Source organism: Giraffa tippelskirchi, chromosome 10, assembly GCF_054371585.1.
Source record: "Giraffa tippelskirchi isolate mGirTip1 chromosome 10, T2T-mGirTip1v1.2.pri, whole genome shotgun sequence".
In the NCBI taxonomy this organism is placed as follows: domain Eukaryota; kingdom Metazoa; phylum Chordata; class Mammalia; order Artiodactyla; family Giraffidae; genus Giraffa; species Giraffa tippelskirchi.
In genome coordinates this window covers 20,698,562-20,838,617 of record NC_137284.1, presented here as the reverse complement: position 1 = coordinate 20,838,617, position 140,056 = coordinate 20,698,562, and the positions used below count along the sequence as shown (strand labels likewise).

Here is a 140,056-nt window from a genome sequence, read left to right as displayed (position 1 = left end):
TTGGACGTAGGGTATCTCCTCACAGTCAATATGGATCAACCATATGTAAACATGTTTCATATACATTTTACCAAAAAAATTTATGAATTCTTGCAATTCATTAAGAAGAAAAAACTAGACAATTGGGCAAAATATATGAGCAGAAACCTGAGTCCAAAAAGCAAACAGCAAAAACATGTTCAGCCTCCCCATTAAGGAAAATGTAAATTAAACAATAATGGGATACAATTTCTCATTCACAAATTGGCAAAATTTAAGTCTGACAGTAATGAGTGGATGGTGTGGAACAGTTGAAACTCACTTACATTGTTCTTGGGAATGAATGTAAACTGGCACAGAAGCTGGTAAATGTGTCCACAGTAAGCACACCTGTTAGTGTGGAAGAAGGTCAGTATATACTACGCCTCTCTTCCCACTCCAAATTCTGAACCAACAGAGAAAAAGGAGGAACACTGGGATCAAAAGGTATTGTTTAGAAACAGAATATTTGGGTGGGACTGTGACTGAATTTGATCAGCAATTAATATAGCTCAGAATAGATAGTGAAACTATTTCCCACGTTTCAATACAACTGCTGTTTGGACTTGGCGTCTTCTCATTTGGGGAGAGAGTGAGGATGGTTTTGTGAGAAGATGGAGACACAGTGTGGATTTTGTTGTTGTAATGAAAGCTCACTATAGGCTCAGCAGGATACATAGGCATTCAAGTACCTGAAAGAATAGACTATACTAGTTACTAAGAGACTGTCCCTCAGCTTCAAGCCCGCCTTCCAGTTGGCTCTGTGATGCTGGGACTGGGCGCCTCACGCCACACCTCACACCTGTCCTTTGCAAGCTGGACTCTTTTCTTGTTGTTTAGTTGCTAAGTTGTGTCTGACTCTTTTGCGACCCCGTGGACTGTAGCCCACTAGGCTCCTCTCCATGGGATTTTCAAGGCAAGAATTCTGGAGTGGGTTGCTATGCCCTCCTCCAGGGGATCTTCCCAACCCAGGGATAAAACCCATGTCTCCTTCATTGGCAGGGGGATTCTATAACTACTGAGCCACCAGGGAAGCCCTGGACCTCTTTTAGGCTCCTACAGTAAGGCCATGAGGGAGACTGCAAGGCTGAAGGAGAAGGTGACACTTGCTCATTTCTGTCCACTTCCTGTTGCCTTCCTCTGCCCGTCGGTTTCACTGTGCTCCTTCTCGCCCCAGGGCAGCGACCAGTCCTGAAGCAGCTGACCCCAGCTTTCCAACAGTCACAGCCGGCCTCTGCGTGCCCCCTCGGAGGCGCCAGCCCCAGCCGAGGTGTGTTCCTCCTCAGAGGTCTGACTTTCAGCTCCGTGAGGCCCTTTCACTGTGTTTCTAAGTTTGGTTGTTTGTTTTTAACTTTTATATTGTAGTACAGCCGATGAACAATGTTGTGGTAGTTTCAGGTCCACAGTGAAGGGACTCAGCCATACATAAACGTGTATCCACTCTCCCCCAAACTCCCTTCCCATCCCGACTGCCACGGAACATTGAGCAGAGTTCCCTGTGCTCTACAGTAGATCCTGGTTGGTTATCCCTTTTAAATATAGCAGTGTGTACATGTCCATCCCAAACTCCCTAACTTTCCCTTCCCCTTCTCCTTCCTCCTGGCCACCGTAAGTTTTTTTCTTCAAGTCTGTGAGTCTCTTCTATGTTTTAAAAACTCCAGCTTCTTCTCTTTGTTCCTCCAGTTAGTAGCTGCTTCCTGCAATTTCTATCTCCTTAATAGCTGAGGTTCCTCTATTAACTTTTTCAGTCACCGTGTTAACAATTCTTTACACCTGATTAACAATTCTTTATGTTACATTCTATCTATTAAGATAACTATAGCAGGTTTTGTTCCATGATTACATGGTGTCTAATTCAGATGGGAATCAAAATATCAGTTTTGTTTTGTTTTGTTTTTCATTAAGAAGAGTGGGACGCAGACTTCTGGATGAAGTTGGAAGACTGAACACATGCATCTAATTCTGTATCCTCCAGTAACCCCACAAAAACAACAGCAAATGGATTCTTTTTTTTTTTTTTACATTCAAGCACGGTTAGTGCAATAGGAAATGAGGCAAAAATCAACAAATTTTAGAAGCTGGAAACTAGATTCAGCTGAACTAAGAGCTCCAAATCCCAAGCCTAATGCGAGGAAGGCTGAGCATCAACACAGTTCACACCACCGCATTGGCAGGAATATGCGGGACTCATTAGTTAAAGGGGGGAGGTGGAAGGCGAAAATGGCTTAAAAGCTGCTTGAGCAGCAGTCAGATCCTTAGATTCCTTTCTCCATTTCATGCCACTGGGAACCTGCCCCAACACACTAGCAGAAATCTGGAGGTTTGCAATCCAGAGAAAATAGAATAGTCCCCAGACTGGGAGATACAGGCTCCCTTGAGGGCAGAACCACCTCGTCCAAAGAAGAGCGTGGCGTGACCACGAGCACACTGATTCGTGAGTCCAGAGACATCCAAGCCTCTTTCCTATTCCTCCCCCACAGCACATGGAGAAGAATCCTAACCCAGATGAGAGACTGGAAGGTCCTTCTCTGAAGAATTTCATGGAAATAACTGACATTAGGGGTTCTCCACAAACAGCCCATCAAATCACTTTGAAACTCAAAGTCAACAAGATGACCCATGTGATAGCAAATGTGATCCGGTCAGTTTTCTGGTTCTTTGTTCTTGAATAAAATCGTTCTTGATCAGCCAAGGATTATGAGATATATAGACAGTTGGTCAGAGCTACTAACACAGAAAACAGAGTTTTTTTGTGTGTGTTTTTTTTAGTTTTATTTCTTTTTGGCTGTGCTGGGTCTTCCTTGCTGCACATGGGCTTTCTCTAGTTGTGCTGAGCAGGTGTGAGGCTTGTCACTGCAGTGGCCTCCCTTGTTGCAGAGCATAGGCTCTAGGGCACTCGGGCTCAGGAGTTGTGGCTCGTGGACTCAGTGGTTGCAGCACACAGGTTTAGTTGCCTCGCAGCACGTGGGATCTTCTCGGACCAAGAATGGAACCCGTGTCCCCTGCATTGGCAGGCAGATTCTTAACCACTGGACCACCAGGGAAGCCCTAGAAAGCAGAGATTTTTAAAAATTAAATTAGCTTTACAAGACAGGCTATTCAGGGAGAAGTCTTTTTTTTTTTTAATTCCATTGATATCCTCAGAGAGGAGAGACATTACAATCAATTTTTTTCAAAGGATAAACACTCAGGAAATGAAAAGAAAAGCTCTCAGAGATGTCAAACTTGGTAACAGAATTTAAAAACTCAATGAAGTTGGCTGTTCCTCAAAAAGTTAAACATAGAATTGCCATATGACCCAGCAATTCCGCTTCTAGGTGTATACCCAAGAGAACTGAAAATATGTTTATACAAAATTTGTACATGAATGTTCACAGCAGCATTATTCATAATAACCAAAAAGTGGAAATAAATCAAATGTTCATCAACTGATGACTGAGTAAATGAGATGTGGTATATCTATACATTTGACCTTTGAAAAACAGAGGTTTGAATTTCAGGGGTCCACTTAGACCTGGATTTTTTTTAATAAATGCAGTCAACCCTTTCTATTTGTGGATTTCACATCCTCAGATATGGAAGGTTGACTGTATTCTATGCCATTTTATATAAAGGACTTGAGCAGCCATGGATTTGGGTATACATGGGGATTTCCAGAACCAATCCCCACGGATAGTGAGGGACCACTGTACAAAGGAATATTATTCTGCCCTAAAAAGGAATGAAATATTGTCAAATGCTAGAACATGGGTAAACCAGGTGAAAGAAGCCAGACACAGAAGTCCACATATTGTATGATTCCATTGATATGAAATGTCCAGGATAGAAGAATCCATAAGAGACAGAAAATAGTTCAGTGTTTTCCAGGGGATGGAAGTAGGAGGCAATCAGGATTAACTGCTAATAGGCACAGAGTTTCTTTCAGGGATGGTGGGGATGTTCTGGAATTTAATAGCAGTGATGGTTGAACAAAATAGTGAGTAGACTCAAAACCACTGAAGTGTACACTTTAAAGTGGTAAATATGCTATATGAGACATATTTCAATTTTAAAATGCTATTAAAATAAAATCAATAGAATTGAAGGGAAAAGTTGAGGAAAGCTCCCAGAAAGGAGAGTCAAAGGAAAAAGATGGAAAATAGGAGAAAGAAAATTAGAAATTTAGAGAGAGCAGGAAAACAGAATAGGAGAAATTATCCATGAAATAATTCTAGAAACAACAAAAGGACATACGTTTCCAGATTGAGGACCCTACGGGTGTCTAGAAAAATAAATGAAAGTAAATCCACTGCAAGGCACATGGAGAAAATGTGTGACTATTGGGGACAAGAAGAAGATTCTACTTATTTCAAGACACATATAGTTCCCACATACAGGGTAAGAGATCAGAAGAATTTCAAGCTTCTCAATAGCTACACTGTATTGGAAATTTCTTCAAACTTCTAAAGGAAATCATTTCAAGCCCAGAATTCTATACTCCACCAAGCTTTCAAGCAAGTATGAGGGTAAACAAAGATGTTCTCAGACATGCAAAGTGTGTTAGATATTTTCCATTGTCCCTTCCAGACCTCCATCCTGCTCTGTGCGCTCAGAGAATTTTTTCATGACCTGCACCAGTGGGCTCCCTTGCCTTCTAGTTTTGATAATAAAAGACCCCAGTAGGAGGTCAGAGGATGCAGCAAGAGCAAAGGGATGAAATTTGTTCCCCCGACTTGGCTTCTATGGATTGTCTACATCCCTCTATCAAAGGCCACAGCTCTCATCAAACACCTTCTCCTACAATTACTGTCCAAGTTCTAGTAACTTCTCCCTCCCCTTGATCCTTTAAGCCTTCCATCAGCATCTCTGAGGCTCTGCCCCATCTCTTACTGTTTTTTACTTATTCTTGTGTATCTGCTGCATATACCAGTGCTGCATTTCCACCACTCTGGAGCCCATGTCTTAAAGCAGCCATTTGTTCTGACAGATCTCCAGGTCAGCTAAAACTGGGGTGACTTAGGATGGGCTCAGCTGGACTTCTTTACTTCATGCTTTGGTAGCTGGGGCAGCTACTTTTCTCACTGGAGGTCTATGAGATGGAAGCAGCTCTGCACCACAGGCCTCTCACCCTCCTTGGATCAGTAGGTCTGTTTCTCTCATGACAGTGGCAGAGCCTCAAAAGAGCAAACAAAACATAGGATTCCTCTTAAGGCCTAAGCTTGGGACTGGTGTGGTCTCACTTTCACTCACATGCTATTGGCCAAAAAGGCCTCTAAGCCCAAAGAAGTGAGACAAGGAATTACACTCTACAAATAACAATACCATGTAAGGATATGGATAAAAATAAGGATGAAGAATTGAAGTCAGTTATTCAATCTGCTGGTCCCATCTTCGTCATTATAAACAGCCCCTTTTATTAAATCCACCTCAATTACATTATTTGAGTGTGCCATATGTTGCCTTCCAGGCTCTAGACAAAGGTAAGAATAGATATCAAAAAAGGACCCAAGAAAACTGTCCCTAAAAATGGGATTCTAATATTCTATAGCTCTCATTTTAAAAAAATATGTATTTCTTTGACTGCACTGGGTCTCAGTTGAGGCAGGCAGGATCTTTGATCTTCACTGGGGCATGAGGGATTTTTTTTTTTTTTAAGTTGCGGCATGTGAGATCTAGCTCTCTGGCCAGGGATCAAACCTGGGCCCCCAGAATGGGAGTGCAGAGTCTTAGTCACTCACTGGACCACCAGAGAAGTCTCTATTACTCTCATATTTAAGAAGCACACAACTAACTTCTTTACCAGGAGAAAATGGGATATTGGTAATCCATGGCATTCAGTGACATCACAGTGACTCAATTTATCATTGGTGTTGCAAGGGATGAAGTTCAGGTGGTGGGCAATAGAAGTAAAGTGACTGTGGTACTTAGTCACCATGGTGAGAATAGTTATCATAAAGATTGTAGAGTCACTGGCTGCTTCTGATGGCTCCAAAGAGATTAAGAAGGGAAAAGGACTTGTTGAAAACTTTTAATACCCAACTCAGAATCAGGTGGAAAATCAGGAAGTCTCGGTGTTTGCCCTAAAGAAAGTCTTCTCCTCCTGTAGCCTCTGGATTGATGTAGATGAGGATCAAATCTAAAAAATGATTTTAATGTGGCAGAGTTTCAAACCCAATTAAATACTCAAACCCTTTGGTTTAAGTCCCTTACAATGAGCTGAGGGTATTGATGCGAAAGGCCTCCCTGGTGGCTCAGTGGGTAAAGAATCTGCCTGCAACACAGGAGACCCAGGTTCGCTCTCCAAGTCAGAAAGATCCCCTGGAGGAGGAAATGGCAACCCACTCCAGTGTTCTTGCCTAGAGAATCCCATGCACAGAGGAGCCTCGAGGGCGACAATCCATGGGGTCGCAAAAGAGCTAGACATGACTGAAGTGACTGAGCATGCACACATCAATGGGAAAGAAAAAAGACCCCAAGGTATGGAATGGAGACATTTGTGCAGATGAAACTGAGACCTTGAATACTCAAATCCTCCTAAACCTTCCCAAATGAAAACCTTTCAATGACCACACCAAGAAAATGTGATTTTCTTCAGAATGCACCTCCACTATGCTCAAGGAGGGTTAAATGGCAGCATAGTTCAGATCGTAAAGTACAAGATATGTGCCTAGAAGAGACAGACTGTTTGCCAAAAGAAGTACAGGATTCTGTTAACTTACATCAACTCCTGTAAGGAATTCTGGGGAACATGCATTTAACTAGATTCTAAGGTTGCTAGACAAACAAAAACGTAATCTAAGGCCTGATTACCTAAAATCTTTCGGAATGGGTGCTCAGCTGGAAAATAGGATATAATGTCATGGTTTGAGCACTTGGAAAGAGGTATTAATATTCAATTAGGTTGGCCAATCTTGACAGTAAGCTATAGTCAGTAAGACTGAAATATCAGACATTCTATAGATAGAGGTCTAAATGCTAAAGAACGTAAGAATGCTAAAAATGATCTATTATATGCAACCTATTCAACCACCCGGCAGCGGTATTTCCTCAGGAGTTCCTGGAAGGTATTCCATTCTTCAAGGAATTAAGAAATAAATTCAGTTCAGTTCAGTTCAGTCACTCAGTCATGTCCGACTCTTTGCGACCCCATGAATTGCAGCATGCCAGGCCTCTCTGTCCATCACCAACTCCTGGAGTCTACTCAAACCCATGTCTATCGAGTCGGTGATGCCATCCAACCATCTCATCCTCTGTCGTCCCCTTCTCCTCCTGCCCCCAATCCTACCCAGCATTAGGGTCTTTTCCAATGAGTCAACTCTTCGCATGAGGTGGCCAAAGTATTGGAGTTTCAGCTTCAACATCAGTCCTTCCAATGAACACCCAGGATTGATCTCTTTTAGGATGGATTGATTGGATCTCCTTGCAGTCCAAGGGACCCTCAAGAGTCTTCTCCAACACCACAGTTCAAAAGCATCAATTCTGCGGCACTCAGCTTTCTTCACCGTCCAACTCTCACATCCATACATGACCACTGGAAAAACCATAGCCTTGACTAGACGGACTTCTGTTGGCAAAGTAATGTCTCTGTTTTTAAATATGCTATCTACGTTGGCCATAACCTTCCTTCCAAGGAATAAGCGTCTTTTAATTTCATGGCTGCAATCGCCATCTGCAGTGATTTTGGAGCCCAAAAAAATAAAGTCTGACGCTGTTTCCACTGTTTCCCCATCTATTTCCCATGAAATGATGGGACCAGATGCCATGATCTTAGTTTTCTGAACGTTGAGCTTTAAGCCAACTTTTTCACTCTCCTCTTTCACTTTCATCAAGAGGCTCTTTAGTTCTTCTTCAATTTCTGCCATAAGGGTGGTATCATCCGCATATCTGAGGTTATTGATATTTCACTCAGCAATCTTGATTCCAGCTTGTGTTTCTTCCAGTCTAGCGTTTCTCATGATGTACTCTGCATATAAGTTAAATAAGCAGAGTGACAATATACAGCCTTGACGGACTCCTTTTCCTATTTGGAACCAGTCTGTTGTTCCATGTCCAGTTCTATCTGTTGCTTCCTGACCTGCATACAGGTTTCTCAAGAGACATGTCAGATGGTCTGGTATTCCCATCTCTTTCAGAATTTTCCACAGTTTATTGTGATCCACACAGTCAAAGGCTTTGGCATAGTCAATAAAGCAGAAATAGATGTTTTTCTGGAACTCTCTTGCTTTTTCGATGATCCAGCGGATATTGGCAATTTGATCTCTGGTTCTTCTGTCTCTTCTAAAACCAGCTTGAACATCTGGAAGTTCAAATTCAGAAATAAATTAAACTGGCCCTAATACAGGTGGCTCAGTGGTAAAAGAATCTGCCTGGCCAATGCAGGCCCAATGCTTGGCAGGACTGTTTGGAGACACAGAAGCCACGGGTTTGATCCCTGAGTTGGGAAGATCCCCTGGAGTAGGAAATGGCAACCCACTCCACGTCACCTTGGTGTCATGATAGAAAGCTCAAGGACTTGCCACATCAGCAACATTCCTAAGGATCTAGAGGTCTAGATCATGTCAGGATATACTCTGACAGGCACAATACTTGCCTCTTTGAATTTTAGAGGCAACATATACCACATATGATCATGTTTCTCCTACCCACATATCAGGAAACTCATCATAAGGCTGTCAGATCAATGGTGAGTGAGACAGGTAGTGCCTTCTCCATGAGGATGACTTCACACAGGAAAAGAACAGGTCAAGGAAAGTTTCTTGGGGGAAGAAGAGGTATGGGATCATATGTTGGAAAGGAAAGATGAGTCCATCCAAGTCAAAGGAAACTGCTAAAATACTCATTTTAAAATACTGTATTTTCATTCAGTTTTGTTTCAAAAACCTCAAAACAAATATTGTACATTAACGATATATGTGGAATCTAGAAAAAGGTACAGATGAACCTATTTGCAAAGCAGAAATAGAGACATGGACGTAGAGAACAAACGTCTGGACACCAAGAAGGGAAAGGGGTGGGATGAATTGGGAGATTGGGATTGACATATACACACTATTGATTGTTGTTGTCGTTAAGTCGTGTCCAACTCTTTTCGACCCCGTGGACTGCAGCACGCCAGGCTCCTCTGTCCTCCACTGTCTCCCAGAGTTTGCTCAATTGCATGTCCATTGAGTCAGTGATGCTTCTCCACAACAAGGCTATGCTCCATGAAGGAGACACACTATTGATACTATATATGAAATGGATAACTGATGAGAACCTGTACAACACAGGGAACTCTGGTGACCTAAATGGGAAGGAAATCCCAAAAAAGAGGAGATATATGTATACGTATGGCTGATTCACTTTGCTAAACAGCAGAAAATAACATGTTATAAAGCAACTATTTATTCCAATAAAAATTTTATTCTACTTATTTCCAATAAAAAAATTTTTTTAAACCCTCAGGCTCAGGAAGAAGTATCAGTCTTAAATTAGAGAGGTCACACAAAGCTCAGAGCTTCAGGCCCTATGGTGACATTAACAAGATTAGGGACCATAGCCTTGCTTCTACCCAAGTTCTTCAAGTCCAAACCCCACTGTAACAGTCTTTGCCACCAATGCCATATCTGGCTCAAATGATATTGGGAGGTGACCCAAAATGGGGGAAAAGAAAATGATGCCCCCAGGCAAACCTGGATGGAGCAGCATTATGGCCACTCTTAGCTGCTATACCCAAGGATGATTTTTAAAAATTGTTTTCATTCTATAACAACCTAGGTCTCCTGAAGGACAGACTCCTTCTTAGGAGTAGACTGGCTGGCCTCAAGGTGGTTTCTCTCTGGGACTCTTTCCTCAAAGTCCCCAAATCCACACTCAGATGCCAGAGAAAGGATACCCTGCCTAGTTTTGCCTTCCCTCTGGAGTAGGCGAGGTTGGAGATAAGGGGTAACCCTCACCCATCTCCCCAACAACTGGAAAAAAGCAGGAGCCAGGGGACTCCAGCCAGTGTGTCATGGGTCTCATTTGTGACACCCCGCAGAAAGGAACCCTGAGATGCGGACTGGACTACATCCCCCACTGGCATCTGCCCTTGTCCCCATCCCTCCAGGAGAGAAACTGTATCAGGCCAGCGTCTGCTAGTCAGGGGCCAGCTGGGACTGAGGAGGAGGGGCCAGGAATGTCCTGAGGATTTGGCCAGGTTAGCAGCCTTCTGATGGGGGGATGGAGAGAGAGACTTGGAGGCCCAGGCAACCAGAGCGAGATCCTTGCTCCTCCTCCTCCCAGGGAAGAGGAACAGGCTTTTAGATACCAGCCTGGTGAGAGTCAGCACTCCCCCTTCCCCGACGGGGCTCCCAGCATCTCCCGGCAGGGATGAGCGAAGTGCTGGGCGCGGGGACAGCCGGGGGCGCGAGTGGCTGCACCGTTTCAGCAATCTGGCTGCGGGGGTGGCGCTGGGGGTTGAGGGGGCGGCCGTCGGCAACCTGGGTCGGGGGAGCTGTTCTGGGGTTGAGATGCTACAGAGGGAGTTTTAGGCAGCATCGTGATGTTTCTCCTCCATCACCCTGTTGTTAGCGGCGGTGTTTTTATTATGGTTTAGCACTCGGCAGTGCCTCGCCTCTCTCAGGGTTCTCCCGCCAGCCCCTCCCACAGCCTTCCCCACCCCCGCAGGCCTCCTGCTCGGTCTCCCCTCCCCACCCGGAGTCGGGAGAGCGTGCGGCTAGGGAGAGGACAAGGGGGATGCTAAGGTACTAACTGTATTGATGAGAATGGCAAACACATATCCTCTCCATCTGGCGGCACAAAAAGAGAGGCTGTTGGGGATGCAATTACCCACTACAGGAGAGAGTAAAATATTTGTCAGGTTTTGCAGTGAAATTATTAGTAATAGCCCCAGTTACCAAAACCCTACTAATGAGATGAATACAAATCGCCTTTTCTGCTTGCAAGAGGAAAAACAGGTTGAAGAGAATCCAAAAGACCATTTGATGGCAGGACTCTCTGCCACTCAGAAAGGCGTTTTCTTTGTTTTGGGATTCTGGGTAGCAGAGCTGGAGAGGACCTTCCGATTGTTGGTGACGCATGCTCCAACATTACAAGCTGAGGTTGTCTGTCGGACTGTCCATCTTGAGCTGGGCTTCCTGGACTCCAGAGGGCTCTGGACAATCCCCAACCCACACGACAAGATGGCCAAGAACCCCTGACCCCCCAGTTACTGTTCCCAGGTCGTCTGTGCAGCCTTCCAGGTCTCCTGCAGTAAGTGGTTGTAGCCCACTTCAGGCCAGATATTTCTGCAATTTCCGACATTTTTTTTTCCTTCATGAAATTTGTATATAGCAGAAGCTGGGTTTGCTTTCGGCAGAGCATATGCTTCATATTTATTGGAATAAGTTTTCTAGTTCCTTAGCATTCTGTTCACTGATATTCCGTATGTTAAAAATATCTCTGCTTTTCCCCCTGATACTCTAGTAGGCAGCCACAGTTTTCCTCTCTAGCTTTTCTGGGTAGAAACCAGAACCTGCTCTCCACAGCCTGGGGGAGTATTCTATACCTTTGGAGAGGATGACCTGATTTCCTACCCGTGAAGACAAAGACAGTTCTTATTCTCCACCTGTTTCATGGGTAATGATATCAGGCAGCCGGATTCTAGGGAGCTAACTAAGACCCTTATAAAGAAAAAAACTAAGGCCAAAGACTTTGTGTCTTCCTTAGGTACTCTGTCCTCTTGTAGGTCTTTAATGTGTTCAGTGGAGGAAGCAAAAAGAAGAGACTCTAAACACTCCTGTAAGTCTGGGATTCAAGGAGATTGCAAATCAGCTTAGCAGGTCCACAATTCCCAGGCGGAGTGGGCCATAGTTCCCTGGGGACCTCACATGCTGAGCCCACACGCCAACAGCCTCTGTGATTTACCAGGGGTCCAATGGGAAGGTCTTTGCCTTTGCTGATCTCCCTGAGACACACAGGGGGCTACTATCTCAGCAATGGGAAACTCAGTTTATGACAGCCCCAGCAACAAGGGAATAATGAATAAGCTGGAACTATCCACATTTGAAAAATAGAACCTGGAGTTAAAATAGTAAAAATCAATATCCAAATTCATATGTGCATGTCTGTATGTGTGTGCTTGTGTGGGAGAGAGAGAGAGGAAGAGAAGGGTGTGACAAAGAGAAATGAAAGTGAAAAGGGGGATGTGCCTGCTGGTCCAGTGGCTAAGACTCCTGCTCCCAATGCAAGAGGCCTGGGTTTGATCCCTGGTCAGAGAACTAAGATCCCACAGGCAGCAACTGAAGATTTCACATGCCACAAGCAGGATCAAAGTTCTGGCCTGCCGTAACTAAGACTCGGCGCAACCAAACAAACCAATTAATATAAAAAAAAAACCACAGAGAGGGACTGAGACAGTGGTGTAGGGTCAGGGAGATGTTTACAAATAAGACGGAAGAGCAAACCCCTCCTTGGAGGAGACCTCAGCCTCATATGCCCCTCATCTGCTAGAAGAGTGGGGTGGAGGATGGAGTTGCCAAGGCCAAGGGTGATGACCCACTTTTCTGACCCCAACAACCCATCAGAGATCTCCTAAAAAGACCCGCCCCCTCATCAGCCATTTATATGAACCAGTACAGCTTGTTGTCTTGTCTGAGCCAGGAAACGGCACAGAGCGGGGTTGCAGGTCATGGCTTGGTAAACCCACTAGCAGGTCAGGTCCCTACCCTGGACCATGACCTGTCTTCTCTGGACCTGGCCTCAAAGAGATTCCTTAAGCAAATCAAACTCAGGAAGTCTGTATGCTTCAATATTCTTTTGTAAGCTGGCTATCTCATATTTAACATGCCTTTCCTCACGGAAACAACACGTTGGTTCATTCACTCAACAATTGTTGATTGAGTACCAGGTGCTGAGGACACAATGACAAAAAACAGAAACAGGCATTATGGTCTCAGATCTATCTATTAAAAAGCCATTTAATCAATAATAAAGGCAAGCTCATTTGTGTGTGTGTGGGAGAATTCCATTTTGAGCTCCATCTCGGGCTACCTGGAAAATAGCATTCCCTGCCTTGGCAATAGCAGTCAAAACTCCCACCTGGTCCCTTGAGCAACCGCAACCACAAGTAAGAGGTGCAAAAACCAGTATCTGTTGAGGGCCTACTGTATGCCTGGCTGTGCTAGCACTTCACATACCTATGTGAGATGTGACTCTGTGAAACAGACACAATTGCTCTTGCTTTACAGATAAAGAATCCGATTCTCAGAACCTAAGTAAGTTGCCTAAGCCGGTTGCGGAGCGTGGGCTCTAGAGGGCTGGCTCAGTAACTGGGGCTCTCCGGCTTAGTTGCTCCACCATACATGGGATCATCCTGGAGCAGGGATCAAACACATGTCTGCTGCGTTGCAGGCTGACTCTTAACCACTGGACCACCAAGTAAGTCCCTAAACCAGGTGTCTCTAAGAGTCTTTGCAGTCTCCTTGTTTTGGTCCCCTTACCTAAGCATCTGAGCAATTTTCTCCTTCCTCTTATTTCATAACCGTAGGAACAGCAAGGCTCCGAGGGTTGACTCAAACGGACATATAGGAACATGTTCATAAATCAAGACCCTTCCCAATCACACTCCTAGTTAGACCCCCTCTGTCAGGTTCTAAGAGGCCACTCCAGCCACTGCCATCAAGAGATGTCGTTTTTTTGTTTTGTTTTGTTTTTTAATCAGAGGAAAATGGCTTTACATTTTGTGTTGTGTTGGTTAGGAGATGTCTTAAATAAACCAAGGCTGCTGCTATCTCCCTACCCTCACACCATCTCCCCAGCACGTGATCCTTTGCCCCAGTCCAGTTCATAGAGGGCTTCTTTGCACAACAGGTGGCTGCCCACCAGACAGCCCCTGTCCGCAGTGAGAGGGGTGAGACTGTCAGAGGAGACTTGTTCCTCAGCCCAGCCACCCACATCTCAGCCTCAGGACAGTTTTCTCTGCTCCACACGCCCTGTGTGGGTTGGCTCCTGTTGCTAGGAGAACCTGACCATTTGCATTTCCTGCTGTTTTTATTTTAGATTAGCAGCCGCACTGCTGCAGAAACACAGGATATTTTAAGAAAGACAGAAAAAGGAAGGGCGAGGGAAGGACCTAGCATGGGATCTCCTTCCCAAAGGCCTGCAAAACACTTGGACCAAGGTGGCCCCCAGCCCTCTCGCCTCCTCTCCCTGAACACCTCCATCTCGCTGTCCTGACACCTTGACCAGCACTTTCAAGCTATACAAGGACAAGAGGGACTTCCCTCATGGTCCAGTGGTTAAGACTCTGCCTTGCAATGCAGGGGCTGCAGGTTCGATCCCTGGTTGGGGAACTAAGATGCCACATGCCGAAACTAAGACCAGAGGCAGCCAAATAAGCAAACGCAAAAAATATTTTTAAAAAATAAAAAAGAACAACATAGTCTCCTTCCAGAAAAAAAAGTCAGGCCTTGTACTCAACCCAACACAGAGAGCATAGTTTCCCTGTGTTAAAACAAATAGAAACACTGCTAAATTCCCAGAGGAATTCTCCAGCCCTGCCAAAACACCTGATCTCCAAAGATTATGTTTTCTCTTCCTCCTGCCCCTTCCCTCCCAGGTGCTGCCCTAAAAATGGGGGCTTGATTTTGCCTTAAGGCCTCACACAATCCCTCTCTTCTACTACATCCCTAGTAGAAGATCTACTAGATCCCTAGATCCCTCTCTCTTCTACCAACCTCTCCCGGTGCTCCCATGCTGTTGCTTCAGTCTGTCCAACTCTTTGCAACTCTATGGACTGTATCCCGCCAGGCTCCTCTGTCCATGGGATTCTCCAGGCAAGAAGGCTAGAGTAGGTAACCATTTCCTTCTCCAGCAGATCTTCCCGACCCAGGGATCGAACCTAGGTCTCCTGCATTGCAGGTCAATTCTTTACTGTCTGAGCCACCAGAAATTTCTGAGACAGTTCATTAACAGGGAGACAGAAAACTGGAGCGGAACTTTTTTGCCCTCCCCTCTTCATCCCACCTTTTTCCTTCTTCCTGCCTAGAAGACAGATGTTTGGCTAAGGTTCTAGCAGCCATCTTGAGCCATGAGATGGGTACCACACACTGGGGCTGACCCTGTGGAACATAATACCAGCTGTGATGGGAATTCAGAAATCTCAAAAAGCTGCTTATGTGCACACACACAATTTTGCAAACAACTTCCAGTTTCACGAGCCCTGAAACCAACGCATGGACCCAGGTCAAGAACCCTGCCTTATAGATGTAGGGACACCCAGCTCTATCCCAGCTTCTTAGATCATCAGGTTAAAGTGATCATACTGAGTGAAGTAAATCAGACAGGAAAGGAGAAATATCGTATCACATCCCTTATGTGCAGGATCTAAAAAGAAATGATACCAATGAACTTATTTAGAAAACAGAAAGAAACTCACAAACTTAAGAGAATGAACTTATGATTGCCAGTGGGGAATGATGGGGGAAGGGATAGTTAGGGAGTTTGGCATGGACAAGCACAACTTCTATATTTAAAATGGATAACCATCAAGGGCCTTCTGTAGAGCACAGGGGACTCTGCTCAATGTCATGTGGCAGCCTGGATAGGAGGGGAGTTTGGGGGAGAATGGATACATGGATATGTATGGCTGAGTCCCTTCGCTGTCCACCTGAAGCTATCACAACATTGTTCATCGGCTATACTCCAATAAAAAATTCAAAGTTTTTTAAAAAAACAAAGTGGAGAAAGTCTAGGATTGTATTGTGACTGTTGCCAAAATCTTGGTTCTCTGTGCACCAATGCCAGACAGAAATACGGAGACAGAGTTATGGAGGAGAAAGAAAGGTGGCTTTATTACTTTGCCAGGCAAAGGGGGGACACAGTAAGTAGGCTAGCGCCTCAAGTACTGTACTCCCTTCCCTGGTGAGTAGGGAAAGGTTATATACTCAGGCAGGAGGATGGGATAAGGATCAAGGCAGTAACAATCTTGCATTCTTCTTTCTTCTGCAGTTTCAACAGGGCGGGGTTGCTGACAGATTAGGGTGTGTGCAGGGTCCTAGGTTGTCTATCTCCTACTCTGGATGAGCCTCTGCCTCAGGTGGTTTCATTGCTGCTTCTCCTTTGATCAGCAACTGTTCTCCCTTCTGGAACTCAGAGAAGGTCGTGGAGGCTAGGATCTTGCCTACAAGGGATGGGGGACCAAAGGCATCCGTGCCCAGGAGTCCCACAGGGCCCTGCTGGCATCATGACCACATTTTGTTACCTGGCAGCCCTCTTCTTCCCCCCCCCTCGCATCATTCCTCTTAGTTCTCTAAAGCCGGGCTACCTATCTCTTCTCCCCACTCCTCCTTCCCCCCCCACCAGCTTTTCTCCTTGCACTGCAATCCCACTCCAAAGTCACTTCATACTGGGAAGGAAATTAGCATTTGTGTTGGGACAGAAAGTGACACTGCTCAGCGCTCACTGTCATTCTGCTCTTAATTAATATTTAACCTCAGAGAGATTGTGCAGCAGACGGAAGTGGCTGATGGGAGAACAAAGCCGGAGCTGGCTCTCCTTCTCAACACTGCCTCCCCCACTTCCAGCTTCTCTCCCGGTACCTTCGGGCCCTGAAGGACCCAGAAGGCTCACCGGGAAGTGAGGACAGGTGGCCCCTGAGGATCCCCGGTTGTACTTTGTGGATTTGCTCCCTGAAATCTCTTGCCAAGAGAATCCTTCTGCAACAAAATGAGAACAGCTGGAGCTCAAAACCTGATTCCCAGGGCCCCGGAGCTGGACCCGGGCCTGGCCTGCCCAGCAGGATAAAAAGACCAGAGGCGGAAAGAAAAGCAATGCAAACGTGCCCCTCAACAGATTATATTTAATGCACTATTTTTAGTTGCCTTCAATCCCTTGGGGCTGTCAGGGCGGTTGCAGCCCCACTCCCCCGGGAGAGGAAATGACAGGCATTATTACCCAGCCCAGAACACTGGCGCAGTGCGTGGTGGGTGGGGGAGGTGCTGCCTTGCCAGCTCCAAAACTGGGGAATTTAATTTTCCAACGGGAAATTGAGGACACCGAGGAAGATCAGGCCACGGACGGAGGGCCCCCAGGATCCCTTCCTCCTCCGTTCCCCGCCAGCCTGCCAGACCATCCCCGCATCCAGTCCACTGGGCCGGGACCAGGAATGTGGGAGTCTCCTCAGTCCCCAAGTGTCTGTAAAGTAGGTTATACAACATCCCTCACTGCCAAGTTCTTCCTTGTCTCTAATCTTAGCCCTGCCTTCGGTCTAAGCCCGTCTCCCCTTGCTCCACATGCAGAGGCAACGGAGGACAGCTGGTCACCAGCCCCCAGCAAGAGATCCCTTCTTTGTCTTGAAGAAAATGACTCAGTTTCCTCTTGGCCTTCTTCTCTCCAACCTGAGTCATCCCAGTTCCTTTTAACCTTTCCACACATGTCATGTTTTTTAGCTCATCTTCTTGACACTCTTCTAACTCTGCTCTGAATAGATCCCGAAGTTCCTCTTTGGAACCTGAGCTGACGCTGGGCCTTCGCCTGGGAGCACCTGAGCATCCATTTGAATAAAGGAATTAGTCCCCCACTGTCTGGGAGTGATTTTCTCATTGCCTTAGTTGTCCTCAGGACCATAGTCTCCTTACAGATCACATCTTCCGCCTCTACCACCTCCCTCACCCTCCTCTACACCCACTAAGTGCAAGGCTTCTAAGTACTGGTAGATGCATTCTCATTGTGTTCTGGTTTAAATGAGATGCATATATAAAAGTTTTCAGGAAAGTAGCTATCATTTACTTTGTAAATTATACAGAGGCCTCCAAGGAGTGGCTTTTATTTTTGTGGTGCCTGCCAGACCTCTGGAGAATGTTTTCTTAACGACAGCATTGCAAACAACAGCATTATTCTGTGTTATATTCATTCGTTTGGAAAATATGTCTTGAGTTCCTCTATCTCGGGCAATATGGTAGATCCTGAGATGTCAAAAGGAAAGATGGAATCCTGGTTCAACAGGTATTCAGCGCCTAGTGAGGAAGGTAAGATGTAAACAATTACTAGGCAGGGTTGTGCTCAGTGCTGTGCTCAGCCGTGTCCAACTCTGTGACCCCATGGACTGTAGCCCGCCAGGCTCCTCTGTCCATGGGATTCTCCAGGCAAGAATACTGGAGTGGGTTGCCATTCCCTCCCCCAGGGGATCTTCCCAACCCAGGGATGGAATACAAGTCTCTTGAGTCTCCTTCATTGGTAGGCAGATTCTTTACCACTGCACCACCTGGGATCCCCTGAGACTTCTAGGTAGGGTGGTAACTGCTAATGAAGTGCTGGTGTAATATTGAGAAGAAGGAAACAGACCACAGCTCTCCACTCTGTGATTCCACCTTGCTAAGCATTGATGTGGATGTGTTTATGGCTGCCAGCATACCGTCCTAGGCTTGGTCTAGTCTGCTTTTTCCTAGAGTGCTTGTCATTAATGTGGAGAAAAGCCCAAGAAGGACTGCACAGCACCCTTTCAAAATTTGGTATATGGATTCATACAGAGAATGGTCTTTCTCTCTCTCTTTTTTTTTTTCTTTAATTTTGCAGTTTGGGGCCCGTCTGCAGCCTCTTCACCAATGTGATGGTCAATCTAACACAGAGAGACTCTGAGAGAAGCAGAGCAGAAAGATGGCAAAGGAAACAGAGACTTGACAGCACCATTCTAAACCCTCGGGTCCACCCATGCCAACCCAGTTAAGTGGTCCAATAAACTTCTTGATTTTGTTTAAATTAGTAACTCTAGAAGGAAACAGAAGACTGACGAGAGCCCTCAGAACCAACAGCCGTTCCTAGAGGGGAGCAGAAGGTGGTTGCCTAACGTGCGAACTGAGAGAAATTGGGCCACATGGCTCCATGACTCAAAGATGCACGGGTAGGGGAGAAATTCACCTAGACAAGAGAGTGAATGAAAGTCGTTCAGTTGTGTCCAACTCTTTGAGACCCCATGGACTATATAGTCCACAGAATTCTCCAGGCCAGGATACTGGAGTGGGTAGCCGTTCCCTCCTCCAGGGGATCTTCCCAACCCAGGGATTGAACCCAGGTCTCCTGCATTGCAGGCAGATTCTTTACCAGCTGAGCTCCCAGGGAAGCCCTGAAGACAGCAGAGGTGGCACCATAATGGAAGAGCTTTGCAGTGAGACAGATTTGAGTGGAATCCCAGTTCTGCTGCCTGCAGCTTGTGTGATTTATTCAAGTTACCTAACCTCTCTTTTTCCCCCCAAGTTCCTTGCTGGTAAAACATGGATAACAGTATTTGCTTAATTGCACTATAGTCATGTACAGATGTGAGAGCTAGGCCATAAAGAAGGGTGAGCACTGAAGAATTGATGCTTTCAAATTGTGGCACTAGAGAAGACTCCTGAGAGTCCCTTGGACAGAGAGGAGATCAAACCAGTCCATCCTAAAGGAAATCAACACTGAATATTCATTGAAAGGACAGAAGCTGAAGCTCAAGCTCCAATACTTTGCCTACCTGATGTGAAGAGCCAACTCACTGGCAAAGACCCTGATCCTGGGAAAGATTGAGGGCAGGAGGAGAAGGGGGTGACAGAGGATGAGATGGTTGGATGGCATCATCAACTCAGTGGACACAAATCTGAGCAAACTCTGGAAGACAGTGAAGGACAGGGAAGCCTAGCGTGCTGCAGGTCATGGGGTCGCAAAGAATCAGATGTGACTGAGCACACATACGCACGCAAAGGGTCTCCGACTTGTCCATTTTTAAAAACCAATAAAGATCAGCCATCTGACTAGAGAAAAAAATGCCTGAACCCATCCAGTCCTCATCTATCACTGGGTTGTTGTCTCTGTCTTAAAGGAATTTTCCTGACTCTCCAGTAAGTCTAAGTATAGCAAGCCCCACACACCAGACTTGGGACAAGGGAGAGAGGTGCTGAGACAGACCAGGGGACAAAGGCTTTGAGCGTGACTAGAGGAACTATAAATGGTCACTCAGAATCCTACAATGGTTCCTCAACCAAGCAGAGCCAATCTAGGACAACACATGAGAAAGCCCAGCTGCACAAGATCGAATAAACTCATGTCTGAAATGTTAGCTGTTCTGACTTAGAATCTTCAGGGTCTGTCATCAAAGAATCCCTGGAAATAATTCGCACTTGCTGCCCCCGTCCTGTCAGAATGCTGGGTACGTTAATGTGAGGCACTCAAACATCTCTTGTATTATTACAGCGTATTAGAGATTCATTCGTGTATATCTTATAGAAAGCCTGAATTGATAGTGGCTTAAATATATAAGAGGTTGTTTCCTCATGATTTTAGCATGTTGCTTTATGGTCAAAAGACAGCTGACGCAGCTCTGAACTTCAGGTCTGTATTCAAGGCAGGAAGAAGAGGAGCTGGTGATGCCAGCTGCCTCTGCCTCCTCCTATCTGGAGAGCAAGAGCTTTCCCAGAAGATTTCTCAGCAGAAATCTGCTCATATCTCATTGGCCATATCTGGGCTGTGTGATCAGACTTAGCTGTCATAAAAGCTGTGAAAGTGGAAATAGGCTTAGACTGATTATGACGCATTGTCAGGTCCGGACCCATGACAGGCTCCAACAAAACTGCCGCTCTGTTAGGAAGCAAGTAGGGGGAAACACATGGTTGTTGGCTAGGTAACCAATAGCTTCTGCTATGATGATTTGATTAAGATCTACACATCCTCACATAATATCCCAAATGTGGAACTTTCCTGTTGTTATTTTTTTCTTAAGACATTTTTGATGTGAACCATTTTTAAAGTCTCTATTGAATGTGTTACAACATTGCTTCTGTTTTATGTTTCAGTTTTTGGGCCACGAGGTATGTGGGATACTAGCTCCCCAACCAGGATTCAAACCTGCACCCTCTGCATTGGAAGGTGAAGTCCCAGCCACTGGGCCACCGGGTGGGGTGGGGGTCCCTTTCCTGTTGTGATGATCTGACACATGTTTAGCAAATCATAACATAGCTCAATTCTGCCGTTCTGTTCCCAGTAGGACAGACGGTGCTCTCTTTTCTCTAAGAACCAGGCTTTAAAGTACTGGGCTTTCCTGGTGGCTCTGCTGGTAAAGAATCTGCTTGCAATACAGGAGACCCACTTTCAACCCCTGGATCAGGAAGGTCCCCTGGAGAAGGGCATGGCAACCCACTCCAGTATTCTTGCCTGGAGAATTCCACAGACAGAGGAGCCTGGCGTGTTACAGTCCGTGGGGTTGCAAAGAGTTGGACGTGACTGAATGACTAAGCACATTAAATTATTAGAGAAATGCAATCAAAACCACCATAGGTATCTCCTCACACCAGTCAGAATGCCCATCATTAAAAAGCCCACAAACAATAAATGCTGGAGAAGGTGTGGAGAAAAGGAAATCTTTGTATACTGTTGGGAGGAAGGTAAATTGGTGCAGCCACTATGGATAACAGTATGGAATTTCCTCAAAAAACTAAAAATAGGGAACTTCCCTGGTGGTCCAATGGTTAAGCTTCATCTCCAGTGCAGAGGGTGCCTGTTCAATCTCTGGTCAGAGTCTAAGATACCACTTGCCTCAGGACCAAACAAACAAACAAACAAACAACATGTAAAGCAGAAATGATATTGTAACAAATTCAATAAAGACTTTTTAAAAAATTGTTTTAAAAAAAACTAAAAATAGAGTTACCATTATGATCCAGCAATCCCACTCCTAAGACTATATCTGGACAAAACTATAATTCAAAAAAATACATGCACCTCTATGTTCACAGCAACACGATTCAGAATAGTCAAGATAAGTAAGCAATCTAAATGTCCATCAACAAATGAATGAATAAAGAAGATGTGATATAAATATATACACATGTATATGCCATGGAATACTACCCAGCTATAAAAATGAATGAAATAATGCCATTTGCAGCAACATGAATGGACCTAGAGATTATCATACTAAGTGAAGTGAGACAGAAAGAGAAAGACAAATATCATATGATATCACATATATGTGGAATTTAAAATGGACACAAATGAACTTATCTACAAAACAGAAGCAGACTCACAGACAGAGAATAGACTTGTGGTTGCCAAGGGAGAGGTTGGCAGGGGAGGGATGGGCTGGGAGTTTGGGATTAACAGGTGCAAAGTAGTATATATAGGTTGGATAAACAACAAGGTCCTACTGTACAGTACAGAGAACTATATTCAATATCCTGTAATAAATTATATTGGAAAAAAGTATGAAAAAGATTGTGTCACACATGACTGAGCAACTAAGCACATACATATATATATATAAAAGAGGTTGTTTATATATACATATATATATGTATTCATATATATATGTATGTGTGTATATATATGTATGTATATATGCATACATATAACTGAATCAGTTTGCTGTACACTGGAAGCTAACGCAAAATTGTAAATCAACTACAATAAAATAATTTTTTTTAAAAAGAACCAAGCTTTATAGTCTCACTTACAAGGAACATCTGTTACAGGATTGTGTCTACTGTACAGATTGTTGACTCGGTCTCCCAGGCGTGTGTGAACACTGAACACCTATGGAAAGGCTATTTAAATACCTTAAGACTTCAGGATCAAAGGGACAGAGTGGTTTTACCTAACATGCCTTCTCCGCTAAGCAGTAGGAACATTTCCACTAAAAACCCAACCCCAAAACAGCTCATGTTCCAGCACTCCCCACCCTCATACCACTCCGACACACAATCCCACAACAGGCAAAGCAAAAATAACAAAAGTATATCAACCCAAATAACGATCAGTTCTTGCCTCATTAGATGCAAACACTCCACCCAAACTCCAGAATAACAAAAGCTTGTAGTTAATAATCCTTTACTTTCCAATGCTTCAGTCTGACCAAAAAGAGGAAAAAAGAAAAAAGTCAAACCAAAAAAACATCATCAAAGTTAGAGTCAGGGTTACTCTGGGTAGAACTTCTGTCATCTTTACATAGGGAAAGGCCTTTGACCAAATGATCAAATTCCTGTGTCATGATCTAATCTGAGGGGTGTGTGACATGCCTTTCATATTGTGTGGTGCACTTGAGGAAGTTTTTTTTTGTTTTAATAATTTTAAAAATATATTTATTTTTGGCTGTGCTGGGTCTTTGTTGCTACACAGGTCTTTTTCTCTAGTTGAGGCGAGCAAGGGCTACTCCCTACTTGTGATGGGCTTCTCATTGAGGTGGCTTCTCTTGTTGCAGAGCACAGCTCTAAGGTGCATGGGCTTCGGTAGTTGCAGCACGTAGGCTCAGTATTTGCAGCTCCACAGCTCTATAGCACAGGCTCAATAGTTGTGGTACATGGGATTAGTTGCTTCACGGCACGTGGGATCTTCTCAGACCAGGGATCGAACCAGTGTCTCCTGCATTGGCAGGCGATCTCTTTACCACTGAGCCATCAGAGAAGCCCTTGAGGAAGCTTTTTCTCATAGAAGGCCTGTCATCTAGACACTACAATGGCTGAATTCTAATATCTGTTCTCCTATGTCTGGGCCATATTGGATGGCAGTTTGTGAGGACAGCTCTGTCCGTGTCCCCTTCCTTGTGAAGTCTAGGTAAGAGACCTTTCCATACCAACACTAACTTTCCTCGCAGAAATCATATGAAAATTCAGTAGATGATTGTTGATAACACCATCTCCAGCCAGATGTCTGATCTGTATTGGTTCAACAAAAGTGACAGTGGGAGGCCCTTAAAAAGTGAAAGTGTTAGTTGCTAAGTTACGTCCCACTCTTTGCAACCCCACGGACTGTAACTCGCCAGGCTCCTCTGTCTGTGGAATTCTCCAGGCAAGAATACTGGAATGGGTTGCCATTTCCTTCTCCAGGGGATCTTCCCAATCCAATGATTGAACCCGTGTCTCCTGTATTACAGGCAGATTCTTTACCCTGTGAGCCATGAGGTAAAGCCACCAGGTAGATTCTTGCTTTCCCATAAATGGCAGTGGCAGGCTGATCTTCATCCACCCAACCAGCCATTGGTTTGGCCTGGTACACAGAAATCATTAACATAGAAAATTATTCAAGGGAATAAGGATCAACTGCATCAGACCACCAGATGAAAGAAACATCCCACTTTTTAAAATGAAAAGAAAATCCTCCAAGCTTATCTCTGGAAAGAAAACCTCCAAATTAAAAAAGGACAGCGGACTTCTTTCATGTTCCTGTGGTTAAAACTTTGCCTTTCAATGCAGACGGTGAGTTTTCAACTCCTGGTCAATGAACAGAGATCCCACAGGTGGAGGGGTGTGGCCAAAAAGTTTTGTTTTTTTTTAATAAAAAAGGACAGCAAGACCACAAAGTCAGGCTCTGATCCCCTGACAGCCAATTTCCTCTGCCTAACGGATGCTGCCACCCAGCTGGCCTTTGGACCTCGAGCCCTGGAGTGTGTCATTCTTCCTTCAGTGTCCTTTTGCATAGCTAGGACAAAGCTGAAATGCTCGACCAAGCTAAAGGAAGGAAACCATAAAACAGCAAGAGAAACATGAAACTAGATAAACTGGCCTTAGGCAAAATTCCTTCTCAGGCTCTCAGGCCCAGTCATGTCCTGTCTCCCCTGCTCCTCCCATGAAGTGGGTGGGGGAGCAGGGGATCTCAGCAAGGATTTCCATGGAACAAACATCCAAAAGTCTCAGCTCCTCAGAATGGAAGCCCTGAGGCTGAATGTCAGAGAGTGGAGGAGTCGCCTCCCTATTTAAGGCTCACCTGCTACATTCTTGCTGAAGACATACCTGGGCCTCCACCAAAATCATATGTGTATGTGTGTGTATGTGTGTGTGTGTGTGTGTGTGTGTGTGTGTGTGTGTGTGTGCTGAGTCTCCCAGTCATGTCCGACTCTTCGCGACTCCATGGACTATAGCCAGGCTCCTCTGTCCATGGGATCTCCCAGGCAAGAATACTAGAGTGGGTTGCCATTTCTTTCTCCAGGGGATCTTCCCGACCCAGGGATGGAACCTGTGTCTCTTGCATTGGCAGGCAGGTTTGTTACCCATGAGCCACCTGGGAAGCTCCCAACAGAATCTAAGCCCACTGCAAATTAGATCCTGTCTGACCACAGAAACATGCACTCTCCTTCACCCCTTACTTCATGTAGATAATATTATTCTTTCACACCTTCTTCAATCACTCAAAAAGAGAATTTATGAAATATCCACTGTGTCCCAGACATCATGATAAGGTTAGAGTGGTTAAAAAAGCTATTTTCTTTCTTTATGGAGCTTCCAGTCTAATGAACATGCTCTTTAAAAATAAGGATTAAAGAGTCCCTATTTTTCAGAGAAACTAAATGCAAAGGAGAAAAGGAAAGATATACCCATTTGAATGCAGAGTTCCAAAGAATAGAAAGGAGAGATGAGAAAGCCTTCCTCAGTGATCAGTGCAAAGAAATAGAGGAAAACAATAGAATGGGAAAGACTAGAGAGCTCTTCAAGAAAATTAGAGACACCAAGGGAACATTTCATGCAAAGATGGGCTTGGTAAAGGACAGAAATGGTATGGACCTAACAGAAGCAGAAGGTATTAAGAGGAGGTGGCAAGAATACACAGAAGAACTATACAAAAAAGATCTTCATGACCCAGATGATCACGATGGTGTGATTATCTCACACTCACACTGAGCCAGACATCCTGGAATGCAAATTCAAGTGGGCCTTAGGAAGCGTTACTATGAACAAAGCTAGTGGAGGTGATGGAATTCCAGTTGAGCTATTGCAAATCCTAGAAGATGATGTTGTGAAAGTGCTGCACTCAATATGCTAGCAAATTTGGAAAACTCGGCAGTGGCCACGAACTGGAAAAGGTCAGTTTTCATTCCAGTCTCAAAGAAAGGCAATGCCAAAGAATGCTCAAACTACTGCACAATTGCACTCATCATCTCACATGCTAGTAAAGTAATTCTCAAAATTCTCCAAGCGAGGCTTCAACAGTACGTGAACTGAGAACTTCCAGATGTTCAAGCTGGATTTAGAAAAGGCAGACGAACCAGAGATCAAATTGCCAACATCTGCTGGATCATCAAAAAAGCAAGAGAGTTCCAGAAAAACATCTGCTTTATTGACTATACCAAAGCCTTTGACTGTGTGGATCACAACAAACTGTAGAAAATTCTTCAAGGGATGGGAATACCAGACTACCTTACCTGTTTCCTGAGAAAGTTGTATGCAGGTCAAGAAGCAATAGTTAGAACTAGACATGGAACAACAGACTGGCTCCAAATCGGCAAAGGAGTAGGTCAAGGCTGTATATTATCACCCTGCTGATTTAACTTATATGCAGAGTCCATCATGCAAAATGCCAGATTGGATGAACCACAAGCTGGAATCAAGATTGCTGGGGAAAATATCTATAACCTCAGATACGCAGATGACACCACCCTTATGGCAGAAAGCAAAGAAGAACTAAAAAGCCTTTTAATGAAAGTGAAAGAGGAGAGTGAAAAAGCTATTTTAAAATTCAACATTCAGAAAACTAAGATCATGGCATCTGGTCCCATCACTTCATGGCAAATAAATGGGGGAACAATGGAAACAGTGACAGACTTTATTGTTTGGGGCTCCAAAATCACTGAAGATGGTGACTGCAGCCATGAAATTAAAAGACGCTTGCTCCTTGGAAGAAAAGCTATGACAGCATATTAAAAAGCAGAGACTTTACTTTACCAACAAATGTCCTTCTAGTCAAAGCTATGGTTTTTCCAGTAGTCATGTATGGATGTGAGAGTTGGACTAAAAAGAAAGCTGAGTGCTGAAGAATTGATGCTTTTGAACTGTGGTGTTGGAGAAGACTCTTGAGAGTCCCTTGGACTGCAAGGAGATCCAACCAGTCTGTCCTAAAGGAGATCAGTCCTGGTGTTCATTGGAAGGACTGATGTTGAAGCTGAAACTCCAATCCTTTGGCCACCTGATGCGAAGAGCTGACTCATTGGAAAAGACCCTGATTCTGGGAAAGACTGAGGGCAGAAGGAGAAGGAGACAACAGAATGAGATGGTTGGATGGCATCACTAACTCGATGGACATGGGTTTGGGTGGACTCCGGGAGTTGGTGATGGACCGGGAGGCCTGTTGTGCTGCAGTCCATGGGGTCACAAAGAGTCAGACTCGACTGAGCGATTAAACTGACTGAACTGATATTTCAGGGACATATGTGCTTAGTCGCTCAGTCGTGTCCAACTCTTTGTGACCCCATGGACCGTAGCCCACCAGGCTTCTCTGTCTATGGAATTCTCCAGGCAAGAATACTGGAGTGGGTTGCCATGCCCTCCTCCAGGGGATCTTTCCAACTCAGGGATGGAACCCAGATATCCCACATTGCAGGAGGATTCTTTACCATCTGAGCCACCAGGGAAGCCCATATACTTGAATATTTATAAATAAAATGATAATGGGGGAGTCATAAGGAAGATTGATAAAGTTGCTGATGAGCTGAGAATTATTGAAAGTGGATGATGGGTACTTGGTGTTCCTTTATATATTACTCTATTTACTTTTGCATGTGTTTTTTTCTAAAGTAAAACAAAAGGTTATTTTTTAAAAAAGTATTAATACAAGGCAGTAGTGGTTAGATGTCAAATGGATGACGTCCATGGCCTCTGGATCCAGATGAAAACCACCACTCCACTCAAGCTCTCAGACTAGAGAGTGTAGCATGGAGCAGCTTAAACGTGGAATGCTGGCTACACACACATTCTAAGTGATGCCCATTCTGGATGACTTCAAGAGTCTCTATCTCCTGGATGTTTCCCCTTCTTCCCTAAGGTAGACAACTGCAGGGAGAATGGCCTGCACCTCACCTGATGCACATTACTGAAAGAACAAGGAATCTCTTTTACTTTAAAAAAAATTTTTTAGAAGTTTTTGGCCATGCCACGAGGCATGCAGGATCTTAGTTCCCTGATCAGGGATCGAACCTACACCCCCTGCCTTGGAAGCTCAGAGTCTTAACCCTGGACCACCAGGGAAGTCCCAGGAATCTCTTTTATCCATTGTCCACCTGAACCACAAAAGGAGAAAGGGTCTTCAAACAGACTGAGGTAAAAACCATACCTCATGTAAGTCTTTTTATAAAAAAAAAACAAACAATTAAAACAGGCATCATCTGGACCAAAATTGAAGTGGTTCTTAGGTTTGTGTGGGGGTTTAAAATATTATCAGAATGGTTATTTGCTTGTTATGAGCGTAATTTTGTTGGTGGTGGGATATGAGGCTCAGCAGGTACACATGTTGCTAGGCCATCACTGGCTTTTATTCATCAGGAAGCGTAGAGAAACAAACTGAGGAAAGAGGAAATGGAGGGCTAGAGAATAAGTAAATGTATGGGGCAATATAGGAGCAAGGAGCAAACTACATCCAGGACTCAGAACTACACTGAGACCGAGAGTAACAGGGCATGGACGGGGAGGAGGCAGGCCCCTGGCACAGGGGCAAGGAGGCAGGTGTGTGTTAGAGCTCTGAGGAGCAGCTGGGCGGCTGACCAGGCATAAGCACACAGCTGACGTCACCTAGAGGTCTGGCAGTGCCCCAGTGTGTCGTCAGGGTACTGATTTAGACATAAACCCTGCGTGAGTGGCAGGAGATGGGATTGCTGTCCTCACAGCCTTTCTAGACGGGGAGACTGCATTAAGCTAACAGTGACACTAAATGCAGTGCATGCCTGAAATGTTCTGCCTACTTCCAGCCCTATTCACTTCTTTTTTGAAAAAATCTTTACTTAATTTTTTATAACATTGTTTCTGGCATGCAGGATCTTAGCTCCCAGACCAGGGATTGAACCCACACCCCCTGCACAGGAAGGTGAAGTCTTAACCACTGGACCACCAGGGAAGTCCTCCCACTTTTATTTCTTTGAGTCCTATTCTTCTTCCTATTCCCTTCCTGCAGGGATCATCCAAATCTTCAATTATTTCTCCCCCATCTCAATTCTCATAACACTTACTGTCCACATCATTCATTTGGCATCTATCATTTATTACTTTAGGAAATATAAATATATCCCATACATGTACATGTAGATACAAATTAATATACATCTATATCTATATATACATAAGCTATATGTGCACATAGATATATATAACACACATACATACGTACTTTTATCTGTAAGACTGTAAGAGCCAAGAGAAGGGAGACAGTTCACGATTTGTTAACCACTGTAACCCATTCTTTCGAGCCCAGTAAGCACTGGGAGTTGTAGAGGTGAACACTCAACAGAATTCAAAGCTATAATAGAATTCCTGCCTTTTAGTCTCAGTTCTGCAGTGCACCAGACTCGTATCAACAAGACATGAGTCCCTGAACCTCTCCAGGCCTCACTTCCTCCTCAAACGGATTAAAAATACTAATACCTCCTCACACAGTTCTCAAAAGCACCAAATTAAATCATGATTGTGGGAACACCTTGTAAATCATTATTCAGATTTAGGATAGTATTATCATTCTCTTCTGGGTTTTAAATCCAGGCTCTTGCATTTCATGACGGTGCAAGCTTAGGTAAATTCTTCAACCCCTGAAAGTCTTTGCATCCTCATCTGTAAAATAGGAGAGATAAGGCCTAACTTGCAGGGTTGTTATCAGAATCAAATGAAATCACATTTACAACGTGGCTAGCACGACACACAGCGTCCAGCACTCACTCGGAAGTCTTGTTCGCTTCCCTGTCTCACCAAGTGTGTCCTGTTAAGCTCTATCCTGTCTGGAGCAGCACCCTACACATGGCAGAAATTGGAGAAATATTTACTCTTGATAGGGGTGCTAATGAGAATGATGTTGATGAAAACAGATAACGACTGCCCGCGAAGGTGACTTCACGGTGGCCTAACATCTAGCAAAACCGACTTTTAGATTTGAATGCCGTGTGCTTTCTCCTCCTTGCCTTTCTGACATGTGGGGGGAGGGTGGGCGGAGACCTCCAGTCTGGTAGAGGCCCCTTTAAAAATGTACCCGGGCTCCTCCTCTGCCAACCAAGTTGCTAAAAATACTACCACAGCAAAAGCTGAAATATTTGCAGAGAAAACTGAATTTCCTGCTACCCTCACCCCTTCCACTCAAAATCCTGACCTAAGAAGCCCCCAGTTCGGCTCCACCAAAGGTGCAGCCTCCCACTTCCCACCCTTGTCTTACCGTGGAGTCCCGCTGTGGGTTAGAGCTAGGATGTTATGTTCAGAAAGTGCCCACTCCAAAGCGGGGAGCCACAAGTCTTGGCAAATAGCTTGCCATGTGCCTTGGCGTTTGTCTCCGCTTACAAGGACCAGCTCTCTCTAAATCCCCCTCCATCTGTCCCAAGAAGGATCTGTACTGGACCCTAGAAGCTTCCCACTAATCCATCTTTTATCCTCTCTTGTGTCGAACCATCTCCTCCTCTGCCAGCTTTGCCTTCTATTCTGTGCCCTCCACCTCCCTACTCCCTGCTGAGTCCAGCCTCCCCTCTGCACCCACGGGCCCCAGCTCACTCTCAAACAAGGCCCTTCCAGAGTTCCTCTCCTGTCTAGGCCTGCAGTCCTCCTTCAATAGCAGTGGGAGTCGGTAAAGACATGGGAGTTTTTGAAATGTGAAGAGTCAAGGACGATAAATGCAGGGCCCAAGCCCAGCGGGTTAACAGGTAACACTCCAAAGGCTGACCTTGGCCCCAGGCCCCAGGCCAGGCAGTTCTCTGTGGGGAGTGGCATCTAGTCTCGCCAGTTCCTCAAAGTCGCTGGACCCCTCAGTCCTCACTGCTCCCATCTCCTTTCCTTCTCATTGATTCGAGAATCACAGATCCACCCAGCCAGACTTGCTGACAACCTGAGTCACCTAGTCCAGAAGAGGAACCCCTCACCAGAGGACGTGCGTGCCCTCCATGCGTGCTGGTGGAGGGGTCCGCTTCTGTGTGTGTCTTTGGATGCGACTGTGTGGTGAGGAGCCCACAGTACATGTCTCTGCAGATGTGTGACCCGTGTGTGTGTGTGTGTGTGTGCATGTAGGTGTCATTACATGGGGACATCCGTGGTGCTGCTCCCCTCTGGATACTTGAGTTTGTGGGTGTCTGCCTTCCTATTCCTGTCTCTGCCTTCCTGTCTGTCTACCTTTTCCTCACCTTGGCGCCTGCCCATCCCCCTGACAAGCGCTGTGGCCAGTTCTGCGTAGGCGCCTCAAGTGGGCTGTTGCTGAAATGGTTGTTTTCCGGGTGGAACCACAGTCGCGTATTCACTGTCCCTTGGGCCTGCAGGTGTTCAGAGACACCCTTACCTCCACACAAAGGTGTTGTTCAGGAGGAGGAAAGGGCTGTGCTGCCTGCGCGGGGGTCTGAAGGGGGGTGCATTAATAAGATACCCCCTCTTCAGCTCTGACCAGCAGGAAGAAGGGCCCAGAGGCAGTGCAGGCTGCAGAGTGATGTTGCCTAGCAACTTGGGAGACTTTACTGCAAACTCACTCAATCCCGAATGCCTCAGCTCTAATTTGGGAAGAGCAAAGCACGGAGTCCAGGCCTGATACCCAGTGTGCCCCCCGGGCCCTCCTTCCCTATTTCCTCTGGAACCCAGAGTTGAAAACTAACCGGAACTGGCGCAAACCGAGGCCCTCATGTAGGCAAGCGCCCGAGTTCCCCGGACTTTCTGCCATTTGGTGGAGGTTGGGGGTGGGGGATGAAGGATGTGCCAGAGACAGACTGGGGAACAGATTTTCAGTTAAAGGGTGGGTGGGTCCCAAACCTGCTGAGAGAGATACCCCTACACCCCAGGGCCTGGAATCCCAGCCAGCATCCAGCTCAGCCTGGGGGGACAAGGTCGCTAACCCTGCCCCCAACCTGAGTGGCCACCAGAATTTCCTTTCCACTCATTTTCCCTTTGGCAAGCAAAGCCCAAATGTTCAGGTAGGAAGGAAGCGTGTGACAGCCGTGCTAGGACTGGCGAGTGGCTGTGGAGTCACATCAGTGCTGTTTCAGCATCCCCTGTCCCAGCCAGAGCCACAGGGCATTTTCCCCCTCCTCCCCTCGGCTCCAGTCCACACACCTGAAGAGCAGGCATCCTTGCTTCCTTCCCTCCTCTGGGACCTCAGCTGAGAAGGGCCTCCCAGTTTTCTCAGAGGTGGCCCAACCTCTTCACTAGCATGCCACACTGTTATCTCTGGTACCCTGACTGGTTGGGGGAGGTTGGCAAGCTGTTCCCCCACCAGGCTGTTCTCCCACAAGGCTCCTCCTCCCATATCTCCCTTCCCAAGCCTCTCACAAACCCCACATCCTTCCTCCACCATGGACCCAAAGAACTGATGACTTCAGATATTTCCCTATACTGGGGTTGAGAGTATTTTCTTCCCCTCCCAGGGGCAAGGGTGAGAGTAGCCAGTATTTGTCTTATTCAGAAGCAATGGAACAAGAGGTTGGGGAGGTGTGGTTTGGGGAGTGAGAAGGAAGGGTGTGTATATCCATATATATATATATATATATATATATATATATATATATATATATACACACACCAAATGGGTGTCGTGTATATATGATTTTGTCTTGTTAGTGCAGAACATATAAATGGATGGATGGATAGATAGATATGTAATGCAGACATTTCCAGTAGGGTGATTGCTGTGTACATGTGTGCTGGTATGTGCACATAACAGAGAGTCTGCGTGTATCTGCACAGTGTGTGTACAAGGTCTGTGTAGTTATTTTTGCAGGCTGTGTCTGCATGTCGAAGTGCACGTTTTAGTGAGCCTGGGGAGTATCATATATTGGCGTGTGAGGCTCTGGTGTGAGCTTTTGTGTTTACGTGTGCCCACCACCAGGTTGTGTACCCACACCTTCCCCATTCCACCGCAGAGTGATGACAATACTTTTAAACCGCACATCCTAGGGGGGCATTTATTTCTTTGAGGCCTGAGGGGGGAGGGAAGGTAGAGGGAACCATATTTGGGACTCTAGCTAGTTTGTGGAAGTGTGGGTGAGGGGTGCATGGTTTTCTCTCTGCGGGTGGGAGGAGTGTTGTGCCCAGATGCGAGTGTTTTTGTGCCCGGGATGTCGGGGTCCTCCTTCTGCGTGCGCCGGCATACATCTGCTTGGCAGTCTGCCGCCTCGGCAGCAAGCTGGGGGTAGGGGGGTGAGTTTGGGAGGATGGGGTGTGTAGGAGGAATGGATGGAAGTGTGTAGGCAGAGGGGTTGGGGCAGGAGGCGGGGCGAGGAGAGGGAGGTGCGAGGGGGCGTGGCCCTGCCTCCAATCCCCCCGCCCACTCTGCCGAGGGCTTCTCCTGATTGGCTTCTCTTCCGCAGGGCTCAAGATACTTTCTCCAGCAGAGCCGAGCGCGGGAGAGAGGACCCGAGAGCTAAACGGCTGGTTCGGCGCGGATCGGCTGCCTCGCCACCGCCCCAGGGTCCCCACCCGTCACCGCTCAGACCCCCTGAGCCAGCCTCCTTCCCAGCCAAGCACCCCCGACATCAAACATGGACTGCTGCACCGTAAGTGAGCGGGCCTGGGGCACGGGCACTCAGCTTGGTCTGGGGAAGGGGCTACCGAGAAGCTCCTGGAGGGGGAGTGGGGAATGAGGGATGGAAGTGGGTGCAGAAGACCTAGGAGCCATAGGGTGCCTGCTGAGATGCGAATGGTGGGTGGTGGAAAGGCGCCCGCCTGACTTGGAAGCCCTAGGAAAAATGCTCCCCAACTCGCGGGGGCGTCTGGGCGCCCATCCGCCAAGCAGTCTAGGTTGGACCCGGAGCTGGGCAAGGCTCTGCAACAGGGAAGCTGCAGGTTAGACGAGAAGAGGAACTTCCCAAGGGAGACGCTGGAAACCGTCGCCTAGCGAAGCAACCGCGACTCCTTTCCCCTGGCTTTCGGCCCCCACCCCAATCCCCATCCCACTACTGCCGCCGTCGGTGGGCGGACAGGATGACCTTGGTGATCCTCGCGTCCTGTGCAGCGCCGGGTGAGATAGTCAATTCATATTGGTTACCTTAGTACTGATGATGGGCAGCGAAGAGCCTAGTCCGTGTGGTCCTGGGGAGGGATTGGCCCGGCCTCCAACGCTTTCTAGCTCTGGAGGGGGCTGGGTGAAGTGACCGCGAGAGAGCCCTGCTGGCGAGGGAAGGAAGTGTCTGCAACTTGTCAGCGCCCACAAGGAGACCTGACGCCAAAGCAGGTTGCTGTTAAGGTGCGGGCGTGAAAGCGCCTCGCACAGGACCAGGCTCCTGGCACATCCGAGGAGTGGTGATCATACGTGTATACGATATGTTTGTATTTGTTTATTTACTTGTTACTTTTATTTATTTATTTTTAGTCCTTACATATGGAGAAAGTCCGACTCCAAAGTCCTTGTAGTCTCAGCCATTTGGTCAACCCAGCTAATGACACAAGAAGTTATGACTTTGCCTGCTCCCCACCCTCCACCATATGGCTTAGAAAAGGGGGAAAATGAGGTTTGGATGGAAGGAATAGCCCAGTTTAGAAGAGGTGAGGTTTCCCTGTGTCTGAGTACCAAGAGGCGGAAAGAATTTAGGGACAAGTGCTTGTGGTGGTTGTTATGATGATTAGCTCTTATTAATACAAATAATTGTTGTCAATTTTTGAATGCTTACCATGTAACTAACACTTTATATTTAACCATCACGACAACCCTGTGGGGTAGATATTCTTCCATTTTACAGATGTGCAAACTGAGGTTTAGAAAGATTAAATGATTTGCCCAAGGAAGCACAGCTTCTAAGTGTGGAGGTGGAACACTAGACTTGTCTGATTCCAACAGCTGTAATTTAACCCCTCCTATAAACATTTCCAATATTTCCTCATTATAAAGGCAATATGCTCATAACAGAAAAAAAAATTTAAACTGAAGAAAAGTATAAAAAAGAAACATGTTAATCATCTACAATCCCACCCCTGGAGAAAGCCCCGATAACATATTTTCTTCCAGCCTTTCCTCTCTGTTGTTCTCCTGGAAGCAGTTTTTGGTTGTGAAAGGAGAACTGGGCTCTTAATGGAGGTTCCTGGGCTCCTCACCCCACAGTGTTGTTTTACAAAACAGAAAATAAATGGATGGTGGGTGCTGGGTATGCCTGTGGGGGAGAGGAAATATTGCCCAGATGGTAAGAATGGTGGGGAAGATAAGTCAGGAATCATGGTAAATGGAAAGAAATGCGGGAGCAAAGACTCCAAAAAGTCAGAGAAGGACAGTAACTTATCCCCACTGGCACCTGCAGGACTAATTAGAGTAGGATGTCAGGCGCCTGCCTGTGGGCCCTGGTCTGCCCTGGACCATGTTCCTGAGTGCCCAGAAAGCCATACTGAGGGGCTGGTGGGCATGGTTGGAATAAGTGTCCCCTAAAAATGAAGAAGCTGCTCGCTCAAATAGTACAGCCGAGGCAAACACACAGTTATCCCAGGGGCCCCGCATTCTGGGTCACCTCCTCCAGTGCATCCTGTACACAGATGTCTTCCCCCTTTCCGGTCCTGTCCTAGGTGGGCAGGGCTAAAGGGCTGAGCAAGAGACAGCACCACTGTCAGGCTGTGCAGGGGGGCCAAGAAGAGGTATCAGGGCTGACGGTTGGGGCAAGGCTGGGCCTGAGCATCTTCCTACCCATCTCCATTCTGTGGAGGGCTGGGCTCTGTGCTGGGAGGAAGCTGGGACATACATAGTGAACAGAGCACATCTGGGAGGCTGGGAACGAGTCCCTCTTCACCTTCCATCCTGGGCTCTCCTTGCTGACTGTCCAACCTGGTGTTTGGGCAGCACCTAGTCCTCCCTTATTCCCTTCTTTCTCCTTGGTAAGGAGGCTCAAACAGAAATGAGAAGAAAACGGTCCTGCTTTTTTTTTTTTAAGAGCAAGAGTTGTTGATTCAGATGTACCAGTTGCCAATTTACATAGTCACAAATATCTGACTTTTCCTGAATCACTTAATATAAAAAGGCAAAGAAACAGTTTTGGACTTTTTTTTTTTCACTTAGTCTAGTTGACTTGATCCCGCTCATAGAAATAATTACCTGCCCTGAGGCAGTGGTTCACCGCACAGGTTTCTGAATCCCATCACTATTTGTGTCTGTGACCTTGGATAATTTGCAAAATGTCTCGGATGTTTCTTGACCTGTAAAATAGAGATTAAATGAGGGCGTCCCTGCTGGCTCAGCAGTAAGGAATCCGCCTGCAATACGGATGACGCGGGTTCAATCCTTGGGTCGGCAAGATCTCCTGGAGCAAGAAACAGCAGCCCACTCCAGTATTCTTGCCTGGGAAATCCCATGGACAGAGGAGCCTGGTGGGCTCCATGGGGTTGCAAGAGTCGGACACGACTGATCAACTAAACCATCACCACCACCAGTGGGTGCAAAGTGCTTAGCACAGGGCCCAGCATATGACAAGCAGTAGGCAGGGATAATTCTTAAAGCCTTTAGGACAGCGGAGCTGAAGGAGACTGCATTAATTGGGGCCAACTTCTAGATGTGGCTGAAGATATTGAGACCCTCAGAGCTGAAGTGATGTTTGGGACCAAGAGCCATGACTCGTGTTTTGCCCACAACTGTCCGCCTCCCCCTCCCAAGAGCCCCCTAGTTCATGCAGAGCTCTCAGGCACACACCATCAGATCTTGGTTTTGGAAGGCACCAACCTAGGCACCCTTCCTGGGTCTTTTTACTGTCCCTCCAGCTCTGCCCTGAGAACTCAGCTGGAGGGAGAGGGAGTGGACTCTGGGGAGGAGCAGTGAGTTGGGGGTGGCTCTGCCTGTTGTTCCCTTCTGGATGCAGCTGGGGTGGGTGGTGACAGCAGGTGGGTCTGAGCATGTCTGGGGGAAGATACCCCTTCCTCCGCTCAACCTCTACAGCTGCTGGCTCAGGGGAGGGCGTTGGGCATGCATTTTTGATCATTGTCCTCTTTGGAGAAGAAACTTTCACCGTTCCCTAAGAATATCCCCAAGAAAGGTTTGAGTTCTGAGAATCGAGGATCCAAAAAAGAGTGGTTTCTGTTTGTAAGTGGGGAATGAGATGTCAGGGAGATCAGTAGGCCCAGGAAAGACAAAAAGAGTGTGTCAGGCCCTCCACAGCCACCCCAGCCCTTGATAACACCATTCACCTGCATTTAACTCAACTGTGGACATCTTGAGCACAAACCAAAGATCTCTGAAGCCCATAAAAGGCAGACAACCTTGGGGACCATGATGAGAGGAAGCCCTTTGTAAACCTAGACTTAGGCATCTAGGATTGAAACCGATGCAGGTCCTGGGGTGGGATCTGGTTGGGGCAGTGGTCACTGAGGTCCCACGCACACTCATCTCAATTCCGTGAACTGGACAGGTGATGGAAGAGAAAAGAATGGAACTGAATTACTCTTAGTAATCTCGTGCCAGAGAAAGAAAAACACAGCAAGTGTAGTGGAAGTCCTCAGGCCAAAAAAAAAGAGAGAAATTCCTAGAAGCTAGAGGGTCAGTTCGAAGGAGAAATGCCCTTTTAACTCCATAGTTAACCTTAAGCTTCCCATCTCACCTCAAAGCTGTTTGGTCGGATCTCCTTATTTTTCAGTTGCTCCCTGTGAAATTGTTTTTACATGACTGCTTCAATCTACAGAAACAACTTTCTATCAAATTACCATTATTTAAAAGAATCATAATAGCTACCATTAATTGAGCGACTAAATTGTGCCAGAAACTTTCTGCATATCACAGTGTTTATTCTTCCCCATGACCCAGAGGAACCTGATTTCAGATGAAGGAATGGAGACAGGAAAAGATTAGAAAACTTGCCCAAGACCACTCAATTAGCAAGTGGTAGAGCATGGTTCATTTTCTTGACTGCCTTTGCTTATCTGCTGAGTAGGGGTTAAAAGGGGCTTCCCAGGTGGCACTAGTGGTAAAGAACCAGGAGACACATGAGACCCAGGTTCGATCCCAGGGTCGGGAAGACCCCCTGGAGGAAGGCAGGGCAATCCACTCCAATATTCTTGCCTGGAGAGTCCCATGGACAGAAGAGCCTGGCGGGCAATGGTCCATTGGGTCACAAATAGTCGGACACAATTGAGGCAACTTAGCATATACACAGGCAGGGGTTAAAAATAGACTCTGGACTCCGACATACAAAGACTTGACTCTTTGGTCCTGATAACTACCTGTACAACCTCAGGTAGGTTTTCAACACTTAACTCAGTTTGATTAGGGGTCAACTGGGATAACAATAAAAGGTACGTCATAGCGTTGTTGCTAGGGCTAAATAAAACAACATCTGTAAAACCTTGTGTTGCCATGCCTGGAACAAGGGCAGTGCTTCAATGGTATTAGGAACTATTGTCATTATTCTTTTCTTTCTCTTGAGCACTTCATGGAAAGGGCTTCTTGCTGCTGCTTATCTTTCCTTTGTCTTTTTTGGAAGTGAAGCCTTTTCTTCGTAGCTTCTTGCAGACCATCCCCTCTCTCTTGTGTTTGGAGCAGTGCAGAATGGAGCGTGAATGGGGAAACAGTCTCTGGCCTCTAGCCCTGGGTGGGGGGAGGCTACCCCACTGCAGGGTAAGCCCCATCTTCACCCTCATCCCAGCTTTGAGCTCTGGGGTGATTTTACTCAGCGAAGAGACAGCCTGCTGATTCTTCTAAACCCTCTCCCAGGGAATCCTGGACTCAGCAGGGACCCTTCTGAGCCAGAGGCACCCTCTGAGGATGGGGAAAGGCAGCCATATCCAGGAGTCCTGCCGTGGTTTACTTTGCTCTTCTCCAGTAATAGCGTGCACCCTCCAGACAGCTAGACGGCTCCCCTCACTGGGCTGCTGGCTGGAGCCTTGGCTCACTCACAGCTACCTGGCTGTCTTGTAGCACATCTACTGTGCGCTTCTTTTTCCCGAGTTGGGAACACAACTGTGTCCACCTGACCCTGAACCTTCCTTTTTCTCTGCCGCTGCCCAAGACACACACGCACACACATTGCGCACACACACTGCACACACACACACCGTCTCCCCCCACCCCGCCCCAGTGCGGGGCCCTGCCTTAGCCCCTCTCTGCGCTTCCCACTCCCGCGTCATCCTGGCCTCAGTCCCTCAAGTCTCTCCTCTTACCCCACCCTCTCGGGGATCTCGGCCGAGTCACCCCACAAGAAACACCCCCCCCGCTTCCCCGCCCCCCCCAGGAGAGCGCCTGCTCCAAGCCGGACGACGACATTCTAGACATCCCTCTGGACGATCCGGGTGCCAACGCGGCCGCTGCCAAAATCCAGGCGAGTTTCCGGGGCCACATGGCGAGAAAGAAGATAAAGAGCGGAGAGCGCGGCCGGAAGGGCCCGGGCCCTGGGGGACCAGGCGGAGCTGGGGGCGCCCGGGGAGGCGCGGGCGGCGGCCCCAGCGGAGACTAGGCCAGGTGAGGCGGGCCGCAGGCTCTCCTTCCCGACACCGGGCCCCTTCCTCCGAAGGTGCAAGGATGACTAAGAGCACTGGGGGATGGAGAGGGGCGTGGAGGGAGCCAAGGAATTTGGCGATGTGGGGTGGGGGCGCGTGGTGGGGAGGAGGCTGCGGGCTCGAGAGCTCACCTGTTTCTATCTCTAACCTCCGTTCTGCCTCGCCCCGGACCGAAGGACTGAGCATTTTCGAAGGTAATGAATGCAACTCCGAAGGAGTGGGTGGGACCCCTGAGTGAAAGTAAAGCCCCAGACCCACCCCTTCCCTCCGACCGCCCCCAACCCCCTCCCAGCCAGGGGAAATGCCCCTGCGCCTGCGGGCTTTCTGACCTTTGGTGACACTTGACGCTGCGACGGGACGCACCTGGACCGACACATCTGTCACCCGCACTGGACTGCACAAGTCGGGCTCGGGGGTCACAAACACCCCGCGGCTCGCACACCTACCGGCCGCTGGCTCATTTTAGCTCAGTGACTCCGGGTGGGCAGTCCCGGGTGATCCGGGCTCCCCGATGCTTCCTGCCCTGGGTGCCCCGGTTCAGGACGGAGGGGAGAGAAGAAAGTACTGGGAGCGGGCAGGTGCTCACCCCTTCTCTCTGCTCAGTTTCCCGAGACAGATGGATGCCGCGTCCCCTTCGCAGTGACGAGACTTCCCTGCCGTGTCTGTGATCCTCTCCTTTCCACCAACCTGCCAGCTTCAGGAGCCCTCTCTGCTTCCCCCAGAGACTGCCTCTCCCAGGAACACTTCGTCCATTAGTCGCTAAGGCCGTGCCCTTTTAGTTAGCTCTCCAGTCTAGTACTGTCCCCGTTTGCCCTTCCTTCCCACCCTGACCCACCCCCCCCATCCGCGCGCCCCTAAATCTTCCTTCTTTAGCTTCTCGCCCACCTCTCCCCGCACCCAGCATGCAGCTCTCTCTCCGCAGCCTCCGCGTGCTTCCCTTCGCGCACTGCGGAGGGCGCCCTAAGCGTGGCTCAAGAACATTCCAAAAAAAAAAGTAATCCTTTAGTTCCGCGCGCAGCTAAAGGGGGCGCCCCTGCGTCTTTGCTGCGCCGCTCACGCCCCAGCCTAGTCCAGAACTTCGGGGCGAGGAGAGAGGGGAGGAGGGTTTTTATGATGTCGGATGCCCCTGGCAGTGATCAGAAGGGAAGTTGCCATGTCACGCCCCAACCCCAAGCCTGCCTGTAATCAGCCTTCCCCTCTCCCCAGCGTACCCCGAGAGCCGCCTCTCCAGCTCTCAGCTTGTTTACGCGAACGCCGAGGGCGGGGGCGGCTCGGTAGGAGGAGTCTTTCGCGGCCCCGCCCCTGCTCCTGCTGGCCCCGCCCCCACGGGCTCCTGGGGCTGTGGCCGGGAGGGTTTTTATCTTCGTGTGTGCATGTGACTGTGCTGGGTTGGAATGTGAACAATAAAGAGGAATGTCCAAGTGTTCAGAGGGTGCCAGAAGGGAGGGAGTTTGGGTGCATGAGGCCACCGCTGGACATCTGAACAAGTTTCCCTTGACCAAACCAAAAAGTGGAGGTGGAACGGTGAAGGGAGGAGGGAAACCAAGCTTAGAAGGTACGTTGGGAACCAAACTTACCGCCTACAGCATCCCTTCTGGGAATACTCTTTGGGCCGCCTAGAGGAATTTGCTAAACTGGCAGGACGAAGAGGGAGACAGTATGGTACCCCAAGACTTTAATTTCTGATATTCCCCCTCAGGGATCAGGAGAGAAATCAGACAACCATAGATAGCTTGGACTTGGTCGTCACCGTACTGGCAGAGGGGGGCCTCTCCAGGAGCCCGTTGCTAGAATCTGCCCTTTCCGAAGGCTGCTCAGAAATCCCAGGTGCCATGGCGTCCTCCCTGATGGGATACAGGCAATTCTTAGTGAAAGCTGGACACATTCCTCAGAGCACACCCATCCTCTAGCCCAGGGACTTCTCATTTTTACTGTGCGTAGGAATCCTCCTGGAATTTTGGTTGAAATGAGGATTCCAGGCCGCATCACTTCCCGCAACACACACACACACACACACACACACACACACACACACAGCGATTCTGCTTCAGGAGGAATAGGAAGTGGTTTGAATCTGAATGTTTCACAAGCTCCTAGTTCAGGTAATCTCAGGACTGGGCTTCCCAGGTGGCGCTAGTGGTAAAAGAATCCACCTGCCAATGCAGGAGACATAAGAGACATAGTTTCCATTCTTGGGTTGGGAAGATCCCCTGGAGGAGGGCATGGCAACCCACTCCAGTATTCTTGCTTGGAGAATCCCATGGACAGAGGAGCCTGGCAGGCTACAGTCCATAGGGTCGCAAAGAGTTGGACAGGACTGAAGCAGCTTAGCACATAGGCACTCTCCCAATGTGAAGACCACACTTGGAGAAATGATGCCCAATTCTGGACCCCACTGCTGACAGCTAAAGTTGATGACAGGCAGCTTTTGCCTCTCCTTTCCTTACTACCTCTCTGTTTCCGACAGAGAAGAACTAGACTCAGCTGAGAGCTCAGGACAAACAACTCCCAGCCTCCACAGCCTGTTGATGTATGTAAAATTTCCTTAAAAGTGAAAAGTAAAACATTCTTCCAAGTGTTAGGAGGGAGAGGGCAGCTCATGAACCAAGCCCTCCACCCTGCACACTTCACTCACATGCTGAAATACACAAGCCGCACTGCACCCACAGCACCACCAAAGCCCAGGGCTGAGCCATGACCCTCACCCTGAAACACCCCTTAAGGTGTCAGAGTTTGAGAGCTGCAGTCACCAACTCTTAACTCAAGCCCTTTCCTCCCACCCTGACCAGCCCTCAGCCCTCCTGCTCACCGTAGGTCATTCCCCCTGTATGTCTCCTTGGGCCTCTTCCTCCTTTCTTTCTGGAACCTTATCAGGCAGAACACAGCCACGGACAGGAACAGCACGCCCAGCAGCACCCCAATGACAGTCCCAGCCACTCGGCCTTTGGAAGGGTCTAAGGAGACACATAAGGAGATAAATGCCTGGTGGCTCAGATGGTAAAGAATCTGCCTGCAGGGCAGGAGACCTGGGTTTGATCCCTGAGTTGGGAAGACCCCCTGGAGGAGAGCATGGCAATCCACTCCAGTATTCTTGCCTGGAGAATCCCATGGACAGAGGAGCCTGGGGGGCTACAGTCCACAGGGTCGCAAAGCATCGGACACAACTGAAGCGACTTAGCACACACACAAGGAGACACATGATCATCAGAGCAGCAGACCTTCCTTGATGCCCTAGATGGCTTCACATTGACCCCCAACCCAGGCAGACCAACCCAGCCTTTGCCCAGCACCCCCTACCAGTCACAGAGAGGGTCAGCTCACAGGACGCACTGCCCATCTGGTTGGTGGCCACACAGCGGTAGGTGCCCGAGGAAGCCATGGAGAGATTGGTGAGAATGAGCTGGCCAGACACCTCATCTGGAGGGTAAAGAAGTGTCCATCACTCATTCAACTCACAGTGAGCTACACTATGACAAAAGCGTATCTCACTTCATCCTTACCACAACCCTATCAGGAAGGAACTAACCTCGTTCTATAAGTGGGCAAACTGGCTCACAGAAGGAAAGTAATTGTCCAAGGTGACCCAGAGAGGAAGTGTCAAAACCACTGCAACTTCTGTACTCTTTCCACCCTACACAGCTGCCTTTTCAGGGAAGGGAAACGGCACACATGAAGAAACTGCAGTGGAATTGGGGTGGGCTGCCTACTGGCTGATGTCAGGTTCTTGGTTGGCGGAAAGGGTTTGATTGCTAGAAATTGCGTCCTCTGGAGTGGCCTCTAAGCTGACCCAAATGCTCTTCTAAGCTGCTTACCCTCCCTTTACAAGGAAGAGTACACATCGGGAGGTGACCTGGGGGCTCTCTGGATTGGTAAAGGGGTTTGCTGGGGTTGGAAGGGGAGCCAGGGCACTGGAGCCAGCATGAGGAGGCTGAAAAGCCAAGGCTCTTAGCCAGCTATGTGATTCCCCTGAAGAAGATTCAAGCCAGTCCTTGCTACTCTGCCTTGGCTTCCTCTCTAGGAAGTTTGGAAATGATTCATGACCATTAAGGTATCTACAAGGAACCCCAAGCCCCGAAATAGACAAGTGGGAGTCACAGAATACCCCCTGCCTTCCACTGTCTTCCAGGATATCAGAAACACATTTAGCTTGAGAAATGCTCCCAGGACCACACAGCCACAGATGGTACAGGAAGACAAGAGGGAGCAGTAAAGGCAGCCAAGGATGAAGTAGGGGAAAGATACAGCCATGTGTCTCACACCTGCAGGCATGGAACTTGTACTGTGGGTGTGTGGAGTTTGGAAGTCAGATTTGCCCAGATTCTGAGTCCCGTCTTCCTTGATGGCCTGGACCCTTACCTTGCACCATGCTGCCAGGAGAAGGTGTAGGAGAAGCTCCAAGGCGAATCCAGTTGTACACTGGCTTGGGAGCTCCCGTGGAAGAGATGCATCTGAGGGCAGCAGAGCCCCCCACAGAGGTCTGACCACTCTGACTGCATGAGGGTCTACTGGGGGGCACTGCAAAAATCACAAGAAGTATCTTAGCGTTCTTCTAGCCCCACCTTCATGAAGGGATAGGTTTCCTGCTTTAATACTCCTACCACATAGCGGTCCACCTCTGTTCACACACCATCTCATCTCCAGGAAGTGATTTCCACTATTGGAAACTCTGATTGTTAGAAAATTCTTCCTCATGTCAAGCCAAATTTGTGTAAATATGATATCCACCCATTGGTCCCAATTCCTGCCCTCTGGGCCCACAAAGAAAAAAGAAAAAAAATCTCTCCTCCGTAAGGCAGCTCTTCAGATATTTGACTGCAGCTGTTACACACCATCACCTAAGTCTTCTCTTCTCCATCTCAACATCCCCAGCCCCTTTAATAGTTTCTTCTGTTTGCTCATCTCCAATCAGGCTCTAGTTTGAGGTGAGATGGATGCTCTGAACAGGAAGTTAGTGCTTAGTGATAGAAGGCCTTCTTCCTTTAATTGGCCATACCTTTTCTCTGCAGCTAACCTAGAGAGGAACAGAATCTAGCTGCAAATGGGAGGTTCCCCTAAAGATGGAGCTGTTGGGGGATGACTCAGATCCCTATCTGTGGGAGAGATTTACTAGGCACTGAGGGAGGAGGCATTCTTTGTGGAGGGTGGAGCAGGGGTAAGATTAGACAACTTTAGGAAGGGGTATTTTCCTTCAAGCTCTCTTGTGCAGTTAGGTGCTTGGGCTAGAAAGCAGGATGGGGGAGATTTAGCAAGGCGAGTGCAATTTTTTAGGTAATGTGGGTGGCTGGTGGGTCCCTAGCCTGCCTTACCCAGCACAGTAAGGTTGATCAGCCCCAATCCATTGGTGTAGAAATCTGGTGGGTTGTTAACATGGCAGAGGTAGGTTCCGGTGTCTGAGGGGCGGACATCGGTCAGTTTCAGGGTGGCCACTCCTCCTGTCGGGGGGTTCTGAAGCAGGCTGGCCCTCTCTGCCTTAGAACCAGTTGGATACAGCTGGCCATTGGTGAAGTACAGGATCTGGGGAGAAGCAGAATGTGCCTTTTGCCACCTGGTGTCAACTCTACAGTCCTTCTTCAAAGCAGGTATAAGAGACCCTCCCTTAAAGCAGCCAGGGAAGCTGATACCCTGTAGCCAGAACTGTGAAGGTCTATCTGTCCCCAAATATCATCCCTTCCCAGGTGCTGAATGAACTAGATTGGTTGCTTTCAGCTACTTAAGCTCTCAATGTAGGGGTGGGGGGGGTGGGGAGGGAGAGCAAATATTCCTGGAAGGGGCAGCATTTTATCCTGCTTTTAATCACAACAGCTTAGCCTCCGTGAGTTTATGAACTGACACTGGAGCTGCACTCACATAGGGAAGTCGCTAAGTCGCTAAGTCCCATCTGACTCTTTGTGACCCCACGAACTGTAGCCCACCAGGCTCCTCTGTCTACGGGATTTCCCAGGCAAGAATACTGGAGTGGGCACCATTTCCTCCTTCAGGGGATCTTCCCAGCCCAGGGATCAAATCCCGATCTCCTGCATTAGCGGGCAGATTCTTTACCACTGAGCCACCAGGGAAGTCCAACTATGGGGTAGGAAGTTACAAACTGCAGGACTGTGTATGTGATTCAGGGTCATGCAGACTGTGTTCCTAAGAAGATCTAGAAAGAGTCCACTGATTTTTTTCATCCAAGTATTTTCATCCCCAAACGCACTCTCTCTGACCCCCTGCGCTCATCCTAGGTGGGTCCCCTGGTCCTGCCTCTCCTTGTCAAGCCCACCAAAGGCAGGAAGGCCCCCCACTCGCTCAGGTGCCCTCAGCTCACCGGTTGGGACGTGGAGACGGGCTTCCCAGGTTGCACAAAGCTCCACTCCAAGGCAAAGTTGTCTCCCACCGAGGTGCTGTAGCTGCAGGTCAGCTCCGCAGTCTTGCCCACCGGTGCGCTTAGGGGCTCGGAGGGCACCTTCACCTCCACGGCCAACCCGGGAACTGGGGGTACCAGAGACCGGCGGGGGAAGGGCTCAGATGACCCGGTCTGGGTGGCCTCCCTCTGCCAGGGCTCAGCTCCCTCCTCTCCATCCCTCCCTTTCCGAAACCTGAGGTTTCCGGGAGGGAGGAGCCCAGGTCCCCGCCAGGTTGGTGGGTGAAAGGACTGAGACTGGGCCAGGTCCCAGGGTGTGTTTGTTGGGGAAAGAAAAACAGAAGTTGGGTGGTGGTTAAACCCTCCCGAGAGAGGCCCAACTCATCTTCCAGCCTCTGTCCTTGACCCTCCCAGCAGCCTTCCACATCCCCTCCCTGTCCGCTTTCACCCCTATCCGCCAGCCCCCTCCTCACCACTCAAGCCGACCCAGCCCAGCAGGAACCTGCAGAGGAAGGACCCCAGGAACCAGGCCATGTCCGGCCAACTCTTGGTCCGTCTGAGTGTCTGGGTCTGGGAGAAGGAAGGGAGTGCCCACCGGGCAGCCTGCTGGTGCTGGGCCGCAGCGAGACTGGCTATCTCAGAGCAAACAAGGGGAGAGGCCGGGCCCTCAGGTAAGGAAGGGCTCCTCCCTCCTCTAGGCCCAATACGGGACTCATTCTCACCCTACCCCCTTCTGTTGTCCCCTTTCCCCCAATTTCTGAAGCTGTCAGGCATGGGGGGTGGGGAAGGCTGGGTTTGGGGTGGGGTGGGCCCTCCAGGGAAGGGGAGGGATCAGAACGGGAGCTCTGCAGGGAAAGAGGGACTCTGGAGGAAAAGAGATGCATCCTGATAACCTGAGATGATGTCACCGCTTTGGGGTCTCACACTGTGAGCCTGAACCCCAGGCTAAGACCCCCACCATCCCCTTCCACTCCCTTCACAGAGTCTTGTTCCTCCTGAGCCCTTCGGGGACCCCTTTCTCCCCTGAGACCCCTTCTTTGGCCCTTTTAGCATCCCTTGTTGAGACAGGAGTCTCCATGGAAACTACAACCCCGCCCCCTTCCCAGAGCCACCCCATTACCTGGGCAGAGAAACTGAGGTCTAGAGAAGCCCCCGCCCTTGGTAGGAAAGGGTGTGGCAGGATTAGTGTGGACACACCAGCCCTACATCCTGTGCCTGGCTCTGCCTCAGTACAGGGGGATCACTGCTGGATGGACAGGAAGGATTCAGTGGTCTGGGAGAAGACAGGAGGGGTCAGGTTCTTCAGGCCCTGCCCTTGAAGAGGAAGCAGAAGATTAACTGCACAGGCACCCAAGCTGTGAGCTCCAGCAGAAAGTCACCGATTTCATCCCCTTGCTGCTCAAAGTGAGTTAGGATCTCCCCGCCCCAGGTTCTCTGTGCCTCTCCACCACCACCTGACAGTACACGACCCTTGTAAAGACTCTAGAAGAGCTATCCTGAGCCAGGAAGCCAAGTTGGAGGCTGTGTGGAGAAGCCCTGCGGGCTCCACAGTCTGGGTACCGTCCTCTCTGCATCATCCCAAGAGTCAGCTTCTCCCTGGGAATTCCAAGTTTGAAAAGACGACTGGACTCTCACATTCCATACAAACACAATATGTCTTTATTGAAGTTGGCGACATAAAAACAAACTCATGCATTTCAAGTTAGTTGAAAAAAATATCTTCCTTATCCCCTGCCCCAACAAAACCCAACCAAGCCAGCAGGGTAGGTTATATTAATGCAAGGAGCTGGAGCGGGGAGTGAAGGATGAGGTTAGGTGGGGTCAGGTGCAGACCAAGGGGACCGGGAGGACTGGTTGACTGGTGGTCCCCGCCAGGCCTGGGGATCAGGGGGAGGCAGTGGTAGCAATTTCAGCAGCATCCCACTGCAGACTTAGAGACAGCCTGGGGTGAGAGTGCTTCCTAATCCCAGGTCCACTTCCTCTTCTCCTGCTTCCTGGAAACTTGGGTTTCAGCTGAGGCTCAGTTTTCCCATAGTAAAGAAAGATGAGGGCAGAGGACCAGAGGTCTGGAAGGCGGCCACCCTCCCAATCTCAGGCCTCTGTGCCAGGGGTGTCTGAACCTTGCAGGAAGGAGAGAAACCAGATGGCTTAGCCGGCAAGTGGCTGGGCCATCACACCAGAGACCCAGCCTGACTCTGGGCAGGAACCATCACGGGGACAGCACCCATGCGGCTCAGAGCAGAGGAAGAGACCCCCCCAGGGCCGGGAGATATTGGCTGAGGGTGGGCCCCATCTGTCCTGGGCAGCCTTGGCGAGGGCAGGACCTGACTGGAGAGGCTGGGTGTGGGGGTCAATGCACCAAGCCTGGAAGGGCCGTGGGTTGGCCGGAGGGCTCGCGCCGAGGTAACAGAGGAAAGGGTCCCATTCTTGGAAATTGTGTCTGAGCCCTTGGGCCAGGGCAGCGTCCGGGGAGCGATGGCGTCCTCCCTAGTCATCAAAGAAGTGATAAGAGGTCAGAAGGTAGAAGGGGGAGGAGGGGAGAGTTTCCATATGCTTTGTCTTATTCTCACCTCTCCTCTTCTTCAACTCTCCTCCCTTAAAATCTGCCCATAGAAGTGATGTCTCAGCCACTGCCCATGCCTACATTAGATGGGAGCTGCCTGAGTCCCCAAGGAGAGCCCTCATCTTGGCAGAGACCAGGGACACTTACTTGATATCATTGGCCGGCTCCTCTAGGGCCTTGCCCCGGCGTTGGTAGAAGAGCACCAGCACTGCCAGCAGCCCCAGTCCGACCATGGTGCCCACGACAGCTCCGGCAACCACCGTAGCCCTGGGCCCTGGAAAAACCTTCCTGTCAGAGGCGGACTCTCAGCCATTCCCCAGCCCTTTCCAATCCCACTGCCCCTCAGCCCCACCGCCACCATACCCAGTTTCTCTCTTTGTTAAGAGGAAGGTGACTGTTAAGCAGTAAGTGGTCACTGACTAAACACCAGCACAAACACCTAACCAAGACAAGCACCTTGTCCTGTTATAACGAGAGGCCTCAGCAGACAGCCCTCCTCCCCTCTCTTGCTGACCCACCCCCACCACTGATCAATCTTCTCCTTAACCACACTTACCCCTCACTGACCTGTGCTCACAGTCAGGGTCACATTGCACTGGGCACTGCCCACCTCATTGTGGGCCTTGCAGACATATACTCCAGACATGGAAGTGGACAGGTTTTTGAGGCTTAAAGACCCGTGGATGGCATCTGTGGACACAATTTGGCCATCAGTCCAAGGATCGATCCCCTTTCCCATAAAAAATCACCCTGCCCTTCCTCTGGAATGTCTATTTTGACTCTCTGGGAGACTTAGCTATCTGAATCCCTGATGAAAGGTAAAGGTGTGACAGTCAGTTGCCAAACTGCTAGCTCACTACCCTTTTCCATTTCCACTGCTCAGTGTTCCCAAGTGATATCTGAAAGAAGGCTAAAGAGGAAGTGATGCCCAGAAAAACCAAAACCTGATTTTTACTTTTATTTCTGAGTAGCAAGAGAGAAAAAAACATTGAGTGAGGAATTAGAAAACGTGGCATCCAGAACAGGCCATAGGGACTTTAAGAAAGTTACTTGCTATCTCTGGGTCCCAATTTATTCACCTATAAAATGGGGTGATATGACCTAATTGATGGTGTTGAAAGGAATGTATGAAATAATCTAATGATTTTGACAGTTAAAGTTTATTGGCTGCTTACTCTTCACCAAAGACTAAGTTCTTTACATGTACTAATTTATAAAAGTCTCACAACAAAACTATTATGTAAGCTCTAAGTAAAAAAAAAAAATAAAAAGTTTTATTATAAAAATGGTCAAATAAAAAGTAGAAGGAGGAACAAAATGAAAACCCACATACCCACAGTTGCTAACATTTTGCCTCACTTATTTCATTTCTTTCTCTTTTTCTCAAGACATTTTAAAATAAACATTTCAGCATGAAACTCCAAAATATAAGGATACTGTCCCACATAACTGCAATACCTTTACCACAGCTAATAAATGAAGAATAATTCTTCCAAAGCATCTGGTATACAATATTAAAATTGTTCCATCAATAATCTTAATAAAACTGAAAAAAAAAGTTCCAGCTCCCTCCAAGTGTTTTTTATGGTGGTATTCATGCGTGCATGCTCAGTTGTGTACAACTCTTTGCAACCCTATGGACTGTAGACCGCCAGGCTTCTCTGTCCATGGGATTCTCCAGGCAAGAATACTGGAGTGGGTTGCCATTTCCTCCTCCAGAGGATCTTCCAGACCTAGGGATCAAACCCCCATTCTCCTGCGTCTCCTGCATTGGCCAGCAGATTCTTTACCACTGAGCCAGCTGGTGTGCTACTGATACTCCCATTTTACAGATGAGGAAACAGTCACAAAGTCACACATGTAGTGAATGGCAGATCCTCTAGCCCCAGTGTCTCTTGAGTGACATAGTCTTTAGCACCTGTCGGCACTTGGCAGGTCCTCTTTCCCCAGCCCCCTCCCCACACCCTCCTTCCCCCCACCCCCCTACCACAGTGCTTTTCAGCATGGCCTCCCCTTGCACGCCAGTCCCTCTGGCCCTCATCTTTCCTCTACCCCAGCCATACTCTGAGTTGTCTCTGGAAGTTCCCTCACCTAGAACAGGTGCAAAGAAAACCTGGGAGGATGGGGGTGACCGCACCCACTGGTACTGGGCAGCAGGCTTACTCCTTGGGGACTGGCAGCTCAGGGTCACGTTGGTCCCCACGTGGGCCACACCCCGGAGATGGCAGGATGGAGGAGCTGGAGGGACTGGGGGAGGGGAGACAGGTTAAAAACTCACATCAGGGGACCAGGAGCTCCCACTCTTCCCCCAACACATGGACCCTCTGTCACTCTGTTTGCCCCTCCCCCAGCCTTCCCCCTCAGTCATTTGGGGGAGAGGCCTGCCTGACCTCACGGGTAAGCTTCTCACTTACCTAGCACATTGAGCTCTAAATGTTTGCTGCTGTGACCTTTCACAGTGCCTTGATTGTCTTGCAAGTTCACAAAACAGAGGTAGGACCCGGAGTCTTTCTCCTGCAGGTCCCGCAGCCGCAGTGACACGTTCCGGGAGGGCATGGGGTGGACCAGGGATGCTCGAGGCTCGCCTGATGTGACCTGACCTATGTGCGCCAACACCTGGTGAAGGCAGAACACTTCCCATTATCACGTGCCTGCTCTGTGCCCAGGGCTCAGCTAGTCCCCCTCCCCCAAACTGGGAGTCCTCAAATACCCCTTACCTGCACCATCCCCTCTAACCTGTAGCAGTTCTCCATGCACCTCTGTCTCCCTAGCCACCCTCTCACCACCCCAAATCCTCTGCACCAGAACAGGTCCTCTTTCCCTGGACGCTGTTACTTCATCTCCCAGTGGGTGTTTAGAAAGTGGTAAAATGGATGTGTGTTAGTTGCTCAGTCATGTCCAACTCTGTGAGACCCCCTGGACTGTAGCCCATCAGGCTCCTCTGTCCATGGAATTCTCCAGACAAGAATCCTGGAGTGGGTAGCCATTCCCTTCTCCAAGGGATCTTCTCGACCCGGGGATCGAACCTTGATCTCCTGCACTGCATGCAGGTTCTTTACCATCTGAGCCACCAGGAGGGGACCATATAAATAAGGGGAGAACGTATGAAAGAAACAGACTACAGGGGGAGAGCCAAGAAGAAAAAATATCTTATAAAATTTTCTTTTTCTTGAAGATCCTCCTCTCCAGTGTATAAGTCCCAGCTCTACTCCTGTGATCTAAGTTGCTTTCATATTTCATATGCTTTCATCCCCTATTTATCAAAAGACTCCCCCCCTCAACACTCTTCCTAGGACCTTGCAGGGAGCCCATGTAAGAAAGGTGCTCTGAAAATGACATTTCCCTGGCTTCTGGGTGAATCTGCCTCTGATGTCAGGAAAGGAGGACAGGTGAGAGACTGTAGGAAGAGACCCACCCTTGCCTCTCAAGGGGGTTATAAAGGGGTGGAGGGCAGATAATCATCTGGGAAGTGGGCTTACTGTGACCTGTGGCCTATGGCCACGACCAAAGGACAGATAATGTGAAAACAGAAAGATGCTCAACTTTTAAAAGTTGTGTGACACCTGCCCTAAACTTCCTGTTTCCTGTATCCTCAGTCCCCACTTTCCCCCTCACCCAGCAAAGTAAAACGCGTCTCTAGTTGGCAGTGTTTGGTGTGCTGGGTTTCTAGGGAACCCTAGGAAAAGGAGAAATGGATGGGTGGGGGAAAGCCTCCAAGATCAAAACAAAACTTGAACCGGTGACAAGGACCTTGCATTTCCCTGACATCCCTGGCCACCCCTCCCACCCTCGCCAGCTCTTCCCAATCCACTTCCCCACCCCTCTCCGCTCCCTCCCCCAAACCCCTCCCACTGCGCACCCCCCAGCCCTGCCTCGAGTAGGTAGCTAGCCTCCTGCCCAGACGTTCCCTCACCTGGCTCATATTCTTATCCTTCCCTTCTAGGAAGAACCACATCACGGTGGGCACCTCCCAAGGCTTGGGCTTCGTCGGAGACAGCTCCCCATGCAGGCTGTACCACGCAGGGAGCACCACTTCTGCTCCCTCCACCGCCTGTAGCTTTGTGAGGCTGGCGGACACGTGCACCTCCAACTGGGCCCGAGACGGGGGCGCTGGGTAGGAGAGAAGTGGGGTAGAGCGCGGAGCCCGGGGACCCTGACCAGTGCGGCGGCAGCAGAGGATGAACCTCTCTGGGATCTCCCCCAAGACTGCCCAGGGCCCACTGGCCTGTGATCCCGCAATGGTCGATTCCATCACCGCATCTTCTAACCAGCCTCAGCCCCGCGGGCTTGTAGCAAGGATAGGACCCGTGTCTGTGCATTTATTTGTATCCAGAGGCCCAGATTTCAGGGCACCAAGTGGAGGGGGCAGATTTCCAGCGAGAAGGGGAAGACACCCAAGAGGAAGGGCATATTTAATACCTTTAATCTACACTCTACTTAAGCCACTTGCTCCCGCAATTTCCCTGGGGCATGAGCCAAGAAGGAAAGACGACGGTCAGGATCAACAATGTTCCCATCTCCTGCAGTTCTCCACCAGATGGGCAGAGGAGAGCGGGAGGGTTAATTGTTTACCGATTAACCCCGCGGCTCCTTCAGAACTCCTCCGAGCCAGAGAGACTGGAGCGGCCAGTGCCCAGTGCGGCCCAGTGACTGCTGGGCTCCACGACTTCATGCTGGGTCCCCACACGTGGGCTCCCCCCCAGGAAACCTCCCAAAGGCCTTTTGGGGGCCCAGGAGAGATGGAGGGGGGTGCTCTGAGGTCGCTGGGAACCTTGGCAGAGCTAGGAGGAGAAGGAAAGTCCCCTGACCATCGGGTACAAAAGGACCGCCTGTGGCTGTCCTTCAGGAGGTGGCCGGGGGTGTGGGTTTCAGGGAGGGGACTGTCAAATCAGAGCTTGCGTCACAGCATCCAGGAGCACTCCCTTACTGCCCTTTGGAGAAGCAGTGGAGAGGCCCAATCAAAAGTCAATAACCTTGGGCTTGTCCGAAGCCAGGCCTGAGGATGCTGGCGGCTCTAGTCCTTCGCCTGGCTCTCACTGAGGCTCTTAAGTCCTCAACGGTCTGCACTGGAGTCTGAGATGCCATCTCTGCGTAGTGGTCAGGGGGCCGCCGAGCGGACAGAGGCCGCACACAGGCCGGGCTGTCCACCCTCCTAGAGGCCGGCTGAAGGCCTCTGAGGGCCCAGGAGCAGATCCGGCCAGGATGCGCGCCACCCCCTCCGCTTCCTGGTTGCGCGTCTTTACAGAACCCTCACCCCAATTCCTTGGCCTTCTTAGCACCCCCCTCCCCATTTCCTGGCAGGGTCCCTGAGGGCTGAGCAGGAAACTTGTGCCCAGTGATAAGCCAGGAGACAATGCGGAGGGCTCCGCTGGACCGGAGGCTCTGCAGGCGAAAACAACTTCCGCCTCAAGGAGCCCGCTGCCCGCTGAGGACTGACCGGCTGGCCCCGACACCAGAGAGGCCTGCGGGGGGCGCAGGCCCTGGCCGGGCCTTCCTGCAGCTCACTCCCAGCGGCCAGACACAGTTCCCGCCGGAAACCTGCCGGGGTCCCAGGAGAAGAGTGAGCCGCCTCCGCCCTAGGCGCCCCTCGCTCAGGTCCTGCGTTTATAATGTCACTTTACAAAGAGGGGAGGGCAGGGTAAGGCAGTAGTAACTTGGACACACTGAGGCCTAGACACAGGTCAGCTAGGAGCCAGAGAGGGCCCCAGGCTTCACTGCTCTGATCCCGGGTGTCCCCCGATCCAGCAACCCCTCAACTCTTCGGCCCTTTTTGCTCCCAGGTGCCACAGGGAGAGGAGAGGGGGCCGGGCGGTCTGAGTGAAGGAACCCGGGGCAGGGAAGGCACCCTTCTAGGCCTCTCCAGACCAACTTGTGGAGCAGGCAAGAGCGAAGGAGAGGGAAAATGGGCTCTGGGCTGGCTCCCCAGGGCTACTATTTTTAGTCTCCCTCTTTCTCTGAGAAACTCCCCCCGCGGGCTTCTCACGCCCCAAGGGCAGCATCGCTGAGCCGCGAGGGAGCATAAGGGCCTCCGGGTAGAACCCTGTCGGGCAGAGCCCAGTAGAGCCAGTATCTCCCAAAGTGCTGACCATCCAGAGGACCATTTAACCCTCAAGTGGCCAGCGAGAGTTTGGCAATCTCCAGCGGGGGTGGGGTGGGAGGTGTGGGGTGTGGGGTGGGGGTGGGGGTGGGGAGATGTAGGGATGCTGAAGCCTGCACCTTCAGGGTGAAAACTGAGGCTCAGAGTTATCAGAGCTCGGATAGAAACAGGAAGGGTTGCAGGAGAGCCACAGATGATTGGGTGACGCCCTGGACACTAACTTGAATTTTTCTGCCTTGCTTCAGAGATCCCCAGCAGGAAGGGGAATGGGGAAATTGAGGATAGAATGCAGGAAAAAGAGACAGTTGATGCTGAATTTGGGAGAGGGGTGCCTGAGAAGTGGAGGGATCCTGCAGCAGGCCCACCAAGCTCAGAGGGGCTGGCAGTCTGGTCTTGAGCCCCACTTTGTCTGGGGACCCTAATACTTCCTGCCCTGAAACCCTTGCAACACAGATTGGGCTAAAGAGCACCTGGATGAGATTTGGATGGTCCCCATTTCAGTCTCCATCACTGTGGTTCTTTCCAAGCCTTACTTGCCCTGGAGACTTCCAGCCTGAGAGAAATGAGGAATTAAAGCTGAGCCGGACAAACCCACCCTTCACCCTCATTCAGGATCCTTGAAGAAAGATGGCAAGAAAGCCTGGGAGGCAGCATGTGAAATGGTTTATAATGAGCTTCGTTCCTATGGGTCCTTTTCTCCCAGATGTTGCACCCGGCCACCCCAGCTTCTGGGTGCTCCTGGAGGCCTTCACACAGTCCTCAAGCACTTGCCCCAAGGAGGTGGCCTTCCTCTCTGACTCTCTGAGGCCCTCCTCTCTATTTCCTTTGTCCCTTTGGCTCAGGGAACCAACAGGGGTGATGGACCTCTTGGGGGGGGGTCACAATTCTGCTCCTCTAGGCATTCGAACCCCTCCTCCACTTCCTGTGTCCTACATGACCTCACGGTCAAGCTTTGGGGGCACCTCCCTTGATTCCCAGGGCAGGAAGCAGGAGGAGGGGGCCAGAGGGAGGATCAAGGCTTGGGAATTGAGGTGAAGTCTGTGCCTGCTTCAAGCTGGGGTACCAGGGAATTCCCCAGGGGCTCTTGCACATCAGCTTGTGTGTGGGGTGGGGGGCTGGAAGGGGGGCTGGAGTTAAGTCCTTAAGCTCTTTAGCCAGTGTCTCCTCTAGCAGCTCAGCTCATCTGGCTCTGCCTGGTGGAGGTGGGGAGTGGGGGTGAGGAATGGTTCCAACAAACGGTCTCCCCCGCCACAAACACACTGCGCCCAAAGCGGTGGCTGTTCCCCAACACAGGGGACAGAAATCAGCACCAGCCAGTGACACCCAACCTAGGGGAAAGTATAAGTGCTGGGAGGGAAAGAGCTGGAGGCGGGAATCCTGTCCCACCCAGCTCCTCATCAGCGCCCCAAACCACCCCCTCAGGGTGGGATTCATCCCATCTCCCATCTCAGGTCCCCTCCAGCTCCAGGCTTTCACTCACCGAGAGTAGTCAGCCCCAGGAACAAAACCCGCAGCAAGCTGGTCGCAGGGGACCAGGGCAAGGAAATCATGGCCTTCCCTGGCCCCGACGGAGTCAGGGGCGCCGGCTCGGGGACACACCGACCGACAGGTGTTCAGGCTGCCCGGCAGCTGGAGCGGATGCGGGAACCGGACCACTGATACCAAGGGCGGCTCTGGCCAGACAGAGTCTCTGCGTGTGTGTGCCGGTGGCAGGGTGGGGACCGCCGGGGACTGGGGGGCGGGGCATTCCAGGGGGCGGAGAGGTCGCCGTCCTCCCGGGCGGGGCTCCAGGGTGACCCGCCGCAGGGGGGCGATCCTCGCGCTCCGACAGCCGGATCCCGCGGCCTCCACCCGGCCAGGACGCAGGGTGGGGTCGGGTGAGTCGTGGAGCCCTCGCAGCCGGCGGGGGTCCAGGGCAGAAGAGAGGGTCCTGACCTCTCAGACCACGCCATACCCTTCCCCGTCCGCTGCGTGGGCTAGGAAGGAGGGCCAGGAAGGAAGAGAGGTTTGGGGATTGTCCGACGTCCAGGGGCCACCCTAAGCGGCTGGGGGTCCCGCCCCACTAACCGACTGGGGGAGCTTGCGGGTACCGCGTCCTCAGCCGAGTTTCCCCGGGGCCACTGGGGCTCGCGGTGTAGGGGTCGGGGCGGCAGGAAGGGGCCAGAGTGCCGGCCGCGCGGGCCCGGTTCTGCTGCCAGAAACGACCAGTTTTCCAGGGTCAGCGGCGGGCTGGCCGCGGGAGCCGGCCGGGAGAGCGGCGGAGAAGGGATGCGGCCGCGGCCGCCCCCGCCCATCCCTGCAGGTGCCGCGGGATCCCTAGGCTGCGGGACAGGATGCGAGGACCTGCGGGCGGAGATCGGACCTCTCCGCAGGTTCCCCGAGTCTCCCTAAAAGGCAGACCCAAGGGTCACTCGGAGCTTGTGCCGCAAACCCAAGCAGGGAAACTATTGGCGCAAGGAACCCCAGGTTCTTAGCGGGAAACAGGAGAGAGGAGCCAAGTTCCCCTCAACTCTGAAAAGCCTTAGGCAGACCGGGGAGGAAGGGGCAGCTGCGAGAAGGTAGACTGGACGGAGTCCCTCGGTTTATTTCTGCCCATGTCTTCGCTGCCTCCCATCCCGCCCCCAGCGCGTTCTGATCTTTTAATTCCCCGGACTAGATCATGTTCTAGTGAAATTTAATTTAACCGTCCCCCCCCACCCCCCGCCCATCTCCCCGCGCCGGTCGGTCAAATGCTCTTCTGCACCCTCTGGCGGCCGCAGCTCTCTTAGAGAAGGGCACGCACCTGTTCTGGCTTCTCTGTCGGACAGCCAAAATAAAGATGCTTCAAACGTCCGAGCACAGCTCAACCGAGTCAAGGTCACCGAGGACAGAAACCATAACAACGAATCCCTGGAGCTGCCTGCTCCAGGTGATAGTTGACTGGGAAGAAAAGATGCCAGGTCTCCTGGATTCCATTTACTCCACATGGTTCTCAGTGTGGTCTTTGAGCCTGCGCTTGCCAAGGTCTTGTTTTAATACACGGTGCCCCATTGACCCTCTCAGCTCCTAGTATGACCTGCGTGACTGCTCTTTAAATACCTGCCACGCAGTGGCATTGAGAAATGGCTATGCAAACACTAGACTGCTCATGCAATCCCTGGAATCTAGTACTCGGCAGCTTAGTGACAGCAAAGTGAGTAGTAATAGGTAACTGCTAGTCTCATACCCCCCGGAGAAGGCAATGGCACCCCACTCCAGTACTCTTGCCTGGAGAATCCCAGGGACAGCGGAGCCCGGTGGGCTGCCGTCTATGGGGTCGCACAGAGTCGGACACGACTGAAGCGACTTAGCAGCAGCAGCTTCAGTCTCATACCCTTATGCAGGGGCTACAGGCTTGAAACTGTCAACTAGATTGTGTTTGTGTGTGTATGGTGGGGTGCTGTTGGTTTGTTTTTTCTAGTCTAGCACAGTCTTTTTTTTTTTTTTAACTTTAGTCTTCATTGCAAAGCACCTCTTGTAAACATCCCTCCTTTACTTCCAGGTCAGGGCTAGTTACCCCAAATAACTCCTTCCAAGAAGAGCAGTACAGAGCTCTCGGTTGTCTCACGTGCACTAAAGCATCTGATTACAGGCTGTAATCAAGTGCTACGTAAGGGAGAACCTCAACATTCACTCCCAGTAGCTAACTTTTCAGAATTTGTACCCCAAGTAATTTACATCAGAAGACACAAATATTACTTGTCTGGCAACCACCATAGTAATCACTGTTGCAGGCAAGAATATTAATATTATGGAAACAAGTGAATATATAGGGGAATACTTTGTACTCTTTTTACAATATTTTATAAATCTCAAATTATTCCAATAAAAAGTTTCTCATGGGAAAAAAAGAGGTAAAGATACAAATAAAGATTTGTAGGCAGAAACAGCGCTTTCAGGACTCTTTCACTGTTCTCACCCAATAGAATAATTTTCTACACTATCTCCTATTCCAACCACTTTTGTTTTTTTCCTGCTGACCCTGAGGGGGTCAAGTGTAGAAGTTAGCAGAGCAGTTCTATTACTTCAAGTTTTTGCTGAGATGTAGTAATTTAGGGTGAACATTTCTCTTTACCCTTGTGTAAAGTGGGAATGTTAGAAGATGATCTGTGAGTGATCTGGGAGCTGCCTGCATAATAGGTTATGTGTACAAGCTAAGTTCGTTATGTTAAAGAGATTTGCAGTTCACTAGTGCTTCTCCCAGTCATACATCATCTTTTACCTCTACAGTATTTTTTTTTAAGATTTTTTTGATATGGACCATTTTTAGTCTTTATTGAATTTGTTACAATATTGCTCTGTTTTGATTTTTTTGGCCCCAAGGCATGTGAGATCTTAGCTCCCCCACCGGGGGTCGAACCCACACCCTCTGCATTGGAAGACGAAGTCTTAAACCCTGGACAACCTGGAAAGTCTCTACGGTACTTTTTTTTTTTAATGCTGATCGTTATATTTGAATATAGTGTCTCCATTCCCCTGGAACCAGTTATAACGCTTCATCAAGGTCTAAATAGTCCACTTTTTGTTTTTAGGAATACTCATAGTTATGTGACACCCTGCTGTCCCTTTTTCTGGATTGTTCTGGCCAAAAAGAATGGATATTAAGGATCAGCAAGGTACTGTCTTTTCAAGTCTCCATTTCCCAATGCTCAGCTTTGTCCTCTTGTCCCGACTCCAGATCCATCCCAAGCCACATGGTGAAAACACAAACAGGATCAGTCTTTGCCATATTCTCCATGCTGCTCATAGTGGTCTAGCAGTGTCCTGTTCTCATTAACAGTAGGTAGATCTCAAACATCCTCTCTAAATGTTCCCAAATGTTCTGCCCCTGCTAAGTAACCAACAGCGGTGAGAACTGGGATGGGGAGAAAATGTGTAATGTTAATTTTACGGTTGACCAGTGGCAGTTTGGGGAATGCCATGTACTACTCCTGGCAATAACGCTTTTTCCTACAGCACTTGGCACTGATATTACGAGATTATTGCTACAAAATGGTCAATGTAGCCTTGGTCTTCAGGACAATAATTCCAAGTTCCAAAGAAGAGCTAACTCATGAGAATTTCCTAAGGCCCAATCCTACAGCCTATGCCTGGCAAGGGCATAGGCTGCATTCAAACATTCCAGACTATTTATACACTCCCTGAACTAGCACCCATTTTAGCATCTCGTGTCAGCAAACAGCCAACTCCATAAACCTAGCCTCAAATGATATATTAATAAGAGTCATCTCATTGATCATAAGCTCTCTAGTCATCAGACAAATAAATAAGCACTGACCAACCAGAATGAGGGCTTCCCAGGTGGCTCAGTTGGTAAAGAATACACCTGCAATGTGGGAGACCTGGGTTTGATCCCTGGGTTGGGGGAAAGGAATGGCTACCTACTCCAGTATTCTGGCCAGGAGAATTCCATGGACTGTATAGCCGATGGGGGTCACAAAGAGTCGGACATGACTGAGCAATTTTCACAACCAGAATGAGAAAAATTACTGATATAAGCCCACTCAGGCTACAAGAAAGTAACATTTTTTTAATCAATATGCAATTTTATCTTCAATTGAATAGAAAAATGGGGAGAATTATAGCTCTTACTTGGACCTGTAGGCCACTTAGAAGTAGAAAACCTGAGAGATGTTGGGGGACTCATTAAAGGTAAATAACCAATCTAACAAATCCCTGCCTAGAGACTAAAGTAACCCTTCACAACACTACTGGTAAGCTAGTTCTTAGCTGAGAGTACTAACCTCTATGTGGAGTGCACAGAAATCTCTGAAATATCTGAATGTGATAGTTACCCTCGTAATGAATAGACACTTGACCATTTCCTATCCTATGGACCACTTAAAATTTTTGTTTGCACGTTTCTATTAGATCTTCTTTCCTTTTCTAGGCAGTATGATGATGTCAGTCCTCCACCCGTGCTCTTGAGAGGGCTGCCCCTGATTACTGAGTATAAAGATGAGGAATGAAAGTCTCTTGCAAATGTTATGTACCAAGGGCCAAAAGGAATATCCTTTTGTAGCTTTTTTTTTTCCTTTTGTAAAGCTTTTTAAAAAGTAGCACAAAATGAAATGTCCCAGTCACCTTTGGGGCTCTGAAAAGAGATAATGACACTGGCCAGTGGGGTATACAGAGTGAAGATGAGTAAAGAAGTGAAGCTGCCCTGCTCTGTTTGGTTCATCCCTTGCAGTAAAGTCAGAGCACAGTCCCACTGCCAGTGCGACCACACTCCGCTACAAAAAGCTCCACTACGACAATGCCAAGAGGCCAGGAATTACTTTAATTTTTTTTTTTTTTTAAGTTTTAAATGGCAACACAACCAAAAGTTGGTACATCACAGAAACAGAGGGCTTTGCAGGCAACACTGATTGGGAATAGCAAAACACTTGGCTGGTGAAAAAAAATGAAACTCTAAATTATATACAATAGTAGCTAAAGGGTAATATTGAAAAACAGTCTTATTCACTGTGACTCAAGATTTTACTTGCCATTATCTATTGCTTATTTATTCAAGGTTGTAAATAATACTTATATAGAGACATAGAGATGTGTAAAAATGAAACATCGTGAAAAAAATACAATTTTTCAATTTCATATGAAACTCAAAGTATAAGTTTTGTCCAATATGGAATGTACCTACATTTGCTTACATTAGGGCTCTAAAATTCATTTAAAAATTGATTTTTTGTTGTTTTTAAAAAAGAAACAGCTGACCCACCATGCCAAGTCTGCTGTGTAGCTTGTTTGCTCAAAATGAGCATTTTTCAGGTGAGGTCTGTGTTCTCTGCCCAAGGTCTACTATGGTTTCTTAGTTGTACTGGCCCGATTGTGGAAAGAGTTTCCATGAAGAGTCGATGGCAGCATCTGGATGAGGGACAGTCTGGGTCACGGGACAGGGGTAGAGAAGAGAGAGGTAAGAACCCAGATCCTTATGAAGGATGACATTCAGTTGTTATATTTTAAGGGGTACCCGATGGCTTTTTCCAGGCACTCAACTAACGAGCCAGCAGAAAGAAAATCCCTCTCGACTTCTACAAATTTGATGTAGATGGATTTGGGGGACACACCGGGATCCACAAGACAGTTTTGAGACAAAAACCCATTTATACCAACCCAATCCTTGCTGAAGGTTTTGGTATTTGCTTGGAAATGTAAAAACAAGCATTGCTGCAGAGTCCTGACCTCAGCGATCCCGAGGTAGCAGTAGATAATTCGAGTGGGTTCTATCTCCACCTGCAGTGAGGCTTGTGCTGAAAGGGTTTCCAAGTCAACCCGGCCCTCCTTTCCGGGCTCCAGGGTACGTCGCTCCACATGGGGGGAGGGAGGCCTCTCAATACACTCCTCGTAGCCGATGGCATAGAGACCCGGGCTTTTGGGAATGCCTCCTGGCAATAAATACTGAACCACGTTCCCACCAGTTGGTTTGGAGTGGGCGATGGGGATCCAGTCAATTTCCATGTGCAGCTCCAGGCACCTAGCTTCGCTAATAGTGATCTCCAGAAATTTGTAGTATACATTCTTCCAGTTCATTTTCTGTACTCGGGTCATGATGATTCGGCCCTCAGGCTTCTCAGAATTGAAGTACTCTCGGAGTCGCTTGCCGAGGGGCACCTGGGAGCTGATCTCAGCATAATGGTAACGGATATCCTCTTTCCAACGGGTGTTGTAACCGATTCCAAAAATGGCCAGTTTATTAGAAAGGTGAAGCCTTGAAAAGTCTGTCCAGCTCTGAAACAGTTCCCATTTCAACTGTACTGATTCCAAAATTTGTACGATATTCTGCATGATGTCTCTTTTCCTAGAAAGAGAGATAAAAGTCAGATTCCTCAGGATCAGATTCCTCAGATCCTCAGTCTAGATGAGCACTGTCTGACAGAATTTTCTGCAGTGATGGAAATGTTCTGTGTCTGTGCTGTCCAGTATGTTAGCCATTGCACTGAAATGTGGCTACTGTGAGTGAGGTATTAAGTTCTTAATTAACTTAAAATTACATTTAAATAGCCACAGATGGCTAGTGGCTACCATATTGGACTGTGCAAGTCCAGATAATCATAGTATTAAAATCTGAGACATGCTTACCTCTAGGAAGTTTCTAGGAACTAGTGATAAACTGCTTTCCATTATTCTATAGTCTAGTTGTATTACACTTAGTAACTATTGATACATAAGACCATAGGATTTCAGAAACTCAAGAATAATATGTGTGTGTGTGTGTGTGTGTATAATAGTGCATATGATGGCCTTCAGACCTATCAAAAGTAGGTGAAGAATGCTGTATTCAGAAAGGTAATCAGAATCACTTAAAAGTATGAACAGATTAATTTCTAACCTGGAAATTCTGGAAGTTAAGTAAGTTTGGCCCATACATGCTGGCCATAGGAAAACATGAAATTGATTATGACTAGCTTCAGCAGTACGTGAACCGTGAACTTCCGGATGTTCAAGCTGGATTTAGAAAAGGCAGAGGAACCAGAGATCAAATTGCCAACATCCGCTGGATCATCGAAAAAGCAAGAGAGTTCCAGAAAAAAAATCTACAATTGCTTTATTGACTATGCCAAAGCCTTTGACTGTGTGGATCACAACAAACTGTGGAAAATTCTTCAAGGGATGGGAACACTAGACCACCTGACCTGCCTCTTGAGAAACCTGTATGCAGGTCAAGAAGCAACAGTTAGAACTGGGCATGGAACAACAGACTGGTTCCAAACAGGGAAAGGAGTACGTCAAGGCTGTATGTATCATTCTGCTTATTTAACTTATATGCAGAGTACATCATGTGAAATGCCAGGCTGGATGAAGCACAAGCTGGAATCAAGATTGCCAGGAGAAATATCAATAACCTCAGATATGCATATGACACGACCCTTATGGCAGAAAGAGAAGAAGAACTAAAGAGCCTCTTGATGAAAGTGAAAGAGGAGAGTGAAAAAATTGGCTTAAAACTCAACATTCAGAAAACTAAGATCATGGCATCTGGTCCCCTCACTTCATGGCAAATAGATGGGGAAACAGTGAAAACAGTGACAGACTTTATTTTTTGGGGCTCCAGAATCACTGCAGATGGTGACTGCAGCCATGAAATTAAAAGATGCTTGCTCCTTGGAAGAAAAGCTATGACCAACCTAGACAGCATATTAAAAAGCAGAGACATTACATTACCAACAAAGGTCCATCTAGTCAAAGCTATGGTTTTTCCAGTAGTCATGTATGGATGTGAGAGTTGGACTATAAAGAAAGCTGAGCGCAGAAGAATTGATGCTTTTGAACCGTGGTGTTGGAGAAAACTCTTGAGAGTCCCTTGGACTGCAAGGAGATCCAACCAGTCCATCCTAAAGGATATCAGTCTTGAAAGTTCATTGGAAGGACTGATGCTGGAGGTGAAACTCCAATCCTTTGGACACCTGACACGAAGAACCGACTCATCAGAAAAGACCCTGATGCTGGGAAAGACTGAAGGGAGGAGGAGAAGGGGATGACAGAGGAAGAGATAGTTGGATGGCATCACCGATGCAATGGACATGAGTTTGAGTAGGCTCCGGGAGTTGGTGATGGACAGGGAAGCCTGGTGTGCAGCAGTCCATGGGCTCGCAGAGTCGAACATGACTGAGTGACTGAACTGAACTGAATTGATATGATTCAAAAACATGAAAAAAGGATATTTCCTCTATTTGTCTAAAATACATTACTACTCCCAAATTTAAAAGAACAGTTTAGCACAGAATTAAGATCTGAGAATTCAGATGGAAAAGTTCCATTACTAACCTTCCGTTTTAAGAGAGAAAAATTCCAGATAATGAATTGAGATTGTTCTAAAATGTATTTTTATAAAGGGAAGCAAAAGCATAGAAATTATTTCAGTTTTGATTTGGACAGTTAACAGAATAAGACAAAGTACAGGGAAATTCTTGTTTCACATGCTGCTTAATTCAAGTAATTCCAACTGATACTCCATAATGACTTATATAGATATGAGGATATTTTTTTCTCAGGGCACAACTCTGATATCGGAAGACTGAAGTTTGTTAAATGGTAACTTGGCAGCAAACAATCACACTCTACATCAATCGCAGGTTTAAACTACAAATACTCAACTACCACACTCTCATATAATCAAACGCAGGCAAGGTAAGAGGGTGTAATGGTGGTTTGTGAACAGCTTCTTGGTAGAAGATAGATTGTACATTTTCCTCTTAAATTCTCGAATGTTCTAGAAGAGCTTTTGGAACAAACTGGGGGATCTTCCACATAGCCATTCTCTCTTATTTTCCTTTACTTTCTTTTCAAGATGACAAAGAGCGAATGTTTTGTTGTCAGATTTCTTGGTCCAGTGACTGTCCTGGACTCACCCTCTGCACTTCAGTTTGTCTAGAAAGCTACTCAAGTACTTGAGTGGCCATGCAGATGAAATCACTGCATTTCTGGGGACTGTTCCTCTTCTCGAGAGTGCAGAAAGGCACTCAGTCACTTTATTAACGTTGAGGATGTGGTGTCTGTGAGGCTAAGATACAGAACCATGTTTCTGCATGGGTCGATGCTTTAAAAAAGAAATCATTGTTCAACGCTACCATTCTTCCTTATCTTCTTTTAAAATATTTTACTGATCTCAAGGAAGACTGGGCTAAGGAGGTGGGATGGAGGGCAGAGACTTCTGTCTGTTCTGTTCACTGCCGTATCACAATGCCTGACATACAGCAGGTATTTGATAAATAAGGGTGAAGGATGGTATAACTGACTGGTGTAAAAGAAAGTATCAGTTAGTTCAGGTGAATTCCACCTAAACTTAGGAGTGAAAAAATCCACTGCCCAAATGAAGTTATCATATTTGGCACTGTCACAGCCCTAAATCAGCAATAAGGAACAGTTCTTAGGAAACTGGTACACTGGGAAGTGAGTGGCGTCTTAGGACCCACTCACCCTGTGGGCTGAATCCTGGAGAAGCAGCCATGCTGGACATTTCTGCAGAGTCTGCCAGCTTCCTGCCCCACTGACCTGATCTCAGCCTGAAGCTCCCTGGGCTCAAGCCTCAGACCAGCTTTTGACAGCTGTGGAACACAGCAAGACTCAGCTATTTAATAGCTAGACCCAGCTATTTAAACAGTTCCTGAGAACTGTCTGCTGTGTTTCTTAAGTTCCAACTGGAAAAAGTTCAGAGGGGTCTGAGACTGGTGACACCAGATCTGTGAAGCTCGAGTTCATTTCCAGTTACATCAGTTGGCCTACCCTGTAGTTCCTAAGAACTTACTTTTTGATTCCCAAAATGGAATATTATAATCTGGGGTCCCTAACTTCTGGGAGCTAATGCCTGATGATCTGAGGTGGAGCTGATGTAATAATAATAGAAATAAAGTACACAATAAATGTAACGTGCTTGAATCATCCCCAAACCATCCCGTACATCCTGGTCCGTGGAAAAATTATCTTCCACGAGACTGGTCCCTGGTGCCAAAAAGGTTGGGGACAGCTGTAATTTAAGTATTCCTCTGGCCCTCCTATCATTTCACTTAACCCCAGGCAATCTCTGGGCCCTGCACCTCATCTCTGTATCATATTTAAACATCCAAATGCCATATCCTCACAAATACCATCAACATACTTAGTTTCATATATTTATTTCTTCTACTTATATACAAAATTCCCAGCATTTTTGGATTAACCACTGGAAAACTTAGGCTAAGAAGATGAAGAAGATCAATGAGACATGCCCCCTCAGTGGCATGGCAGGTTGTTTACTGTCTGAGCCACCAGGGAAGCCCCTAACTTTCATAGCATGTCTAATTACAGCAAGACTTTTGTCATTAAACTTAGGTATTTACACTTTTTAGAAAGGGGGAACATCTACTTACTGTGCTTCTTCAGAAGACTCTTGTTTTATTTTTAATGTTCTCTTTGTGACAGGTATTTCATCTGAAAAACAGAGGTTTTGGAAACGTTATATTTTCCTAAGTGGTGACATGTATCTATGTAGATGAGTAGCTGTAAGTTTACTGTTTGTTCCATACTTTCCAATGCGAGAACTTAATTCTAGTGTCAAACACTGTCCAATGCCAGATTTATAGATGTAACTCATATATAATGAGATGCATACATTTATATGCAAGATCAGAAACCAGCTCTATGAGTATAAAATTCTTCAAGGTCACTAGTAGATTTCTAGCTAGGAGCTTAAAGCTTAATTTCATGGCAAACATGATTTTTAAAGGAGTGAGAATGAAAATAATTCTGTTTTATTTAGATTTTCTATGTAGGTTTTATAGAGCAATTATTCTCCCCCAGCCCAATATCAGGATCAATATTCTCTACATGTTATTTTTTTTGTCCCAAAGGTTTGGGTGACTTAACTCCAGCAAAACCAGAGTTATAGGATGCCAAAGTAATTTAGACCTTAGAACTGTTTTGAAATTAAGAGGCAGTGATCACTTAGCATCTGCCTTTTTATTTTTCCAGTAATCAATTCTCTTACACAGTGTTAGTCTTATGGTTTTATAACCACTTTCTTCGCTCCTTTTCTTTCGGGTTTTCCATACCATTTTATGAAATAATCCAAATGCATGTTTTGGCCAACTCAATATTAGCATTTAATCCTTTTTCTTTTGAATTAGCATTTCTCTGTCATAGCAGATCTGTAAAACAGTGCCCGTGGACTTTCGTCTTAAGCTGGGGATGCATATTTATAAAGCTGATTCTACTTATCCTTCCTTGGGGGCTGCCCAAGTGCTTCACTAGAGAGTAAGAACATTCACTTACAAGTGAGCACTCGTTACACAGCTTGCTATGTATGTACAAAGGCTGCAGCAGACACTTGATTAGTACTGGCAAATTATGAAAACTAAAACCAGAACATTTGTTGCAAAAACCAAAAACAAAACAACCCAACTACATATATATATATATATCCTCTTAATTAGTCCATACAGTTTAGATTTGATGGCCAGGAGTTTTTTTTCCCATTTTTAATGTGAAGATAGTGAATAAATCATTCCAGCTATTGTTGGGATGGAAGCCTTTATGAAGTTGGAAGGAGTATGATCCCTGATGAAGTTCAATTATCAGCTCCTTTCAAACCAAGGCTTTCCTTCATTTATTGTTCAGACTGAAGCCTGGAAAGGGACCTTTGCCAAATTACAAACAGGAGTGGGGGAAAAGTATTGGGGATAAAAGAAGGAAATGACAGTTACATCTATACCAGTTGAACCAGGTGCCAATACTCTTAGCAGTCATCTTAGAACAAATAGGTGCAGAATATTTTTAATTGCATAGCCTGTCACTGAGCTTCCCCATGCAGCCCAGGATTAGGAATTCTTCTGTGTCTTTAGGGACTTTGTGGAACTCAAGGCACCAAACACCAGCTGGTAGTTTAAGGCTAATCGAAGGATATCCAAATTGCCCCAAACAGACACTGGCTATATGTGTTGTGCTATCAGTGGGAATGGTAAAAGGTGTTACAGATATGAAATACCTGAGCACATGTGAAGATATGTACAGACACATACACACACAAACCACAAGTATCATAGATACTGGCTTTCTTACCCAATTCCTGATCTGTGGGGTAGCCATGGAGATCCTGACTGTGGTTTCCCCAGTCCTCCTGTGAATACTCCTCCATAGTGCTGCCATCTGACTCCAGCTCCTGGTACAAGCCACTACTGTTAATAAGTACAGGCTGGCAGGGCTGAGCATCCCATCCTCCCTGACCAAACACCTGTTCCAACTGTTCAAATGTGTAACTGCTCTTTCTTTTCCCAACACCATGTTCTTTCACCCGACTGTAACACCTGCGAAGGGTCTAAGACACAAAGTCTTTTGTTATTCCTTTAAAGCTGTACTTCCTCTTCCAGGTACGGACCACAGATATTAATTACTATTAGACAGACACGGACAGACAAACACAGACACATTGTTACAGGAATGCTAGATTTTAAATTCATTATTATATTAGAAAAAAATGACTAATTTAGCATTTACTCAAACACGTTATAATTCAAACAATTATTTTGCAATTAATTATCCATTAAACAACAAGAAACATTACAACATTATTGCATGTATCCCATACACATATTTTTATACCCCCCACCCCCATTTTAAAAGAAAAAGAAAAAAAAAAGAAAACAAGAAATACCAGCCAGCCAATAGGATGCACACCTGCCACAGAAAAGAAAGAGCTGCTATTGTGCCCAGAATTTGGAAAAAGTGAGGGAAGGGAGGACAGAAAGAAGAATTTCCCAAAGCAAAGAATGTACCCTTCCTTACTCTTGATTAAGAAGGAATATAGGGTAAAAACAATTGCCTAAACGAATTAGCTAGTAAAACAAATTACTTACATAGTCCATACTCCTTACTAACTCACTCTGTCTTTGGGGCAGTTGCTAGAATTGAATTTAAAAGAGATCAAATCAATAACACTACAGATGCTCAGTCTCAAACATCAATCATCAAGAAACAACAAGACACTAATACCAACATCTAAAAATTAGCCAATGATAATACTAGCCTATTCTACCAACTCAAACTGCCAGCCAAACACCAACAAATGAAGCCAATCATTTCTTTTGGGGTAGGGTAACAGAAAATGAGGTAGAAGGGTGTTATTTCACTTCTTTTTCTGCTTCGTGGTACACAGCAAATAATATATCTTTATGCAAGTCCACAGATAAAACCTGTATAATTTTATTACCTTGCACAACCCTTCAACCTACTTCATGGTCTTCTAATGCATATTTCTGATAATCAACCCAGTTTCCTTAGTTTAATGGTATATCTTATGCTATCTTACATGATATTTCAAAAGATAAATCAAGGATTTAGTCCCAGGCCTTGCGCCTCAGTTCCAAATTTAGTTTAATTATATTCATTCTCTGTCCCATCTCTGCCTCCTTTTGTTCCTTCTAATCTCCTTTCTACTTTACTGGGTTTTACTCTCGAGAATTTTCACGGCAGACAAGACCCTTTTTCTCCAAATGCTTTCGAACTCAACTGTGCCAAACCAGCTTACCTTAGACTTAATTTACACACATCAGCCAGACTGTCAATTTCTCCTGAATGTGAGATGACTTTCCATAAGCCAATACCTCACCTACTCTCCCCAAAATAAAACAACTTTGAATAATCTTTATGGAGCCTCCTCGAAAGTTCAGTACTGTTAAATCTCAGTTGACAAACTACAGGAAGACACTCTGTCAAACACTGCTGATCTCTCATTTGAGGCCAGAAATCCAGACGGGCAAAGGGAATAATAAACACAAAACACACATGATGATCTTCCTCGGACACAGAGCAGCGATGAAGAGTCATCCATCCTGAAACCAGCCAGCCTGTTCCCTGCATAAGCACCTGCCTCACTCTCCATTTCTGGAGATTTCTTTTGGTGCCCGAAAGGATGCCTTAAAGAAGTGAGGTTTCTGATCATACACTCTTTAAAAGTGTCCCTTCTTCCTCTTTGTAAAGGCTACTCACAAGTACATAGCACATAACTGGAACAAATCAGAAATGAACCTGGGAAATGTGTCATGGGCAACTCTTCAAATGGGAGGGGACAAATGCCTCCAGCTGACCTCACATGACTTTCTATACCCCATTACCCGGCACCCTCTGCCCTCCTTGCCGGGACTGGAATTTGAATTGCAAACATCTCCTGCCAATTTATTTTTATCTCACAATGTCTACTTTCTGCCTCCAGGAACACCCCAACCGCACTTTTTCAGCTCCTCCAAGGACCGTAAATGGAGAGTCCCAGCCTTGCCCCTCTCACCCTTCCAAAGCCATAAATGGAGATGGGAGACCACAGCACTCAGCGCTCACTGCTTGCTGGCTGCCTGGAGCACACAAAGAACCCCAGCGGATCTGTCACTGAGGGTCATTCTGGAAGTCAGGGAGTGAAATTAACACTCCTCTGAAGGGACGTGCCACGCTTAGACGTGACCAAGGCGTGAGCAAAGAGATCAATCTTTGACACTACATTCAGTGGAAAACTACTGAGAAGATTTACTTTGAAACCATCAAATCGAGCTTAACATTTCACTTCTTCTGTATATGAATAAGGAAACCAGCAGTATTTAAGGGTTCTAGATATGGAAGAAGAGTCAGGTGATATATTTTATATTCCATCAAAAAAAAGTCTAACAGATCCTGTCACCTCTTACTTCGCAGTGTAATTCTGAAATACACTTTAGTAGTGTAATATGCTGAAATGTAAAATGTCTATTAGGCGTCTGAATGAAAAATGTTTGGTGACATCTAAATCCATAAGATGGGAATTTGATGTATTGAAACAATGTTAAAAAGATTTCCAACTCTCTGGAGACATAAATACACAAAAGAGGTACCTTCTGGGTTCAGTCAAGACCACAGATCCAAGCAGAGGCTGTTTAAATAGCATATATCAACTGAGATAGAAATCAAAATAAGAAACATCAGCTTGACTGCTACTCTAACAAACACTGGGATTTAGATAAGCTAGAGAGACTTTAGAAATGGATAAAAAGGACATATGGAGGCCTTCCAATTCTTATCATCCATAATAAACTAGAAAAGGTTACACTTTCCACACTCTATAAATGATTAACCAAAGCACAAAATTAAGCGATTGTATGTCTGTATCAACAGTCCTCAATAAACCAACTAAACATCTACTGTACATCTTAGATTAGATAGTGCTATGGTATCTAGGAAAAACGAAGTCTTGCTTCCCATTTTGGAAAGCTGTACCAAGCCCAACATGAACCTCAATTCAGTTTCCTTCGAGAACCATTTCCTGTTCTACACAGAAACCTTGTTTCCCTTCTTCTTTTATCTCACCCATCTTACAAATTTATAGTCACTTGGCTCTAGCATTTTTCAAAAAATTAAGACCTCAGAGAGGAAAGAATTTGCTTAAAATTATTAAGGACTATTCTATTCACAATGAAGAAGAATGCTTCCCTTATTGTTAGAAATGTCCATGGTAAATCTCTATTACTGTCTCCCCCAGGAGTTATGAGAGAATACTATATCCTGAGTGAAGTCACAGGGACAGAAGTCAAGAAAACCTGCATAGAAGAACTACAACAACTCGACCAGGTGGTCGGATCAGAGAAATCCGAAGGTATCTGACTCAGAAGAACTGCCAAGTGAATGCTTGATAAATCCACCATGCCAAGTGTTCAACGACTACAAAAGAAAAAGAATCAGAGAGAAGTGAGAGATGTCCCATTACCAAAGCAGGGAGAAAAAATCAGATGGCTGACAACTGACAATTCATAGACAGAGGGAAGGTTTTGCCAAAGTTTAAGATTACAGTGAGAGGAAATGAGAGAATAAAAGAGGACATTCATTGTGGATGAATGTAAGGGGAGTCTGGGGGGTGGGGAGCGGGGCAGGTAAACAAAGGCAGGAGCTTTAAGATTGGCAGGATTGGGGGTTTAACGGCAGCAATGCAGAGAGAGACCCAGGGTTACAGTACACGTAACATTAAATACAGTGCACAATGCAGCTATCTTGCCAAAGTAAGTAAATCCAGTATTGGGTTGTATAAGCAGAGGAATCACATGTAAGCTATGGAGGTGGCTCTTCCTCTCTATTCAGCACCGGTGAGGCCACAGCTGGAACACAGCATTCAGTTCTGGGCATCGAACCAGCTACAAGAGAGGGAAATTGCAGAGTTCAGAAAAGGGCAAATAAAATAATGAAAGGCTTGGAAAATAAGATCTTTAAGTAGGGCCAGTGGTTTCATCAAAGCCCTTCCTGACATTATATAAGCTACTTTGGGGGTCAAAAAATAAGGCTTCTTTTTATTTCAATGTCCTCCAATTCCTCCTTTGGCTTTCAGGAAGGGGGAAGAATAGAACTCTTCCCTGGTATGGTACAGTAGGAAGCAAGCTCAATAAATTACATGGGCATACGCCACCTAATTCTGCTACTGCCTCCATCATTTTCTCAAAATGTGCCCCATTTCATACAATCATAAAATCATCACCATGACAAAACCACTGTTCTAACAGAACTGTCTATAACTGGAACTGTATATAACAGGGAGGAATAGAGATAAGGCATAATTGACATATAATGTTTTGTTTAGGAAACACTGGCATGATCAGTCTAAGATGTCAGATGAAAAATAGTCAAATTGCAGGGAGGACAGCTTAGTTGTAACAGCAGGAAACAATGTTATAAGAAAAAAACAAGCAGTGAAACAGATTTTCAAACGTGGTTGTCAAATTAGCCATACTAGAAATGGCTTACAGTTTATCTTAACCCTCTGCCAACTAAATATGATAAATTTAAGACTCTTTAACCCAAATGATTAAATAAAGAATACACTTATTTGGAAACAAAGTCTTAAAAATCACATACTATATTTCCACAAGCAATAGCGGAAATTACACTAGGTGCAAATCTCTAGTGATTGTTTATAAAAAGTGCTAAAGACAATACTTCAGCCTAAGCCGATATGTACCGTAAAGCACAAGAAACAGATCATCTTTTAAACTAAAGCTGCTGCTTTACTGTTACAATTAGTTGCTCTTAGTTAATTAAGGTAACAGAACAATACTAAGTTTATTTCAGTATTTCTAAGAAAGACTCAGAATTTCTTAAATTAGTTTAATTTTCTTACTGTGAGCACAAAGGCGGTGGGGGAAAGCTTGAAATGGCAGACAACTGTAAAAACATTTCTGCACACAGCAAAAGGAATATTAAGAATATAGCATAAATTTATATATATATGTGTGTATATATAGACAGAGTTGTAACTAAATGATAAGGAAATCAGTTAAAGCAAAATCCATCTAAGGTCGGTGTAATTTTTACCGTCTATTTTCTTAGGTTTTCTGTATGTCAAAATTTGGCAAATTGACTTGCCAATCACCTAATCCTTCAAATCAACCTAAGTCATTTAAAACCAACCAATCAACCAAAACCCCCCAAAAAAGAAAACCCAGAAAACACAGCACTTGTTTCACACCCCCCAGTTCTTAGCACTATAGAAGATCTGACAAGTGAGAAACCTTTATTCTCAAGATGCCCTTTTCCTCTCTAGAGCAGAGGTGCTTTTTGGGTCCTGGATCTCCTCCTCAGAAGAATATCTGTACAAAACTGTTCTATACAATGTCAAGGGGAACATGGACTCCCTGAAGAGCTCACACAAGAACTTTGGGTTAAGAAACTCTGCTCTATACCACGTGGGTTTTTTTTCTTCCACAAAAGAATATATAACATATTAGTCAGAAATCCTGAAATAAGGTAGACTTAGTCTGTCTCTTACATTTTACAAGAGAGGCTGAAGACTGGGACCAATTCAAATACAATTTCTCCAGCTTCTTCCGAATCCTACCCATTTAGATAAAGCAGCCTTACTATTTTCTTTAAGAGGTAAATTAGCAAAATTCCCATTTCTTGAAACAAACAATTTCTATAGGCAAAAGCATACAAAGGTATCAACTTACTCTTCACAAAAATATAGCACTTTTTTTCTACCTACTGGGAAAGAAATGGAGAAGGCCATGGCATCCCACTCCAGTGCTCTCGCCTGGAGACTCCCATGGACGGAGAGGAGCCTGGTGGGCTGCAGTCCATGGGGTCGCTAACAGTCGGACACGACTGAGCGACTTCACTTTCACTTTTCACTTTCCTGCACTGGAGAAGGAAATGGCAACCCACTCCAGTGTTCTTGCCTGGAGAATCCCAGGGACAGGGGATTCCGTCTATGGGGTCGCAGAGTCGGACACGACTGAAGCGACTTAGCAGCAGCAGCAGGGAAAGAAATGTTTTTCTGTAGTGGCAATGAAACAGTAATAAATGATTCATAAGTTATGTTATCTGTTCCAGCCGTATCACAAAGTACTTGATCATTCACTATCTGATTAACTTATCAATTGAGATTCTAGGTATATCACCTAAGGTAACCACTTAGACCAGGGAAGTTCACACACCTAGAAACAAGTATAGGAACGTTAAGTCTTGACTACCTTCCTTAGTGGACAACGGCTAAGCCTTAACATCTCCCCATTTTAACAGCCTAAAGACTGAAGGGACTCCAAGGAATAGGCAATGTCTACAGACACTCAATCCTTAACTCCATGGGATCAAAGTTGATCCGTTATTCCACTGAAACCACCTTGGTCAGCAATGCCTTCCTAATTACAAAGAACAACGGTCCTCGAACTTTGTCTTTAACTCATCTGGCTTTCTTGCGGTACTTGATACTATTCGTTACCTATCCCTGTCACTACTCTTGCCGAGTGCCTCTTCTGTAAAACCGTCTGTAATATACTGATTGACAGAGAGTGGTTGGGGCTGCCCAAGGCTCTGAGAGAAAACCAGGTTCCAACTCCCAAAACATTACAGAAGTTTTGAATGGAAAAGAACTCAAGATCACCTAGTCCAACTTCCTCATTTAACAAATGAGGAGCCAAGGCCCCAAGTGTTCCTTCAGAACGGATCTGGCATGCAAAAATTACCAAATGACACTCTAAAATGCTACTGTATCCTAAAAAAGCTATTTCGATAGATTGTAAACCCCAAGGGGCAAAGGCTGTCTGCCTTGTTCCCTGCTTCCAGAAGCCCAGAATAGTGCCTGTCATGTAAGGATTGTTCAATATATGTTTATTAAATGAATTGAGGTAATTTTAAAGTATTAAATCACTTGCAAGAAGGGTCAAAATCTTCTTAGCAAAGAAAATGGGGAAACTCACTGTTTAACCATACAATGCATTAAATGTATCAAAGTCAATAAATCCAAGGTAGGTAAGAGTCCTAAAACCTTTTGAAAAGAGCAGGAGTGGCAAAAGGTATAAAACACAGATACCACTATAATTAGCAGAGCAAATTAATTTCTTTGTCATAGAGGAGGACTAACTGCAGAGGGCAAGACTATTTTAAAATATCTACCATTCCTATTACACTTTCCTTTGGCTTGGGATGGGGGGGGGGGTGGGGGAGGATGGATTACCTGCCAAATAGAGCTCTGTAAACCCTGTCCAAATTTTATTATTTCTGATGCCTTACAAATTAAATAGTGAAGAATATTCTTTGACAGTAGTTCAGTTAAAGATACAAAAGGAAAAAAGACTTGATTTGCTTCCTGGATTTTAACAGGGTCAAACACAAGAATGACCACCGGAAACCAAGAGCTCTTACCTCTCTAGCGCCTAAGTCTTTGTGGGGAACTGTCCAGGGCCGAGTTCTATCCTCTGCACTTCATCCCGAATCTGGCTGTCAGTGACTCACTTTTGTGTCTGTATCTGATCAGTGTGTCTTTATGAGGGAGAAATTCTTGCACAGAACAAATCATTCAGGAAATTTTCTCAGTGAGTATTCTAAGCTTGCTAGCTTCCTCCATGCTAGTAGCTGAGGCTCTTACCCATTCCGAGTAAGAAGAAAAAAGCCCTTGAGGAGGATGATACTAATTGTCAAAATTAAACATCTCCCATTGCTCAAGGAACTAAACTCATACGGCCATAAAGCTTTTAACTCTACACTATCTATAAATCATACAGATACTGACAAAATCTCATCTTGGTCACAATACTAGATAAACCATACCTAGTGTGCATGGTTAGGTTTAAGGGCTTCTTTGGGATACAAGAGTCTTTCTAGAAATGGAATCCTCAAGGGCTTCTCTATTTAACACAAGTAAAAAAAAAAAAAAAAAAACTAGTTTACTGAACTACTTAATTATTTCAGATGTAGGCAGCAGTCAGGCAGTCATCAAACCCAGTCAGATAACACTATGTATCTAGAACTTCCCCCACCTCCACCCCCTACTTGAAAGGGAAAAAAATCAGTTGTTTTGAAAAGCACTGACTTGGATGAGAGGTTATTTTCATCTGACCTCCTATATCAGCGCTGACGTTGCTACATTAGCATCTCTGTTGAATCTTTTCTCAGTACTTCACATCCCAGGGCATCACCTAAAAGTAGTATTTGGATGATGTTAAAATGGTAGCTTTTATTAGTATGTGATAACTAAAAAACACATTCAAGAGGATTATCTAATATCTATCTAGGATAGCGGTGAGAGCCCTTCATCTTTCAAGTCCTCTCTCATACAAACATCCTGCATTAAACCTGCTCCATAATCAACAGTATCTAAAAGTTAAGCACGACACATGTACATGTGTACACCTGTTCCAAACATCCTCAGAGCATCATCGTTACAATATTGTACTGCTTCCCAAACACAGAGGTACTTTCTTCGATTCACAAGACCAATGTTTAGGCAGACCAGGCTCCCCTCTGAAAAAAGGCCACTTGATTTGTTTCATAGGGTGACCATGTGATACTCAATTTTGTAGTTACTTCTTACTGAAAACTACCATATATGATGCAAAGATAACTTACAGTAGTGTTGTTTTTTTTTTTGCATTAGTAAATTTTAGGTATTTGGTTGTGAAAAAAAATAATAATTTGGACATTGAGATAAAATCACCTAAATAGTAAGATTAGAAATCCTCCCGAGATACCTGGGTACAAGCATTAGGTTAAGATTCAGTTGACTACTAAAACCTGGTAAATATTAAGTTATTTCAAAAGGGTTTTTTCTTTCTGTATTTACAGGGTATAAGCTATAGGTCACAAATGCATGAAAGTAATATATTTTCATATCTTGACATATAAACTTTCTATGAAAAATCTGAAAATAAGCCTGCTTTAAGTTTATGCACCTGTCTTTGAACAACCTGAGCTTACTGAGAAAGTTGTTGGAAACTCAGAAAATCTACCGTAACACTTTTTATAGCTCAGTTGGTAGCATTGTTATATTTTATTCTTACTTTTATGAGGACTGCTAAAAGGAATTACCATATGAAAAAATGTCTGTACCTTCTACAAAAATCAGACATTTTTCATAGGTGGCTGAATGTCCCATGCAATGAAAGTAAACCATAACTAACATTTTCTCAGTCTCTACCATGTGCGGAGAGTTGGGGTCAGCAGTTTACATTTATTATTTCTAATTTTTACCATGATGCTAAAAGAGAGGGTCCCAGGAAAGACACTGAGGAGGCTGTGCAGGACGTTTAAAGTGGAGAGCTCTTCAGAACAGCATTTGTGAGCACAGGATGGGGCAGAGAGAGGTGAAGTAACTCACGGCTGCCGCAGAGGTCTTGGTTAACCCTAAAGTGAAGTATGGAATCTGAGTAAGTAATACTTTAGAGCTCCCCTGACCTAAGGCAAGGCAGCTGGACTTTTGAATTTCAGCACTGACCAGTCACTGAGTCCAGGCTGCTAGTGGAGAGGGAGCCTAGCCATGGGCAACCAGACATTCCTGGGAGGATTCCTTCAGGAGGATTCCTGAAGCCATCACCACTCAGGCAGCTGGTGGGCACGCGCCAGGGTCTCATTCCCGGGGGGAGGGGTCCAGGCAGTGTATTACATATACACAGAAGATATGTCATGCCGCCCTATTTAACAGAAAAGAGAACGAAGAGAAAGGTAAGAGCTTATCCAAGGTCGCTATCAGAGTGTCCTTAATGAAAATTCATCTTAGGTTTCAAAACGAGGACCTTGTGTGCCTCTCTTCTGCAGACAATGAAAAGTACAGAAAATCACTGTATTTACCTTTTTGCCATAGTTGCCAGGAAGTTCATAGCTCACTTTCATATTTAGCTGAAGTAACCACCTTTACCTGGGTTACTGCTGTACTCCCTGCACTCTCTTGATTTCTGACTTCTTGACTCTATTTTGAGCTTTCTTCATCTGCATAGTCTCCTTTTTGTATATTTATATCACGCATTACCAAACAGTCCATCTCACCCTCATCACCTCTGAGGAGAAGAGTACCCAGTCATTAACACATTAGGTGAACAAGGGCAGGCATAAAGTAATGATCACTCTGTGGTCTCCTTCAGTAAGCCACATCCTTATCCACTTTTACCGTCAAAAAGTTCATTCTACCTTGTAAATGTTTCTCCTTCTTTAACATCAAACTTAATTTCTTTAAGAAGAGTTGGTAGTCCAATAAATACCATCACATATATAAAGGCCTGAATGAATGACTGAATGAGCTGTCTACAATAAAAGTCTTGTTTACGTTTCAACACTTTAAATTCTTGGGACTTTCAAATCATTGTTTCTCATTATGTTTATAATCTTAGGACACCATGAATTATCTGCAGGGATTTTTAAAATTTGTGTTTCCATTTCTATGAGAAGAAACACATGAGCCCTAGGAGGTCCATCTGTGTGTTACTGTGTAATTTTAGCATTTTGGGCATTTATGAATTTATGATTTCAATGTTGCCAAAATACGGTTTCAACTGTCAAATTTTAATCAAGGTGGGCTGATGATTCACAACGGGGCAATATAATCAAGTGGTTAAAAGTGCAGAGTCATACTTAGTCTAGCTTCACCACCTGCTAGCTCTGTGACATCAGAAGAATTAATTGCTCTGTACCTCAATTTATCCATCTGTAAGGTGGAGCTGATTACAGTACCTCCATCATGAAGTGAAAGTGATAGTTGCTCAGTCGTGTCAACTCTTTGCGACCCCATGGACTGTATCCCGACAGGCTTCTCTGTCCATGGGATTTCCCAGGCAAGAATACTGGAGTGTGTTGCCATTACCTCCATCACAGATTTGTGTTAAATAAAAAAAATTCAAGTAGAGAATTTAAAACAGTGTTTGCTTAGTAGCTTGTACTCAGTAAATGTTAAATATTTGTTATTATTACAACAAGAATAATCATACCACCTGGAAACCAAGGTGCCTCATGTGAAGGTTAGTTCAAGTCGAGAAAAAGTAGCAGTGCAGCTTTATCATTAAGCACATGGTAAGAATAACAAACTCAAAAGAACCTTACTGTAGCGATCAGTGTCAGAACCTTGTTTAGAAAAGCAAGTAGCTTTCAGCTAAACAACATCACCCAATATTAAAAGAATGCTCACTTCTTTTTTAGTACTTAAAGTGTTGTATCAAGTTTTGTTTGACAACATGTGAAATCTTTAAGTATTAATAAAAGGAGTTCATACCTAGATTTAGGTTTGTTACATATTAGGTAACATTGTTAAATGAATATGTTATTGCCCACACATTATTCAAGTTTCACCAACACCTGACTATGTCATCATAACTTCAACTTTTCGCTCATATTCATTCTTCTATGGCTAAAAGCCAATCATTTAGCCATTTTCAAAGGTTTATAGTCTGAGCAAGAATATGGTGACTAACACAGTGACAAGGGAGAAAAAAGGAATCCTCGCTATCCACCCAGAGTGAGGACTTAGCCTCACTCACTGGTCAACCTGTTTGCAAGAAGCAGGAGGCAGGCATGAATCAAGGAAGAAGCAAGAATGACCTATATATACTTTCGCGGAATTCAATAAAACAAAAAGCATGTAGATTTCTCATTTCTTCTTTGGTGTATGGAAATTTGGAGAAGGCAATGGCACCCCACTCCAGTACTCTTGCCTGGAAAATCCCATGGACGAAGGAGCCTGGTAGGCTGCAGTCCATGGGGTCGCTAGGAGTTGGACACGACTGAGCGACTTCAGTTTCACTTTTCACTTTCATGCATTGGAGAAGGAAATGGCAACCCACTCCAGTGTTCTTGCCTGGAGAATCCCAGGGACGGGGGAGCCTGGTGGGCTGCCGTCTATGGGGTCGCGCAGAGTCGGACATGACTGAAGCGGCTTAGCAGCAGCAGCAGGGAAATTTTGCATGTGTGCTCAGTGATGTCCAACTCTTTGCAACCCCATGGACTGTAACCCACCAGGCTCCGCTGTCCATGGGATTTTCCCAGCAAGAATATTGGAGTGGGCTGCCATTTCCTTCTCCAATGGAAATTTTACTGGAACAAAAATAAGCTTCACCACCACTTCTTGAAAAATAACATCTCATGGACTTGTAGATATGCTATCATGAAGAAGTTAAACACTTTCCCTTGCTTTTTCCTTAGTTTTGTAATGTGGTTTATATAACTTATGTCAAAAAGTATTTTATACTGTTCTAAAACTGGCAACACTCTGATTTCTCAAATCCAACTATCAACCATATTTCCTAATTTATACAAGAGAGAAGAAACATTATCTATTTCTGCTGAAGGCTGTACCACCAGGACCAGCACAGATGTGCTCATTATCTAATGATGGCATGAATACCAGCAGCATGGCACTTTGCTGCTTGGAGGGGCAAAACTCAGTGACAACTGGACATATCACAATAAGAAGTCAAAATATAAAAATCATGTAAATCATTCTTAATAAAGCCAAAGCAAATGAATTTCTATCTCCTATGCATAATGGAAGGTTGAGAGAGCAAACCTTCTAAGGTCAATAAGGCTAATATAATGGAATATCTTATTTGAGGGGTTTTCTGATTGTGTTAATAGTTTTGAATTAACCTATTTAAAATATTCATATTGTTTTCTACTGGAATATAACCTCTTTGAAGGCAAGTGGGTTTTTGTTTTTTTTCCCCAGTTTTATTCTTTGACATATTCTTAGAACCTAAATCAAATATTTGGCACACAGAAGTGGCTCAATATATTTTTGCTCAAGGGATGAGTGAATGACGGAAATTCCTTAAGATTGTATGTGGCAGTTGAGAGTTATAAGGTCAAGGTACTTTCTGGCCTATCACACTCCTTTTTCTAAATAATTAAGCAGCTCTATCCATTTAGAGAAAAGTATTTGTAAATTTCAAATAATAATGATAAGAGCAGGTTTTGGTAGATATGAACTTTATTCTGGTTTTATTAATATCAAGTACAAACATAATTGACTTATTTGGATGAATGTAGTAATCTGAAGGTAGATAGTAGAGAAACAACATTGTGAGTTTCAAAAATTCAGGCTGTTACAAAAAAGTCATCTTACACAGGCTGAGAAAATGCTACTAGAAAACAAATCTAGGTAAATAACTTCCATTCTATTTCATCACTTTGTAACGAATGAAGTTATTATTTGGTAGCTCAAGAAATGTAATTTATGAATACAGCCAAGAATACACATATAAAAATAAGATGATGGCTGTTATTCCTAAAAAGTCTGAGAATAAACACACGTCTGTATTCTATTAGGAAATAACATCACACCCCACCCACTAAGTGACAAAAGTGACAAAGTAACACTCATTTGATTAGTGCCAAGAAAAAAAGTATTTCCATTGGCTCTCAAGGACTCTCTCAACTACACATAGGTTAAGAATTATACAGATTTAAATATACACCTTATTCCAGTATGCAGACATTTTTCAATTCTTCAGAACAATAGCGGCGAAGACTCTGCATAGATTACAAACCCCAGATAATTTGTAACATATGCAGCATAGGAGGCACAGATTCATTGAGCATTCATTTTCAACACTGAAGGAAGTTTTTGCAATGGTCAACAGCAGGCAGGAGAACACACTGCATAAACCTCACAACAGAAATAAAATTAAACAGTACCTAATAATCAACGGGCAATCCTAACAATCGATTATCTAAAAAATGGTACTGGTGTTCGTTTTTGAAACTCAGGAAGTTTTTTCTCCCCCTCCACCTTTTTTAAACATTTTGCAAACATGACACAGATACAACCATCCAAAGTGTAGGGGGCGGGGTGGGGGGGCAGGTGGGGGATGCTATTCTACCTCATCCTAGTGACATGAGCATACTTCTGAGAGAATGCATGACAATTGACATTTGATATTTTAGATCTGATTTTAGTTCTTGCCCTCTGGTAATGTTAGGATAAAAGAAGGCAAGACCATTACTTAAGAAGCCTGGGGAGCAGATCAGAACCCAAAGGAGTCTGTATAACACAGACAGGACTGCCCTGAAGCAGTGTTTTATTTAGCTGGATCTCATTGGGTTCTGGGCTCCCCTAGTGTCTCAGGTGGTAATGAGTCTGCCTGCAATGCAGGAGACCTGAGTTCAGTCCCTGGGTCAGGAAGATCCCCTGAAGAAGGAAAATGACAACCCAGTCCAACAGTCTTGCCTGGAGAATCCTGTGGACAAAGGAGCCTGGCAGGCTACAGCCCATTGACTCACAAAAGAGTCAGACACGACTGAATGACTAACCCTTTAACTGGGTTTGAGAACCAAACCTAGGGAATTCCCTGCTGATCCAGTGATTAGGACTCTGCACTCCCTATAGGACTCTGTGCTCCCCCTGTTGGGATAACTAAGACCCCCTACCACAGAGCATAGCTTAAAAAAAAAAAGAACCAACTTAAAGCTTAAGCAATGAAGTACTGTGATGACCTCTGACGACTGCAATTAGAATCCTTCGTGTACACTGGTAGAGAAGTACACAGTGAATTGTGTAGCCAGGTTAAGATCCAGCAAATCTAAATTTTCAGATTCTCCAAAACAGCTCTACTACTTTTGATTATGTCTGAAATTTGTTCTGTTCTCTCCCTTTTCACTGCCACTATTTCACTTCCTGCGTAGGTTTCTGCAAGGAGCCTCTAAAAAATCTTAGTACTTTCAGTCTTAACCTTTTCAATTCATTTTCCATCTGATAGCCAGTTCGAGAACCTAAGGGGAACCATGTCACTCCCCAGCTGAACACTCTCTAACAAGTTAGAACAAAGTCCAAACTCCTTAGCCCATCCTCTGACCTGTTGTTTGTCTCCAGTCTCATTTCATACCACTTCCTTTCACCTTCCCCTCAAGCCATAGGTTCTAGGTCTCTAGAACTACACAGGATAAAACATTTCACGAGAGTATCTGTGCCAAATGAATGATGTTTCTGGAGTTTTGATACCCTGAGTCTCAAGTAGCACAATGACTGAAAAAACGAAATGTCACCTCATTCTCTTCTATCTAACTGCAGGTCCTGGCCCATTAGCAGTAATCAATTTTAATGAGTTGTGGGCACCTTTCTCAACACCCCACATGGGAGATGAAGGGATAACCATCCAGGGGAACAGGACCTGTTCTGGTGCAGAGGATGTGGGGTGGTGAGAGAGTGGCTAGGGAGACAAGGGTGGAGGGAGAGCTGCTACAGGTTAGAGGGGACGGTGCAGGTAAGGGGTATTTGAGGACCCCCAGTTTGGGGGAGGAGGACTAGCTCAGCCCTGGGCACAGAGCAGGCACGTGATAATGGGGAGGTGTTGCTGCCCCCACCAGGTGTTGGTGCACATCAGTGAGGTCATGCCAACAAACCTAGAACATCCCTGGTCCACCCCACACCCTCCCGGAACATGTCACTGCGGCTGTGGGACCTGTAGTAGAAAGACTCCAGGCCCTGCCTCTATTTTGTGAGCTGTTGGTCCCCTGCATGTGAGTATTTAACCTGTCTTCCCTCCCCTAGTCGCTCCAGCTCCTCCATCCTGCCACCTCAGTGGTGTGCCCCACGTGGGGACCAATGTGACCCTGAGCTGCCAGTCCCCAAGGAGTAAGCCTGCTGCCCAGTACCAGTGGGTGTGGTCACCCCATCCTCTCAGGGGTTTTTCTGCACCTATTTCAGGTGAGGGAATTTCTGGAGACAAATGAGAGTGTGGCTGGAATAGAGGAAAGATGAGGGCCAGACCGACTGGGGTACAAGGGGAGGCAATGCTGAAAAGCACTGTGGTGGGGGGGCGGGGGAAGGAGGATGTGGGGAGGAGGCTGAAGTAAGAGGCCTGCCAGGTGCAGACACCTGCTGTAGACTATGCCACTCAAGAGGTGCTTGGGCTAGAAGATCTGGGTTCAAGTAGAAAAGAACAAACCAGAGTGTGTTGCACAGTTAAGTATAGCGTCACTATGTGAGTTAATAAGTTAGTATTTGTAAAGCACTTAGAACAGTGCATGACAGACACACTGTAAATGCAATATAAGCATTATTGTTTTGTGAAATGTGCTTTGGTTACACATATCAAATATCTATTTATGCACATATATGCATGTCATGTGAGTACTAGGCCACAGGGTAAAATACATTTCTTCTTGTATGTTCAAAAAGATGTATGGCTTTGGTTTTTCTTTCTCGTATATAAATTTAGGAATGAGATATATAATGGATATAACTGCAATTCAAACTATAAAAAAGTTACTTATGGAAACATAAATTCCTAGAACTGGTACATCTGCTGTTGTCCCAAAGCCAGTGACTCCACCCTTTGACCTGGTCCTGGATGACACCCCCCACCAGTCGCATGTGGTGTCTAGGGTATACCTTCATGCACCACAGCAAATGGTTTTTCAGCTGAAAGGCATGACTTTTTAAACAGGCTGTAGCACCAGGAGCTTAATGTCCACACAATCCATAGACCATGCTCACAATACTGGAACTGGTGCTCTAGTATCCTGACTCCTTCTTCCCTGGGGAGAAGACTCTTTGACGGTAAATGATACACTGCTGTATGTCAGACAGGGCCTCCCACAGAAAGCCCTCAAGTATCTGTTGATGAATAATGGGAAAAAAAAAAAATCCTTATTTCAGACCTTAGTATTTAAAGAAACCCTGTGACGAATCTGTCAGATGAGTGTGATGAAAGGGAATGGGTAAGATTTCCAAGTCCTCCCCAGATGCCTGGCCTTTAGCTAAGGGTTAAGTTCCAAATCTCTCCTGGCTCCTCTAGGCAGTGGAATTCCAAGGGCCTGGGAGCTCTATATCAGCCAAGAGCGAAACAGAAAAGATGCTCAAAGTTCTAAATTAGGAGTCTTTAATTGTAGTGCCTATATGCCTTCTTTAATCACTGATCAAGGCACCTTAAACCTCAGGGACTCCTGTTATTCTCAGTCTTGTATATATTTTTTAGGCACGAAGCTTGGCTGCTGAATTTAGAATAGTCAAAGGAATATAGGTTAATCATATTGTTTAAGTATAAGTGGAATACTGTGGGATCATCAACATTTTCAAGATACATTTGATAAAACCTATAGATAAGAATTTGGGGTAAATCTTTCAGATTCAGAGTACATTATTCAGTAAATTTTACATCAATCTCATCTTACTCATACTAGATTTAATATGTCCTATATCCTGTTAACGTCCCATAAATTTTAAAACACATGATGAAAAAATATTAATGTCAGCTTTCAAATGTTCAAGAGAGCGCATGGATTTCAAAACTCTTTTGGGAGTACACAGCAAAAAAAGTCTGAACACTATAATTCCAAAGCTGTTCTAGTCAATATAATAGCCACTAAATTTACTTATTTTTTTAAGTTAATTTTTATTGGATTATAGTTGCTTTACAATGTTGTATTAGTTAAATATAAATGAATTAAAATTGATATTAAAAATCCAGTGGCACAGTCACACTGGCCACTTTTCAAGTGTTCAATTACTGCCTGTGGACAGCAGCTATTGCACAGTGGCCGCTAGACAGTGTAGATATGTTTTGCCCCAGTCAACTGAGATTATAATACTTTATTCCTTACAGGAAAAGCTCCTCCTCCTACAATGGTGAACCACATCTCTTGACTTGTCAAGGTTCCTCCTTCTCAGGGGTAAAGCAACAGGGAGGGCAAGAAGAAAGAACTTCCAACATGACCCCCACGCCCTCGGAGGTCTGAGGGTGTAGCCAAGAGAATCCTTTCATAAAATAAAGCCTTCTTTAATATTCTGAATAACAACTTTTTACCTACATTGTTCAATATGGTAGCCACTAGCCACATGCTGCTATTTATAATTTAAAATGTAATTAATTAAGATGAAACATAATTAAAAATTCAGCTCCTCAAGCACACTAACCACATTCCAAAAGCTTAACAGCCTTTGGCTAGCGGCTCTTGCCCTGAACTGCAGCAGATATAGAACACTTTCATCATTACAGCAAGTTTTATTGAACAGCACTGCTTTATGCTATGGGTTTCCTCATTGTTTTTTTCCTTTTTTTACATATCCTCTTAATGAAGAATCCAGAATATTTCACTCCACTTTCCAGTAGATTTCCGAAAATGCCAGGAAATAAACTCAGTGCCTCTTCATGCACAGTTTTAAGGTGTGTTCACTAGAGTCCTTACCTCCAAAACCAAAAGCCTAAATATACATTTGTATGGCCGGGAGTCTATTCTTTCAGTATATATATAAAAACTTCGTCCGATTCAAAAGCAGACAAGAAAACTGGAACACACAAGTTTTCTGGTGGCAATTGCTTGGGAACGAAAGAAATGGAAGGAGATAAATCTGACTAAATCTTTCGTATGAACACTTTTGAGTGGCAGACCATGAACACTTTTGAGTGGCAGACCATATTTCTGAAAAATCTTTCAACGATAAGGCAGAAAGTCTAGTGTGTTAACATCAGAAAAGTCCTTAGAGATAGGCAGAATCTTAAAATGTTCATACAAGGACAATAGTATTTGTGAGCTCCAAGTTATCTTTGCCCTATTGGTTCTCACAGGACAAATAATGACAAGTTATAATGACAAATCTTGATAGTTACAGCGAAAGATCAAATATACCACACTGTGATTTGTCTGCTAAAGTACAATATTTGTTCTAAAGATTACAATGAATTACTGATGAATATAGATCAAGACAATGTCCCTGAAAAATTAATCATCTTGTTTGCTAGGCAGAAGACTCCCCACCACTTGTAAGTTTATCTGATAAACAACCAGCATTGACCCAGCAAAGACAAGTTCTTTAGGTCATAATGATCACCTTGCATTTCATCTTCAGGCAAAGCCAGAGTAAAGCATCTGTTAGAGAGACAAAAAGCCAACTCTCAAGAGCCAAATTTTTGGAGAACACCCAAAAATATGAGGCTTGAGAATGAGTTTTGAAGGGCATCGGATTAACTGACCTAAGTGAGAATCCAGCATCTGGCTCTGAATTCCAAGTCTAAATAGGTCTCTCAACTACTACAGTATGGGCTGTGCTGAGCTCCCTCTTCCTCCTTATGATCTGCTTTTGTCATTCGATACTAAAGTACTGCACTGCATACCATCCCCTGTGTTGTCTGGTACAGCTTTTTACCTCTTAGGTGTGGATACACAAACTTCAACTACACTGTAAGCTCTTGGAACTATGTATTACAGTTCTTCTCTTCACCCTAACACCAAGCAGACAGTAAACACTCAAGCATTTGGAAAATGGAGATATGACGACAAGGCTTATAGAAAAGGACAGAAAACCACCCATTTGTTTATCTGACTCCAAAATTAGGCTGGAATAGTTAGCAGATTCATTTTCTCCCGGCAAACAAACAGAAAGCAACAAAACTTCAGAACCAAACGATACCAAACATGTGTAGCAAGCCAGTCTCAAACACACCCATCTTATCCAAAAAACTGAACAAATACCAGTAACAGGACATGTCAGACTTTGCAGCAATTAAACAAAAAAAAAGAAATTATTCACTGGGTCTTCACAGCTGAATCTTGCTAGATATTTAAATAAGTACCCTGGACCAGAAGTCTAACTGACGCACATGGTGCTCCTCCCCAGGGAGCCTCTGACATGAGTTCACACTTAAATGAGCTGCCTTATTCTGGACGAGACACGCCTCCACGTCCATATTCCACTGCACTACTTTGTTTCTGTTTTGCAAATTCCAAAGCAAAAAGGATTGTTGAATTTCTTTTTGTAGTTCTCATTAACAGAATCAAGTGAAAGAGATTTCTGAATTACTTGTTCTAAATCAGCATTTCTGAAACTGGGATTGGAAGATTTGTTTCAGGAGTTTGTGATGATTCGCTGAGAATTTCCTAAGGTTGCCTTTTGATTTTCATAAACATAATCTGGAGTACTTGGACATCCACCTCACAACTGTGTAAGGCTATGATTTCAGTGACCATGTGTCCATCTATGTTTAAGATTACATTCATTTTAAGTCTCCAAGACAGAAAGAGTTTAGTTTTTAAGGAAGTATTTCTCAAATTGGGTTTCAAAGTCTATGTTTTGGGGTTAAAATCTGAACACTGCTCTAGATTTTTATACTTTCCAACATTCTCCTTCAAGGCTTTGTTTATTTGGTGAATTTAATAAATATGTATCCAGTGCCTACTTATGTCCTAGGCACTGGAAATAATGCTGGGAATAAGAGATCAGAACTTGTCTTTATGGAGCTTATAATTCCGATAGGAAAGACCAATGCTGTTAATGAAGAAGTCTGGTTCCTTCCTTGAAATCACACTTAAGGAATTGTTTACTTAAAAAAGAAAACAAAAAACAGTGATCTGGCCGCCTCACCAACTGCTACTGTGGATTAGAGAATCCATCATCAACATCCATATAGTCTCAAAATATTCTAAGAGCTTGAGGTGAATCTGATCTCATCTGCTTGGAGACAGAGAAAACGATCCTCTTTTGAAAATGCTTCAGAGAAGCCCAGTCTCCTTTCTTTGCTTTAGGTTATGCTTCTCATAACTGGACAAAGATGCAACCCAACTAGAGATTTCCTGGCTTTTTGAGAAACAATTTTATAATCGGTGAGATTCATAAGCAGCTTTGGATAACATCCTTTGTCCTTCTGATTGGGAAATTTCTATGGACCAAAAAAATATCAATGAAGTTAAAACAATTACAAACACCTAAAGGGCACTTCTAAACTCAAAAAAGTTCACGGATAGAGGCTAAACAGCACAACGCAAAAACTCCCCTGATCTTAACCTTAATAACCTTGAATAGAACAAGGAATGAGATTCAGAGAACAGTGGCTACTATTAGCTACTACTTATCCTATCTATAAACTATTACTTTCATGACATCCTTGTTTAAAATGGAGAGGTAGGGGGACCCAAAGATAACATGTTATCAGGTAAACCAATCTAATTTTCTAATTGAGAAATGGGTGTCACATTCCCTAAAAATAGTTAATAGGTTTGAAATATCTTGGTTTCTGGACCAAATTTTCTAAGCCACAGTGTCCTCAAATGAACACTTGAGACAAGATCTCTGGAATTTTGGAGCCATCTCCTTCTCCAGTGTGAGTATGACAGTTCCTACTGGGTTTTTACCCCGCCATGGAGTTTCAAAAAAGTGTCAGCCCTGCCAGAAAGGAAGCACACTGATACTATAACTCTGAACAAGTAGTAGTTCCATGAACTAGGGGGAAAGTCTTCTACCAGAATCTTTTAGCAGACACTGCGAGGAGGAAACTAACCAACTTACCTAAAAAACAACTCCGTATCTGCCAATACTACAAATCTGAACTCCCAGATGAAAAGTCAGCAGGAACAGAAAACAGTAACCGGACTGGAGGGTAACATTTCTAGCCCAAATTAAGCCTCTGTATTGAAACCTTCAGGTACACAAGGATGGCCAGACGCACAGTGAGAGCTTCACTTGTCACCACATCCGGCACAACAGCTAAAGCAGGGGAACACAGGCTTTCAAGAAGGAGCTTCGTCAGAAACACTGCAGGGCCTCAAGCCAACCTAACTCGAGAGGCATCACACTCAAATTTCGGACCAACTATCAGCCAGGCTAACTTTGCTCTAACTCCACAAAAGCAATACAGTATCTGGCTACAACCGAGCCTTCCCAATTCTCCAAAGCATCTCAAGACTTGATCGCCCTTCGAGTTAGAAGTATGGTCAAGGCAGAAGCAAGACTGGCACAAAGGCCATCGTCTGAAGGCGCCTTTAGTACGGCTCTGCCCCTGCCACTCACTTGAAAATTCCTAAACTGGGGGGGGCGGGGGAGGGTGCTCAGCACCTCCCCCCCAACCTCCGCTTCTATTCCTGCTCCATCCCGCCCCGGCTGGTAAGCCTCTGCCTGGGAGCCCCCAGGCCTGGAACAAAGCGAGGGGCCCCGGCGGTGGGGGCGAGAGGCGCCGTCTGCACGGGACCGCCGCCGGGAGCACAATGCGAAACTACCAACTTCAGAGCGCAAGAACATCCTCGATTGGCAAGAAAGAGGGGCGGCGGCAGGCACGCCCAACTTCAAACTCAGAAAACCTACGGGCTGGCGGCCATCTGGGAAAAAAAGCCCCCCCTTCCCAGGGAGAGAAGAAAAAAGGCGGAGGAGATGCGAATGGCCCACCGGGCCCCGGAGGGGAGCCCTGCGCTCAGACCGGCCCCCGCCCCCGAGGCCCGCTTCCCCGCCTTCTCTCTGCCTCAGGTTCGCTGCCCCAGGCCGGGCGGCCGGTTACCTTGATGCGCTCCCGGCATTGGGACGGGGTCCGCTCGTAGCCCAGCTCGGCCAGGGCCCGGGACACGCGCTCGTACATGGCCGGCCCGGGGGCCTTGCTGCCGAACACCGTGCCGGCTCCCTCCAGCTGCTGGTACCGTGCCTCCACCAGCCGCTCGTTGCCCCACACTGCGATGAGCGCGTTCGTCTCTGCCGGCGTCCACGACATGCCCCGGCAGGCGGCGGCGGCGGCTGCCGCAGCCCCGCCACCACCGCCGCCACCAGGGGAGAAGGAGACCGAGGACGAGGCGGCGCTGCGGCCCCCCAGCCCCAGCCCAAGACCCCCGGACGCCGCTGCCCCCGAGCCCGCCGCACTGCCCGGCCCGAGCGGGGAGGCACCCCGAGGCGTGGAAGGGTCGGACAGCGATGGGTTTCCGTCGCTCAGGCCACCAGGAGAAGCCGGGGACAGCACCTCCATCTTCGGGATTTTTAGCGGCGAGTTGGCGGGCAGCTCCGAGCCACAGGGCGCAGCCATCTTCCAAGCGGCCGCCGCTGCACCGCCCGGAAGTGACGCGCCCGCACATCCGGCCGCCCCGGACTCCGGGGCTGCCCTCGGGCCTGGCTCGTTGGCGGGCGGGCGGCTGCCGTCTCCGGTGGCCGCTTGGAGGCCGCCCGCCGCCCTCGGCTTTTCTCCGCGCACCCGGCCGCGGCGCGCGCTCCTCTCCCGGGGCGAGGGGCGGGAATGAGACTCGCCGGAGCTCCGAGCGGAGGAGAAGGGTGGGGGCATGAGGGCGCCGGTGTGAGGAACAGATTGAAACCTTCCCACTTCCTCTCCAATCTCAGCCCCCGGGAGGAGGGGTGAGGCCCGCGAGGGGGCTCGGAGTTAAGGAGGACTTGACCGTTTCGCTCGCTCGCTCTCCTAGCTCGGCTCTGCCGCTCCCCACTTCGGAACTGGCCTCGGGGTGCAGGGGCTGACGTCCCGGGCGGAGACTGGGGAGCCCCGCGCCGGGCTCAGCCAGGAAGGCGCCGAGGCTGCAGGGAGAGCATCCTGGGGAAGACTTTAAAAAGCATCTGGGAACCAGGCTTTGTTTGTGCTCCGTAGCTTTTCGAGACTCCCAAGCGCAGTATTTCCAGTTCTGATCGGTTTTCCAGTTAGTCTGGTGGGGGTGACGGTTGGTAGAACAGTTAGGCGTCTTAATTGCGCTTGCACGATCTGTCTACAGCTTAAATGAGTATGAACTCCCAGCCTCAGCAGAAAAGTTACTTTCCCATGCTGTTCTCCATCCTTCCTAATTGGGAAGTTACATCGTTTTTCCCACAGTTTTTCATACTCTCCAGTGTAAGGCAATGAAAAAAAAAAGACTGTCAATTATGACAGCTCTTGTGACCTCCAGTAATTAGTGGTAATCGTTCCATAAAGTGCTGTAATTTAATGAACGTTAAACACCCCAAGTCCAATACATCGCTGGAAGCTATTTCAATATTCTTCAAAGCCAAACATCTAACCTTGGATGCTAAACTTGAAGGCCCCAGCTGTTGTTGTTGTGTTGTTTTTTTTTTTTTAACAAATAAGCTATGCGATGTTTTTTTTTTTTTAATGGCAAATATATGTTAGGTTTAAAAAAAAAAAGCTGAGGTAAGCTGCATTTTAAATTCAAAATCAGGGCTTCCCTTGTGGCTCAGTGGTAAAGAATCCACCTGCCAATGCAGGAGACACCATCCCTGATGGGGAAAGATCCCGCATGCTGTGGAGCAACTAGGCCAGTACTGAAGCCAGGGCCTCTAGATCCTGTGTTCCACAAGAGAAGCCACCGGAATAAGAAGCCCACACACGGCCAACTAGACCTCCTGGGCTCCTGGCAACTAGAGAAAAGCAAGGAAGACCGAGCACAGCCACAGGTGATTCTCAGAATCACCCCAGAGAATGAAATGGTTGTCATTGGAAAGCCAAAGGGATAAGCAACAGGGACAAAGTAGAGGAGATAATTGTCTCTGTATGCCATTTTAAAGTGTCACCGTACTTTATAAGCTAGGAATATGAAGAAACACAAAGAAATTCCAACATTTATGCTATCTTTTCCTTTTTTTCTAAGAAAAAGTTATAGTCTGTTAGATGTATAACTGATTCCCTTTACTCTACACCTGAAACTAACACAACACTGTAAATCAACTATCCTCCAATAAAAATTCAAAACGGGTGGGTGGGAGGGAGGTTCAAGAGGGAGGGGAGGTATGTATACTTCTGGGTGGTTCATGTTATAGGACAGAAACCAACACAATGTTGTAAAGCAATTATCCTCCAATTAAAAAATTCAAAGCAATAAATCTTCCACATCTTATAAAAAAAAACATATATACATATATATATATAGTCTAGCACCACAGGTAAGGGTATGAATTCTAGACTCAGAAATCCTGGCTTCAAATTCCAGTTCTGTAACGTCAGCCAACTTACTGACCCAACCTTTTGGTGTCATGGTATCTTCAGCTGTAAAGTGAGGATGACCTCACAGCATTGTCATGAGAGTAAATGCATTAATACAAATAAAACTCTTCCAATGGTTCCTGGTTCTCACAAGCGTGTGTGAGCACTAGCTGTCACATCACTTTGCTTGTACTCTATAGTTAATCTAATTCTTCCCTCTTCACTTTCTCTCTACTTCTGGTTTTCAGAGTCCTCATTTCCAACTCTCTCACGGGCTCTAGTGGAATCTTAGACACTTATGAAAGCAAAACTCACTTTCATTTAGCCCAACAGTAGTTTTTTTTTAGTGTCGAGGTGTATAGTGTGTATGAAAGAGAAAGAGTGAGTGAAAGTCGCTCAGTCATGCCCAACTCTTTGTGACCCCATGGACTATACAGTCCATGGAATTCTCCAGGCCAGAATTCTGGAGTAGGTAGCTGTTCCCTTCTCCAGGGGATCTTCCCAACCTAGGAATCAAACCCAGGTCTCCCTCATTGCAGGCAGATTCTTTACCAGCTGAGCCACCAGGGATGCCCTGGTGAAAGAGAGAGATGTGCCTAAAATCATACATGAAATCAGAAACGCCACAGAGTTTTAAAATCATTGCTTCTCCTGCTTTTTTCCACAAGCCTGAAAAAAAAAAAGCTCCCTCCTTCTATTGTTAATTCTGGATGATCCTCAAATCACTCTGACTCATGCAGGAAGCCTTCCTAGATAAAGTGGGTTGACTGAGAAGTCTCCCTTCCCACCAACTTCTGTTTTAGACATTATTTCTATATATCCCCCCCTTTATTCCCACACCCATCAGTCTATCCAATGAGAAAAGCTTGTATCAAAAATAAAACTTCGAGTAACATCTTGAAGGTAAAATGAAGCCAATAATGTAAAAGCTATTAATATGTATTCCATTCTATAGTGTAGAAGCACTGCCATATAGGCCACCAGGATCATGTGACCGTGGTGTTGGCTTCTAGGAGTTGTGTGATATACTTGTTCAAGACTTCATGGTTCAGTCAAGACTTGTGGAATGGCTGCTGCGTTTGAAGTAATTTGCTAACACCTTTTGTTGTGGATCTAAATAGTAGTCATAAGTAGATAAAAACTTCTTTGAGAGAAAATGCATGAGATGCCTCAAAAATAAAATAATGTGCAAAAGAGTACAGGACAATACAAAGCTTCTGCCTGTAAGCAATCCACTAATCTCCCTTAACAGTATCACCCCTCATCCATTTCCTCCATAATCTCTGTCAACTGTTTGTTTTCCCAGCTTTTTAAAAAATACTTATTTTATTTATTTTTAATTATTTGGCCGTGCTGGGTCTTAGTTACCCCATATGAACTCTTGGATGTGGCGTGCGGGATCTAGTTCCCTCACCAGGGATGGAACCCCGGCCACTACCTTTGGAGCTCGGAGTCAGCCACTGGACCACCAGGGAAGTTCCTTCCCAGCTTTTCTATGAAGCCTTCCCTAATGTGTTGGACAGAAGTCCTCCATCTGACACCCATTCACACAACTTAGCACTTCACATTAACGTTTTCTGTTTCAGGAGCTTAGTTAATTCTGTTGCGTACACTCTCTGTGTTTTATGACTCTGTGTTTGTTGCTGTATTTTTTGCCCTTCATATTCCACATCAAGTCCTGTTACCTCTAATTCTAAACTATTTCCTCTATCTGACTACTTCTCAACCCTGGTCCAAGCCTCTATCTTGTCTTTACTGGACAAATGGACTTCCTGCTTACATACTTGCATGCTTACACAGTAGCCAGAGTGAACTTGGTATTTTAAAACTTTTTTCTTGTGAAATATAATGTATAGAGGAGTACATAAAGCATGCATATACAACTACTAAATGAATTTTTATAAAACAGATACTATATGACCACACCCAAGACAGTAAATAGAATATAGCCAGCACTCTAGAAGCCCTACCCTACAACCCCTTCCCAATGTTAAACTCTATCTTCCTCATAAAAATAACCACTATGCAGTCTTGCCCTTCTTTACAGTTTTATCAAATGATTGAAAAAAGTGACAGCGTTAGTTGCTCAGTCGTGTCTGACTTTTTGCGCCCCATGGACTTAGCCCACCGGGCTCCTCTGTACATGGTTATGCATCACCAAAAGTTTTCCCCAGTTTTGAATTTTTTGGAAATGAAATCACATGTATTCTGTGTCTGGCTTCGTTCATTCAATATTATGTTTTCAATTAAGATTCATCTAGTCTGTATGAGGCTGCAGTTTATTCATTTTTGTTGCTGTAAAATACTCTGTTTTATGAATGTATCACATTTTATTTATCCATCCTACTGCTGAATCTTTGGGTTGTCTCTAAATTAGGATATTATGAATAATGCCGCTACAAACATTCTTGTACATGTCTCCCAGTGCATATGCACAAGTATTTCTGCAGACTATACACCTCCCCCTCCCTTCTTTCCTTCTTTCTTTCCATGTGGATACATAATTACTCCAACTCCATTTACTGAAAAGAGCATCCTTTCCTTCCATCTTTCATAATGCTATCCTTGACATAAATCAAGTGTCCATATGTGCATGAGTCTATTTCGGGTTCTTCTATTACGTTGGTCTATTTACTTTTCTATCTGTGTTCCTTATGGCAATATCACACTGCCTTAATAGTAGATGACACTGGCTTTATGATAAGTCTATGTCAAGGACAGAAAGTCCCTCTTCCACTTCCTTTTCTTCTTCCTCCTTCTTCAAGAGTGGCTTACTATTCTTCATCCTTCACATTTCCATATACATTGTTAGAATTAGCTTGTCAAGTTCTACAGAAAAAAGCTGTGGATATTTTGATTGGCATTACACTGAAACTATGGACCAATTTAAGAAAAACAGACATCTTTATAATAATTGGTCGTACAATCCTGGAAAATAGTAGATCCATTTATTCAGTCTCTAGGTTCTCTCAACAGAGGTTTGTAGTTTTCTGCATAAAAGTCTTACACGTGTTTTTGTTGGATTTATTTCTCTTGAGAAACCTGTATGCAGGTCAGGAAGCAACAGTTAGAACTGGACATGGAACAACAGACTGGTTCCAAATAGGCAAAGGAGTACGTCAAGGCTGTATATTGTCACCCTGCTTATTTAACTTATATGCAGAGTACATCATGAGAAACGCTGGACTGGAAGAAACACAAGCTGGAATCAAGACTGCCGCGAGAAATATCAATAACCTCAGATATGCAGATGACACCACCCTTATGGCAGAAAGTGAAGAAGAACTAAAGAGCCTCTTGATGAAAGTGAAAGAGGAGAGTGAAAAAGTTGGCTTAAAGCTCAACATTCAGAAAACTAAGATCATGGCATCTGGTCCCATCACTTCATGGGAAATAGATGGGGGAACAGTGGAAACAGTGTCAGACTTTATTTCTTTGGGCTCCAAAATCACTGCAGATGGTGCTTGCAGCCATGAAATTAAAAGACGCTTACTCCTTGGAAGGAGACTTATGGGCAACCTAGACAGCATATTTAAAAGCAGAGACATTACTTTGCCAACAAAAGTACGTCTAGTCAAGGCTATGGTTTTTCCAGTGGTCATGTATGGATGTGAGAGTTGGACGGTGAAGAAAGCTGAGCACTAAAGAATTGATGCTTTTGAACTGTGGTGTTGGAGAAGACTCTTGAGAGTCCCTTGGACTGCAAGGAGATCCAACCTGTCCATCCTAAAGGAGATCAGTCCTGGGTGTTCATTGGAAAGACTGATTTGAAGCTGAAACTCCAATACTTTGGCCACCTCATGCAAAGGGTTGACTCATTGGAAAAGACCCTAATGCTGGGAAGGATTGGGGGCAGGAGGAGAAGGGGACGACAGAGGATGAGATGGCTGGATTGCATCACCGATTCGATGGGCATGGGTTTGGGTTGACTCCAGGAGTTGGTGATGGACAGGGAGGCCTGGCATCCTGTGATTCATGGGGTTGCAAAGAGTTGGACACTACTGAGCGACTGAACTGAACTGAACTGAACTGAGCTGGTATTTTTAAAACACTCTTGTAAATGGTATTATTTTAAACACTTTATTTGCTAATTGTTTTTGCTGTTATATAATAATGCAATTGATGCTTGCATGTTGATTTGCATCTTAGTAATCCTGACAGACTGACCTTCTAAAATTGCAAATCATTTCGTATCATTCCCTTGTTAAAAACCCACCAATGGCTTCCTGTTGTAAAAATATGACCCAAAATCTTTGCCATGAGTATGATGGTTTTAAAACATGCATGCATGCATTCTAAGTCGCTTCAGTTGTGTCCCAACTCTTTGCAACACTATGAACTGTAGCACACCAGGCTCCTCTGTCCATGGGATTCTTCAGGCAAGAATACTGGAGTGAGTTGCCATGTCCTCCTCTAGGGGATCTTCCCGACCCAGGAATTGAACCTGTGTCTCTTATGTCTCATGCAATGGCAGGCAGGTTCTTCACCACTAGCACCACCTGGGAAGCCCAGTTTTAAAACATATCCACATATTATTTGATGCTTTTCCAATAAGAACTTGAATTTTTGTTCCTTCCCCTCGGACCTGGGTGAATCTTTGTGACTACCTTGACAAACCAAATGTGGTGAGAGTGACATTGTGTGACTTCAAGGCTAGGTTTGGAAATACCCTGAAGCTTTTGCCAGTTTCTGCTCTGAAAACCTTTAACCACCATGTAAAAAATTGGGCTACCCTAAGTCGAGAGAGAGAGAGAGCCAAGGAACCAGAAATGTTCTGTCCTTTAATTATTTGTCTAAGTAGCCCAGGCTCTAAATAGGGGGATGTGGAATCTTTGAGATGACTCCAGTCCTACCCATCACCTGATTGCAACCACACAAGAGACCCATAGCAAAAATCACTTAGCTGACCTCAAGCACCCCTAGATTCATGAGTAAAGTTCATGATTGTTGTTGTTCTATGTTATGCAGCAGTTGGTAGTTGGAACACTGATCTACAAGACTCTTTTACTCTAACCTCAAGACGCTGTTGTTGGGAAAGATTGAAGGCAGGAGGAGAAGGGGACAACAGAGAACGAGATGGTTGGATGGTATCACTGACTCAATGGACAGGACTTTGAGCAAGCTCCAGGAGATGGTGAAGGACAGGAAACCCTGGTGTGCTGCAGTCCACGGGATCACAAAGAGTTGGACACAACAGAGCAACTGAACAACAACAGTCTACCTATGGCACCAGCTTCATCTCCCATCTCAAATACACTCTAGCGACACTGTCCTTGTACTTGCCCTATGAAATAAGTCAAGCTTATTTCTGTTTAGACTTGTCATATCTCCTTATCTTAGAACACACTCTTAGCTCTTCAAGTGACAGCCTTTTTCTCATAAGCCATCTCCTCAAATGTTGCCTCCCCAGAGAAACCTTTCCTGCATCTCTATCACATTACCATCTTATTTTATCGACACACATTTTCTGAAATCATTTATTTATGCAAATTTACTTTTATTTCATATGTTTATTGTCACCCCAGTCTGGAATGTAGGCTGTTTGAAACCAAGGATTTTGTCCATTTTGTTCCCTCCTACTGGATCCAGCACTTAAAAGAGTCCAGGCAGGCTTTCGAAATCAACCAAGATGAGCAGCAGGAACCAGATACACCCTTCTCCCTTGAATCACTAGAAAACCAGGCAAAACGTATGAAACAATGGCTTTCAAGACAAAGGACATCAGAAAAACAAATGACAGTGAACCTAAGAGATGGGAAACAAACAAGGTTACTGCAGGGACGGTTTCACAGGTGCATGCATTCGTTGTGTTCATGCGCCTAGCTGCTCAGTCGTGTACGACTCTTTGTGGCCCCATGGACTATAGGCCACCAGGCTCCTCTGTCCATGGAATTTTCTAGGCAAGAATACTGGAGCATGCATATGTTAGTGATATGCAATTAGTGATCAAATTGTACACTTGATTGTGCACAGTTCATTATATGTTGATTATATCTCAGTAAAGTTGTTGTGAAAATACAGTTCCAGAAAAACAATAGACATTTATTGAGTGACCGTTGGTTTTCTCGGACTGTGATTTCTTAGTGGTTAGGGATTTTTTTTTAATTAATTTTTATTGGAGTAGAGTTGCTGTACAGTGCTGTGTTAGTTTCTACTGTTCAGCCAAACGAATCAGTCATACTTGTACATATATCCCCTCTCTTTTGGACTCCCTTACCATTCAGGTCATCACAGAGAATTAAGTAGAGTTGCTTGTGCTATACAGTATGTTCTCATCAGTTATCTATTTTATACATAGTATCAATAATGTACAGGTGTCAGTCCCAATCTCCCAATTCATCTCACCCCCTTCCCCCCTTAGTATCCATACATTTGTTCTCTATGTCTGTGTCTCTGCTTCTGCTTTGCAAGTAGGATCATCTATACCATTTTTCTAGATTCCACATACATGCATTAATATACGATGTTTGCTTTTCTCTTTCTGACTTCCTTAACTCTGTATGACACTTTAGGCCCATCCATGTCTCTACAAATAACTCAATTTCATTCCTCTTAATGGCTAAGTAATATTCCATTGTGTAGATGCACCACATCTTCTTTACCCATTCCTCTGTTGACAGACATCTAGGTTGCTTCCATGTCCTGGCTGTTGTAAATAGTGCTGCCATGAACCTTGGGGTGCATGCATCTATGCCAAGGAGTGGGGTTGCTGGGTCATATGGCAGTTCTAGTTTTAGTTTTTAAGGAACCTCCATACTGTTCTCCATAATGGCTGTATCAGTTTACACTCCCAGAAACAGTGTATAAGGGTTCCCGTTTCTCCACACCCTCTCCAGCACTTATTGTTTGTAGATTTTTGATGATGGCCATTCTGACTGGTGTGAGGTGATAACTCATAATAGTTTTGATTTGCATTTCTCTAATAATTAGCGATGTTGAGCATCTTTTCATGTGTTTGTTGAGTATTTGCATGTCTTCTTTGGAGAAATATCAATTTAGGTCTTCTGCCCATTTTTTGATTGGGTTCTTTGCTTTTTTGCTATTGAGCTTCATGAGCTGCTTATATATTTTGGAGATTAATCCTTTGTTAGTTGCTTTCTTTGCAAATATATTCTCCCATTCTGCAGGCTGTCTTTTCATTTTGTTTACGGTTTCCTTTACTGTTCAAAAGTTTTTAAGTTTAATTAGGTCCCATTTGCTTATTTTTTGTGTTTATTTTTATTACTCTAGAAGCTAGGTCAAAAAAGGATCTTGCTGTGATTTATGTCAAAGAATGTTCTGCCTATATTTTCTTCTAAGAGTTTTATAGTGTTTGGCCTTGCATTCAGGTATTTAATCCATTTTTATTTTATTTTTGTGTATGGTGTTAGGATATGTTCTAATTTCATTCTTTTACATGTAGTTGTCTAGTTTTCCCAGCACTACAGTGGTTAGGGATTCATTCTTCTATACATGTTTAGTAATAACCAACAAAGTACCATGTTGAATATCAAGTATTCAAATGATGCTTTATAAATATTATCACGGCAATTTATTACATACCCGTTATATTAACGTCATTTAAGTGGGACTAAAGATGTTTTGCTTAACAAAATGTTTAACTTAATTATCAAGGAAATACAAATTAAAGGCGTGAAATACTAGTTTTAACTTTTTAATTTGCAAATAGTTTTAAATGATAGCATAAGCATGAGTTATTTTTATATCCAGAAGGAAAAAGAAAGCTATTTCAAATTCTGAAGCATTTTGCAATACCTCCTTAAGAGCCTGGGGAAGTAGATGCTTTCTCTGTACTGCTGATAAGCATGTACACTGGGCAATTGTAATAAATATGTACTTTCCTGGTAGTTCAGTGGTTAAAACTCCTGCTTCCACTGCAGGGGGGCCTGAGTTCCATCCCTGATCAGGGAACTAAGATCCCACGTGCTGCATGGGGCAGCCAATAAATAAATAAATTAACAAAAGCTTGAAAAAAATAAGAACTTCTTAATCCAGCTAGCTATTCTACTTCTAGATGTGTATACTGAGAAAATAAGATTGTACACAAAGATTTAGTTACAAGATAGTTTGTCACTACATGGTGTGCAATACCAACAATTAGAATGGATGTATAAACCCAGCAGTAAGATACTGGCTACATGAACACTGCTATAATCATTCCACGAAATACTATTCTGACAAGAAAAGTATTGTAGTAAATAAGTTAACTTAGAGAGATGTTCACAGTATGTCTTGTTAATCAAGAGCAATAGGCTTTAGAAAATGAAATGACAAGCCAAAGGCTGAGAGGAACTATTTATAAATCTAATATTTAATAAAGGATTCATCTAAAATATACAATGATCACTTAAAACTTAACAAGAAAACAACTCAATTAAAAAATGGGCAAATGATCTGAATGGACACCTCACTACAGAAGATACATGGATGGAAATGCACATTAAAATATCCTTAATGTCATATACTTTGAGGAACTGCAAATCGAAACAATGACAACATACCTCCAGACACCTACTAAAATAGTTAAAACCTAAAACACTGACAATGCCAAATGCTGAAAAGGTTATGGAGCAACTGGCACTCTGATTCATTTTTTGTGGGAATGCAAATTGACTCAACCACTTACAAAGTTAAACATATTTTTGCTGCCTGGTCCAACAATGGTGCTTACATCCACACAGAAACCTACGTGCGTGCGTGTGTGCTTAGCCGCTTAGATATGAATGTTTGTAACAGCTTTATTTATAATTGCCAAAAATAGGAAGCAACCAGAATGTCCTTCAATAGGTTAATGGAAAAACAAACTGGTACAGCCACACGATGGAATATTATTTAACAAATAAAGGAAATGAGTTATCAAGCCATGAACAGGCACAGACGAATGCATACTGCTAAGTGAGGGAAGCCAGTCTGAAAAGCTACATACAGTGTGACTCCAGCTATATGATGTTTTGGAAAAGTCAAAACTATGGAGACCGTAAAAAAAGGATCAGCGGTAGCCAGAGGTGGGGCAGGAAGGGAGGGAGGGATGAATGGGTGGAGCACGGTGGATTTTTAGGGCTCTGAAACAATTCTCTGTGATACTGACATACACACAAGTAGATATGGCATTATACATTTGTCAAAACCCATACAACTCTACAGCAGAAAAAGTCAATGCTAATATAAACTACAGACATCAATGAATATTAATATTTCAGTAGTAGTAGTTCCAAGTCACCGTTATTTCTTGCCTAGATTGAAAAGCTGCTTAAGTTCTACTCCCATCCAGTTGCCTCTCTGACCTCATCTTATATTGCTATTCCCTAGACAGTCACACTGGCCTTCTTGCTGTTTCTTGAATATATAAAACATGCAGATGAGCTTCTTGGGTTGGCAATAATCTTCATATTACCATACACTGATGCCAGGCGGGAAACACATTCTTGAGGACACAGAACTTCACATTTGGAACCTGCTCCATTCTACATTCTGCCATATGTGTCTCTTCCTATGGCTGGTTCTAATTTGTATCCTTTTATTATAACAAAACTATATAATCATGAGTCCTGAGTTCTCTGAGTCATTTTAACAAAGGATGGAACCCAAAGTTGGTCATGGGAGTTTCCTAATTCGTAGCCAGCTGGTCTGAAGTGAGGGTGGCCCTAGGGATCTCTGAACTTGCAGTTGGTGCCTCAAGTCTCGGACAGGGGGTCTGTGCTCTTAACCTTGCTTAGCTCTAATGGTAGCATTAGAAGAGGTCAGGCAACAACATCTAGCATCTTCAGTTCAGTTCAGTTCAGTAGCTCAGTCGTGTCCGACTCTTTGAGACCCCATGAATTGCAGCACGCCAGGCCTCCCTGTCCATCACCAACTCCCGGAATTTACCCAAACTCATGTCCATCGAGTCAGTGATGCCATCCAGCCATCTCATCCTCCGTCATCCCCTTCTCCTCCTGCCCCCAATCCTTCCCAGCATTAGGGTCTTTTCCAATGAGTCAACTCTTCACACGAGGTGGCCAAAGTATTGGAGTTTCAGCTTCAACATCAATCCTTCTAATGAACACCCAGGACTGATCTTTAGGATGGACTGGTTGGATCTCCTTGCAGTCCAAGGGACTCTCAAGAGTCTTCTCCAACACCACAGTTCAAAAGCATCAATTCTTTAGCGCTCAGCTTTCTTCACCGTCCAACTCTCACATCCATACATGACCACTGGAAAAACCATAGCCTTGACTAGACAGACCTTTGTTGGCAAAGTAATGTCTCTGCTTTTAAACATGCTATCTAGGTTGGTCATAACTTTCCTTCCAAGGAGTAAGTGTCTTTTAATTTCATGGCTGCAAGCACCATCTGCAGTGATTTTGGAGCCCAAAAAATAAAGTCTGACACTGTTTCCACTGTTCCCCCATCTATTTGCCATGAAGTGATGGGACCAGATGCCATGATCTTAGTTTTCCTATCTTAGGTTGTGAGAAATAGTGGTATCCCTCAGGCAGTGATAGTTTAGAACTACTGAGTTTCCACAGCCTGCATTAGATCCTGGATGGTACCCAGTACCTTTAGGTGAACATCCTAACACTATATATTTGTAAAATTTACCTTTGCAAATTGCAATTTTGAGTTTCTAGACAGGTAACATCCTCCTCCTCTTACAAGCAAAGAAACTGAAGTGAAGGGGATACACTTGTTTAAAGTCACTAGACTTAAACATGCATGTTCTACTTCAATGAAGACCTCTTTAAGGCATTTCTATTTTCATCCACTACAGTGCATGCATTTGCTTCAGATGTGTCTGACTCTTTGCAACCCTATGAACTGTAGCCCGCCAGGCTCCTCTGTCCATGGGATTCTCCAGGCAAGAATACTGGAGTGCCATGCCCTCCTCTAAGGAATCTTCCTGATCCAGGGATTGAACCCACATCTCTTATGTCTCCTGCACTGGCAGGTGGGTTCTTTACCACTACTGCCACCTGGGAAGCCCAGTGCAGAGCTCTTTATAGCAGCATGCATGAAGTACAGAAGTCAATTATAACACATAAATATGGATATCTTTATGATCACTTCTCCCTAAGCCTCCATTAGGAAATTGAAGGCAATTAGGTCCCTCCAGACTTAGGATTCTCTTCCACCTATGTGACTTTCTCTTTTGGGAACAGTGAAATTTGGGGGAAAATATCTAGAAACCCAGGTCTTCTCCAGTTAGAGAACCACAGATTCCTTTAGAGTTCATCATGGTCTCATACTGTTAGCTTTTCCCAGGGAGGACAGAATTTGTTACCCTTAGAAAGACCAAAACCAGGTATGTAAGAAAACAGTTTCGAGACTCAAGAGAGCCTGTTCCAGAATTGTATTTCACTACTAACATATGCAAGTTCTTGAGTGCACTGAAAGATGATAAGCCAAGCCTACAAACCAAATGGAAAATGCAAACATAGCCAGTTACAAGGAGGAAATGCAATTGGCTCTTAAGTAAATTTATAAAATATTCCTAATTGCACTCATAATATGCAAATAGAAATTAAAACTATAAGAGGTCATTTAAATTATTTATTTATTTGTTTGTTTATTTTTAATTTTCATTTTTGGTGGCACTGGGTCTTTCATTGCTGTGTGGGGGCTCTCTCTAGTTGTAGCAAAAGGGGACAACTCTTTGTCGTGGTTCACAGGCTTCTCATTGGAGTGACTTCCCTTGTTGCAGAGCATAGGTTCCAGGCTCACGGGCTTCAATAGTTGAGGCCCACAGGCCTAGCTGCTCTGTGGCATGTGGAATCTTCTTGGACCAGGGATTGAACTGGTGTCCCCTGCATTGGCAGGCAGATTCCCATCCACTGTACTACTGCCAGGGAAGTCCGAAGATGCCATTTTTACCTGTTGTAATGGCAGGTGGAAAAAAGTTGGATAATACATTGTCTTGTGATGAAATCTAAGGAAACCTCATCTGGCATCCTTCTAGTTTACTGGTGAAATTCAAAATTGATATAACCTCTATGAAGGGTGGCTTGGCAATATTTCACAAATGCATACTTGCCTTTGACTCAGCAAATTCATTTTGGGAATGTATTCCAAAGATGTATCCACATGTTAGTGTAATGATGTCTGCTGTATACCAAAAAACATTGTCACAATATTTTATAACTCTTTCCATTACTAGATGAGTCTGCGTCCCCCTCTCCTTGAATCTGGAATGGCCCCATGGCTTGCTTGCAATAAAATGTAACAGAAGTGTTCCAGAGTCTAACCTCAAGAGGCTTGTATCTTCCACTCTCGTGCTTTTGGAATTCTGCCCTTGGACCAGTTGGTGGTTAGAGGCTGGAAAAACACCAAAGAGGCTGTTAGCAAAGTCTGGAGGGATGGTGAACAAATAGTTGCTGGAGGCTGAGAAAGCAGCGAGAAAAGTTATTAGAGGCTGGAGAAAGGACAACACGTGTTAAGTGTGACGGCATAATTGGTGAAATGTTGCATGTGGCAACTTGGAAGATAGAAAATGTACCTAGTAAACTTTAAAATAGATGATGAGATTTCCAGACAGAATGTTGAAAGTGCCAGTTGGTTTCTTCTAACGGAGTCTGATAACGTGCGGTAAGAGAGGGATGAGCGACAGAAAGCATCGTGCAATTTGTAAGCAGAATCTGGAGGAGACACAGAAGTGCCAGGAGTCTGAGGCCAAATATCAAATCAAGGGTATGGCTGGAAGGACCTCTGTGAAGACTCCCAAATGGTTTAAGATAAATGCCCTCTCATCGAGGGCTTCTGAAAGTCCTAAGGATGTTTTCCCACAGCACCTCCAAATTATTACTCCAAAGACTTTGATTGTCTTGGTACATATGACACAAAACATCACCGAATTCCGCTATATATATTTTTTATTGTTTATTTTGACTGCACTGCGTCTTTGCTGCTGAATGAGGGCTTTCTCTAGTTGTGGCGAGCAGGGGCTGTGGTGATTGGGCTTCTGATTGTGGTGGCTTCTCTTGTTGCAGAGCACGTGCTCTTGGGTGCACAGGCTTCAGTAGTTTTGGCTTGCAGGATTAGTTGCCCCATGCCATGTGGGATCCTAGTTCCCAGACCAGAGATTGAACCTGTGTCCCCTTCATTGGCAGGTGGGTTCTTAACCACTGGGCCAGCAGGGAAGTCCCAAGTTCCCCTATTTTGATAGCAGCGTGTTCATTGGATCACTTGAATACCAGCAGGGAGGAAATAAACCCTAAAATGATTGGCAGGCCTGCCACATCAGTAAAGTTCTTAAGGTTCAGTTGTCTTGGGCATCCCCAAGAGGTCCACTCCAAGCTTGAGGACAAGTTCCTGCATTTTGCTCCTTATACCACATGAGGGTGCGGTAATGGTAGGCTTCCTCGGATTTTAGAGACAACACGTACCACATTTGGGAATACTGCTCCAATCCATGTATTAGGTGACTTTGAAGACCACACATTATGAGCGGGGCCAGAGTGAGAGCAGACCTTCAGCAGATTCTGAGAGCAGTTTAAGGGGCCTTGCTGCCTGGCCCTATGATCAGTAGATTTCTTGGTGCTAGTGGTGTTAGTTGTAGTTGTGTGCCATGTAGAGTCTTTTGCAAGCTCCAGTGGGAAAACTGTAGTGTAGACCTCCAGGGTTCTGCTGCATGGCTCTGCTGCAACAGTTAATGCTCCTGAAAGCAGATCTTAACTGATGATGAGAAGTTGGTAAATAAATATCTCAACTTCCTTGCTCTTCCCTGTGGGGCAGCTCCAAAGTGTGTCCTACACTGTCTCCCAGGGCTCCCTGATGAGATTAAACCCCAGTGGTCCACACTCGCCCTTTATTGCCTCCTTCCTTTCTTTCAAACACCTCCATTTCCCTGCTGGTGACTGTCTTCCCCAGATAAACTATCTTCCCCAGATAAAATCCTTATCTCAGCATCTATCTCTGGGAGATCCAATCTAACCTACCAATAATATCCCTACCCAAAAGGGAAAGGGTCTTGCTGACCTATGACACCTATCCCACACAGAGTTTCTCCCCAAATAGAAAGTTCTATGATGGGTTATGCCGACTTACTGGCAGATCAGTGAGCTTTCTGATATGCTGCAAGTGCATGCATAGTGGGTTGGCCAAAAAGTTTGGCCATAAGATGTTATGGAAAACCCAAACGAACTTTTTGGCCAACCCAATAGTTTCTTGATCACAGGTGAAGACCAATCAGAAGCCACCTGAAGTGTCAGAGGTGAAGTAGGCTTTGACTCTCATAGACCTTTGCAGGATGCCAAGAACTTCCACTCACTGATGTGTTCTGGTAGACATTATACTGTGCATTTTACATATTTGTCTAATTGAAGCCTCATGTTACCAGTGAGTTTAGCCTTAGGTCAGAGAAGTTGTTACTTTTCCAAAACCAGATCACTGGTAAGTGATCTCAGCTTTGATGCTGAGACTGTCCGACTTCAGCTTATGCTCTAAACCTATATTCTTTTCCATATGTCCATCACCACAGTTCTACCACTTGATGGAAAGTGTATTCTTTTCACTTTTAAGACTCATCCCTTGGGGGCTTCCCTGGTGGATCAGTGGTAAAGCATCCACCTGCCAATGCAGGAGAGATCGGTTTGATCCCTGGTCCTAGAGGATCCCACATGCTGAGGAGCAACTAATCCAGTGTGCTACAACTACGGAGCCTACACTCTAGAACCTGGGAGCCCCAACTATTGAGTCTGTGCTCTAGAGCCCGGGAGCCCCAACTACTGAGCCCACGTGCCACAACTGTTGAAGCCTGCACGCCCAAGAGCCTGTGCTCTGAAATAACAGAAGCCACCACAATGAGAACTCCAAGCACTACAACTAGACAGTAGCCCCCACTCGCCACAGCTAGAGAAAAGCCCACACAGCAATGAAGACCCAGTGCAGCCGAAAATAAATAAATGAAAATAAGAAAAAAGAGACTCATCTCTTAATGGAAAGAGTAATATTGTGACAATGTTTTCAATATATACAGCAGATATCCTTACACTAACAAGTGGATACATTTTTCGAATAAATTCTAAGGCCCTCTGCCCAAGTCTGCTTTCTTTCTCCTTCTGCCCTAAAGAAGGTAGGGGATTCTGTAGAGAATCTTGGGTTGGATGCTGTTTGCAGAGAAGATTTGGGACTAGAACATGGGACAGGAGTGGCAATGGAGGGACCGTACTATCACCAGGCACCATCAACAAGACCCCACATTTCCCTCAAATCAAACTCTCTACTAGATAACTCGGGCTTTGCAGTATACGTGGGTAAATTTGTTACTGAGTCCAAGCTTGCTCTGCTCGCTGCATGACAGGCCAATGAATCCAAGAGACAGGTGTTGAGGCAAGGAAGAGACTTTAATAGGGGAGCTGGCAGACCGAGAAGATGGCAGGGTAGCACCTCAAAATAACCATCTTATGGGGTCTGGATGCCAGGCTCTTTTATAGATTAGAGATGAAGGGAGGTGAGGAAGCAAAGTAAAAAGGCCATTAATCTTGCAGACATCTAGAATGGCAAGTCTCAGACAGGGAATGTGTTAATTTCTTCCTTCCTGCCACCCACAGGTGGACAGGATTCTGAACAAAGGCACTTTAGTTTAACAGTCAGGCAGAGGGGCAGGATTCTCTGAGGCAAACCATTCTGTATGATTATAATAACAAAAGCAACGAAAAGCAAGTCAAGGAAACAGTTCCAAGTGGAGTCAGAATCCGCTTCCTCCCTGCAACAAGTTCTGTTTCAGTGCCCTAAGTATATGATGAAAATTCCTTGCTGAACAAATAATCGAAAGAAGGCAGAACCAACTGTGTATGTGTACATATGTTAATAAAGGTTGCTAAAGTTAGCAGTGGGAAAAAGCAACAAACTTACGAAATCTCCTTATGTTTATAAATTAATTTCAAAGATCAAATGTTGGTTTGAATGAGTCTAGCCATTTGCATTGATCACCGGTATCTCAGTAAAAGTGGATTTTTAAAAAGATTTATTTATATATTTTTGGCTGTGCTGGGTTTTCCTTGCTGCGAAGACTTGCTCTAGTTGTAGCGAGCAGGGGCTACTCTCTAGTTACAGTACAGGGGCTTCTCTTTATGGTGGCTTGTATTGCTGGGGGGCATGGGCTCTAGGACATGTGGGCTTCAGTAGTCGCAACACGTGGGCTCATAGTTGAGGTTCCCAGGCTTAGTTGCTCTGAGGCATGTGGGGTCTTCCCAGACCAGGGATCAAACCGTGCCCTCTGAATTGGCAGGTGGATTCTCAACCACTAGACAGACCACCAGGGAAGCCCCAAATTGGGTTTTCTTTGAGCCTAGTTTTTGTGTGAGAGTCAAGACAATATGACATTCCATAAGTGTAGATGTGAACACAGTTTTATTTATTGATGGTCATTAATGGCCTATAACCAGGGCACAACCTCCCAGGTAAACGTTTAACTTTGGAGCATTAGTAGATGATTCACTAACTTTTAACATTATTTTCCCCTTATATCAATATCCTATTACATTTGTAGCTTTTAAGTCCATATACACAGACACAGGTACAAATAAATTCACACGTACAATTTGTAGTATGTGACAGTTTACATAAAGGCTTCCTAGTGCAAAAGGGGGTTGCTAGTTTTACATCTCAAATTACTTCCTGCTACCCCAGCAACTAAAGCAAATTTCTTTGTGGGAAAAAAGTTTCTAAGTATGGTCTACTAATAGTTTTAATGGATTTTCAATGAGGGGTGAAGTACCCTGCTACGTGCCCTGTGGGCATTCCATCAACATGGGTTTGACTGACTCTGTTAACAATCCACAGAGGAAAAAAATCCCAAATGTGTACTATTTCAATTATCTAATTTCTTCCCTCATAGTCTCTATCTTTAGTGCAAGATTTCTACAAACATTTAAGATGACCAAGGGAGCTGCTGCAGAGTCAGGGAACTGCCCACTGAAGCTTTTTGGACTATGAGTTTTAGTTAGTCTAAAGTGGTCACTATTACCTGGGATTTACACATCCCCAAGCCTTGGACTGAAAGGAGATCCAACCAGTCAATCCTAAAGGAAATCAACCCTGAATATTCATTGGAAAGACTGAAGCTGAAGCTGAAGCTCCAATACTTTGGCCACCTGATGAGGAGACTTGACTCATTAGAAAAGACCCTGATGCTGGGAAAGACTGAGGGCAAGTGGAGAAGGGGATGACAGAGGATGAGATGGTTAGGTGGCATCACTGACCCAATGGACATGAGCTTGAGCAAGCTCAGGGAGATAGTGAAGGACAGGGAAGCCTGGAGTCTGCAGTTCACGGGGTCACAAGGAGTCAGACACGACTTGGCGATTGAACAACAGTGCTTCAAGCTGATGAGCTGAGGGTGATGTCCCACCTGTGTTTGAGAACATGACAATGGTACAGGCAACTTCGTGTTTTCTTTCTTTTTTATATTAATTTTTATTGGAGTATGGTTGCTTTACGATGTTGTGTTAGTTTCTACTGTACAGCAAGATCAGTCGGTCATACATGTACATACATCCCCTCCCTTTTGGATTTCCTTCCCATTCAGGTCACCACAGAGCATGAAGTAGAGTTCCCTGTGCTAGACAGCAGGGTCTCATTAGTTATCTATTTTCTAGCTGGTGATCAACAGTATATATGTGTCAATCCCAATCTCACAACTTCCTGTTTCCTGTGTAGGTATAGATCTGCTCTGACTCTGGCCCTGAGGTGGGTACTATTACATTCTCAGTATCTGTTGCACATACAACTGAGATAAAAACAGTGCATAAAACAGAATCTTCACCTGCTCTTTTCCCAAAACATTCATTGAGCTCTCCTGTAAGACACTGTGTATATATTGTAACACACATATGAATGTTCTTGGGCTTCCTTGGTGGCTGAGTGGTAAAGCATCCACCTGTCAATATAGGGGATGTGGGGTTCGATCCTTGGGTCAGGACGATCCCTTAGAGGACATATGGCAACCCATGCCAGTATTCTTGCCTGGGAAATCCCATGGACAGAGGAGCCTGGCGGGCTGCAGTCCTTGAGATCTCCAAGAGTCGGACACAACTTAATGACTGAACAACAACAACAATGTATATTCTTGCTATGAGCATGTAATTTGCTAAAGTTACTGTATGATTTAGGTTTTGTAACATGTTGAGTATCATCTGAGAGTGATGATCATGATCATGATCACTTAGGTGTATATTAGAGACCATCCTTGTGTCCATTAGATGGAAAACTGAAATTTAGTAAGAAGGTTCCAGGGTGGATTTTAGAGTTAAAATAAAGCAGTCATTTTTATTAATAATTTGAGGAAGATTCAATACCAGCAAGAGAACAAAGAACTCTTGGGTGGTAGGAAATAGAGGTTGACTGCCAGAGGGTCTGTGGGAGGAAGAAGCCAAGCACTGTGCCTTAAAGCGGTTCAGGGCTGCCTCGTATGTAACCTCTGGTCTGAAGCTACATTCTCTTTTTTCTTAGTTAAGTAACCCATTTTCTGACATCTAGAGCAGGGTGGACCTCTTTCCCAGAAGGAAAAACTAAGACGTCTCAGAGAGCCCTTGAGGAAACTCAAGGGATCACTCAAGTACCTCGGCAGCTGTTACAGAGGTATTTTCCAGTAACTGCTCTTCCTGCTTCAATTCCCAAGTCATTTAAGTAGAGAAACAGCCCTTTGTCCTGGTTCTGAGTGGAAAAATGTAGAGTATAGGCCAGGCTCCAAGTTCAGGGTTAATTCTCATTGATTGGGCAAGGTCTGCCACCTGGTGGGAAGAAATAAAATGTCACCTGCTTTTCTCATCTAATTTCTTGCCATACTGCTTTTTTTTTTTTTAAATCATATATATTTACAATAATATGCAATCATATATTTTACAAGGGCTTCCCTTGTGGCTCAGCTGATAAAGAATCCGCCTGCAATGCAGGAGACCTGAGTTGAATCCCTGGGTTGGGAAGATCTCCTGGAGAAGGGAAAGGCTACCCACTCCAGTATTCTGGCCTGGAGAATTCTGTGGACTGTTTACTCCATGGGGTCACAAAGAGTCAGACACGACTGAGGCGAATTAACACATATTTTTACAAAACCTATTCTCAGCCTCTAACTTGGGCTTGCTTGCTTAGCCACCAGCCACATTCTCCTAACTTGATAATGATGCTGACATATTGAGGAGAATTTTTCAGCAAATATCTGGATCTTAAATCACCTTCAGAGTATTTTAGAACAGCTGGGAGAAGAAGCAAAGGTAAAGAGGGGACTGGTAGGTGTTAGGATTCTCCTAAAGAAGAAACCATTCATTCATTCATACACCATCATCCGTGGAGTTGAACACAATTGAGCACCAAAAACCATGCTCATCAAAATAAAATGCCTTTCCATGAAAAGAAAAACATGCAAATCAGTTTGCATACAAAAATGTGTAAGATCACATCCCTGTGCCTTTAGTGCCAAAGATGAATAGATGACCAAGTTCTGTTGGGAAAATAAATTAGGGTAATTCTGGTTTTCATTGGAGGGTGCAGAGTTGTTTGAGTCCATTAGGGGGAGTGCTAAATCTCCAGACAAAAAACACATGCCCTAGACTAATTCTGGAATACGCCCAGGATTGCTTGGGGATTTCAGTCTATCTGTCCCTCACAGAAAGTAAAGATACCCCAGGACTCTGGGGACCTTGAACTTCCAATAATCTCCTCCAGCACAGCACACGCATCACTTCCTTCCTCTTTCATCAGCCCTTACTTTTCCTTCCACCCAGGCCAGTGCTCTCAAATTGCAGCCCCAGGCATCCCCATCACCATCACCTGAGAAACTTTTAGAAATGCAAATTCCCAGGTCCTGTGACTTCCCAGACTAAATACATCAGAATCTCTGGCAATTTTTAAAAAACTATTTATTGTTTATTTATTGCTCTATGGGGGCTTTCTCTTGACTGTGGCAAGCCGGGGCTACTGTCTAGACGTGGTGCACAGGCTGCTTCTTGCAGTGGCTTCTCTTGCTGCTGAGCATGGGTTCTAGAGCACACAGGCTCAGTAGTTGCAGCTCTGGGGCTCTAGGGCAGGGGCTCAGTAGTTGAGGCTCATGGGCTTAGTTGCTCTCAGGCATGTGGGATCTTTTCAGACCAGAAATCAAACCTATGTCCCCTGCATTGGCCAGCAGACTCTCAAGCACTGGACCACCAGGGAAGTCCCTCTGGGAGTGTTTGTTTTTTTATTCTAGGAGTGTTTTTGACAAGCTCTCCAGGTGATTTTGATGCATGCCAAAGTTTGAGAACCATAAGTCTACAAAACTATGTGGGTATGGACCAGGAAGACTGGTGGGGTGGAAGAGAAGAAGTGACGGTTCCTGCAAGAGGAGAGGAAGCAGAAAACATCTATAAAGGGAGATGGCACTGCACCACAGTGCCTTTTGCTAGCTCAGCTTGGCACCACTGTTGTAGACACTAACCCCCAAATTTACCCTAGGTCAGATGGGTGACTATACCACAATCTTCAGACATGGGCTCAGCCTTCAATTCATGCTACTCCAGAACAGTAGCTGCACAGTGTTCAGGACTGATAAGATAAGCAAGGACTGTGCCAACCAACACTCAGTTTCAACTCTCTCCACTTCTGTCCAGATCCATGACAGGTGCACCTCACCTCCTGGGCAGTGTGGTGTACTGGCAGGCCCCCAGCAGCACCCGCTCTCACCTCCCCCACTTGGGGCTGGGATGCCTGGATTGAAAACTAACTCCATTAAACCCCAGGCAGCATCAGCACCTTGCTCCCTCCTCTCGCGTGGGGAGAATACTACAGTGGGTCCTCTGGATCAGCTGGTTCTGCAGTCGTAGATTCCATCAGTCCTGGATCGAAAAGATTCAGAAAAAAAAATTTCCAAAAACCAAACCTTGGATTTGCTGCAGGAAAGCAACTATATACTTACATAGCATTTATACTGTTGTAGGGGTTGTTGTGGGCTTCCCAAGTGGTACTAGTGGTAAAGAACCCGCCTTCGAGTGCAGGAAACATAAGAGATGTAGGTTGGATCCCTGGGTCAGGAAGATCCTCTGGAGGAGGGCATGGCAACCCACTCCAGTATTCTTGCCTGGAGAATCCCCATGGACAGAGGAGCCTGCCGGGCAGGGGTGGGGGGGTGGGGGTCGAGGGGCGGTGGCTACAGTCCATAGAGTCTCAACGAGTTGGACACGACTGAAGTGACTTAGCATGCATGCATACAGGAGTTGTTGTATTAGTTGTAGTCTAGAGATGATTTAAAGTATATGAGAGGATGTGCATAGGTGATATGCAAATACCAGGACATTTTATATAAGGAACTTGAGTGTGAGATTTTTGATATGGGGGTACTGGAGACAATCCCCAGAGGATACCCAGGGAGGACTGTACTCACCAAAGGGAAATGTTATTTAAACGTACACAATCGCAGCACCTAAAGTCCCTAGAGCAGGGCAGTCAATGTTGCTGTTTAGTTGCTCAGTCCTGTCCCCCTCTTTTGTGATCCCATGGACTGAAGCCTGCCAGGCCCCTCTGTCCATGGGATTTCCCAAGCAAGAATGCTGGAGTCGGTTGCCATTTCCTTCCCCAGGGGATATTCCCCACCCAGGGATGGAATCCACATCTCCTGACAATGCCAGAGGATTCTTTACCACTGAGCCACCTGGGAAGCCCTCATGGCAGGCATTATTCCTTAGTATTTTTCGGCCCTTGGTTCCTACTCTCCCTGCATCCCGCCTGCCTGTGCCTGCCTACCTTGCGTTTTTAGTACAAAGTGAAAACGAAAGTCGCTCAGTCGTGTCCGACTCTTTGCGACCCCATGGACTATACAGTCAATGGGATTCTCCAGGCCATAATACTGGAGTGGGTAGCGGCTCCCTTCTCCAGGCGATCTTCGCAACTCAGGGATGGAACCCAGGTCTCCCGCATTGCAGGCGGATTCTTTACCAGCTGAGCCACCAGGGAAGCCAAAACGAGCATTCAAATGGTGTGGAATGAACTGGCGAAGCATGCTCTGCTGTCTGCCATATTTTTCTCTAGCTGCTGCCAAAACGTGCCAGGCCAGAGCCAGACTTTGTCAATCTCTTAAGAAGAAACCACTCTTTTAAAGGGGAAAGCAATGGTGATTCAGGCACCTCCCTGCTTTCCATTCCTCCTCCCCACACGTGGGCACAAAGAGCGGAAGAGGGGTGACACTGACGGGGGCAGGGTTGGGTAGGGAGGGGGAGAAGGCCTCCGTACGTCCAAATTCCCGGGTCACCTCGTCTGCAGTCTAACTCGGCAGCAGACGACAAGATGGGACCTGGGAGGGGAGCAGAGCCCCCCCGCCACCTCCCCGGGCTGGGGGCCTGTCAGGTCGCATCTGTTCCAAATTTATAGCCCCTCCTCGGGCCGCCGCCGGCCTCTCCACGGCCTCTTTACCAAGTGCAGCCCCAGCTGAGGCCCCTCCCGCGGGGAGGGAGAGGACACACCCCCGGCGGCCCCGGGCTGGGGGCGGGGAGCAGGTGTGAAGCGGGGGTCGCAGCCGCGCGCGTGGTCACCCTCCATCGCACGCGGAGACCCGGCTTCACCCCCACATTGTACACAATGGGGCGGGGGCCAGGCCGAGGGCGGCTCATTACCCCGATCGGCCGGGGAGCGGGTGTTGAAAGAGGGGGGTTCGGGGGAGGGCCGGCCGCCAGAGCCCCTGGCCGGAGAGCGCGAGGGTGGAGGGGCGAGGTCTGCACCGTGGACACCCGTCCAGTTACAGCCGATCTCCTACCCCAGCCAAACCCCGACGCCTGCGCCAATCTGGGCCCCCAGGGCCTGGCGGGAGGAGGAGCCGGGGAACCACGAGAGGCCCTCCGAGGCTGGGCAGAGACGGGCGCACTCGGGTAGGGCGCGCCCAGCGGGTTCGCTGATTGCCCATTGTCCGCGTCCGCTCCGCGCCCCCCGCGCTTTGCCTCCGTAACAGCCTTGTCCCTGCAGGCCTCGTGGGTTCGAAATGAGCAGCTAGAGCCGTGGGGGCGCGCCGGGGGAAGGGTCTTTCAAGGCGGGAGCCTGGGGAGGGGTGGGAAGGGGATGCACCTAGCCGGGGCTGCACAAAAAATTACCGGCCTGTCTCCAACGCGGTCTCTCACTCGTGCCTGCGAATCAGGGGACCCGCTCCCTTCTCGCGCTTCAAAGGCGCCATCTCCCCAGATTACGACTCTCTTCTCTAACCCGAACTGTTCCGGGAGAGAAGCCCTCTTTTTATTTGATTTTCCTGGTCGGTAGATACCTTTGGGCTCTGGAATGCTGAAGGAAAAAGTGGGCGATCTGGACACTGTGTGTGTACATTTGACGTTGAGGTTAAAGAATTGGACAGAGGAGTTGGGAACTAAACGAAGGGCGCTAGGTTGTGACGGTCCCTGACACCCAGCTCCCTAATCCTGGGGTGTCTTCCGTCTCAGGGAACCCGCCCTGGTCTTTGTGGCTTTGTCTCATGCTCCTCTTTGCCACGATGTCACCGTCGCTGGGAGATGGGCCTCTCTGGGAAAGGACCTGAAAAGGGACCAGAGAAAGATTGGGACAGCCAGGTTTAGTGATAAAGGGCCTCACCACTTAGGGTTCGGGGGTGAAGGTAGAGTTGAGTGGAGGCTGAAGCTCATTAGATACAGAGGCCATAATCTGGCAGATCGTGGGCCAAATCGAGGGGACAGACACATTTTGACCCTTTAAGTATTTTTCAGCATCCTATTATAGATGCATTGCATATTCTGTATAATAAACAGACACAAAATTAGAGAGAAAAATAGAATGAGACCCCATGAACCCATTAGCCAGCTTCAGCACTTGTCCATTTAAAGACAGTCTTCCTTTATCTGGCCCCATCTCTCTCCCTTCATAATTTTGAAGCAAATGTCAGAAATCATATTTCTTCTGTAAATATTTCAATGTAGTCTTAAAAGGTAAGGTCTCATTAAATAAGATAACATTGGCACACTTGAAATATATCATCCAATATATAATCAATATTGAAACTTCCCCAACTGTTTTATGTTTATTCATTGTTGTTGTTCAAATTAGGATCCAGATAAGACTATACAGTGTCATGTCTCTTTTAACTGGATGATCTGCCTCTTTATCTCTTTTTTTTCTTTGCAATTTATCTGTTGACAAAACTGGGTCATTTGTTAATGAAAATTTTTCCACACTCTGAATTTTGTTGAATGTATCCCCATGGTGTCATTTAACATGTTCTTCTGCCCCTATATTTCCTGTAAATTGGTTGTTAGATATAGAGGCTTGACCAATTAATGCTTGATATTTTTTTCACTAGAATACTTCATACGCAATATTGTGTAATTGTGACAGCAGTCATGTCTGCTTGTCTGTTTTGTTTGTTGTTGTGATATATCACCATCCAGTAAGGATCATTGCCTGGATCCACTATTTCATTAAGGGTTGCCAAATTGTGACATTCTAATTCTGTAATTCCATCTTCATTTATTAGCTGGAATACTTCTCTAAAGAAAACCTGTCATCAAACTATTTCTTTATGTTGGGGTACATCCAAATAGAAAAGGTAAGATAAATTCTCGATTCTTTTCGTCTATTATTTCTCAAAATAATGAGCCAATTCCTTAGCATCCTCTAAAGGTAAGCAATATTTAAAAAATCATTATAAACTCAAGACTTTAAATATATTTGATGGATTTTACAGCGAGTATGTTTTTTATTACATGAGTATTTTTAAATTAGGAGACACCATAATAAAAATACCAAGCTCTGTCTTCTGAGGACGATATGGCAATCCTGAGCCCTTTCCCAACACGGCTAGTCTGTGGTTGAAGGGCCCGTATCCATTCTCTGCCAAACTCCCCTCCCATCCAAACTTAGTGGACATTTGTTCTTCTCTTGATCTGCTCAGAGCTCTTCTGTTACCTGCCTGGACACTGCGGGTGTGGTTTGTAAATCAGATTCAATCTGTATTTCATCTTACAGATGAGAGAGCTGGTGAAGTAATTTACCTACCTAGGAGGAGAAGACAAGTCTCCTGGCCCTGATGTTGGGAAAGATTGAAGGCAAAAGGAGAAGGGGGCACCAGAGGATGAGATGGTTAGATAGCACCACTGACTCAGTGGACGTGAGTGTGAGCAAAATCTGGGAGACAGTGAAGGACAGGGAAGCCTGGGTGCTGCAGTTCATGAAGATGAAAAGAGTCAGACAGAATTTAGCAACTGAACAACAACAACAGTGCTTCTATTTTATGTTTTGGCCACAAGGCATGTGGCATCTTAGCTCCCTGACCAGGGATTGAACCCCCCCACACACACACATGGAAGGTGAAGTCTCAACCACTGGACCACCAGGGAATTCTCTGCCTTACTTTTCACTTGAGCTGAGTCAGAGACCTTGAAACACCTCAAGACAACCTCCCTCCCAATTCCCAAAACACTTTGCAGAGGAAACTTGATACTATTCCAAATCCTTCTCTTTCTTTCTTGCCTCCCACACCCAGTCAGTCACCTAGCCTGCTAATGAGCCTTCCTGCCTCCATTCCTGTCTCTTCCAATTCACCCTCCTCATCAAAAAGAGGATGTTCCAAACCATAAATCTAACCATGTCACTCTCTGGCTTAAAGATCTGTCAGTAACTTCTCATTGCCTTCAGGTTAGATATAAGCCACCCTCCTCTGCACGCCATACAAGGCTCCCCATGAACTGTGTCTTACCACATGCTGTTCCCTTGTCATGACCCCATCGTCCAGCCAGAGAGAATTACCCACAGGACTTTGCATACACAGTGCAGTCTATACTTTGTCCTCTGCGTTTTCTATTTGCTTCTTTTTTTTTTTTTAATTTATTTATTTTAGTTGGGGGCTAATTACTGTACAATATTGTAATAGTTTTTGCCATACATTGACATGAATCAGCCATGGGTTTACATGTGTTCCCCTTCCTGGACCCCCCATCCACCTCCCTCCCCATCCCATCCCTCTGGGTCATCCCATTGCCCCAGCCCTGAGCCCTTGTCTCATGCATCGAACATGGAATGGTGTTCTGTTTCACATATGATAATATACATGTTTCAATGCTATTCTCCCAGAACGTCCCACCCTTACCTTCTCCCTCAGAGTCCATAAAATTGTTCTATGCATCTGTTTGCTTCTTTAAGCACCCATTCCTTCTCCAGCTAACTCTCATTTATAGTTTGTCTCCCTTCAAGCGAGTTCCCTGGCAGTTCAGTGGTTAAGAGTCCATGCTTCCAATGCAGGGGGCACAGGTTCAGTGGGTAAGATCCCCTATGCCCCGCAGCATGACCAAAAAATGAAAATAAATAAGGATAATAAAATCATTTTTTTAAAAAAGTCTCGCTTCAAGTTGGGATGGACAAGGACACACTGCTATATTTAAAATGGATAACCAACAAGGACTACTGTAGAGCCCAGGGAACTCTGCTCAATGTTATGTGGCAGCCTGGATCAGAGGGGATTTGGAGGGAGAATGGATACATGGATATGTATGGCTGAGTCCCTTTGCTTTCTGTTCACCTGAAGCTATCAGAACATCGTTAATCAGCTATGAAAGTGTTAGTCTCTCAGTGTCCCGACTCTTTGCGACCCCATGGGCCTGCCAGACTCTGTTCATGGGATTCTCCTGCAAGAATACTGGAGGGGGTAGCCATTTCCTACTGCAGGGGATCTTCCCAACCCAGGTATCAAACCTGGGTCTCCTGTATTGCAGGCAGATTCTTTAGCATCTGAGCCACCATACGCCAATACAAAATAAAAAGTGTTTTTAAAAAGTCTCCCTTCAAGCTTTGGTCTTTTTGGAAACCTGCTTTGGGCAGGCCCTGACTCCACTCACTGTCCTGCTCTGCACTTCTGTGGCCCCCTGTGTGGGTTTTTTTGTTCTTGAATGTTCTTTTTCAAGTTAGGTTGTTTTTCCCTTCCACTTGTCTGCCACCTGGAGGATGTGGGCGCTTCTTGAGGCCTCACAGGTCCTATGTCTGTATCTCCAACGCTAGAAGCACAGCACACAGTAGGCAGGTCAGCAAGGACTTGGTTAGTAAATGAAATTAGATCAGAGAGATGAAGCTTTGTGGACTTTTTTGGACAGAAGGAAGCTCCCCCTTCTCCTGTAAGGAGGGGGCTGGATGCAAATGACACTATGTGCTGGTAAACTGACAGATGCTAAGTAGATGCTAGGGTGGCCTGGGGCTGATGCAGCAGAGTCCTGGACCTGAGGGGTGTGTGTGTGTGTGTGTGTGTGTGTCTGTGTCTGTGTGTGGTGTGTGTGTATGTGTGTCTGTGTCTGTATCTGTTTGTGGGGTGTGTGTGTGTGTGTGTGTGTGGTATGTGTGTCTGTGTGTTTGTGGGGTGTGTGTGTGTCTGTGTCTGTGTGTGTTTGTGGTGTGTGTGTGTGTCTGTGTGTGTTTTGGGTGTGTGTGTGTGTGTGCTGGCGGTATGTGTGTGTACCCACACGGTCGTCGCCCACCCTGCCTCATCCCGCTGGGAGGATAATTAAAGCGCCAAACGGCCGAGCGGGCGGGCAGTGTTCCCGGGGGCGCATTTCATCCCGGCTGATTAATGAGGCCGGGGAGTTAATGAGAAGAAAGCTAAACGGAGGGAGCCGAGCAGCGGAAGCCGTCTGAGGCCCTAGGGAGGAGGAGGCTTCCGAAGGCATCTCCCGCCCCCTCTTTTCAGGGGAGGTGCCGCGCGAGCCACGCGGAGCCCCAGGCTCCTCTAGCTCCTCCGGGAAAAAGGAGGGGTCGCCGCCCTGGAGAGCTCGCTTCTTCCTCCGCGTGTGCCCAGCCTCGCTAAACAGAGGGGAACTGCCCTTCCTGTCTGAAACCCAACAAAGGACCTCAGGACACCGTCCTTTTCATTGTCTGGCCGGAGTCCCAGACCACCTGCAGCTTTCCTTCCGGACCCGAATTAAGAACCAGTTCTGCCCTTACCGACTGAGTAACCAGTAGACAAGTTACTTAGGCCGGTGAGCCTCTGTTTCTGCATCTATAAAATGGGATCATACTCCTTACCCCACCACAAAATGGCTAAGGTTGATTGAGATCTTATTAATAGTGTGTACCAGACACTCCTGTAAGCATCTGGCATATATAATTTTTTAAAACATTTATTTTATTCAAGTATATTTGATTTAAAATGTTGTGTTAGCTTATGCTGTACAGCAAAAGCTGATGTATTGCTATACATATATACATTCTTTTTCATGTTCTTTTGCATTACAGTTTATCACAGGGTACTGAATATCGTTCCCTGTGCTACACAGTAGGACTTTGTTTATCCATCCTATGTGTAATAGTTTGCATCTGCTAATCTCAAAACTCCCAATCTGTCCCTCCCCCATGTCTCCTCCCCCTTGGCAACCACAAATCTGTTCTCCATGTCTGTGAGACTGTTTCCTTCCAATACAGCTTTACAATAAGAAGGAAGAAAGATGCTACTTTGGGGAAGAGAAATGTGTAGAATAGGAACAGCGTTGTGAAAGAGGAAGAAGTAGCTGAAGGCACATTCCTGCTGCTTTAGGTGGGAAGAAACCAGTTAGCAGCTCAGTGAAGCAGGTGGTGAAACACATGGAATATATAATCTTTATTGCTCCCCCAAACTCTAGGAGCTGGGTCTATTCTTACCATCTTTATTCCATAGAGAAGGACATGGGGGCGGGAAACCTGAGGTGACTTGCCCAAGGCCACCCAGCTACTCAGTGCTGCTGGGAAGTGAACGTACCATGTGATTATGGAGCCCAGGTCCTTAGCATCAAGCACCACCGGTGCTAGTTTGAAAGCGGTTGTGAGGGTCTAACCACGTAACACGTGGAAAAGATCTGCAAACTGTAAAATGCTAAGCAAATGGGAGAAGAAGCCCCTGTTGTTGTTGGCATTATTCTTTTCACACTTAGTTTTGGATCCAGGAGAGGGACAAGTCCATGAGGGATGGGGTCCCTGACCAGAGAGAGAGAGCAGGGGCTGTATGGCCTTGCCAACAGTCTGCAGCTTTGTGTCCTAACTGCAGTGGCAGAGCCCCCATGAGTGTGTGCATGCTCAGTCACTCAGTCGTGTTTGACTCTGCAAAGAGCCCACCAGGCTCCTCTGTCCATGGAATTCTCCAGGTGGGTGAGTACTGGAGTGGGTTGGCATTTCCTTCTCCAGGGGATCTTCTCGACCCAGGGATCGGACACCCGTCTCCTGCACGGGCAGGCAAATTCTTTATCACTGAGCCACCTGGGAAACCCAGAGGCCCCATACCCACCTCTCAATGCTCACACCTCTATGGTCAGACTGCAGACACACCAAATGCTCTCTGTGTCCCTACAGACACAAATGGCACAAGGAGAGTTGTCTTGATTTTAAAGGCTAGAGCATGGCACAAGGGGATGAGGCGGAGTTTGGATCTGGAAGAATCATGTTCCAGTATGAATCTGCCATTGAGCAGCCACGTGGGCCTCGGTGAGTCACTTGATGACCCCGAGCTTCATCTGCAGTTGGGAGGATGACAGCTATAGCTGTTTCACAGGACTGCTTGTAAAGGGACAAGCCTGAGCCTTTGCATGTGAAAAGTCATTGTCACTTTTACGTTCTGCTTTGTATCTAGAAATGGCTGGAAGGGGAGTCCAGGTCACTGCCCAGGGGTTTCTAGCAATGGGCAAAGGGCAAGGTACCTAAACTGGCCAATGACTACACCCCTGTTCCCCCAGTAATATGACTTTGGGATCTACAACTCCGCGTTGACCTCCAGTCTAGAGTGATTGGAGACCAGAAGCTAATCAGCCCCAACAAAGTCTTGATGAATTCAAAATGAGCCAGTTTCGTCCTGGTGAGTTTCTTCTGCCAAATCAGGAAAGTGGAGGCTGCCCGGATCAACCAACACCAAATCATTCCACCCCTGCTCATCAGACACCTTCACCTTCCCCACCAACCAGACTCTGAAGCCCCCAGCCCTCACTAACACTCACTGCCACCACCACCCCCCTCACTGTGGGAGCCAGCCAGCGCTGGCAAAAGAAGGAGCATCAATAATTTTTTCCAAAGGAGCTTGTGTCTAGAGAAACCAATATTTAACATCCCCATTTACATTGAAAGCGTGGTTCTGATTATGAGATGGTAATGAGGGGATTAGCCAGAGTAGAGAGCCCCCCTGCCTGCCGCCCCCTCCCATCTTTCCCTCCATCACCCTGCATGGTGGGCTTATTCCTAGAGAAGGAGGTATGGGGGAGGGTGCAGGGCACTCCCACTGGGAGGGCATCAGAGATGCCAGAGCAGGGCAGGGGTCCTCCAAGACCCCATCTGAGAGCCCCTTATTCAGGTCTGGAATCAGTTACCCTCAGAAAGGATGATGGGTGAGATGGAGACCCCCAATTCTGAGAGTCCTTCTATCTTTTCCCCTAGACTTGGCTAAGGCTCTCTGCTCTCTGATTCTGTCCGGTATTTCAGATGGGCAAGTTCCTTACGTCATCCTTTGTCTCTGAAGTAGAGAACTGAAGTTATCAAGTCTGTTGGGAGAACTTTTGTTTGGCTTCTGACTTCTCCGGCTTCACCTGAAACCTGGCCTGTCTCCCCTAAATCCCCTCCTTCTCCAGAAAGGCATCCTTGTTCCTCCTCATGCCAGATCTTGCCTTTTAACCATCCGGCAGTTTATCTCTGACCCTTCCTGTGGGGCGAGGGGTGGGGGACGGAGAGAACCCAAGGGGGTCACCCATCCTGAGGCCCCGTTTGTTGGTGGACAATTGTGCTCCGACTGGATAATTCGGTGTGTGATTGTGGTCACGCCCCCCCTTTTGTGCCCCTTTCAGAGCCAATCTCCCAGACCCAGATGGGTTAATCCATAATGCAGACGAGCAAGTAATTGGCTGTCAGCCCAGCCCCCTGCACCCCCTCCCCTATTAGTGCCACTGCCCTAATGAAGCCCAGCTTGGAGAGCCCCCTTCTCAATGAGGCGCCAGCCCCAACCCGACCAGGCACACATGTGTCTCCGCTGCTCTGCCTGAAGCCTGGCTCCCTTTAGGGACTCTCAGCCCAGCCTCCCCGGGGTAACCCAGCTGCCAGGGCTGCAGCAGCCTGGGAGGGGGGCTGTGATGGATGGGAGGGAGTTAGTTAATAGAGCCCCAAACACATGAGCCCTGTCCCCACACCGACCCTCCCCCTCACACACACACACACACACACACACACACACTTTTGCAGCTTCCTCTGACAGCTGCTCTGGCCTTCTGAAATAGCCCTATGGAATATTCCCCGCTTCCGTCTCCCTCCAAGCTGTGCTGAAAAGCTGTTTCTTTGGATGCTGGCACGAGTCATTGCTGACCACCCCATCCCCAACCTCTGCCAACCTAAGTCCCTGTGTGGGTCCTGGGCAAAGACGGCTCAAGACAGCATTAAAAGATGAGCTTGACTCAGCTAATGTTGGCATCTCACCGAGGTATTTTCTTTTCCTGAATTCTTGGACACCATCTCTGTTTTTCAGTCCTTCTTCTCTTCCTACCCTGGGCTTCCCTTGTGGCTCAGCTGGTGAAGAATCCACCTGCAATGAGGGAGACCTGGGTTCCATCCCTGAGTCTGGAAGATCCCCTGGAGAAAGGAAAGGCTACCCACTCCAGTATTCTGGCCTGGAGAATTCCATGGACTGTATAGTCCACGGGGTTGCAAAGAGTGGGACACGACTGAGTGACTTTCACCTCACTTCGCTTCTCTCCCTACCCACTTCCCAACCAATTCTTTAGTTAGAGGCTGAGCTAGAACACAGGCCCAAAGATGAGGCAGGCATCTACAGACCAGAGCCCTTCTCTCTGTTGAAGCCGGCTGTCTTGGCCCAGGCATCCCATCAGTTGTTGTTTTTTTTTTTTAAATATTTTATTTATTTATTTCTGGCTATGCTGGGTCTTCATTGCTGCTCGTAGGCTTTCTCTAGTTGTGGTGCCTGGGCTTCTCACTGCAGTGGCTTCTCCTGTAGCGGAGCACAGGCTCTAGTGTGTGCCGGCTTCAGGAGTTGTGATGCACGGGCTCAGTAGTTGTGGCTCGTAGGCTTCAGAGCACAGGCTCATTAGGTGTGGCACATAGGCTCAGTTGCTCTGCAGCATTTGAGATCTTCCCAGGCCAGGAATCGAACAGGTGTCCCCTGCATTACAAGGCAGACTCTTAACCACTGGACCACCAGGGAAACCCCTCCCATCAGGTTTTGAGCTCCCTGTTGCTGGAAGGATTCAAGCCACGCCTGGATGAGCAGAAAGGTTTAGGGAGGATCTTTGCAAAGGGACCTACCATTCTCTGACTCCCTGCACTTGCTTCCTGTTCCCACATCTCTCTTCCCTCCAATAGAAAGAGCTGTGGGTTTGCTCAGCCTTTTTCCAAACCAGTGCAGGTAAGAAGAGATTGGCTGTTGCCTGGGTTTGGGCACTAAACCCTTTAAAATGACAATTTTATGGGACTTCTCTGGTGGTTACAGTGGTTAAGACTCCATACTCCTAAGGCAGGGCCGCAGGTTCGATCTCCGGTCAGGGAACTAAGATCCTACATGCTGCGTGGGTGTGACCAAAAAATAAAGATTTTTAAAAATCACAATTTCAGGGCTGCCCTGATGGCTCAGTGGTAAAGAATCTGCCTGCTAATGCAGGATACACGAGTTCAATCCCTGATCTGGGAAGATCCCACATGCCTTGGAGCAACTAAGCCAGCAAGCCAAAACTACCAAGCCCACATGTTGCAGCTACTATAGCCCATACTCTGCAACTAGAGAAGCCACCGCGATGAGAAGCTGGATCACCACAACTAGAGAGTAGCTCCCGCTTGCCATAACTAGAGAAAAGCCTGCACAGCAAGGAAGACTCAGCACAGCCAAAAATAAAAATAAGTAAATAAACAAAATTATATAAAAAGTAACTTAAAAATGACAATTTCATATTTTCCATTATTAACAAAATATTTTTAAATGAAAGAAAGATGAAAAATTGCATATGTTCCCTCATTCCCAACCAACCATTGCTTATAGTTTGGTTTAGTTTTCTTTCCATTTTTTTCATATGCATAGAAATCACTCAACACAACTAAAATATTTACTGAAAGTCTTCTGTGCACCAGGTTCAGGGCTTACAGTTTTTCTACCTGGATTATAACTCCAGACCTATCTTTCCTTCTCCTCCTTAAATGCCAGGATTATTGTTCTGGAATAAGTAAACCATCTAGTGAAGGACTATTTGGAAATTCTCACATTTAGAGATGGGGGTCTCAGCGCCTGTCAAGGTTGGAATTCATAAAGGGCTCCAAAGTCACAGTGGGTCGACCCTTTATGATGAAGACCTTGGAGAGGAAAATAAGGCCCCCATGCTGGTAGTGCAGGCTCAAGGGGGTGGAGGGAAGCGACTCTGAGGAAAGTCTAGCTTCATTTCTGATTGGATGGGTTAACAACACTGAGTAGTGAAATATCATTCAGAGACTGCTTCTAGGAAATGTTGAATATTTATAAGACTTGCAATCAGGACTAGGAGGTAAGGCTTTAAAAATAAACAGGCAGCAGAATGGGGGGTAGGGAAGATGAAAGGAGAGAGAGAGATGGAAGAAAAGCCATGGTAAAGGAGAGGGACATAGAAAAAGAAGACTAGATTCCCCTGACTTGTCAGAATGGTGACTTCTCTGCATGTGTAAATGGGGAATGAGGTCACAATGATGCTGGTTTTCCATGGCTTTACCATGGAAGCCGAGAGATATCTTGGAGTCATCTTCATTCCAAGGAATTGAGCTCCAGGATATGTCTGTGAAACAGAGGCTCTTCTGGCGTAGGAAACCAAAAATCAATGGAGAGCAGTGGCAGGTAGGAGTCCAGGGCAGAGGGACCCCGAAGACACTGGAAATCAGTCTGTTATTCACAATGAATACGAAGAAATCTATGAACACAGGTAGCAACCCAAGAACACAGAGACTAAAAGACCCAGTGATGTAAAGTGGAAAGCCTTTCTCGTGTATTTAACGCAAAAGCATTTCCCTCTGAATGTAAATCATTAGAGGCCACGGAATAGTCCTCTTTAATTGAAAAATGAGACACCCTCTCTTGGAGGCAGGGGATCTGAAGATCTTAATTGGTCTCTTTCTTTGTGCATTTTATGCTCACGTTGACACACACACACACACACACACACACACAGAGGAACAGCGGGATAGGGAGAGGCAGAGAGAGAGACAGAGACAGGTTGAGACTGGGAAAGTAAGACAGATAGTGATAAAGAACATAGTCCATTTCTGACTTCCCTGAAACTACAAAAGTTCCAGGAATTATAGAAATGCACAAACACAAAGAACAGCATGTTTAAGACTGATAGATATCAGGGACTAAAGGATTTCAGAACTAAAAACACAACGGTAGAAAAAGATCCGGAGGTCTTAGTCGACTATACTAGCAATGTGATTGTAGAGGTCATTCTGTTACTAGAATTATGAATTATACATAAGCATGTGGGGGTGGGAGCAGGGGAGTCTTCCTTAGCTATCCTCAGATGCAGGTCTTTCACAGAGAGGTGGTGTACCAATTACACAGATGTAGGAACAGCCTGAGTTTAAATTCTGGATCCTCCATTTAGTAGCCACCCAAGTAACTCCAGGCAAGTTACTTAACTGAATCAGTGCCTACGTCTCCCTGTTTGTAAAATGAGAGTAATGGCAGCACCTATTTATTGAGTTAATAGGAGAATTATACGACTAAAGCACCTAGAACAGACCTGGCAATTTAAAGTTCACAATAAATGCTGTGCTACACATTATGTATGTTAGGCACCCAGGGTTCAAAGATGAGTAAGATGTAGCTCTAGCTAGCTCTCGAAGGGGATGTTGGAGTTCAGGGGGAAGATAGTCATGTCAGCAAATAATTAAAACATCACATGTTCAGTTAGACAGTAGGGGAATAAACCAAGTGGTCTGGGAGAGTCAGGGAGGGCTTTACTAATTTTGGGTGATGGAAGCTGGATTGCCAGCTGAAAGGAGTCCTGCCAGCAAAGAACAGAGGGGAGAGGGCATTTCAGGAAGAGGAAATGGAGAATGGCAAAAGCTAAGGCACAGAAGTAGAGAGAGCACCACTCGTGAAAGGAGAAAGGCTTTTGGTGGGATGTAGATGGTCAGAGGGGTAGAGTGAGGGGAGGGGTAACAGAGAAGACCAGGAAACAGCAGACAGTATCTGAACTATGGCAACACTTGTTGCCACTTCCTCTAGGGATTATAATTTTTATGATGACTGACATGATCAGATTTAAACATCAGAGATAAGCACATGGCTCAGTATCTGGCACTTGGCAGTTGCTTACTAAATGGGGGTTGAACAAATATATGACAGCTCCCCAAAGTAGCAGTGTAGGTGATGGATTCCCAGCAGGAGACTGAACACACAGAGTTACTTTGCAGTAGTCAGAGTGAAAGATGGTGAGAACTCAGACTAAGGCAGTGGCCCTGGAGATGGCCAGGAGGTAGAGCTGGTGAAATAGCTCAGAGACTCACTGGATGAGCATGCTCAGGATCAGGACTTAAGAGGGGGAATATAAGGAGGTTAGAAAAGGGGCTTACCAGGTGACTCAGCAGTAAAAAATATGCCTGCCAAGCAGGATACTCGGGTTCGATCCTTGGGTTGGGAAGATTCCCTGGAGGAGGGCATGGCAACCCACTCCAGTATTCTTGCCTGGAGAATCCCATGGCCAGAGGAGCCTGGTGGGCTACAGTCCATAGAGTCGCACAGAGTCGGACACAACGGAAGCGAATTAGCATGCATGTGAGAACATCTGCTAGACAGATGAATGAAGAGAACCACTCAGTAAACATTAGCTATTGTTAGCTATTAGTCACCTCTACACTTCCACTTCTAAGAATTCAGCTTACAGATACACATATGTGCAAATATATATATATATGTATGTATATATATGTGTATATATATATATATGTTGTTTATTTGTAGCATTGTTTATACAAAAAATTGAGAAGCAACCCAAATCTCCATAAATAGGGATCTGATTACAAGTGTATGATAAATTTATGCAATGCCCAATATTAGGCAGTCATTAAAGTAAGAAAGATGGAGACTATATATATATACTGATGTGAAAAGATACACATATATTGGTAAGCTAAAAATAACAGGCTGCAAAACAGAACAAATAATATGATCATTTTAAGAAGGATCTATATATATATACTTTTTAAAATCTGGGGACTTCCCTGATGGTCCAGTGACTAAGACTCCTCATTCTCAATGCCTGGGGGCCCAGGTTCAATCCCTAGTCAGGGAACTAGATCCCACATGCCACAACTAAGAGTTTGAGTGCTGTAGCTAAAGATCCTGCCTGAGGCAAGGAAAATCGAAGCTTCAGCGTTCCACATCTAAGACCCAGTACAGCCAAAGAAATAAATATTTAAAAAGTAAAATAAAATCTGGAAGGATACACAAGAAGCAATCTGTGGTTGCCCCAGGCTAAAGAAGGGTAAGAATGGTGTGAGCACTTTGTTCACCTTCTACACTTATTCTGCTTGAATATTTTTCCATGAGCATGTATTGTGTGTGTGTGTGTGTGTGTGTGTGCTCAGTCGCTCAGTTGTGTGCAATTCTTTGTGACTCCATGGACTGTACCCTGCTAGGCTCCTCTGTCCATGGGATTCTCCACACAAGAATACTCGAGTGAGTTGCCATTTTCTTCTCCAGGGGAACTTCCTGACCCAGGGGTTGAACTCACATCTCTTGCATCTCCTGCATTGGCAGGCAGACTTTACCACTGCGCCACCTGGGAAGCCCCATGAGCATGTATCAAGCCTACAATAATAAAACAATATTTTTAACTATATTCAAATCCCTTATGATTATACAGTGGAAGTGACAAATAGATTCAAGGGACTAGATCTGATAGACAGAGTGCCTGAAGAACTATGGACGGAGGTTTGTGACATTGTACAGGAAGCAGTGATCAAGACCATCCCCAAGAAAAAGAAATGCAAAAAGGCAAAATGGTTGTCTCAGGAGCTCTTGCAAATAGCTGAGAAAAGAAGAGAAGCTAAAGGCAAAGGAGAAAAGGAAAGATATACCCATTTGAATTTAGAGTTCCAAAGAATAGCAAGGAAAGATAAGAAAGCCTTCCTCAGTGATCAATGCAAATAAATAGAGGAAAACAATAGATCGGGAAAGACTAGAGATCTCTCCAAGAAAATTAGAGATACCAAGGGAACATTTCATGCAAAGATGGGCACAATAAAGGACAAAAATGGAATGGACCTAAAAGAAGCAGAAGATATTAAGAAGAGGTGGCAAGAATACACAGAACTATATAAAAAAGATCTTCATGACCCAGATAACCATGATGATGTGATCACTCACTTAGAGCCAGACATCCTGGAATGTGAAGTCAAGTGGGCCTTAGGAAGCATCACTATAAACAAAGCTAGTGGAAGTGATGGCATTCCAGCTGAGCTATTTCAAATCCTAAAAGATGATGCTGTGAAAGTGCTGCATTCAATATGCCAGCAAATCTGGAAAACTCAGCAGTGGCCACAGGACTGGAAAAGGTCAGTTTTCTTTCCAATCCCAAAGAAAGGCAATGCCAAAGAATGTTCAAACTACCACACAATTGCACTCATCTCACACGCCAGCAAAGTAATGCTCAAAATTCTCCAAGCCAGGCTTCAACAGTATGTGAACTGTGAACTTCCAGATGTTCAAGCTGGATTTAGAAAAGCCAGAGGACCCAGAGATCAAATTGCCAACATCTGCTGGATCATTGAAAAAGTAAGAGCATTCCAGAAAAAAAATCTACTTCTGCTTTATTGATGATGCCAAAGCCTTTGACTGTGTGGATCACAACAAACTGTAGAAAATTCTTCAAGAGATGGGACTACCAGACTACCTTACCTGCCTCCTGAGAAATCTGTATGCAGGTCAAGAAGCAACAGTTAGAACTGGACTTGGAACAATAGACTGGTTCCAAATCAGGAAAGGAGTATGTCAAGGCTGTATATTGTCACCCTGCTAATTTAACTTATATATAGAGTACATCATGAGAAACGCTGGGCTGGATGAAGCACAAGCTGGAATCAAGATTGCTGGGAGACATATCAATAACCTCAGATACACAGATGACACCACCCTTATGGCAGAAAGTGAAGAACTAAAGAGCCTCTTGATGAAAGTGAAAGAGGAGAGTGAAAGAGTTGGCTTAAAACTCAACATTCAGAAAACTAATATCATGGCATCCTGTCCCATCACTTCATGGCAAATAGATGGGGAAACAATGGAAACAGTGTCAGACTTTATTTTGGGGGGCTTCAAAATCACTGCAGATGGTGACTACAGCCATGAAATTAAAAGACGCTTGCTCCTTGGAAGAAAAGCTATGGCCAACCTAGATAGCATATTAAAAAGCAAAGACATTACTTTGCCGACAAAGGTCCGTTTAGTCAAAGCTATGGTTTTTCCAGTAGTCATGTATAGATGTGAGAGCTGGACTATAAAGAAAGCTGAGTGCCAAAGAATCAATGCTTTTGAACTGTGGTATCGGAGAAGACTCTTGAGAGTCCCTTGGACTGGAAGGAGAGCCAACCACTCCATCCTAAAGGAAATCAGTCCTGAATATTCATCGGAAGGACTGATGCTGAAGCTGGAACTTCAATACTTTGGCCAGCTGATGCGAAGAACTAACCCACTAGAAAAGACCCTGATGCTGGAAAAGATTGAAGGCGGGAGAAGGGGACGATAGAGGATGAGATGGTTGGATGGCATCACTGACTTGATGGACATGAGTTTGAGCAAGCTCTGGGAGTTGATGATGGACAGGGAAGCCTGATGTGCTGCAGTCCATGGGGTTGCAAAGAGTTGGACATGACTGAGTGACTGAACTGATATTTTCAACTAGCAAAATAGGGTCCCTGGGAGAGTATCAGGAATAATAGAGTGGGGAAAGTGAAAGTGTTAGTTGCTCAGTTGAGTCTGACTGTTTGTGACCCCATGGACTGTAACCTGCCATGCTCCTCTGTCCATGGGATTTCCCAGGCAAGAATACTGGACTGTGTTACTATCGGAAGAAAAACAGAAAAAGAAGGTGTATTAGGTTAAATTTCAGAATGTGACCTTATTTGGAAATAGGACTTTGCAGTGGTTAAGAAGAGGTCCCAGTGGATTGGGTTGGGCTCTAATCCAGTGACTGGTGTCCTTAGACATACACACACAGGGAAGAATGCCATGTGAAGAAAAAGGGAGGGGTTGGAGTGATGCATAAGCAGGATGAAGAATGCCAATGACTGCCTGCAACTATCAGAGCTGGAAGAGACAAGAAAGAAATCTTCCTAAGAGCCTTCAGAAAGAGCACAGCCCTTGAGCTCAGACTTGGAGCCTACAAAAGAGAATACATTTGTTTTGCTGTAGTCTACCTGGGGCTTCCCAGGTGGCTCAGACATGTGGTAAAGAATCTGCCTGCAATGCAGGAGACCTAGGTTCTATCCCTAGGTCAGGAAGGTCCCCTGGAGAAGGGAATGGCTACCCACTCCGGTATTCTGGCCTTGAGAATCCCATGGACAGAGAATCCTGGTGGGCTACAGTCCATGGGGTCGCAAATAGCCAGAAGTGACTTTTACTTTCACGAATGCACCCAGTTTGTGGTTTCCTGTTATACCAGCCCTAGGAAAATAAGAGAGAGAAGGGGCGAGGGGAGAGAAGGAGAAGGAGAATGAATGGGAGGCAGGGAGAGAAGGTTAGTGGGCTCTGAAGGGGCAGTTGTTACGAGGACTAACTAAACAAATTTTTGTTTATTGGATTTAGTCACTAAACAAATATTTATGGAGTGCTTGCTCTGTACCAAGTTTAATAACAGGAACCAGGAAAGCTCTTGTTCTCCCTAGCCTTTGTTTCACCTGCACTGGGATGTGGACATTTCTACCCAGTTGCCTCCAGATTTCCAGACCTGGTGGTATATGTTGCACAGTAAACTCCCTTCAGGCTCCTCCACTGGAACCCTGGGGGTGGGAGGCGGGGGCGCTCTAGGACAGGGGGCCCTGGCCTATTATCTCAGCAGCTCCAGGGGCTGAGCCAACAGACCCTAGCTCCTGGCGGGGGAAGGCTCCTGCTGTCTTCTTTCCAGCCGGGGGCCTGTTCTTTGCTCTCTGATCCCCCCTCCTGTTTGGCCCTCTGGCCCCTGCTGGCTGGGTCACTGCCCCTGGCATCGATGCTCAGAAGCCAGCAAGCCTGCTGGGCCATTCACAGGCCTAGCCTGGTAGGGGTGGGGGACAGATGTTCAATCCTTGTCCCCCCTCCCCCAACCAAAACACACACATATGCTCCATGTGTATCAGTGCCCTGGGAAGGGATCCAGGCAGAGAGAGTGATGGGGGGCTACAGGCTCTGGGGGGATGTAAATGGACTGGGCGTGTGTGTGTGTGTGTGTGTGTGTGTGTGTGTGTGTGTGTACTGGGGAGAGGGAGGCAGGGGCAGTAATCAGTGTGAGAGAGGAGGGTACTCTGAGGACAATTACATGCCAGCAGCTCATCCACGACCAGCTGGCATGCAGGCTTTGAACCTCCAAGAAGCTTCCCATGCAGCCCCCACCTCGGTCGCTGAAAATCCCCAGCTACATTCTCTGGCCTCATGTGATGGCACGAGGCCAAGGAAGTTGGCCTGGGGTAGCTGTTCCCTCCATAGACACCCACGGCCACGCCCATGCACCCCTGCCCCAGACACGCATTTCTTCCCACCAGACGCCATAACCCATCAGAGGAAACTTACACTCTCTCTCCAGAAACTTAGTCTCTGCTCTTCCCACCCTCCCTGCCTCTTGCCACTCTCCTTTTTGGCAATTTTTGGAGCGCTTTAGATGCTGTCCCAGTGCCCACGTGCTATAGGTTAGGAAACAGATGCAGTGAGTTACCTACTGTCTCTAAGAAAGAGGTAGAAGCCAAAGTTGTATTGGTTGTGTGTGGGGGGCAAGGTGGTGGGGCACAAGCAGTGAGGAGACAGAGGGGAGGCAGACTCCTTCTAGAACTGCTTGTGGGAACAGCTAGACTTGAAAAGGTACAGGGCAGAGACTTGGCTGGTGGTCAAGTGGTTAAGACTCTGAGCTCCCACTGCAGGGGCCAAGGTTCGTTCGGGTGGTCAGGGAACTATGATCCCTTGTACCATGAAGAGTGGCCAAAAAAGAAAAGAAAGGAAAAAATTGTGCAGGGCTACTGTCAAGGCTGTCCATCTGACCTTAAGAAATGGAGGCTGGGCTTTTTCTGCCCACCCTCTGCCCCACCCTCCACTATGTCCAGGGCTCCAGGGACCCTGCCTAGAGGGGCTAGGAATTAGGCTGTGGTTGGGAAGTATTTATTCTTCAGTACACCCCAGCTGCGGAGAAGGCAATGGCAACCCACTCCAGTACTCTTGCCTGGCAAATCCCATGGACAGGGGAGCCTGGTAGGCTGCCGTCTATGGGGTCGCACAGAGTCAGACGCTACTGAAGCGACTTAGCAGCAGCAGCAGCACTCCCCAGCTGAGTACTGCACCCTCTTGGTATTCAGTTGAGCTGATACAAAGGGCTTACTCCTTGGAAGAAAGGTTATGGCCAACCTAGATAGCATATTTAAAAGCAGAGACATTACTTTGCCAACAAAAGTATGTCTAATCAAGGCTATGGTTTTTCCAGTGGTCATGTATGGATGTGAGAGTTGGACAGTGAAGAAAGCTGAGCGCTGAAGAATTGATGCTTTTGAACTGTGGTGTTGGAGAAGACTCTTGAGAGTCCCTTGGACTGCAAGGAGATCCAATCAATCCATCCTAAAAGAGATCAATCCTGGGTGTTCATTGGAAGGTCTGATGTTGAAGCTGAAACTCCAATACTTTGGCCACCTCATGCGAAGGGTTGACTCATTGGAAAAGACCCTAATGCTGGGTAGGACTGGGGGCGGGAGGAGAAGGGGACGACAGAGGATGAGATGGTTGGATGGCATCACCGACTCGATGGACATGGGTTTGGGTGGACTCCGGGAGTTGGTGATGGACAGAGAGGCCTGGCGTGCTGCAATTCATGGGGTCGCAAAGAGTCAGACACAACTGAGCGACTGAACTGAACTGATTCAAAGGGAGCATATTCTAGAAATACAAAGAAGTACAAGGAAGGAAAGAGCAGAGAGAAACAAGAACAAAAAGTGGGGAGAGAGAGAAAAGGGTATGGAGGAGGAGTGAGGTGTAGAGGAGGGCTGGGAGATTTGGGCCAGGAGAGTCTGGAAAAGGAAGAGAGTGGCCCCACTTTGTCCAGCCTCCACACCTAGGATGCCAGGCATTAGGAAGCAGCCTTGCCCATGGGCTGAGTCGCAGCCTCCGCTCAGGGAACCCTGAGCAAATAGCCCTGATCCCCACATAAAGGGCCAATTAACTGCGCTGTCTCCGGGAACAAATCCGCTAACAGGGTGACAAGCCCCCAGACACTGGCAGGCCCTGTGTTTGCTGAGAGGCCGACCGGGAGCAAATCAGGGGATTAGGATGGGGTAGGAGCCGCATGGCGGGATGCAGATTCCTGTCTGCTGCAGCCCTCCCCGCCTCGGAGCAGGGCTGGGGCCAGGAGGCTGGATTCCTGTCCCGGCTCAGCCTCTGGTGTGATGGAACCCAGGTGACCCGGGTGGGTCCGCAGGAGGGGGAGCAGAGGGCTCCTGGAGCGTCAGAGCAGAGCAAGTGGTCCGACTTCTCCTGAACAGACCAGCAGACAGGTCCGGAGTGTGAGGTCTTCTCATAGGCAAATACAGGATTGGGCCTCCTGGGTTTGTCATTCCTGAGGGGTTGATTTCTGACGGAAAAATCGACCCCTTATCACTTCTCTTCCCAGACGGTGAAGCGTCTGCCTACAATGCGGGAGATCTGGGTTCAATCCCTGGGTCAGGAAGATCTCCTAGAGAAGGCAATGGCAACCCACTCCAGTATTCTTGCCTGGAAAATCCCACGGACGGTGGAACCTGATGGGCTACAGTCCATGGGGTTGCAAAGAGTCAGACATGACTGAGCAACTTCACTTCACCACTTCCCTTATCTGAATGCAACTTCGCCCTGGGGCGAAGGACTGGATCCTGCCTCTTAGTATCTAGTGCTTTATTTTTTTTTTATTTTTTTTATTTTTTTTTTTTATAAATTTATTTATTTTACTTGGGGGCTAATTACTTTACAATATTGTAATAGTTTTTGCCATACATTGACAAGAATCAGCCATGGGTTTACATGTGTTCCCCTTCCCGAACCCCCCACCCACCTCCCTCCCCCTCCCATCCCTCTGGATCATCCCACTGCCCCGGCCCCGAGCCCTTGTCACATGCATCGAACATGGAATGGTGCTCTGTTTCACATATGACAATACACATGTCTCAATGCCATTCTCCCAGAACGTCCCACCCTCACCTTCTCCCTCAGAGTCCATAAAATTGTTCCATGCATCTGTGTCTCTCATTCTGTCCCGCATATAGGGTTATCGTTACCATCTTTCAGATTCCATATATATGCATTAGTATACTGTATTGTTGTTTTTCTTTCTGGCTTACTTCACTCTGTATAATGGGCTCCAGTTTCATCCATCTCAGTAGAACCGGTTCAAATGTATTTTTTTTAATGGCTGAGTAATATTCCATTGTGTATATGTACCACAGCTTCCTTATCCATTCATCTGCTGATGGACATCTAGGTTGCTTCCATGTCCTGGCTATTGTAAACAGTGCTGCGATGAACATTGGGGTACACGCGTCTCTTTCAATTCTGGTTTCCTCGGTGTATATGCCTAGCAGTGGGATTGCTGGGTCATATGGCAGTTCTATTCCCAGTTTTTTAAGGAATCTCCACACTGTTCTCCATAGTGGCTGTACTAGTTTGCATTCCCACCAACAGTGTAAGAGGGTTCCCTTTTCTCCACACCCTCTCCAGCATTTATTGCTTGTAGACTTTTGGATAGCAGCCATTCTGACTGGTGTGAAATGATACCTCATTGTGGTTTTGATTTGCATTTCTCTAATAATGAGTGATGTTGAGCATCTTTTCATGTGTTTGTTAGCCATCTGTATGTCTTCTTTGGAGAAATGTCTGTTTAGTTCTTTGGCCCATTTTTTGATTGGGTCATTTATTTTTCGGGAATTCAGCTGCAGAAGTTGCTTGTATATTTTTGAGATTAATTGTTTGTCTGTTGCTTCATTTGCTATTATTTTCTCCCATTCTGAAGGCTGTCTTTTCACCTTGTTTATAGTTTCCTTTGTTGTGCAAAAGCTTTTAATTTTAATTAGGTCCCATTTGTTTATTTTTGCTTTTATTTCCAATATTCTGGGAGGTGGGTCATGGAGGATCCTGCTGTGATTTATGTCGGAGAGTGTTTTGCCTATGTTTTCCTCTAGGAGTTTTATTGTTTCTGGTCTTACGTTTAGATCTTTAATCCATTTTGAGTTTATTTTTGTGTACGGTGTTAGGAAGTGTTCTAGTTTCATTCTTTTACAAGTGGTTGACCAGTTTTCCCAGCACCACTTGTTAAAGAGGTTGTCTTTTCTCCATTGTATATTCTTGCCTCCTTTGTCGAAGATAAGGTGTCCATATGTGCGTGGGTTTATCTCTGGGCTTTCTATTTTGTTCCATTGATCTATATTTCTATCTTTGTGCCAGTACCATACTGTCTTGATGACTGTGGCTTTGTAGTAGAGTCTGAAGTCAGGCAGGTTGATTCCTCCAGTTCCATTCTTCTTCCTCAAGATTGCTTTGGCTATTCGAGGTTTCTTATATTTCCATACAAATTGTGAGATGATTTGTTCTAGTTCTGTGAAAAATACCATTGGTAGCTTGATAGGGATTGCATTGAATCTGTAGATTGCTTTGGGTAGAATACTCATTTTCACTATATTAATTCTTCCAATCCATGAACACGGTATATTTCTCCATCTGTTTGTGTCCTCTTTGATTTCTTTCATCAGTGTTTTATAGTTTTCTATATATAAGTCTTTTGTTTCTTTAGGTAGATATATTCCTAAGTATTTTATTCTTTTTGATGCAATGGTGAATGGTATTGTTTCCTTAATTTCTCTTTCTGTTTTCTCATTATTGGAGTATAGGAATGCAAGGGATTTCTGTGTGTTAATTTTATATCCTGCAACTTTACTATATTCATTGATCAACTCTAGTAATTTTCTAGTAGAGTCTTTAGGGTTTTCTATGTAGAGGATCATGTCATCTGCAAACAGTGAGAGTTTTACTTCTTCTTTTCCTATCTGTATTCCTTTTATTTCTTTTTCAGCTCTGATTGCTGTGGCCAAAACTTCCAAAACTATGTTGAATAGTAGTGGTGAAAGTGGGCATCCTTGCCTTGTTCCTGACTTTAGGGGAAATGCTTTCAATTTTTCACCATTGAGGATAATGTTTGCTGTGGGTTTGTCATATATAGCTTTTATTATGTTGAGATATGTTCCTTCTATTCCTGCTTTCTGGAGGGTTTTAATCATAAATGGATGCTGAATTTTGTCAAAGGCTTTTTCTGCATCTATTGAGATAACCATATGGTTTTTTTCTTTCAATTTGTTAATGTGGTGTATTACATTGATTGATTTGCGGATGTTAAAAAAACCTTGCATTCCTGGGATAAAGCCCACTTGGTCATGATGTATGATCTTTTTAATATGATGTTGGATTCTGTTTGCTAGAATTTTATTAAGGATTTTTGCATCTATGTTCATCAGTGATATTGGCCTGTAGTTTTCCTTTTTTGTGACATCTTTGTCTAGTTTTGGAATTAGGGTGATGGTGGCCTCATAGAATGAGTTTGGAAGTTTACCATCTTCTGCAATTTTCTGGAAGAGTTTGAGCAGGATAGGTGTTAGCTCTTCTCTAAATTTTTGGTAGAATTCCGCTGTGAAGCTGTCTGGTCCTGGGCTTTTGTTTGCTGGAAGATTTCTGATTACACTTTCGATTTCCGTGCTTGTGATGGGTCTGTTAAGATCTTCTATTTCTTCCTGGTTCAGTTTTGGAAAGTTATACTTTTCTAAGAATTTGTCCATTTATCTAGTGCTTTAGAATGAATGTGTCACCAGCGCCTCTCTCACCTACCCCACCTCAAGGTCAGCTCGGATTTAAGTCATCTGGGAGGCCCCAGATCCCTAGTCCAGCGAGGACAGACAGGGTGCTGAAAGAACAGTTCCCAGGGTGCAGCTTCCGATTGCGGGGGGTCTCTGCTTCCCCCTTCTCTCTCACATCCCCCACCTCCGCACCTCCTGCTTCTGGTCTTCCGATGTCAGGGGCAGAGCTGGGGGGGGGAGGGGGCGGCGATAGGAAGACACTCAAACATTCGTTCATTTGCCCTGAGGATTGAGAGAGGTGTTTTGGGGCAAGCTCTCACCCCTTGACCAAGTCGCTGGTTCACTTGAGAGCTGTCTGCTAGAAATACTCAACTGGACTTACCTTAGTCTAGAGTCTATGTCTGTGTGGTACCTACCCCGACTCACGATCTTGACCTGTGCCCCAGCCTCCTCCCACTTGGAAAGCAGCCACCCCAAAGCTGATCTCATCACAGAGCCCTCTGACTGAACCGGAACCCCACCATCAGCAGGGCCTTGCTGCTGCTGCTGCTAAGTTGCTTCAGTCATGTCCAACTCTGTGCGACCCCATAGACGGCAGCCCACCAGGCTCCCTCGTCCCTGGGATTCTCCAGGCGAGAACACTGGAGTGGGTTGCCATTTCCTCCTCCAATGCATGAAAGTGAAAAGTGAAAGTGAAGTCGCTCAGTCGTGTCTGACTCTTCGAGACCCCATGGACTGCAGCCTACCAGGCTCCTCTGTCCATGCGATTTTCCAGGCAAGAGTACTGGAGTGGGGTGCCATCGCCTTCTCCGCAGCAGGGCCTTAGCTCAGATATTAACTAATAGAATGCCTCTGATCTCTCTTCCCCTGACATCCCAAGACCACCTACAACCTGTGGAAACTGTGTGTGTGTATGTAGGTAGGTAAGTATAATTTGGAGGTCTTCAGGTATTAACTCCAAGAAAGTTGAAAGCATGCTGGGAGTGGGCGGGTGTGTGGGGTGGGTGGGGACTGTTGCTACCCCCTTCCCACCAAGAAGGATCGTTATTAAGTTTGAACAGATTCGTGCGAGTTCTCCATCAACTCCATCACTTCTCTTGCACTTGCCTTTACAAACACAATATTGCTCTCTTTGTCTTAGCCCCAGACACCCTAGTTCCCCGTCAGTCTCCTCCAAAAAGTAAAACAACTTAATAAGTCAGAGCATAAAATAAGTCAGAGCAGAGCAGTGCAAAAGCATGCAAATTGATGTAAGCTGCGACTGGGTTTCCCTGGGCTTTCGCCTCCGGTTTTATCCCTGTGGAGTATCCTGCAAGAACCATGAGATTAAGAGGTCTGGGGTAAGGATTCCGGGGTCAAGACGCAACGTCTCGTCTCCGGGTCTCTCGGCTACAATGCAGCGACTGCTGGGCAAAGGGGTGGACGCACCGCGGAATTACTCTCCACCCAGTCCTAACTCCCACCCCAAACCACTCACCCTCCCGCACTCCCGCC

The 140,056-nt window shown here is 45.9% G+C and overlaps 4 protein-coding genes and 2 long non-coding RNA genes across 25 annotated transcripts; 3 read left to right on the top strand and 3 right to left on the bottom strand.

The window, feature by feature from the left end:
- The first annotated feature begins 33,243 nt into the window (after positions 1-33,243).
- Positions 33,244-40,716, top strand: NRGN (neurogranin). Of its 3 annotated transcripts, XM_081535173.1 has the most exons (4): positions 33,244-33,391; positions 39,026-39,252; positions 39,467-39,484; positions 39,894-40,716. In XM_081535173.1, exons 1-2 carry the CDS (start codon positions 33,377-33,379, stop codon positions 39,245-39,247), a joined length of 237 nt encoding a protein of 78 aa, XP_081391299.1. In that variant the 5' UTR covers positions 33,244-33,376; the 3' UTR covers positions 39,248-39,252; positions 39,467-39,484; positions 39,894-40,716. The 3 variants fall into 3 exon arrangements, 2 of the variants coding, with proteins under 2 accessions (XP_081391299.1, XP_081391298.1); XR_014066956.1 differs by lacking the exon at positions 39,467-39,484 and having other exon boundaries at positions 39,026-39,304; positions 39,869-40,716; XM_081535172.1 differs by lacking the exon at positions 39,467-39,484 and having other exon boundaries at positions 39,026-39,268.
- A 234-nt stretch (positions 40,717-40,950) lies between these two features.
- Positions 40,951-46,164, bottom strand: VSIG2 (V-set and immunoglobulin domain containing 2). The gene is made up of 7 exons (XM_081535154.1): positions 46,104-46,164; positions 45,595-45,758; positions 44,597-44,804; positions 43,647-43,805; positions 42,588-42,707; positions 42,100-42,244; positions 40,951-41,134 (listed from the first exon to the last, which is right to left on the bottom strand). The coding sequence occupies exons 1-7, from the start codon at positions 46,162-46,164 to the stop codon at positions 41,005-41,007; spliced, it is 987 nt and encodes a 328-aa protein (XP_081391280.1). The 3' UTR covers positions 40,951-41,004.
- Positions 43,556-47,331, top strand: LOC145523916 (uncharacterized). Its single transcript, XR_014066962.1, has 4 exons — positions 43,556-43,765; positions 44,765-44,869; positions 46,092-46,301; positions 46,866-47,331. It is a non-coding gene; the product is annotated as an uncharacterized LOC145523916 (long non-coding RNA).
- ESAM (endothelial cell adhesion molecule) lies at positions 47,267-55,988 on the bottom strand. 2 transcript variants are annotated; one of them, XM_081535132.1, is made up of 7 exons: positions 55,771-55,988; positions 52,107-52,303; positions 50,608-50,809; positions 50,285-50,440; positions 48,757-48,883; positions 48,341-48,460; positions 47,267-48,117 (listed from the first exon to the last, which is right to left on the bottom strand). In XM_081535132.1, the coding sequence occupies exons 1-7, from the start codon at positions 55,838-55,840 to the stop codon at positions 47,802-47,804; spliced, it is 1,188 nt and encodes a 395-aa protein (XP_081391258.1). In that variant the 5' UTR covers positions 55,841-55,988; the 3' UTR covers positions 47,267-47,801. The 2 variants fall into 2 exon arrangements, with proteins under 2 accessions (XP_081391258.1, XP_081391256.1); XM_081535130.1 differs by having other exon boundaries at positions 48,341-48,467; positions 48,761-48,883.
- A 491-nt stretch (positions 55,989-56,479) lies between these two features.
- On the top strand, positions 56,480-72,199 carry LOC145523912 (uncharacterized). The gene is made up of 5 exons (XR_014066958.1): positions 56,480-56,592; positions 58,632-58,729; positions 58,841-58,924; positions 69,991-70,397; positions 71,281-72,199. It is a non-coding gene; the product is annotated as an uncharacterized LOC145523912 (long non-coding RNA).
- MSANTD2 (Myb/SANT DNA binding domain containing 2) lies at positions 60,787-90,778 on the bottom strand. Of its 17 annotated transcripts, XR_014066938.1 has the most exons (9): positions 90,242-90,778; positions 77,494-77,689; positions 77,250-77,402; positions 75,426-76,198; positions 71,791-71,926; positions 68,014-68,097; positions 67,842-67,941; positions 66,155-66,215; positions 60,787-62,106 (listed from the first exon to the last, which is right to left on the bottom strand). XR_014066938.1 is itself a non-coding variant. In XM_081535068.1 (5 exons), exons 1-5 carry the CDS (start codon positions 90,752-90,754, stop codon positions 61,254-61,256), a joined length of 1,611 nt encoding a protein of 536 aa, XP_081391194.1. In that variant the 5' UTR covers positions 90,755-90,778; the 3' UTR covers positions 60,787-61,253. The 17 variants fall into 17 exon arrangements, 10 of the variants coding, with proteins under 10 accessions (XP_081391194.1, XP_081391198.1, XP_081391199.1 ...); XR_014066939.1 differs by lacking the exon at positions 68,014-68,097 and having other exon boundaries at positions 76,120-76,198; XR_014066940.1 differs by lacking the exon at positions 60,787-62,106 and having other exon boundaries at positions 66,178-66,215; positions 76,120-76,198.
- Between the last annotated feature and the right edge of the window lie 49,278 nt (positions 90,779-140,056).

Bases quoted from the DNA above. Each gene is read 5' to 3' on its own strand.
- ESAM (XM_081535130.1), bottom strand. From the start codon at position 55,840: ATGATTTCCTTGCCCTGGTCCCCTGCGACCAGCTTGCTGCGGGTTTTG. The intron at 50,441-50,607 runs GTAAGTGAGAAG...CCCCTCCCCCAG, and splicing joins TTTAGAGCTCAATGTGCTAG to TCCCTCCAGCTCCTCCATCC. The intron at 48,118-48,340 runs GTAAGTGTCCCT...TTTGATGACTAG, and splicing joins GAGCCGGCCAATGATATCAA to GGAGGACGCCATCGCTCCCC.
- MSANTD2 (XM_081535067.1), bottom strand. From the start codon at position 90,754: ATGGCTGCGCCCTGTGGCTCGGAGCTGCCCGCCAACTCGCCGCTAAAA. The intron at 68,098-90,241 runs GTAACCGGCCGC...TTTGTGTCTTAG, and splicing joins AATGCCGGGAGCGCATCAAG to ACCCTTCGCAGGTGTTACAG. The intron at 66,216-67,841 runs GTAAGAAAGCCA...TCTGTTTTTCAG, and splicing joins CCCCACAGATCAGGAATTGG to ATGAAATACCTGTCACAAAG.
- VSIG2 (XM_081535154.1), bottom strand. From the start codon at position 46,164: ATGGCCTGGTTCCTGGGGTCCTTCCTCTGCAGGTTCCTGCTGGGCTGG. The intron at 42,245-42,587 runs GTAGGGGGTGCT...GTGTCTCCTTAG, and splicing joins GCTGACCCTCTCTGTGACTG to ACCCTTCCAAAGGCCGAGTG. The intron at 41,135-42,099 runs GTGAGCAGGAGG...GTATCCCATCAG, and splicing joins TACAGGGGGAATGACCTACG to GGAGGACGCCATGGCACCTG.